This window comes from Phoenix dactylifera, unplaced genomic scaffold (genome assembly GCF_009389715.1).
Source record: "Phoenix dactylifera cultivar Barhee BC4 unplaced genomic scaffold, palm_55x_up_171113_PBpolish2nd_filt_p 000214F, whole genome shotgun sequence".
Taxonomy (NCBI): Eukaryota; Viridiplantae; Streptophyta; class Magnoliopsida; order Arecales; family Arecaceae; genus Phoenix; species Phoenix dactylifera.
In genome coordinates this window covers 647,465-771,884 of record NW_024067725.1, presented here as the reverse complement: position 1 = coordinate 771,884, position 124,420 = coordinate 647,465, and the positions used below count along the sequence as shown (strand labels likewise).

At 37.5% G+C, this 124,420-nt stretch overlaps 6 protein-coding genes across 8 annotated transcripts; 3 read left to right on the top strand and 3 right to left on the bottom strand.

Annotated features, from left to right (window-relative positions):
- Positions 1-9,595: 9,595 nt before the first annotated feature.
- Positions 9,596-14,340, bottom strand: LOC103715362 (beta-glucosidase 31-like). Its single transcript, XM_008802962.3, has 13 exons — positions 13,971-14,340; positions 13,057-13,120; positions 12,917-12,975; positions 12,741-12,816; positions 12,578-12,649; positions 12,325-12,412; positions 11,963-12,218; positions 11,763-11,878; positions 11,427-11,647; positions 10,986-11,008; positions 10,782-10,896; positions 10,558-10,666; positions 9,596-10,116 (listed from the first exon to the last, which is right to left on the bottom strand). The coding sequence occupies exons 1-13, from the start codon at positions 14,109-14,111 to the stop codon at positions 9,906-9,908; spliced, it is 1,551 nt and encodes a 516-aa protein (XP_008801184.2). The 5' UTR covers positions 14,112-14,340; the 3' UTR covers positions 9,596-9,905.
- Positions 14,341-28,469: 14,129 nt separating this feature from the next.
- LOC103715361 (U2 small nuclear ribonucleoprotein A'-like) lies at positions 28,470-43,324 on the bottom strand. The gene is made up of 8 exons (XM_008802961.4): positions 42,954-43,324; positions 42,783-42,823; positions 36,281-36,410; positions 35,965-36,170; positions 29,991-30,164; positions 29,610-29,660; positions 29,353-29,517; positions 28,470-28,958 (listed from the first exon to the last, which is right to left on the bottom strand). The coding sequence occupies exons 1-8, from the start codon at positions 43,033-43,035 to the stop codon at positions 28,953-28,955; spliced, it is 855 nt and encodes a 284-aa protein (XP_008801183.1). The 5' UTR covers positions 43,036-43,324; the 3' UTR covers positions 28,470-28,952.
- Positions 43,325-45,096: 1,772 nt separating this feature from the next.
- LOC103715360 (hsp70 nucleotide exchange factor FES1) lies at positions 45,097-59,881 on the top strand. Of its 2 annotated transcripts, none has more exons than XM_008802960.3 (8): positions 45,097-45,500; positions 47,313-47,404; positions 54,271-54,421; positions 55,739-55,866; positions 57,431-57,589; positions 57,664-57,849; positions 58,916-59,122; positions 59,183-59,881. In XM_008802960.3, the coding sequence occupies exons 1-8, from the start codon at positions 45,251-45,253 to the stop codon at positions 59,186-59,188; spliced, it is 1,179 nt and encodes a 392-aa protein (XP_008801182.2). In that variant the 5' UTR covers positions 45,097-45,250; the 3' UTR covers positions 59,189-59,881. The 2 variants fall into 2 exon arrangements, with proteins under 2 accessions (XP_008801182.2, XP_008801181.2); XM_008802959.3 differs by having other exon boundaries at positions 45,098-45,500; positions 59,196-59,805.
- A 4,643-nt stretch (positions 59,882-64,524) lies between these two features.
- On the top strand, positions 64,525-78,982 carry LOC103721778 (DNA repair RAD52-like protein 2, chloroplastic). Of its 2 annotated transcripts, XM_039117409.1 has the most exons (5): positions 64,525-64,625; positions 64,725-65,062; positions 68,950-68,987; positions 70,446-70,537; positions 78,536-78,982. In XM_039117409.1, the coding sequence occupies exons 2-5, from the start codon at positions 64,734-64,736 to the stop codon at positions 78,680-78,682; spliced, it is 606 nt and encodes a 201-aa protein (XP_038973337.1). In that variant the 5' UTR covers positions 64,525-64,625; positions 64,725-64,733; the 3' UTR covers positions 78,683-78,982. The 2 variants fall into 2 exon arrangements, with proteins under 2 accessions (XP_038973337.1, XP_017701828.2); XM_017846339.3 differs by having other exon boundaries at positions 64,620-65,062.
- A 7,267-nt stretch (positions 78,983-86,249) lies between these two features.
- On the top strand, positions 86,250-91,295 carry LOC103721779 (UPF0664 stress-induced protein C29B12.11c). Its single transcript, XM_008812117.3, has 5 exons — positions 86,250-86,574; positions 89,356-89,467; positions 90,527-90,598; positions 90,684-90,901; positions 90,983-91,295. Exons 1-5 carry the CDS (start codon positions 86,465-86,467, stop codon positions 91,089-91,091), a joined length of 621 nt encoding a protein of 206 aa, XP_008810339.1. The 5' UTR covers positions 86,250-86,464; the 3' UTR covers positions 91,092-91,295.
- Positions 91,296-91,821: 526 nt separating this feature from the next.
- On the bottom strand, positions 91,822-102,986 carry LOC103721780 (aminoacyl tRNA synthase complex-interacting multifunctional protein 1). The gene is made up of 3 exons (XM_008812118.4): positions 102,482-102,986; positions 98,384-98,590; positions 91,822-92,148 (listed from the first exon to the last, which is right to left on the bottom strand). Exons 1-3 carry the CDS (start codon positions 102,920-102,922, stop codon positions 92,005-92,007), a joined length of 792 nt encoding a protein of 263 aa, XP_008810340.1. The 5' UTR covers positions 102,923-102,986; the 3' UTR covers positions 91,822-92,004.
- Between the last annotated feature and the right edge of the window lie 21,434 nt (positions 102,987-124,420).

Below are 124,420 nucleotides of genomic sequence, written 5' to 3'. Positions count from 1 at the left end.
ACCTATCTATCCTTGACCTAAATTTCCTTTATTTTGGGTTAGATTGCTCTCCCATGGCTCCAAAGAAGCATACTTCCCCAATGATAAAGCAGATGGAAATCTTAGTTCCATCGAAAAGGCGTTAGCTAGGTTGGATCGTGTTCCTCCGTAAGTTGAAGAGGTGGTTCCTTCTCCTCCCCAAGCTATCTGATGCCAGAAAGATAAAAAGGGGAGAAGATAAACAACGAGCAAACCAAAACCACCCAAGAATTTAAGAATAAATCCAAATATCCAAGGACAAGAACAATAGATAGATAAAAACTCACCACTCAAAGGAATCCACCCAAGAGATACAGAGTTTGATGTAAAAGAAAACTCATCACCCAAAGAAATCTACCCAAGGAATATGAAGTTCTAGTAATCACCACTCACAGACAATCTTTTTGAGATACAAAGCAAGAACACGCTCACCACGCAAAAAATATCTAGAGATATAGAACACCCAGAAGAAGAAACTCGTCAAGCCAAAAGCTTAATCTTTAATTCACTCAAACTTGAAATTAAATTCTGAAAACATAACATAGGGCATGCCTTTATATAGGCACGTTTGGAATGCTTTTCAAGCAATTACAATCAATAATCCTAAATGTAAGGGAAAAAAAAATTATAATTGCATTCCATAAGAAAGAAAAAACACCATAAATTGGCATTTTAAAATTTACCTTTGCTTAGGTATAAACCAAAAATAAATTGCCATAGAAAAAAATCTTTTTTGGTTCCTTAAGAACCCATGTCCATGCTTCCCCGATTGAAAAAGACTCATCCTCGAGTCTGGAGCAGCTTCATCTTCATCTCCATGATAAGGGGAGAAGTCAGATACAGTGAATGTGGTTGAAACACCTCGTCTTATGAAAGTTCAACCTTGTAAGCATTCTCCCCGACACGTCGCAACACCTTGAATGGATCATTAGCTTGAGGCATCTCCGTTGAATTATTGTGTTGATGGAATATAAGCCAAATCCAAGGGGCTAATTGGATTAAGGCTATACATTTCTTCAAATGGACTGCAACCATTAGCTTGACTTGTGGAACGGTTGTAAGCAAACTCTGCCTGAGCTAACATAAGATCTCACTAGCGAATGTTTTTACCTACAAGACTTCTCAATAAATTTTCTAAGCTTTGGTTAACAACTTCAGTTTGACCATCGGTTTGAGGATGATGTGACGTGCTGGAAAGTAACTTCAATCCAAGTTTTCTGCACAAAATGTGCCAAAAGTGACTCATAAACTTGGTATCTCTATCCGAGACAACCATTTTTGGCATGCTATGAAGTCGCACAATCTTTCGAAAGTACAAGTCAGCTATACATGAAGCATCTACGGTCTTACTACATGGAACAAAATGTGCCATCTTCGAAAAACAATCAATAACAATCATGATAGAATTCTTGTTCCTTTGTGTCCGCAGCAACCCATTACAAAGTCAATGCTAATTTCCTCCCATGGTGAATTTGGAACCAGTTATAAGGTATACAAGCCTATGTTTTGCCTATGACTCTTGGCTATATGACAAGTCTTGTATCACTCCAACTGCCTCATAATGTCTCGCTCCATTCTAGGTAAACAAAAATGAGATGCCACCAATGAAAGAGTTTTGTCTTGCCCAAAATGTCTAGCTAGGCCACCTCCATAAGCTTCGAGAATAATTGCCTCTTGCAATGAGCATTGAGGAATGCATAACCAATTGTGCTTGAAAAAAAATCCATCCTACAAGACAAAATGATTAAATGACCCTTTCATACATTCAATTAGAATAGCACCAAAATACGGATCATCTTGATACAGCTCTTTAAGAACTTCAAAGCCTAAAACCTTCACTTGCATAGTAGACAGTCAGGAATATCTTCGACTTAGGGTGTCGACCACCTTATTCTGAAGTCCGAACTTATGCGTAATGGTGAATGAAAAGGTCTGCAAAAATTCCACCCACTGAGCATGTCGTCGATTCAACTTGTGCCGCCCATAGATGTATTTCAGTGCTTCATGATCAGAAAAGAGAACAAATTTCTTGGGCAAATGATAATAGCTCTAGTGATTCAAGGCTCGCACGATGGCATAGAATTTCTTGTCATAAGTAGAGTATTGCCTCCAAGACTCACACAACTTTTCGCTGAAATAGGTAATAGACTTACCTTCTTAACTAAGGATAGGACCAATCCCCACATTAGAAGCATCACAATCTACTTCAAATAAGCCTTCAAAATTTGGCAATGCTAAGACAGGAGCTTCAGTTATCTTCCTTTTCAAAATCTTAAAACTCTTCTAAGATTCTTCAGTTCACTTAAGAACTCTCTCTTTCAAGCAATCCGTGATAGGAGAAATAATAGTACTGAATTTTTTCATAAATCGACAATAAAATGAAGCTAACCCATGAAAACTTTGGATATCATGAATAGACTTCGAAATAAGCCAGCTTGTGGTCGCCTCCACCTTGCTTGGATCCATCTTGTTCCATCACTTAAGACCACAAAGCCTAAGAAGATGAGGCTAGTAGTGCAAAAGTGACACTTTTTCAGGTTTACATACATCTTTTGCTTCCGAAGCTTGTCAAAAACTTGATGAAGATGCATCAAGTACTGATCAATGTGCTTGTTGTACACTAAAATATCGTCAAAGTGAACCACAACAAACAAACCAATAAAAGGTTTAAGCACATGATTCATAAGGCGCATAAAAGTGCTCGGGGCATTTGACAATCCGAATGGCATAACCATCACTCATACAATCCATCCCTTGTCTTGAATGCAGTCTTCCACTCGTCTTCCAGTCTCATTTGGATCTGATGATAACCGCTCCTATGATCAATCTTCAAAAATATAGAAGCACCATGTAATTGATGAAGTAGGTCATCAAGATGTGGAATTGAAAACCGGTACTTAATTGTGATCTTGTTCACTGCTCTACTATCAATGCACATATGCCAAAAACCATCATTTTTAGGCACAAGAAGAGCTAGAACCATACATGGACTCATGCTTTCCTTCACCAACCCTTTAGCAATCAACTCATCTACTTGCCTTTATAGCTCTTCTTGCTTCTTAGAATTCATCCTATATGCCACCTTGTTTGGGAGACTAGCACCGGGTATGAAGTCAATGCAATGTTGTATGTCTCTTATAGGTGGTAGTCCAAGTGGAATTTTATCAGAAACAATATCAGAAAATTTATAGAGCAAAGTATTCATGATAAGGGGCAACTCATGCTTCTCCTCATTCTCCTCTAGAACAACAAGGGCATAGATTCTACGAGATTCCACTATGGCCTTTTCAACTTTAGTCTTGGACAAAATATTATTTCTCTCCTCTTTAGAAGGCTTGGGAATGCTCTCTATCTTAATAGGCCCTAACACAATCTTCACCCCATCTCCATAAAAGAATATGTATTTTTGAACCCATCATGTATCACTTTTCTATCATATTGCCATGGACAACCAAGTAATAAGTGACAAGCATCCATAGGTACAACATCACAAAGTAACTCATCGAAATATTTCTTGCCCATAGAAAATTGAATAAGGCAACACTTGTAAACATTTACCTCAGTACACTTGTGAAGCCAAGAAAGCTTATATGGTTGAGGATGATTTTCTATTTTGAGCTTCAATTTCTCCACTATTGATGCTACCACAGCATTCTCACAGCTCCCCCCATCAATGATCACATCACAGACTTTGCCATGAGAAGTACATCGTGTATGAAAGACGTTGCGAAGCCACTCGTCATCTTCTACATGTGCTGCACTTAAACTCCTACAAACCACCACAGATTCTCTTTGATCGTCATAAATCACTTCCTCTTCTTCTACCTCCTCATCATATGTTGGTTTACCTAAATCTTTGTCTTCACCTTCGTCTTCCTCCATAAGAGAAATAATTTTACGATTAGAATAATCATATGCAATATGGCCTATACCTTGGCATTTGAAGCATCAAAGACCAGTAGAAGGTAGGGAATGACTAGAACCGGCTACTGGATTTTCTGCCTTTGAAAGATTTTTTGACAAGGATGCCTTGGTGGAATTAATCTTAGAAGGTCCGGCACTCCCCTAGTTAAAAGGAGTGTCACGACTTGTAGAGCAAAAAACTCTCCTACACAGCTCCTTCAATTGTTTCTCCACCTTTGCTGCAAGTTTGCACACATTATTAAAAGTCCAATAAGGTTGTAATAGTATCACGTCACAAATTTTAGAACATAACCTGCCAAGATAACGGACTATGGTTTGCTCTTCGGCTCCTCAACATCACACTACAATATTAGATACTCAAACTCAGTAGTATAATCTTCCACAGATAAATCTTTTTGCTTAAAATTATGAAACTTGAGAAAAGCATCTAGCATGTAATTATCTAAAAGAAATTTCTGTCTTAGCACATTTCTCATCTTTTTCCATGTTACAATTTGTCTTTTTCCTTCATGTGCCCTTTGCTTCTTAAGATGCTCCCACCAAATAGAGGCATCTTTCTTCAACTTGATGGCTACAATTTTTACCTTGCGATCTTCTGGTACATCTTTGTATTCAAAGATGCACTCCACCATATGCAGCCAATCAATAAACTCATCAAGATGTGCCCTTTCTTCCAAATTAGGAATATCAACTTTGACGTCGAACTCCCGTTGAAACTCGTGACTCCTTTGGGAACGATTCAATGTCAGGCTATGATCACAGTGAAAAGGATTAGTCTCTTCTTCCGCATCATGTGAATCTTCTTCCTTTGATTTATGATTTAGGATATTATGTCTCAACGTTTGAAGATGCGCCAAACTTTGTTGAAGTCGCTACACTTTCCCTCCACAATTCTTCATTCTCAGTATCACGAATATCCCGCTCATTGTTTGGTCCTTCAACTTTCTGCCCTCTCGACCACAGGCTCGACTTGCCATGATGATCTGATACCAAATCTGATGCCGAGAAGTTAAAAAGGGGGGAAGACAAACAATGAGCAAACCAAAACCATCCAGAATTTAAGAATAATGGTAACCCAAATCTCCAAGAACAAGAACAATGGATAGATAAAACTTACCATCTAAAGAAATCCACCCAAGGGATACAGAGTTTGATGGAAAAAAAAAACTCACTACCCAAATGAATTCATCCTAGATATACAGAGTTCTAGTGATCACCACTCATAGACAATCTTTCTAAGATACAGAGCAAGAACACTCTCACCAAGCAAAAAATGCCTAGAGATACAGAACACCCAAAAGAAGGAACTCGTCAAGTCAAAGGCTTAATTCTTAATTCACTCAAACTTGAAATTAAATTCTGAAAATATAACATAGGGCATACCTTTATATAGGCACGTTTGGAATGCTTTTCAGGCAATTACAATCAATAATCCTAAATATGAGGAGAAAAAAAGAATAACCATAATTAGGCATTCCATAAGAAAGAAAAAATACCACAAATAAGTACCAAAATTTGTCTTTGCTTAAGCATAAACCAAAAGTAAATTGCCATAGAAAAAAAATTTTGGCTCCTTAAGCACCCGCATCTTCCTTTTTGGCTCCTTAAGCACCAATGTCAATATCCCAAGTCAGGTACCCCTCTCCACTAGGATAGTGCCTATCGGATGGAAGGGTGATTTTGAGTTTTCGAAACAAAAGGGTTTTTCCATTGGAAGAAAATTGAAGCAAATGAGTTGGGAGTCCATGTGCTCCCTTGATGTTCCTATGTACCCCATCTTAGTAAGAGAGTTCTATGATCATGTGAAGTTTGGGGTAGAGAACTTGAAGTCCACAATCAAAGGGACTTATATTTTTCTGGATATACCAAGTCTGGAAAAGATTCTTCATATGCCGACCGCTGGACCTTCAGATGACTACCTTGAAGAGCGTCGGATTGGATTACATCTCATTTTGGATAGAGAGGAAGTTGATGAACTAGAAGAGGTTAGTATAAGCCAACTTTATATGGAAATGAGACTGCTGCATTATGTGGTTAGTATAATCTTCTTTTCAAAATTTGAAAGATTCAGTATATTAACAAGTAGGAGTTATGCATAATGTATAATATCGTTAAGGAAATTTCTATGAATCTTCTAGCTCTAATGATCCAAAGGATGCATGATGTGATCTCTCGGACTAAGGCTCCATTGCTCTATAGTATGATGCTCACAAAGGTATTTAAACAATTTAATGTGAATTTGGCTGCTGAAACAGTTCAAACCCAACCCAACCCCACGGGTCCTCCAAAATGGGTCAGGTCGGGTCGAGTGGGGTCACGGGTCAACCCAACCCATTTGCAGCTTTAGTCGTGTGTTTCTACAAGGTTGGATTCTTCTTAAAGAAATACTTACACTATGTGGATGCGACTATACATGAGTTTGGGATTCCAAGTTGAAAGTAGGGTTGCAAATTAATGAATCGAGTAGCTTACAAGCTGGCCCAGCTCAACTCGGGTTCAAGCTCGATTTGATTCAACTTTATGGAGCTTGAGTCGAGCTGGAGTAGAAAATAATCGACTCACAAACCTTGTCGAGTATATATATTTTAATACTCCATGCCTTTTATGTTTTGTTTTAACTATATTTTTTAATTATGACCAAGGCTTGAACACAAGCTCGACTATGGCTTTATTGATATTCGAGTCGAGTCAAGTTGAGTTGATCTCAAGCATTTTTATTTTTGATCGAGCCATGTTTGAGCTTGCACATTAAGGTTCCATCAATCTCAAGTCAAATTTTGAGCCCGCATATTTTGAATCAACTTGAAATTGAGCCTCTAGCTACTCAACTTGGCTCGATTGCACCCCTCGTTAAAGGATTGTGGGATTATATGCATTTTAGGATCTTGGGCACCCAAAATCATCTCATTTTTTCTTTTATATAAAATTAAGGTTGCGTCTTGATTGGGTAATCTCATGTCTAGACTGGTCCTGACCTATGGATCCAATTTGAAGAGTAAATTAGTTTTCAATTTAAATTTTTTTATTTGAACTAATTTGAAGACCGAATTGGTTCATCTACTTAATTTCTACATCAAAATAAGAATAAAATTAATAAGAAAGCAATTCAAATGCTAGGAGGATCACCAAACTTGATGTCGACCACTTTGACCATTTTAGGTGGGGTTGGATAGGATCCAAGAGCGAGATTTGTCACATCAGGAAGCCGAATCGCATGTTAAATTTTTGAAGGCCATAACTTGGTCATATGATGTTCGATTGAGATAATTTTTTCTTTTTACAAAATTGGATAACTTTTCGAGATTTATGATGTGCCCAAAATTCTATTGTTTGGGCCCGAAATAGATTGATCAAACTAAAAGTCTCCTTTTCATAAAAGACTTTGACCGAATATATCTCTCAATCCTAGAAGAATCAAGCAAAGCGATAAAAGATAAAGTTGATGTAGAAGTTGGATCTATCTCCTATAAAATTTTAGCTTTTTCAAGTTTATTTTTACTGGTCATATCTATTTTAGGAAAGTTGAGTCCTATTTGAATTGGAAAATAAATACAACGGCCAACGACTAGTTTCAGCCCTCCAACGGTAAAAAGAGCTCTTCTAGCCATTAGTGGATATGTAAATGCTTCCACATTTGATTGGAGAACACACTAATGGAAGGATAAAATGTGTTTCAAGGAAGAAAAAAAAACTTCAAGTCTACATTCATACTATTCACCATCCACATCGAGTATTAGTTAGTGATGTTCATCTGAAGTGTGTTGCACGACAGCTTCCCTCTAGCAAATCAAAAGCGCTTCATTGGTTCTTTTCAGTTCATTCATGAGAATTCATTATATTTGTTGCTTCTTGATTATATTTCATTGTTGTGGGTGACAAGTTTCTAGCATGTTGAAACTTGGGGATAGATTGATTCGTGTACATTGAAATGGAGAAATTTTCATGCGGACCCAATCACTAAAGGTTGATATAAAGAGTAGTCCATTCGAACCGATTTAGGAATCTGAAGACGGGAAGCTGGCAAAGGATTTGATATGAAAACTTGTATTAGCCGATGGGAGAGCCAAAGTCCCTGCGGTAAGAGATCCTTGAGCATCAAATTTAGTAGCTAGCTAAGAGCAAGCCAATCAAGATGATATGATCCTTTTAATGATAGCCCAGTCTATCTCATCGTGGCCTCTAGGTGTGGTTTAATGTGGAACAAGGGCAAGGAGGGAGTTTGAAGGAAGGTCCGAAGGATGATAGCATAGGTTCACCTTACAAAGGCATATAGAAAAGACCCTAATCATTGTCCAAATCTCTAGAGCAACACGCTTTGTCACTCGATTAACACTTGAATGGGGCACGTGGCACTAGCCCGCTGCATTTTTAGAAATTAAAAAGGCAAAGTAAGCTAATAAAACCTTGGTAAACGAGGAAAGGTCAATGATCACTGTGTTAGTCATAAATATGATGTATTGATAATTCCGATGAACGACCAATTGACTACTAAGGATGTGATGTTTATATCTTATCAGCCTCATAATCTTAAGCTAATACAACGTGGGGTATTGTTTATACTACATCCTCCAACATCCAGAATCTAAAGGCCAGTTAGATGACAGCCATATGGCATTGCTAGATATTAGAAAATAAAAGAAATTGGTTTTGAGAGTGAACTCTAAATTAGCTAAGCATGTGTGAAAGCCACTAGCTAAGGTATTGGTTGTGATCGACTGAAAGCCACTAGCTAAGCCTTACGCTAATTGGGCCGCCACTAGGTACTGTGAAGGATAGGTCGGACTATGACCTAGAGAAATCGGTCAAACTAGACCAAGTGATCGCCTAAGGCTCAGAAAGAATTCCAGATGTACCATGTGCAAACTGATTATAGGTATTAGCTTACTATAGCTGATTGTCACTTATAACATCCTCCTGATTGGATGAAGTCTCAGAAGCCAGGTGTGGTTAGCGGAAATGGTTGCCAAGGAGCAAGAATGTGGAAAAGTTGAGATGTTGGTAGAACTAATTACGGCAACTGCCGAAAGAAGAGGGGTGAAGTGATGACAGCTCATAAAGATAGGTGTCCGCACTAGAGTAAGATAGCTATATATATATATATATATATATATATATATATATATATATATAGAGAGAGAGAGAGAGAGAGAGAGAGAGAGAGATAAGTATTTAACTATAAAAAGAGCGTTCAGCCAATCAGTGAATCAAGTACCAGTTTATTTTTATCAGTTTATCTTTCAATTTGTCTTTGTTTGTTTTATCTTTAGACTAAAGTTCATAGCTCATAGATCTTAGTCATCGCTTTCTTTCTCGAGAAGGCAGCGTCTCAATAATGAAAGTCCTCAAAGATTAAGACAGTAGGATCCACAGCCATCTATTCCTCTTTCTAGTTGAGCCAACGAGATCTTAAAATATCTTTCAGACCTTTCTTGGCTAAAAATGCCAATTCCAGAAAATCAAATTACTAAAGGCCTATCGCTGCTTTTTTATAATGATTTTAGTACTCTGCAATTTACTGAACTACCACAAAACTTCTGCTACTCTTTGCATTTTATTGTCGCTTAGTTAAAGACTTTACAAAAAATGGATTCATCATACATGTTAGATAGTCTACTTTATTTTTCATCTAGGCTAGTGAATACGAAACAAAAGGAATACTAAGGAATCTATGTTTCTTCTTGATCATAATGACGTAACAAGGAATACAGTTTCTATTGGACCTTTTTTTAGTTTCATAATGAAATTACAAATCTATCCGGGGCTATGAGCACTCTATCTCTCACAAAAGGCTAGCCAGAGCCCAACCCGCTCGTCATTAAGACAAAGTATGCCACTAACATGGACAAGCTACATGGATGTATTGCAATTTTTCTGCCTATAGCCTCAATACGAAATAGCATATCATCCCTTATGATTCAAATTGTCTCCACATTCTCAACTAAAGATAGATTGTTGGCATATGTTTACTCAACATAGGCATTGTGAGATATTCTCCTTCTCAGTCCATTCTTGAGAAACATGGCATACCACTCTGCAGAAGCTCTGCCATACCTTGTTCTATTTTTGTCATTGAAGTCAACTCCATAGAGACCATAGCGAGCAGTATAACCAAAAGCAAGCTCAAAACAGTCTATGAAAGACCAGACAAAATATCCTTGTGTATTTGATCCATTCCTGCACACAGAGATTGCTTCAGGTGAAACAGAGAAGTGAATTAAGTTGAACAATGCTAAATGTATCATGAAGCTATTCATGATAACCAAATCAGTTTCGCATATGCACTAGGTATAATCATCTATTTAGCAGTCGCTTAGGTGCATCTTCTAGGGTGGTGTTTCCACCAAGAAACAAGATCTTGAGATATGGATGCATAGACTCAAAGCTTAGGAACTGTTTCAACCGCATATGTGGAGGTGCAAAAGCAGTGGAGGCTGCCCACTTCCCATCAAGCATTAGATGGCTAATGTAGCTTGGTTCCAGAGTGGAATAAGAAGAAGAAAAAGGGGAGGAGGAAGAAGAATAAGCAGAAGAATAAGGAGAACAAGAAACTGTAGATGTGGAGATCTGGACTGCTATGAGTGATACAATTTCTTACTAATGCGAAAATGGAATTACCTGATAGATTCAAAGAGGCTTTCTACATATTGGTGTAAGAAGTTTGCTCTACAATCATCATTAAAAAAGTGTACATCCATCGTATGGTTAATGTTGAACTCCGCATATCCTGAAGTCAAGCATAGCACACTGTTTAAGTATTTTAGGATAGTTCCCATAAGGATAATCAAAACAAGTGCTGGGCTGTAGGTCAAAAAAAAAAAACGGGAGAAATTTTTCCTTACCATTTTCATGGATTATAATTGGAGGATTCCCATATTTCACTTTAATGTGCTCAAGCATTTTTCTCAGAGCCCATGGAGTTGCAGTTACTGGAGGCATGCTTTGGGAACTGAAATACTGCATAAAATTTTAATTGTGCCAGGAGAGTCAGAACATACTGTCCGGATTAGCCCTCATGCTTACACAAGAACCAGTTTATTGCATACCTTCCAATAGTTCCTGGTTGTAACTGCATCAGGACACAATTGCTATCAGCAGTATAATTATTTTTAGGAAATCATTCTCAAATAAGAAATACTGCAATGCTGAAATTGAGGACTATCTTCATCAAGAAAGGAAAAAAAAATCTAATAAATCTAGTTCCTTGTAAGTTGGCCATTGAAGAAACAGAGCAAAAGCTGAAGAGGGCATGTTTTATCACTAAAAGATGTAATTTCTTACACATATTCATATATACATTACTGAAATTTTAATTTGATCAAATACAAAATCAGTAAGGTAATATTCCGTTATTACTTATTATAAAGAATAATATATATAGAATTGAGATTGTTCTTAAGGTTACAATGACATATTGTACTCGTAATAAATATAACAACTGGTTCTCATACTAAAAGCAAATGTTTAAATTGTCTTCAGTTGCTTACTTGGTAATTTGACAGATACATCTCTGAGGTAGTCACTCTCATTCCGATCCCAATTGTTAGGACCTGCTTGCAAATAAAAAACTGTGTAATGGTTGAAGCCGAGAAAATCAAATGATGCTTTCAACTTCTTTGATTCTTCTGCACTAAAAGATGGTAATCGAGATCCAACAATCTTCTTCATGACAGCAGGGTAAGTTCCATACACAAGAGGATCCATGAACCTAGTTCAAGGCAGACGATGTCGATGATCAGCTCTCATTTCTTGAGTTCTTGTTTTCTGGGAGAAGATAAAGGAAAAGAGAGGAAAATGAACAACTGCAAGCTTATAATTCGTACCATCCTATATGGAAATCAATCATTCTCTGTGCTGCAGCAATATCCTCTGCTGAGTTCGTGAAAGGCTCAAACCAAAAGCCTAGGATGGTCATTCCTATACGACCTCCTTGCTCCGCCTGCAGACAAAAGGGCCAGAAGCTCAGGATACTTAATGAATGACTATTCTTTTGAGGAACAAAACAAGGTTAGGGTTTGGGAACCTGATACTTGTCCTTGTACAAGGAGGCAGCTGATGCATGGGCTAATAATATATTGTGAGCAACGATGTATGGTTCTGTCGTTGAGTCCCCCTCGGTGCAATTAAGTCCAAATGGATAGGAGCAGCGCGCAGGTGGAAACAACCCAACATCATAACCAGCAACTGTTTCTATGTTAGGTTCATTGAAAGTACTCCAGAACTTCACTCTATCACCAAATTCTTTAAAGCACACATTAGCATAAGCCGTGAAATCTTCTCTGCATCAATACGCAAATCACAAAACTAATTTGCTGCACTGTTATTATGGATAAACGAGAATTACAGGATAAATTTTTATGCGTTATAGTTACCGCAGAAGCTTACACTATCTTTGGGCTTAGAAGTCCTGCATACTCGTCTTGCAATGCTTGCGGAAGGTCGAAGTGGTAAAGAGTTATGTGAGGCTCTATACCTGCAGGATTTACCAACGTTGGAAAGCATAAGTTTTTAGCAATTAAGTCATCAGGAAATCAAATGCTTCAAGAAGCTGTCATTCCAATCCCCACACAAAAAAAAAAAAAAAAAAAAAAACATAGTAAGTCTTCAGATTCTTTGCTTAGATGATCATTTCCAATACCATGGCTTAAGAGCTCATTGATTAGATTGTTGTAGTACTGTAAGCCTTTTGGATTGACAGGTCCTCGCCCTTCTGCAAGAGTAGGACCATGAAGCATCATGCTCAAGTTTCCGATGCATATTTCCGTTATGCCACAAAATAAAAAAGCCATCCGCATGGTTACCAGGAATAAGCCGGGACCATGAGATGGAAAATCTATAAGCATCCAAGCCCATCTCATGCATCAGCTTCACATCTTCCTGCCATCAAATAAAAAAGGATATTTGCCTGCAATTCTTCAAACTATATATGCTTATGTTATAACAGCAGCGCATCTCTTTGAGTAATAGATAGGCTTGCCTTGTATTTGTGATATTGGTCTGCTGCTATGTCTCCTGTGCTCTTGTCAGCATTTCTCCCTGCAAGGAAACACATTGCACTTGATATATCAAGACTGAAATACTAATTCACAACCCTTGACATAACAGTTTTCAACTGACCAGCATGGGTGAAAGTATCCCATATACTGGGCTTTCTTCCATCCTCCGCAACTGCTCCTTCTACCTGCAATCCACCCAGATCAGCCCTCTTAAAAGCTGAGTGACATATAGATGCCAGGTAGCTCGATTCCTTGTTTCCATAGCAGATCTTAATCTACCAACTGGTTACTTAATCTTGTGCTTTTTTATTTTAATTTTTTAAATTGTTTTCACTGCATTGCTTGTAAATGCTTGCACCCTTTCTTAGAGCATCATGTATTATATGAGGCAATTCTGATTTTTAATGGTTTTAGGCTAGTAATCAGCTTTAAATTTGCACTATAAATTAGTGCTTAATTTCCCCAAACAATAACCAGTAGAAGAGTAGAGAACCGTTGTAATTCCCATATCCATTCTTAACATCAAAGGAATTAATGTTATTAAACAGACTGATCTCAATTGTTTATCTATTTTCATTTTATTTGCAATTATTTTTAGCATTAGTCGGGGGTTAACACATGTGATTATTTATCTTTTTTGTTGAAATTCTAGAGATCAACTCATCAACGATCATGTTTCTTCGATTTTCAAGGAAAGTCCATATTATTTTGTATTAATATGCAAGAAATAACATGGGAAAAGAATTATTTGCGATAAGAAAATCTTAATTTTCACTCCAACCAGTAGTTCCTGGAGATGTGGCGAGCTACTATATTTTGATTTTTAATACACAAGAAACTTTGGGCTCGTTCTCAATTCAGAAAAAGAAAATTTTAAAGATTACATTATGTCATTATTTTTGAAAAAGTTTTAGCAGGATATACTTACTGAACATAAATCAAAACGTTTTGGCCAAACCAATCTTTAGTTTATCAATCAAGTTTCACATACACCGCAGACACATACTTTGATGGATGCACAGTGAGTGGTCTTACCTGATAGGCAGACGAACCAGCACCAAAAATAAAGCCAGCCGGGAAGTCATCTCTGCTGATGGCTCTCACCGTAGCGACTACTGACAACACGAGGAGAAGGTTCAGCAACCACCACCCCCTCTGCATCCCCACCGCCCCCATGGTTTCCTTGGCAAGCTGCTCTTAGCTTCTCCCAGTCTCGGTCTTGATTTATATACAGGATAGACGTACTGGATGACGAACTTAATGGGAGCGAGAGCTGTAGTTTTTGAAAGCAGTTGTCATGACCCTCTAAAAGCCCCTGAATCCGGCAAAGGAAGGGTGACGTTGATGGCCAATTGTTGACAAAGGGAGAGAAAGACGAATGGAATTTGATGGATGCCGGTCCGCCCTTTTACAAAGTTTTCGAGATTGAATGGTTAAATCGTGCCCGTGTACTTGCACACCTTTTTCTAAAATAGAAGAATAAATTTAATTTAAATAAAGAATTTTATTTTGTTGAGACAGCTTCCGTACGGTGTTTTTCACTTGGAAGCTTCTACCTCCGAGTTTCCTCAATGTCAACTTTGATGGTTCCGTTTTGGACGGAGGCAAGAAAAAAGGTCCTGGGTTTATCACCAAAGGCCCGAACTCTAGGGTAGTGGCTGCCAGGTCTTTGACACATTAGTTCTTTAAGCAGAGCTGCGGGTAGCTTGGGTCGACCTGTATCATGCACGAGGAGTGCTATAAGCTAGCTCGATTATACTGGAGAGTGACTTGACTATCGTGATTGGCTGGATCTAAGAGAGCCCATGTGGTGTATAGGTGAGTCCTAATAATGAATCTAGCAAAGAATCTCCTGCCTCTTGGACCTTGGACTCATTAAGAGTTATACAAACAAATAAGTATTTATTTTATATTGTTAGTAATATTATAATTCAGTAAATCATTCTAAAAAGATAATAATTTGTTTAACCTCCAAGAGGTTTATCAAACCTCCATTTGGACTCCTCAATGAGTAATTTCCAGATCCTATGCAAACGAAAAATTCGGAAATTGGTTGATACATAATAATTAATTTATTGAATTGACTTATTAGATCTCAATCAATTATTCTAATAAGGTAATAAATCATATAATTGATTGAATTGACATTTTAGATCTCAATTACAATAATTGATTTGCTACCACAAAATTAGTAATCAATTATTCTAATAAGGTAATAAATCATATAATTCATTGAATTGATATTTTAGATCTTAATTACAATAATTAATTTGCTACCACAAAATTAGTAATCAATGATTCTAATAAAGTAATAAATCATATAATTCATTGAATTGACATTTTAGATCTCAATTACAATAATTGATTTGCTACCACAAAATTAGTAATCAATTATTCTAATAAGGTAATAAATCTTATAATTGATTGAATTGATATTTTAGATCTCAATTATAATAATTAATTTGATGGTACAAAATTAGTAATCAATTATTCTAATAAGGCAATAAATCAATTCTAATATATAATTCATTGAATTGACATATTAGATTTCAATTACAATAATTATCTAGCTAGCACTAAATTAATAATTAATTTGAAAAATTCAAATAGAAAATTTGAAAATTGATTAATCCATAATAATAAATTTAAGTTTGCACTTATGCTTTTGTAAAAATTGAATTTGTGTGATTTCTAGTGATTATATTCACTAACTAATAGCATCAAAAAAAAACTTATCAAAAAGGCATACGTATCTAAGAAAGGCTGGCACTTAAGTGAGCCTAGTGCTCCACCACTGATCTAGAGCTGATCTGGCTATTATTTTTTGGATATATCAACTAAACATTCAAAATTCAATACAAATTTTAGTGCAATCTTTTGACATAAACTTTTTGCCTTCATTCAAGTTTCTATCTTTTTTCTATAACCTTGAACCTATGGCCTCTAATACTAATAACCACCTTAATGCCAAACCTAAAAAATCTGATGGCCATAACTTTAGGAGGTGACAGAACCAAATCCGGTTCTGGCTCACCACATTAGGGTTGATCTCAGCCATAAGTGAGAGCATCATTGAAGTTAATAACGGGTCCAACCCAACTACTTCACGATATGGTACTCACCAAAACCCAAACCGGAGTTCATCCTCCTCCCACACTGAATCTTCTACCTCCATTAGCACACCTTCTAGGACACCTGATGAGATAGACTATCATTGCATCCATAGAATCCTAGATGCCCTCTCTGAAAGGCTGTATGACATTTATTACACAGCCAAGAGTGCCAAAGAACTCTGGGACACCCTAGATAGCAAATATGGTCTTGATGATGCTGGGGTAAGAGGTTCAAGGCCTCCGACTTCAATAACTTTAAGATGGTGGACTCGAAGCCTATGAATGACCAAATTCATGATTTTGAAATCCTGATCCATCAGCTTAGGGCTAATAGAACCAATTTGGATAAATCATTCTAGCTAGCATGTCTGATAGACAAACTACCCAATTTCTGGTCTGATTTTGCTAAGACTCTGAGCCATACCCAAGGAGGTCTCACCCTAACCCAAGTTTTGAACTTGATTAAAATTGAAGAGCAACATAGGCTCATAAGTAAAACCTCTACTGGACACAAAAATAATGCTTATAATATAAAGGCCCCACCTAGGAAAAATCAGAACCGACCCTTCAAAAATAAGCATTACAAAAAGAAGCCCTACAACCCTAGAAACCCTAACCACCACAATGGAAGACCTATCTAATCCCAGGAGCAGAAGAAGAAAGAGGAAGGTGGTGTTCGTTCCTGTTATGTATGTGGTCGGACCAACCATTTATCTCTCCAGTGCTTCTATAAAAAGATTGAACCTTTTCAATCCAAGAAGAAGGGTTCACACACAACTAGTGCTCAAGTCAATATGGTGACTTCCGGCGCTGGCTTCTTTGAGATAGTTTTCAGGTCTGTTTCCTTCAGTCCTGAAGTTAACATGACTTTACAAGCACTTGATTGGTGGATTGATACCGGAGCTGGTATTCATATTTGTTCGGATCACTCCTGATTTTCTTCTTACCAGGTCTCAAGTAGAGGAGCTATGATTATGGCAAATAGCTCAGAGGCGCGTATGATAGGAGTGGGACATGTAGACTTAAAGCTTACTTCTGCAAAAGTCCTGTCTCTGCACGGCGTCTAACATGTTCCGGTCATTAGGAGAAACCTAATTAGTGGTTTCTTGCTTGTCCAGCAAGGCTATCGTCTTGTTTTTGAGTCCAATAAAGTTGTAATTTCTTATGGTGTAATGTTTATTGGAAAAGGATTCCTAAGTGAAGGATTGTTTAAGTTGAATATAATAGTTTCTTCAATAAATGAAAATTCTTTGATCATGAATATAGAACCTCCTTCTATTTGGCATGGTAGATTAGGTTATGTAAATTATAATATAATTAAGCAACTAATGAACCTAAATTTAATACCAAAAAGTGATCTTAAGAACCATGAGAAATGTAAAATCTGTGCAGAAGCCAAACTCCCTAGAAAGCCTTTTAAATCTGTTAATAGGGATTCGAATCTATTAGAGTTGATCCATAGTGATGTTTGTGACTCTGGTGGAACTTCTAGAGGAGGTAACAGATACTTTGTGACCTTCATAGATGATCTATCCAAGTTCTATTATATCTACCTAATTAAAACCAAGGATGAGGTGCTTAGCAAATTTAAGATTTTTAAGATCAAAGCTGAGAATCAACAGGAAAAGAAAATTAAAATTCTTAGATCAGATCGGGGAGGTGAATATACATCTAATGAGATAACTCAATTTTTGTGAAGATCATGGAATCATTTGACTGCTCTCTATTCTCTCCAATCAAATGGAGTCACAAAAAGAAAGAATAGGACTTTAATGGATATGGTTAACTCCATGCTTATAAGCTTAGGAGTACCAGAGAATTTGTGGGGGAAAGCTTTAGTTTCAGCCTGTTATATCCTCAATAGGATTTTCTTTAAAAATAATGATTTAACCCCATATGAAGTTTAGAAACATAACAAACCTAATCTTAGCTATTTGAAAGTGTGGGGATGCTTGGCAAAAGTAAAAATACCTGATTTTAAGAGAAAAAAATAGGGCCTAAAACAGTGGATGCCATATTCATAGGATATGCAGCCAATAGTAATGCCAATAGATTTCTGGTGATTAATTCAAAAGAAAGTGATATTAGTAATAACACTATCATAGAAGCCAGAGATACAACATATTTTGAAGACACCTTTCTACTTAGGACTAGAGTAGATAGTAGTATAGCTAGTAGCTCTAGTAGAATAAGGACAAGAGAAATAGAAGTAGAAGCAGAACCTAGGAAGAGTAAGAGACACAGAGTAGAGAAAATATTTGGAGATGACTTCTTTACTTTTCTTATAGAAGACTCTCCAGCTAATTTTGAGGACGCAATGAAATCCTTGGATTCATCTGTTTAGAGAGAAGCTGTGAACAATGAGATGCAGTCAATTATCCAAAATCATACTTAGGAACTGACTGATCTTCCTTCTGGCTGTAAATCTATAGGATGCAAATAGATCTTTAAGAAGAAACTTAGGCCTGATAGGTATGTAGATAAATTTAAGGCTGGATTAGTTGCCAAGGATTTTACTCAAAGATCTGGGGTAGATTTCTTTGATGTTTATGCACCTGTAGCTAGGATTACTACTATTAGGGTTCTAATAGCATTAGCCTCTATCCATAGATTAGTGATTCATCATATGGATATAAAAACAGCTTTTCTAAATAGAGACTTAAATGAAGAAATTTATATGGACAGGCAAAGGGATTTATAATCGCAGGCCAAAAAAATAAAGTTTGTAGATTAATCAGATCTTTCTATAGTCTTAAACAAGCACCCAAGCAATGGCACTTGAAATTTGATGAAACTATACTGATATTTGGATTTGAAATCAATAGTACAAACGAATGTGTATACCATAAGAGAGTTGGAAATAAATGTGTGATCTTGTGCCTCTATGTAGATGACATAATGATCTTTGGGACAGATATTCAGATAGTTGATGAAGTAAAGCAATTCTTAAGTCATAAGTTTGATATTAAAGACTTGGGACAAGCTGACTTAATTTTAAATACTAAAATAATTAGAAGTGTAAATAGTATTAAGTTATTCCAAAATCATTATGTTGACAAGATTCTCAATAAATTTAATTATATCGATTGTCAGCCTGTTTCTACTTCCTTTGATCTCTCTACACACCTTAAGAAGAACTTAGAACTCCTATCCTTCAAAGCTTATATGCTCAAATTATTGGCTCACTAGGATTTCTAGCAAACTACACCAGGCCAAGTATAGCATATGTTGTAAATAGACTTAGTAGATATACTACTAATCCAAATAGAGATCATTGGACAGCATTAGAGAGGATCCTTAGGTATCTTAAGGGCACTAAGTCCTATAGTTTGCACTTTTGTGGGTTTTCTGCTATTCTGAAAGGCTATAGTGATGCCAACTAGATCAGCGATATCTTAGATGTTAAATTCATCACAGGATATATCTTTCTCCTAAGAGGTGTTGTTGTGTCTTAGAAATCCACCAAACAAACCTTGATATCTAGAAGTACCATGGAGTCTGAACTGATAGCTTTAAACACTACTAGCACAGAGGCTGAGTGGCTTTGAGATCTATTAATAGACCTTCCCGTAGATGAGTCACCTTTACCACCTGTTTTCTTATATTGTGACTGTAAATCTGCAATAGATAAGTGGTACCAAGAAAATGCCAATATAAAAATAAACAGACACTTAAAAGTGCATCATAAATCATTAAGATATAAATTGAAAAATAACGTTATAGCTTTGAATTTTGTAAAATCAGAAAATAATTTGGCTGATCAACTTACAAAAGGTTTGTCTAAAACAGTAGTTCTAGAGTCATCGAGGGGGATCACCACAGTGGAAACCTAACTTTAAAAGATTCAATGGGTAGAAACTAACCAGAGTGTGACTAAGAGGAGTACTATTTTATGTTTTCCTCATCCCTATGGTGCTAGTGCTCATAAAAGTAAGCAGTACGATGAGTTTGCTTGTATAATTCTTAATGAGTCCGAGATCCAAGAGGCAGGAGCTTCCTTGCTAGCTTCCTTATTAGGACTCACCTATATGTGCAGTCGTGAGGTCGCGATTATAGAAAATGGATGATTCTCTAAAAAGCACATGAAAGATACTTGCGCATGGCCATATTAGCGCAACCCGCTTAGAACCCAGATCGGGCTATCTTATGTGTGTTGTTAATTTAATCTGAGCCATGGACTGAGGTTCAAGGTTAAGACCATCTTGGCTCCACAGATGTAATCAATTATTACTAAGTGAAGGTTCAAACCGAAAGGTACCTACACCTATTACATAATATAAAATCTCCAGTATTTTGTTTTGATTTTAAAATTATTTAAAAATTAATTTTTGTGGAGGATTGCTGGAAATATTAATGCATACGCGGCCATTCTCGGGCCGCGTGTGCAAGTGCCAGCGGGCACCTACTGGCACCTGTTGTAGTTTTTTTTTTTGAATTAAAGGCGGGCTGGCCGCGTCCGCATTCTACGGACGCGTGCCAGCTCCCTTTGGCCTCCGCGAGAAGAGCACGGACGCGTCCGTAAAAATTACCAAAAAGCTCCCTATTTTATTCTATTCAGGACACAAAAAATTAGAGAAAAATACCAAAAAAATTCTGAAGAAAAGTTCTTCCTATTAGCCATTCTGATTTTAATTTTTGCAATTCTATTCAGTTTGTTTTATTCTTTTTATTTCGTTCTTCGCTGGATCTGCAAGTCCAATCGGATTCGATTTGGCTTCTTCCGAGACGTACCAAAGAAAAAGTTTAGGGTCGTCGTATTTCTGAGAAGGATTGCCAGAAGACCCATACGTGGGGGCAAACACTTCTTTGGGACAGCGTCTATGCGCTTCCATCTGCCTTCAATCAGACTATTTTCTCTTACTTTTGTTTTAAATTTAATATTGGTAGATCTGTTGGATTTACAATTTTATGATTTGAATTTATTAAATGAATATATTTATTTTGTGCTAGAATAGATTTCTTTTGTGGTAAAATAGATTTAAATTGATACCGAATAATATATATATATATTATTTCTTTTAAGAATTTTTATTAATTGTAATTATAGATTTATTTTCTTAGTTAGGTGATGTATTGCTAACACGGTGGTGAAGGGGGACCTTCTTTACTTCGAGATATTTGGGTGATGGTGAGAAATAGAGTAACCTTTCAGGCCAAGCATGTGTTTAAAGAGACCAATGGAGCCATGAACTGGATGGCTGCTTAAGTGGCCTGCCACTCCAGAGGCACCTTATGGGCTAGAGAGGGAGAGTTGCCTAAGGCACTCTGTAATTTATTATTTTTTAATTTTATTGGATGTGCCCGTACTTATAATATATAAAATACCTATTTTAGCAAAGAAAATAAAAATAAAATAAAGGTTTTTATTTCCTTCTAGTAGTGTTGGTGATAATCACAGTTGGAACCAGACAAAATAGTCATCACGAAGTTTCTCATAGATAAGATTCCTTCTATGCCGTATAGTGGCCATGTTATCAAAGTTCGGATACGGATTTCCCAAGAGATATAAATGTTTTTTTTAAAATGGCGACAATAATGTGAGCTACTCTAGCTCGGTTGGTTGGCATCCTTCCATAGAGATAAGGCCTATGAAGTTAGGATCCTGGCGGTAATATCGTTACTGTACTTTCCATAAACAACATGAAAACTGCAATAGTTATTACCATTATGACAATATTGTCAACAATTTAAAATTATTGATAATTTAAAGTTAGGAATGTTAGGCAAAACATTTTGGCTGGATTTTAAATTCTTTACCAATATAAAACTAATACATCTGTCAACATGTATATATATATTTCATAGAGTAGAGATCATCCGGCCATGGAGACGTGCCAAAAAAAGAGAGAGAACAAGATTGTCTTCCTGATATGAGAATCAAACAAGTTAAAACAACATCCATCCAAAAGAGTAACGTTGAAAGTTGGCCGTCTGGATGAGCCACGTGGCATTCAATTGTCCTTTATGCATGGATCTTTAAAATGCTTGTTTTCTTATATAAAATATGATAGTTACTAATTATCACTCAGGTTTGATCTGAAATCTTTCGCTACAGGAGCAGGTTTTTTTTTTGATAGCATAGGAATAAGGCATTTTAAAGGACCCATCAGTGGACTTCCACTTTGCAATCAAAACGTTAACTTCTTCAACCGAGTTGGCCAAGCTCAATTGATTTTGCTCTGCTACAAGAAAACCTTTATGAGGGTCATATCGGCTACTGTTGTCTAAGGTGGGCTTCCAGATTGGCCAGCCTGTTAGTTTGACGATACCAACTTGCTCACTACAGCGGTGATTGACATGAGGAATGGTGGATTGGTAGGAAATTTAATTAGTTTCAATTAAAGTTTCCAGTATGTTGTTATACTCCATATGGTGGAGATTGTTGGAACCTGGCAGAATTTGGGCCTCATACAATTTGTTAAAGACAGATCCTTTTAGAAGTGCAGTGGCCAAAACAAACACGTATTTGAATTGTGAGAATTAGCAAACACGTATTTGAATTGGATTTGGATTAGACAAAAACAGAATGAAGATCCATGTTGTTGCATTGCAATAATTTGCATCTCTATGATATCCTTAAGTATTAGGTTTAGAAATTGTTACTCACCTGATATTATATATAAAAGAAGTAGATTATCATAATAAACTAGCATATTATATCTTCCTGGAATTATACTTCATATAGAAAATGATATGATGTATCTTTGGAAAGGTGGAGAGAAATTTTATAACAACTAGATCTTCACGCATGCTGTCACATAGTGACTAAATCTAGATAAAAACCATATGTTGCCATTCATGATCTTGAATTAAAAGCAGGAAAAAGAAAATCAAGACTTGTGGACCACCATGTGTTGCATACAAAAAATGCACTCTATTGAAGTAGGAAAAAATTAGTGATCCTCTTTAAATCCCAAATATATAAAAAAATCCTCTAGGAAAGCAAGCACATATGTAAAGAAAATAGCATCCCAGCTCAAAAATATCTCCCAAAGAAATAAAAAGAATCTTGACTATGCTGCAGGGATAATAGTCCTATATTTTTTGTCTCATTTGATTTATCCTGTTTCTGGGTAAAACCATCTTAGGTTTTCTTTTCTTTTTCTTAAAAAAGAAAATTACAAGTTTGGAGTCTTGGTATACATCATGTTTTCTGACCTTTTTGTTATTTGTCTATGATTTTTTTTTTCCGTGCACCTCGTCTGGTCTGGTGTATGGGCGTTATTTTTTCCCTCTTATTTATTATTCAGAGTGGAGTTTGGATGTTAGATTTTTGTTTTGTTTTGTTATTGTTGTAGTTTTTCTTCTTCACTTCATTTGGTTTGAAATCCTCGTATGGTTAGAGTCCTGACCATATCCATTTCCACTCATCCAATTGGAGACTAATCTTCTAAGCAAGTAGACCACATCCCTTAAGCAACTTTGAGAACATCCTAGCCGCAGTGACCTGAGTGTTCTTAGCAAGTAGAGCACATCCCTTAAGCAAGCTCCAAATGTGTGGAACAATCTCTAGTCCCGACTGCATTTCATCGCTGTAAATCCGACCATTCCTTTCCATCCACATACTCTAGCAGATATCAATGGAGATCATATTCCACCAGAGCCAATCCGCCGTCTTAATCTTATCCTTCATCTCCACTATGCCTCTTCCAAAGAACAGGTACTCCACAAACTCTTAGTTTATGAAGGAAGTTTTTCCAGAAGGAACAAGCAAAACACAACTAAGAGGTGATCAGCACAGGTACAAGCAACTCGCAGTTGGAATTTGATTTCCCATTGTAACAACCCAGGATCTCACCCAAAATGGCTAGCCGGAATATATTATTTGGGTTCCTTCATTGATTACTTGCCCAGTTATGCAGCCCAAGAGGGGGGATGAATTGGATTTTCAAAATTTTAAAATACAAGTGCAGTAGAATGATAACTTACTAATATGTAGTGATATACAATGAGAGATATGAGCAATAAGTAAGGTGATAAGCAAAGTAAACAAGGCACACAATCAAAGCACCACAAACACATAATATTTATAGTAGTTTGATGTCAAAATCAGCACCTATATCCACTCCCCAAACTCCCTACTTGAAAATTTCAATCCACTAATCGTTCACAAATGATTACACCGTCAGATATCACCAACCAAATAATTCTAGATCTCCAAGCTAGTCATTCATTTCTCGGCATGAGCAAGCCTTACACATATTTCATTTCAAGGTACGGATCAACCTTTCCAAGTTTCAGCTCAACTGAAACTTGTCCCACAAATATAATAAAAGTATAACAATAATCAATATACAATGAATACAATCAAAGATCCCTAGTGAGCATAAATAAACTAATGAAATGCCCTTTTGAAATGATAGAAAAGCCTTTTGATATCCACTTCAGTTGGGAATGCTCAATGAATGCTCTTAAAGTGGTTGGTGAAGTTGGATTGAATGCTTCCCACTCAATGAATGTCTTTCTTACTTCTAATGCTTTTTTCTCTAATTATTTGATTTTTTCTTGAGTTCACTGCTTGTTTTTCACCTTTTGGAGGCCTATTTATAAAGAAAAGCTGCTAGAGAGTGATTACTAGCTATTGAAGATTGTTGGAGAAAGGTTAGAGCTTGTTTAATGTACTTCATGCTGTTAAAAAACTAGTCGTTACAGCCTGCCAACATAGAGGGATTAACCTTGGGGTTGACCTTCAGTCTAGAGGATGATCCCAGAGGGAACCTAAAATACCATCCCTCTGTATTTTGCCTGTGGCATGTCAGGGGTTGACCTTGAGATCGACACTTGGTCCGGGGATCGACCCCAGGGTCGACACTTGGGTTGTGCCAAGCATGTCACTCATCCTCAGCATGCCAAAGTCAACTTGGAGGTCGACACCTAATGTCTAACATGTTGATTCTTTGTTGTCTCATCCGGTGGACACTTCGAAGTCAACTCTTTGCCTTGTAGGGTCTGCTTTCATGCTTCAGAAGTTTCCAAATACCTTCAAACTTATTTCCAACTTGAAAATTTTATCTCTTAAGTTTCTTCATGCTTCTATAGGCGTTCAAGCTTCTAGAAGCTTTTCTGAAGAATAACTTGAGCTACTCCAAACTATATAATCATTAGTAACTTACACAATTATTTTGTAACTATCAAAATCAATCCTTAGTTCAACAATCTCTTCCTTTTGGATGATGTCAAAATATTTGAGTGTAAGTAGAATAAACCATTCTATGTACCAGAGAAGAATAATATCTATGCAATATGTTATCTTGAGCATTCCAAATTAGAACATAATCATATTAGAGCAACTATATTAAGCATCCAGTATTCACTTTATATAGATTATAGATTGTATTATTAGAGTATCAGAACATATCTTGTCATCATAATACCAAAGCATAATATGAATTGTTAGTGGAATCACAAATGATCAAAGCAATTAGAGGAAACCTCTAACTATTTTTCATTTATGTCAGGGCAATGACACAAGAAATAGCCAAAGTATCAAAGCCAATAATATTAGAGCATGTAGAGTTAGGAATGTACTTAAGTATTAGAACATTATTGTTCTCGTGCAATGGTGTCAAAGTAGTTAGAGCAAAAATGTGCAAATCAAAAATATCAAGATGACAAACACATGCATACCAATAATATGCATCTATCAGATCATAGATTAGTAGTATCGAGACCTTGATTAGAGCAACAAGGAGTGTCAAAGGATATCAGAGCAACAACAAGGAGTGTCAAACTGTATCAAAGCAACAAATATTAGAACAATAAAGAGACATCAAAGTGAATACTTCTACTTCTGTTACTACTAATTCTCCTTATACTTCATGCATCTTTTGCTTATACTTCATATATTTACTCCCCCTTTTTGGCATCATCAAGTAAAATACTTAGCACAAGGAGGTGCATAAGAGATAGATACCATAAAGTTTGGCATCATCAAGCAAAATACTTAGCATAAGGAGTTGCGTAAGAGATAGATACCATAAAGCTGAACATAGTATAAGAGCAAAAGCCTCACAACATAGCACTAGAACGAAGTTATAAAGATACACATATAAGTCCAAGAAACATAAACCCAAAAATACATGAAACCTCACATAAGTCCAAAATACATAAAGACAAACATAAGAACAAAATATATAAAGACATACATAAGAACTAGACCTAGAAACAAGGGAAGCTCTAATCTTTAGATCAAATGGAGGAGGAGAATATCATTTTCCTGCATACTATGAATCAGTTGGCATAATTCATGCAACATCTATTGCATATACTTATCTAAACTATTTACACACCAAAAATCATATAATTCAAAGATTTCTAGCCTATGCATCAAATGATCAAGAAAATATATGTAATTTAATGTCATTTAGACCATCTTTATGCATAGATTAGGAATTTCCAAATCACATGATTTTTTGTATATAAGTAGTTTACATCCAACAGTTCGGATCATCAATTTGGGACCTCTATTGTCCAATCTAGACCTAACCTAACCTCTATTGTCCAATCAAGTGTAGTCATATGTCTCTCTCTATGTACGTACGTACGTACGTATGTACATATGTATATATACTTATGTATGTATGCATCTATGTAGGTATGTATATACATATGTAGCTATACATACTTACGTAGGTACGTACTTACATAATTTATGTATGTAGTACTCATGTATGTATGTATGTTCGGGTTGCCCCTCCGTCCGAACCCAACCCAAATTTGAGTCGGGTTGAGATTTCAACCCAAACCCAACTTAGGTCATGCCTAATCAAATTTCAGGTTGGGCCCAGTTGAGTTCAAGTTGACCCAGCCAATTCCACCCCAACTGAATAGTGCTTAAAAGAAAATTCCTTGCTTCATGAACATGGTGTTTTGAGTCACGCACGGGATATTCTTTCATGGCTGATAGAACTACAGAGATGATGGTTTAGTATTCAACTTCCGCCAGCTTTATATGTTGTTGAGACTTTACAATCCAAGTATAACTTAGGCAGAATACTTTCTGCATTTCGGCAATCACGAGCTCAACTGACATCTGGAGAACCATCTTCACAGATTTTGCACGATGAAGCAGGACCGGGAAAAACACAGGGAAAAGGTGCAGGCACAAAAGTACATCATAACATTAAAAACCCTTAAGATGACCCAGGGCTGCCAATAAGCTGAGTTGTTTATGGCTAGCTCAGGCTTGACTCTATAACGGTCCAGCTTGATAAATCAGGAAATGATTCAAACTCAAACACAGACAAAAAGAACAGCCTTCCCTCTGGTGCACAATGTCGGAAATTTTCAAAGTTATATATATATAGTATGTATGTATGTATGTTTTGGGTGTTTTTTTTTTTTCTGAAGGAAAGAAGGTGAAAAGATGTGACCCTAGAAAAGTAGTTAAGGGTGAAAAGACACAAATGATGGTTGTCTAAAAAGTGGTGACTATTCAAACAAATATTGTGACTGTTTGAAGAGACACCAAGAATACTATAAAATGGGCCTCTCTACTGCAGAAAAATTATGACAACACATTCATTCTTTCCTTCGAGAATTATTATGACAACACATTCATTCTTTCCTTCCCTAATTTTCGCTTTTTAGTCTTGCCATTATAGCCAAACTCTTAGAGTTTTTGGGTTTGATATCGATAGTGCAAACACTATCGAACAAACAGATTTTTCTAAGCTCCATTATATTCTGGAGACAAATTAGCTAATCCCTTTTGCATACAAGTGGTGGGGACAAATATTGTCTTACGAAAAACGACATTGTAACGTGCCTTGAAGCATTTCTCTTTCTTACTTTTTTCATTCTCCAGCTCCTACACACAACCCTCACGCCACATTGGTATCCACATGTGAATAGATTGTCTACATATTTAAACCTATTACATCTAGATCGTAATGGAGCAATTCTCTCTCATTTTCATTTGGCAAAAAGCAAATAGAAACTATGGCTCAGCTCGTTAACAACCTCATCCAGTTAATACATCAAGTCTGCATGACTGTTATCAACCCCAACTCATGTCGTATTAACTCTTTCAAAGAAGAAGACCGACGCCTATGAAGCTGTTTTGGCTCAACTCAGCTCATTTGCGCTCCTAACTATAAGCCAAGAATTGATGAACAGCTGGATCATGAATTCATATCAATGACAAAGCAATCATGTATGATATATGTCATCTTTTACTATATAGACCCTAATTTGCTGGTGGTGTTTAATTTAAGCAGTATGCGCACCGATTGCATGAACAGCTGCTGGAGAAGTTGCAAGCAGTGCCAACTAGAAACAAAACAAATCTGAATCAAATAGAAGGGATAGGAGCTCCAGAAGTTTCTGTAATATATTTTTCCCCCAAACTAGTTAATATTTTGCAGCCTACAGGGAGATCCAATAGGATCACAACATGCCCCAACCCAAAAGAAGCCAGACATGCTGAGGGGCAAAGGAAAATAACAACTTTCCCATTCGCTTTCAGATAATTATACAACATTGTGCTGTTAAGTGTAGTGAAAAAGTAGGCATACTCACAAGCAGCACAAGCTTTCCCATTCACTTTAACTACGCCACACAAGGCATAGCTCAAAATTCATTCACAGTTAACAGAAATTTTTATATAGCGAGACATGAATTGTTCCCAAAGTTAGATCCCCGTCTTGGCTGAAATGCATTTAGACAACATTTGAGAGCAAACCAAAACCTTCTGCCAGTATCATGTTGAATGGTGTCATATAATCAGACCAAGCACAGATCAAGCAACTACAGCATATTTCTAGGTTATAGATTGAAGCGGGGAAAAGGAACTTTGATACACAGCTTGACGCTATGCTTCCATTTTCTGAGACCCGTTGACCCCTTTGGAACAGTCAACTTGCCAGGAAAGGATAACCATCTAGAGAATTGATGTAGAAACGCCTCAGTCCTGAAAAGAGATAAGAGGGCAAACCAGATGGTTAGAACCAATCTCCTGGCAGTAAGCGCCTCCTAGCATGTGATAACAAAAAAATGGTGAAGGTTTTCAAAACAAACAGTTGGCAAGGCAAGGTAAGAGGCTCCAGTAAAGTTTGAGTATCACCTAAAAACACTGGAAATTATCACCTGTACAGTAGATGCATGCTTTATCTTACACGATATAGTTTCTTATCTACTTGTATTCAAATAATTACGTTTCTAGAACAAATAACTGGAGAAAGTCAGAAAGGAAAATTGAACTCAAGACAATAAATGAATCAACAGCAACAGCGATGCCTTAATAGCAATTTATCACAAAATCCGAGGCCAGAATAAGGATTCAGACAGTATATGTAGGATGTCACCTGTTCTACTGGTGTTGGATCTTCAGTTTGCTTCTGATCTTGAGCATCACTTACTTCATTCTGATCATCCATGTCCATTTTGTCGTCTTTCGCATGGTCTGCAACCATGGCTACATCATTGTTCAGAATCTGAAATTCTGCAGGAATTTGACCAGACTTCAGAGCCTGCTCATGGCAAATGAACATCAGTCAGCTTATATAGCTAGAAAACAAATGACATGCAAGAACATCTGTTTTATAGTGCAGATGGAAAATACCTTTTCAAGCCTTGCTACTTCTTCAAGTGTTTGAGAGTTCACAATTGCAGCCTGCACATATCAAGATTAGCGGTTAATCTTCTTGCACACAAACTCTAGATAATATTCAAGCATAGATTTGCATCACATGACATGGGAAAGGATAAATCAGCAAATTTCTATATCATCAAAGATAGCAACAAACAAGAGAGAGGACTATATGCCATGGTAGATGCACAAGATGTTTCCAGATATTTCTATTTTGACATCAATGTTAAAGACTAAAGAGGGGCCATCATAGGCATTTCCCTGCATTACTGAGAATGCAATGTGTTACCTCGAAAATCTAGAGCGCACGCCAGTTTGAAAAGCCATGCATTAGTTTGAAAAGCCATATATTACCTTGATGGCTGTAATTTGCTCGGGTGTAGGGGCAACAACTTTAGGAGCCTCCTCTGCTTTTGAAGCATTGGGTACATCCGGAACTTCACCTGGAGTAAATGTCTTTGCAGGTATATTTTTGGCTTCCTCTTCTGCTTCTTTTGATGCAAACAAGCGTTCTGCTTCAAGCCTCTCCTAGTGACAGATGAATAGAACAATCTAAGTCAAATCATACAAATATTTCATCAAGAAAACTTAAGGATCTACAAGAAACAGTTGCAAAAAATATCACATTTTGTCCCAACAGTTTGACATGTCCCAACAGCATATATGAGAAATTAGAGTTTTGGAAACAGTATATGTTTATAAGCAAGCAACTATAAAAAGGTAAGGACCCATGCGAACAAAGCACAATGTCACATGTTGGTCTGTCAAATGAAATCTTGCATGTACATAAATTTAGGAGGAAGGGATTTGGAGATGCAAACGTAAGGAAACTGACACCATTGCCAAACCAACATCAAGCAAGCAATGGTTTGAAATTGTTGATATGCTTGAAAAGAGAAGGATAAAGGTGTACTCTTCCTGTACTAAATAAAGCAATCAAACAAGAAATCATTAGCTAGGAAAAAGAAATAGTGCTCCATCTTGTACCAAATTCATTCCTCCAAATATCATGGTTGCCAAAATGCCAAATATAATTCAAAGATAAATGATTTTTAAATTTTCAATTGGACTAGCAAATAGTTTATAATGATAAGTATATAGCACATAAGCTCGACAAATAACAGATAAAAAAAGAAAAGAATAAAAACATATAACAATTACAATAATGAGGAAAAGAAAAAAAATATTCCAATATACTAACTCATCACAGTCAAGAACGTCAAACGACTGACTCAATTCTCTGACAGCCACAAAGGAAATATCAGTACAAAACTCCAAAGAAAATTGGCATCCCCAACAGTGTAGTTTTTGTTAGAAGGCAAAAGAAAAAGGATGATTGACAGGATCATACTTGTCATGTAAGATTCCAAACCAACTTACTCATCTTGGTGATTTATGATTGTTTAAGCTGAGAAAATGATATAGGCATGTCATATTTTAATTTTTGACCAGTAGCTTAGAAAATTCATGCACCAATACATGTTTCAAAAAAGCTTTATGGTTGACCAGAATATGTTCACAGAACTTCTACTTAAATACAGAAAATGCATTGAAGCTCTGATATGCATGCAGGTTTTCTTCTTATTTCTCTAAATTGCATTATTGCATGCTTTACGTACCCATGTCAGAAGCTAGGGGTATGGATACATCTGATCATACTGATATGCATCCAATTCCCTATCTGATTCTATCCATATAAGGACACAAGTTTTAGCATCCGACTATTTGTACACCAAAGAAAAGCAGATACAGAAGTGGATTTAAACCAATATCTGATTTGTACCAAATCAAATTTCAGACCTATTTAGTCTCATATAGCTCTTAAAAACTTCAAAGATGGGTTTAAGTGATAGCATCACTGTTTTCAGTTTTCTTTCCATACAGTGATATCTTGGTCAATTGCATCCTCTAACCACTATATTAATCCAAAATGTGTAGCTTAGATTTATTAAGCTCACTAGACAACAAGGAAAACCTCCTAAGAATTCTGAAGTAAGATCTCACATTAGAGGATTGACTTTGGGAAAATTAAGTGATGTTGGGAATCATAACACTCGGTTGAATGGTGATTGTGACAGAAGCATTTACAAAAGGCACACATTTTGTATGACCAAGAAGGTCAAATCCACATTTTAAGCTGGCTCATATGTTCATCAGAGGAAAAGACCAAGGGTCGTCACTCAGAATGTTTTTTCTTCTTTCTAGATTTTAATATAATTTAAAGTGAACTTTTATTCAGTTTTAGATATAATATATCACAAAATTTTATTTTTTTGATGCCAATCATAAACCTCTGGAATGTCTAATGTGGATCGCAAAGGGAAAATCTTTTCTTGAAATAATCAACTTTGTCATATGTTTCAAATTGATTCTTTGGCTTGTGATTTCTAAGATGAACAAAGTGCCTTAAATCATGTGTTCCCATCCTCGCCCTTTTCAAGTCTAAGGAAATTAGGATGCTTGCTCTTTGATCCAATGAATTAGAATTATAGCCAAAAGAGTTGTAAACTTGGCATTTTACCCATCAACCAGAACAATCAGATTCTAGAATTCATTGTAGGCACCAAGGTCGGCAGAACCATTCCAAACCAGGCAGTTCCGATTGTACTGAGCCGTCCCGGCGGCAGACCGGGACGGTTCTGGCGATGGAAAAGAAATCCGTTGCCAAAGGAGAAGGAGAAAGAAAGAGAGGAAAAGAGAGAGCGAGCGAGGCAGGAGGAAAGGGAGAGAAAGGAAGAGAGAGGAAGGTGGAAGCAGGCGGAGAGCCAGCAAGCGCGCGGAGGACGCTCCTCCGGGCTTCACGACCGGAGAACAGCACGGGTCCCCTATTTTGTTCAAAACAGGGGTCCAGCCCCTTTTTTTATTTCGCGATTTTTAAGTAAAATCAGCCTTCCTCCGCTTCCTGCCCGGACTGCCAGCCTCCGACAGCCCTCCGTCGGCCTCCGCCACCCTTCTCTCTCTCTCTCTCGTTTTCTCTCTCTCGTTCACCCTCTCCCCACCTCTTCTACTGTGACGGTACAAGCCTAGCACGACACAACGCAAGCCCGTACCGACCCGTGCAGCCAGGTAACCGATTCGAGGCCCAGTACCGGCACAGCAAACCATGGTAGGCACCACTCTTAGAAGGTTGATGTTAACACCAATTCTTAGAGGGTTGATGTTAACAAATGATCGCAACTTAGATTTGTGGACTCCAACAAACCCTGCTATGATCGAAAATTGCTCAGATGATGATGATGATGAGTAGGCAAAGGATAAGTGTAAGTCTTTTAAAGTTTCAATCATGGCGGCAGAGCCCATATCATTTATACATGAAGTCATATTCTTCTTCATAATTTATACCACGCTTTTTATTTGTTGGTGGACGAAGGGAGGGAGAATCATACAAATATTGCTCCTACTTTTCAAGACTAGCCTTTTAAGGGACATTTTCCACAAAGATTTTCATATGGTAAAACTATGCTTCAAATGCATTTTTCTCACTTGTGGCAAGAGGAATGTATCCCAATGTAAGTGAGTGAGAGAGAAAGAGAGAGAGAGAGATTTGACCTGAACTACAGGCACAATTATCACTTTTTTCTTTTCTTTTTTTTAGGGGGGAAGGGGGGTGAGGATAATATAGCAGTCCATGCAACCATAAAATTGGATCCTGATTGCACTTTTACTTTGCTAAAAAAAAATGTAAACAAAGCCTCACCGGATGCAAGAAAGAATTTCCTGAAGCTGCACATTAACATAAAAAAAGGATTTTTTTAACATGTAATATAACCTAAGGGTCAATGCCAGGCAAAGAGGTAAACTGTTTAGGCAAGAATATTAATGAGATGAAAACATTCTACGGATTACAAGTTCATGTACATTTTGTCAGCTGAGAAATGTTTGTATAAGAGAACAATGATTTTCAAACTAGTACAATGGGCCACCTAGCAACTAGGCACTAGGTGGAGGCCAAGTTCAAGGTGGCCCATAAATAATAAATTCAAAAACTAATAAAATATAAGGAGAAATCTGAAAAGATAATTACATTTTGAAAAAAATAACATATCAAGTAATATTTAGCAAGTCAATGAAATACAGACTTTGGTAACCATTCAACACAATTTCATAAATCGTCCTCATCTTCCGGACTCAAACAAGACATAACATCAAGGCATACTCCTACGCAACCAAGAAACTCATCTTTTAGAACATTGTAAAAAAGACTTCCTTGGAATGCAATTTGTCCATATCAAGTGGGGCCACCACATTAACCACCTTGGTAAATTCATGCCATTTTGTGATTCATGTGGGACCCACCTATTGTAAACACTTTTTTTTTGTATGGAGACTCCGTAACCATGCGGTTTCAAGATGAAATGAAAGCAATATTAAAATAGAGAAGGATAGCATGAGCAAATCGTTCATATATTTTGATATTAAAATAGAGAAGGATGAAATGCCCAGATTTTAAAAGTGTAAGTTAAGACAACGTGAATTTAGGACTCCAACAGTAAGAATATAAGGGTGGCCTTGGTGCAACGGCAAGGTTGCTCTATAATAACCTGAAGGTTACAAGTTCGAATCACGAAAACATCTTTTTCATATATGGGGGTAAGGTTGCATATATCTAACCCTCACCAAAACTTGCAATGGCAAAAGCCTCGTGTACTAGGCCACCCTTTTTTAAAGAGCATAGCACCAAATTTAGAAAAACATATATAGTATGATATATCAATAATTCTAAGATATGAAAAAAAATAATCCTAGTTAACTCCTTACCTCCTTATTTTCAATTTCTCACCACAATTTGACCCATTAAACAAACTTTAGTCTTTCATTCATGGTTAAGTATTCCTATTCTTTTACTCATATCTGCTTTCTTAAGCCTTCCAATCTCCTCACTTAGGTTTCTCTAGTCCAAACAATTTTTTTTCATCTTGTCCTCCCTTGTATATTTCCTACCAAATGTAGTCATCACCATTAATGCATATTTTACCAGGACCAAGCCTCAACATCCCCATCTATCTTCATTTGTGCACAAAGGCACTCTTCACTACTAAACCTTTTGATAAAAAAGCTTTCAAATTCATGTTAATTTTATGCAAATGGATGAGAGCTTGGAACCCAGAATGGAAATGAAGCATGTTCTGTAATGGGCCGAATGAATGGTAATTTTCATTTCCTTCACAGTTTAACTGGTACAAAGAATGGTGGCAAAAAGAAATCGTCATATTCATCACTGCGGTTTCTTTGTTATCAAAGCAGATGAAAATATGTGATAGTTATATGAACCACTAACGGAAAATATGTGACTATAAAAGAGAAGAACAAGATCTAATGCACTAAACAAGTCGCTGTATTAGTTTCAAGGAAATATATTAGGAATGAGGGCATAAATGAGCCAAGCTCAAGCAAGAAAGACCTAGCTCAAGCTCAGCTCATTGTGTACCAAGCCAGGCTTGAGCCAACTCATCTAAGAAACAAGCACCTAAGGCCCCTACGAAACTTTCAGTCATATACGTTGAGCTAATTTTCATTGTTATATCTCATTATAGCTAATCTACATTCTTTTTTTTACATAAATTATATTTCCCTTTGACAATTTTTATTCAAATTAAATTTTATATCAATTATTTATTAATACTTATATCAAGCTTAATTGAACAGAGCTAGCAGAAGTCAAGCCTAACTCTAGCTAAAAATAGCAGCAGCAGCATCCTAAAACCCATGATGTAGTATCCATTTGGACAAGGCTACACCATCTAACCGGAGGCCTCTTGTTTGCTCACCACTAGGGTGGAACCATATCCAACCAATGGGGATACTTTGTATAATCTCTTGAAGTCAGAGAAAGGATTAACTCATTTACCAATGAATCAAGCTGAATTCAAGCCAAATTTTGAGCCTAACATGAGGTGCTCATGAATAATTTGCTTATTTGAAAGCCCTATTAGGAATTGAAACATGTATGCTTTCCAGGAAGATGTATTCCACCAGAGTAATACGAATATGAAAGAATCAACCAGAAATTCCATGAATAATTTGCTTGTTTACAAACTCCATTAGTAACTGGTGCATGTACCATTTCCAGGAAGATGTATTTCACCAAAATAAAAAATATATAAAAGAATCAACTGAATTTCCAAGAAAAATAATAGTGTGTTGCCAACAAAATGCATACATCAGACTACAAAAAGATACATAATCATATGCATGTTAAGAACAAGACCACCTTCTTCAAGGTGATACATATTAATTAGCCAGAAATCAGAAGATTGCTCTCAGCAACACATATTTAGATGACCAAAAAACACATGAAAACTGTAAACAATGCCAAGCAGGAGCTAACCTTCTGTTTCACTTTCTTGAAATCAAGCAGCCGCAGTTGTTTCAATTTGTAGATCACATATAACCGATAATTTGGTTTTTTTGTAATATTATTGTCCAATAAACTAAGGAATTGCAGCTTCGGAAGCGATGCAAGGGGATCAATCTCCACCAAGTTTAGTAGACGGTTATTTGTAAGGACTAGAGTATGTAACTTCGGGAAGAATTCTGTGAATTGCAAGAAAAAAAAAGAGGGAAGATTGATGTATTAAAACATGCTTAGTTAGAAACAAATGATGTTAACATTTCCAACCTAGAAGTTTTCAAAGTATTCTCACCTCCAATTTTAGGATTGATGCGAGTGATCCTGTTATTATTAATTAGCAAAGTACCCAGACGATTCAAGTAAGGAAAGTTCTCAAGCTTGACAATCTCATTGTCAGACAAATCAATTGTGTCAAACTGGTCCTGTCAAAGAGGCAAGACAAAGAGCATGACTATAGACAGCACACGCATGAAGTTCTCAAAGCTTAATTTCCAAAAGTGTGGAAGTCTCGGTATTTAAGTAGAAAAAAAAATCACATGGAAAATATATTATATCAACGATTGATGAAAGGAAATAAGCAAGAAAAAAGGAATAAAACCTATAATCCAGCCTTATGAGTTCAACTTTTATACAAGAAAGAATGTTTTAAATTAAAAAAAATAATAAGGCACATGCATAATACCATAAATAAATTTTCAGTATCTCATGCAGTAAATCTAGCAAGCCTCAGCATTGGGATTTTGGCCAAGCATTTGATATTGCATAGGAAACTAAATCAACGGCTTGCATTCATGTTTTTCAGCTATAAGCCCATATCATGTCATGTTGTACCACATAGACTATGAACTAAAACACAGCATAACCACCATATATAGAGGATAATGTTCATCTCCATCAACTTAATATATTTTAATCCTCCTCCATTTGCAAAGATAAGGATAAATCATACTCAAGAGACCCAAATTTTGCAGATGCCTATTTCCGACAAGATCTGATATCCAAACTCGTGGTATATTGAAATTAGCATAAAGTTTGGAGTTTAGCTGTTGCATAGCACAGTAATATGCATTCCAGTGACTTTATCAACAAAAGGATGCATATTTGTGCCATATGATGCTCCAACAAGAGATAAAGAGGTTATGATGTCTAAAATGTGGTATTAAAAAAGGAAAACAAAAGAAAATCTAGTTAGGAACTATTAGATTTCCTCATGGTTATTTTATGTCGTTCGCTGCCTTTAGTAATTTCTAATAGTGTGTGTGCTATTACTCAATAAGGATAATTTTTGCGAACAATAAGAGTTACAAAACAAACTAAACCTTGTTTGCCATCTTTTAGACAAAGCCAGTGATGACATTCATGCAATCTTCATGAACTTCCAAAATTAAAACTAGAAAACCAAGGATCACTATGCCGGTACCAGGGCCTGGACTAGTTGCTTGGCAGCACTATTCGGTATGCCCTCGTGCTGGGCTCGTACCAACACAGCAAAAAGGCTGAGGGAGAGGGAGAACAGGAGAGAGGAAAAGAGAGAGGGGGGAAAGGGAAGGAGAGGGAGAGGGAGGAAGGGAGGGAGGGAGAGGGAGAAGACTGTGGAGGCTGGTAGAGCGCGCCTCGATACGGCAAAGACAGCAGAGGAAAGGGAGAATGGAGCTAGTGATGACAATCATGCAATCTTCATTAACTTCCAAAAATGAAACTTGAAACCCAGGATCATTGTGCCGGTACCAGGGCCCGCTTGGCAGCACGATTTGGTATGCCCGCGTGTCGTTCCGGGCTGGGCTCATACCGACACGGCAAGGGAGGAAGGGAGGGAGAGAGAGGGAGAAGACCGCGAAGGCCAGTAGAGCGTGTCTCGATATGGCAGAGACGGTGGAGGAGAGGGAGAACAGATAGAGGAAAAGAGAGAACAGGTCCAACATATGGGGGATCTATGGTGTAAGTTGAGCATTAAATCAAAGGGTCCATGAGAGGAGAAATCTAATTCATGTTACATGATAAGCATGTGATTCCAGATATGTATAGCAATTGAAGTGACATCCAAATATTATATACGTACTTTCATATCTCTATACTAATTGAAGTAACAACCAAATTCAAATTATCATTCTATGGGCTTACCTTCATAGCTATAGAACTCTACATTCCACTGCTCAAAATTTGGATTAGGAAGTTCATGTTAGATTAGGGAGTTCATGATGCACCTATCATTAAACTTATTGTTGATAAATCATAAATATGTAGACTGTAAATAAAACAGAGGACAATCACTTGTGCACAAAGTTCACATTTCTAATTTCACCCTGCAATTGATAGCTCTTTTAACTTTAAAAAAAAACACAATTAATGGCACACGATAATTAAATGAGCTCCTCTTCAATACCATTGGAAAAACAACCCATCACCCCCACCGCAACAATATGCTCATGTATTACAATGTTCCTCAACCCCCCATAAGTGGCTTATAATACCCAGAAAGTACAAAGAATAATATAAATCTGACCTACCAATCAGATCTACACCACTTTAGGTTAGAATTGGCTTAAGAATTCCCAAAATCTGAAAACATACATAGATCTAGTAACTTCTGGCTAAGACCATTTCGACTAATAACAGGTCAAATTATCAAGTCTTTTTGCTGAAGGAAGGAGGCACGAACAAGAAAACAAGAGGAACTTAAGAGAAATTTTTATTGCAATAAACAAATATTTCTACAGCATATTTTCTCCCTTTCAAATGCCTAAAACGGTGCTCAATACTTGTCTTAACAAGGTGGAAGTTTCCTAAAAAAATTTCAAGAAAGAGAGATCAAGCAGACCGCAAAAAAAAACTTGCTACTTTGACTAAGCATTAACAAATATAGCAAATAAGTAACTAGATACTAAAACTATAAAGATCTTTGAGGTGTAACTTAGTCTAGGCACAATGGTGTTCCTGGATCAATGTAACTTGTTATAATGCCACATGAAGCCATAACACCAAAATGTCAAACCTGCAACCTGTTCTCAAGGGAGAGGACCAGTGGCCAACCAATACATGACATGAAAGTCTGATATGAAAATTATGTTAAAGCCATAATATAACCACTCATTACCAACCTGTTGTGTATATCTAGTATAGTTTCAACCAAACTAATATCAGATAAAATGCTTCCTCTTCCAGCACTAGAAATAACCAAAACACAATGCCATTATCCTCACCCACCTCTAATCTTTGGCCAATTAGATCCAATGATCTCCCTATAGCCATCCAAAGTCCAAAACCCAACAACCATAAAAGACTACAAACCTGCAATAACCCACTATACAAATTCAAATGTTATTCACCCTATCATAAGGAATAATTCCAATGTTACAAACATCTGCAGTTTTTAAGGGTTGATTTTGTAGCCATAACGTGGGCAGTCATAACTAAAAGCTTCCACATTACCTGTTATCAAAGATCCCATACTCAAAATTAATAATCCAGGCAAAAGAGTTACAGATCTATAATAAGATCTAGAGTAAATTACAAAAACTTCCTTGAGATTTATGTTTATTGCACTTACACCCGATAGTTTTGTAAAACATACACTTACATCCAGTTAAATTAACAGCATTAGTGAATCCGCTTACCTCATGTGAAAAGTCAAAATTGCCTCTAAGTGATGAGTAAATTACAAAAATTCTTTAAAGTTAGCGGTAAATTATACTTACATCCAATAGTTTGAAAAACCTACTCTTATCCCCTTGAGGTTTATTTTTATCCAATATTTTAACTCGTAACTTAACAGAATGTTAGCAAAATCGTTAACTTAAATGAGACCTAAATGCCACATCAAAAAAAATAAAAAAAATGATCAAAGTAACCTTAAGTGATATGATATCCATCCTAGGAGGAGAACAGCCGTGAGGCACTATGAGTATGGAGCTTGATCTTGATGAATTATCAAAAAAGAGCCATATGCCAAAAAAAAAAAAAGCAATCTACATCTCTCAGGCAAGTTGATACTTCTAAAATTTTCTGCTGCAGAAAACTAGCATCAAGAGTTTTGTCGCTTGAGCTAGCAGTCCAAACTATGCCATGGAATCACAACTAATACACCCTCCAAAAGGAATAGTGCTCACGCACATACTGATTTGGATCCTTTCGATGACAGGCTGCCAGAGCTATCATAATTCTATATGTAGACATAATAATCCTCATCCACAGCGACAATGTTAAAAAATCGGTATTGGACAAGTAGAACTCAGAATCAACAAATAATATACATGCATCCTCAATCTCTATGACATGGTAGGCGGAAAAGTGAGAAAAAATTCTGATCAGAAAGGAAACTCGTTGCTGAATGCTGGTCAGGAAGGATGCTTGTCGCCGGATGCCGGTTGAAAAGGAAGCTTGTCGTCGGTCGCTCGTCGAGAAGAGACACTCGTAGTGGGGTGGTGAAGCGAGAAAAACCCTCGCCACTCAATCTCAAAAAGAAGAAGACTCTTGAAGATAGAAGACTTCAAAGAGTGAAAGAGGAACCTTATTTTCTTATGGAGGTAAATTTTAACTTTTTACAATAGACAAATAGTTTCACTAATACTGTCAATTTAAATGGGTGTAAGTGTAGGTTTTATAAAATATTAGGTGTAAGTGTCATAAACGTAAACTTCAAAAAAAAAAATTACAAGGTTATTTTGGTCATTTTTAATTTTTTTTCTGACATAGCATTTGAGTCCCATTAAAAGTTAATGGTTTGAGTATAAATGTAATTTACAATAAACCTCGGAGGGGTAAGCATAGGTTTTTCATATTATTGAGTATAAATGTAATTTACCCCTAATCTAAAAAAAAAATTGTAATTTACTCTAATATCTAAATAAGATATCAAAGAATTCTAAGTCAAATTACTTATTATCGCAACAATATGAAAGAGGAAACTTTGAAAGAAAGAAAACTAAAATAAGCATAGGTTCTAACTATAAGAACTCACTAAAAATTGCAATTTTTCCCTACTAATAGTTAATGTCATCATTGTAAACAATAATGGGAAAGCGAAACCAATCCCCCTCAGATAGCAAGGTTAGCTAAGTATGAATAAAACAATAAACAATACTAACTAGACAAGAATGACAACTAATAGGGAAATGACCAGTACATGCTTTGCCAATTCAGACCATGAGCTACATACTCAAGATGCAATGCTTTGAGTTGGAAAGATGCTTCAAATTCTTCAAGATAGCATTTCGAAAGGGTCAGCCATGTTGTTTTGGCCTTCAAATTAATGAATCTTTGGATGGGATTGTCAATTTCTAGAAAAAGGTGTACTAGCTTGTATGATTGAAATGATGGATACAGGAGTTAGCTAACACATCAAGTACACTCGAGTGTTGATGGAGGGTTATCAAAGAAGCACTCCAAAAGAGATTGTAAAGCTAACATTAGCTAGATGTGGCGACTATAGCATTGGCAAGCAAACTTTGCTAGGGTAGTTGATGAGATTGATGGAGTAAGCTAGCTAATTATCTTTATAATGTAGTATATATGGGATGTATAGGTGAGCTGAAAACGTTCATTAAACTTCAGCAGAGGCTACAAAGTTTGCTATAGGAACTAAGGAGGGGACTATCAAAACTAATAACAAGAATATTCAATTCTGACTGTGTCAACCATGTGCTAAAAATATTGAGGCCTTGTCGGACCAACCACAACTAATGAACAAGAACATTGGTAAAAAAAATTTGGTTTATGACTTCAAATTGCCTCGACCATGTGCTAAACATATTGAGGCCCTCTATCTTCTATAATATTTGGACTTATTATGTACGCTTTGTATTTCTGCATAAAAAGTTGACAGATCCTTCATTCCCTTCTAAAAGTTGGTCTTCCTTAAGTGTTCAACTAGAAGTGCAGCAGTCCATCTTTTTCCTCTACTATTCCCCTTTTAACAATGGATCCATATAACTAGTATAAATTTCTTCATGAGGCGATGGATGAAGCTAGATAGACAGCAATTTTTAGTGGAGATCATAAAAGGATATTAAGGGTCCAAGAAATCTCATTAAGGGATGTGAATAATTGTTTAGGAGTAGTCTAGGATGCCGATCTAAAAGAAGATGGGTGTCTTTGTAGGATTGATGTATTAGAGACGGAATGCTGTTATTGAATTCAAACACTGGGACAAGGGGAAAATTGTACATAGAAGGTGTTAAAAGAAGCCCTTGGTTAAAAAGACCTCAAACTAGTGATTGTGATTCTCTTGACGGAATAAACCCTAAGAGAAGCCATTCATATAATCATAACTTGTACGTTCTCACCTAATATGAAGATGAATAAGTTTCCTTCACCTAATATGTTCCAACATGAGTTAGAAGTCAACACTACTAAAGACTCATTTCGACCCCTTAACCTCCATATTACCGTTCCATTAACTCAGTATTAGGATGAAACGTTTCCAGAACCATGCAGCAAACAACTGATCCTATGCTAGTATTGATATTAATCACATAATATCTCTCCATCCCTAGTCCCATGCCCCTGGCAGAACCCCTTTACACTATGAGCTAAATATGGCAAGAAATGCTTTTGACCATCTCCTCCAAGCCCTCAGCAAATCTTCCAATACTTAGAACTCACAAGAAAGCTCTACAGTTTAGTATCATGTACCAAACTTCAAACTAACAATAGAAAACAGAGCCGTCTATGAAATCAATTAACATACAGCCTGGAAGGCTTCCATCACAAAGAAGAGACAGAAAAGGGTTCATGAAACATCAATATAAGAACACGAAAGAAGGACAAGAAATAAATAAGGAGGAGATTCAGCTGACCTCAGTGGCACCCAAGTTCTCAATGACTGCAATCTTGTTCCCTGAACCAATCAACACCAGATATTAGCAAGCCAGCCCCAAGTCTTCTTGACAAAAAGAGATAGAACCCTAACAGCACTTTTTTTTAATAGGAAGCGTAGCAAAAGGCGATGGAGAGAAGGGTACACAAACCTCGGAGGTCCAACTCTCGCTCCTTGATGCAATTAAAGAAGTGTTGGCTCTTCCATATCAAATCCGCCGTCAGTCTCACCATTGTTGGCTTGTTGCCGATACTGCTACTGCTACTGTTGCTGCTTTTTAGGGCACGGAAGAACGCTTTGGGGCGCTCGGCGGAAGAAGGGTGTTTAATTTTAGCGGCAGCGGCGCCCTAGCCTAAAACAAAAAAGCGGAGAAGCGAGCGGCCGCGAGAGGATGATAGCCAACCCACGCGGCGGCTAGTGGAGCTCCGTGAGTCGGTTTTGGGGCCGGCTCTCTCCGCCCTTCCTCGGGGCGTAACACTGGGACTGGTCGGCTGATGTTGGGCTCCTAATGTGGCCGGGCTTAGACCAGATGTGAGATGACCCAGACTTGATAACGAGGCCACCGCCCCAGTAGAGGTGGCCACGCCACTGTGTTGACATTACCTTTATTTTCCTATGTACATCCATAGCGGTCTTAATGATGTAGTTTCGGTTTAGTTAACTGATTTATATTTAGTTGCCTTTGATTATTTTTTTTTTTTTTTTGATATTTGAGGAGTAGTTGGTTCGATATCTTTTGTTTTCATGAAGCTTTCGTGCTTAAATTTTTAGTATCTTAGAGCTCAATCTTGAGAAAGCTCAGTGTCTATGATTCCTAGTTTGATTTAGAAAAAAAACTCATTATAATTATGATTTCAAGAAAATTTGTATGCTTGTATATAAATACACATGTTTGAGGGGACCATTTCTTTTCAAAAATATACCATCCTCTCTTAAATTTGGAGATCAATATATATCTTTCATCTTATGAAAAATACAGAAATCTCCATTGATTAATTTACAAGAAACCTAAGAAAAGCTCTTCGAATTATAAGTATTGTGTCAAAATTATCATAAATGCAAACTCAGGCATGTAATGAGTTTTCAGACAATGTTTCTTTACACATTCCAGCTCCATGGGATCCGGAGCTGTAGATATAACTTACTTGGGCTGAAGAATTTGCAAGCCCCATTTCAATTATTCTCGAGATGATTGCTTGGAGCAACAGGCATGCCAAACTCCAAAAGGAAAACCGCAAAGGACGCATTGTTAATTAAGAATGGAAGCATCCGAATGCTGTAGGCGGCATTTCATCACCGGCGGTAGGCCTGAAGGCAAAAATGCTTGATCAGAGGAGGGGGAGGGGGGCGCTGATAAGCCGTGCTTGGCGAACAATCCCGCTTTAGAGAGTGGTCAAGACACAGCTATTAGAGGAGAGGGAATTAACAGTCAACAACCAAAAAAGAATGGAACAAGGAACGCACCATCTCATGTTGCAGAAGACGGTAATGCTTCACGCTGTTCTTAGGCATCGGTGATAAGAGGAACAAGAGATTTTACAGCATCTAGCAAGGTCACAGAAGTAGAAATAGAAAAATCTGGGGGCACAGTTCGAGAAGGTGGTCAAAATCTATATTAATGAATTGAAAGAGGTCCTATCTGAGTGGCAACTTTCTTTTATTGGGAGAACTCTAGGGAAGAGACTTATGTTACTGTTGAAAGATTAAAAAACCTAAAACGTGCTGCGGCTATAAGCTGAAGTAGCACAGGCGGTCTTAGCAAAAAATAAAATAAAAATATTGAGATAGTAGTACGGTGAAAACGAAGCTTTGGTTCCACCAAAGTAGCTCAGATTCGAAACACGCGGCGTCGATTAAATGTAGGGACCGGATGCTCTCCGCCTGGTTTGTACAATGAAATCTTTATCTGATCTGCCGGTTGCTTAGATAGTACTGGTGTGACGTACTCATACATAGAGCTTTTCACATATTGAAATGAGCAAAACTTATTTGCCCATATCAAACATTCTCCAATGGAGAGGGAGCTTAGTGGAGGTTGCTACACGGATGAGATTCTCGTTACCCCATCTTTCTTTTTTTTTATAGCAAAAGTAAAATAAAATAAAATAATAAATTATTCTATATATAAAGTAGTAGTGCACAGGTGTGCCATGTCGAAGGAAAGCATTACCTTGACATGTCACCGCAGGTGATGTCATTCCGTGCTCCAGCAGCCAATAGCAGGCGACGGAACAGCAAATCCAACCTGAATCGGACTGAACCGCCACGCTTCTTTATAAATAGCCCTGAATCCAAAATCTGAACAAATTAGGTCGGTTCTGGTCTTAAAAATTAACCCCGCTCGATCTCGACAACTTCCTTCACCCTTTCTTCTTCCGTAACTCTCGAGTCCATCTCCTCCTCTCCTCTCTCTCCCCCGTTCCTACGTTCCAATCTCTCTCTGTCGCGATGGCCAGCGCCCACTCCCCCGCTCTATCGCTGGTGCTGCTTCTCCTCCTTTCGCCGTCGCTGGCGGCGTCTTCGGAGGAGCGAGAGAACAAGTCGTCATCCCTGGGAGCCCTCTTCTGGGCCACCGGCAAGGACGAGAGCGATCTGCTCACCGTGGTGGACTCCCACGACCCCTCCGCGGTGGAGAGCGAGAACGATGAGTTCGCCGGGGGATTCTCCTCTCTCGACGGCATGTTGCAGTGGGCCATCGGTAAAACGCATCTCCTCCCTCAATTTTATTGCTATGAACGGAATTAATTTGCATATTTGCTCTTCTCAAGAGCGAAACTGTCTTTCCCTAATTGTTAGTGACCTCTAGTTCGTCAAATTTGAAATTATTTTCATCTCAATATTCTACTCGGGTGCTAGTAGGGATTTCTTGCATAGTAGTTCTCCGTAGTCTGTCCATTATGTGTTCTGTTTGCTTGAAGTTGTTTATGCAGACAATTGGTTAAGTGCTATTGGGAGTATGGCACAGTGAGCCTGAGTTGGTTTGTTCGCAAGTGGGCAATCTTTTGCCTCGTTCATATATATATATATATACATACATACATATATATATATGTATGTGTGTATATATATATATATATATATATATATATATGTATGTATGTATATGTATATATATATATATATGTATATATGTATGTGTGTGTGTGTATACATATACATATACATATATATATATATATATATATATAGAGAGAGAGAGAGAGAGAGAGAGAGAGAGAGAGAGAGAGAGATGACAATAAAATGGAGCTGCATATCTGAAATGATCTAGGTTATAGCTTGACTTCATACTTGCACCAACATTGCCCTGTCGTCCCGCTGAACTGACATGATTTCATCAGCTCTATTTAATCATATTACAAAGTGGGAGGTTCTTCAAAAACCTTGTCTGAGACTCATGCCATTCCATGACTGGTTTTGCGTGAAAGTTGCCTTCCCTTTTGTTTTCTCTGGACTCCAATGATGTCAGATCTTCTTCTGGTCCTTTGTCACCCAAATTGCATAGTTTTTGTAGAGTACAAAAAATTATTCACTAAGTTAAGACTAGAAATATTTGATGGATTCATTTTCTGATTTGCATATTTCACTAAGTTTCCTGATTCATTTCCTGATTTCACTAAGTTATTCACTAATTTTCAATTCTTGAATAAATTACTTTTTAACATTCCTGATTCTATTAAGTTATTCTTGTATATTGTTATTTGCATCCTTACTTGATGGTGAGCTTTATCTGATTGATTGAGGATAATGGCATGAAACTATGCTCAATTAAATTTTAAAAACTTTATATGCCTGGCTTGCAACCAGAAGTCTATTTCGCAAATTATCACTTGATTCCCGTCCTTGGTAACGATGGACAAAATAGTTGGTTGCCTTAATACCTTAGGAAAGAATTGGTGAACAGTAAAACATATATTTTTATTTATCTTCCCTAACAAATTGATGACAAATCGACATCTGGTGTGTCTTTATCTCATATCTTGTAACCACCATTTTTATTTTTGTTGAAAATTCTATTAATTTCCTCATAGAAACTAGCAATGATGTTGATTTGTGAGACTCCCCAAATTTCATTTGAAACCACGTGGTGTTAGTTTGCTTCCATATAATATGATATAGTGTGTCTATTTAGAGTTTCAACATACAAAGGTTGTTGCTTTGGTGTTCAGTGAGGCCCATATGAAGCTTTGGCAATCAATTAATATGATCTTGCATGCCTAGGTATGTTTTTCTTCTTGGTCATGATATCCATACTGGATACTTGTTGGGATAACAGGAACTCAATGTGTGTTAACCAGATTATTGAGCAATCCCTGTGAAAAGATCATAAATAAAAATTTGAAGACCCTTTTGGGCAATTTATCCGTCATGTAGAACATGAACACCTGAAAGTGCTGTTAGATACATTTACACACACACCAGTTTTCAAGCACTCTTGAATTTTAATACCTCAACTAGAACACATGTTATATTCTTGTTTTTCCTTCCTTCTGACCATTCTTTGATGAGCCAGGTCATTCTGATCCAGTAAAATTGAAGGAAAAAGCAAATGATATTCAAAAATTATCTGCAGAGGAGCTGAGAAAGAGACAATTAGAAATCAAGGTGAGAATCTGGTCATACATTATTCTTTACAATAATGTGGCATTTCATTTTCATTCTGGCCTTTTCCTTCCCACTCTTTGCTGATGATAAATTTATACTCTCTCAGCAAAAGTAAATAATGCCCCTTTAAAAAAGGAGAAAAAAGGTTGGCAGATAGAAAAGTAAAATAACATTTGACTCTCTCTTCTATGTACACAAATTTTCTGTGATAGGTTAGAAATGTTCTCTCAAGGACTTTATTAGGTGATCTCACGGTGACTATCTTTAGTCATTAACTACCTATTAAAAACTCTATCTAATGATGAGTATCTTTAGCCAAAGTTTAATTACTCAAGACTATTATACGAAGTAATGATATTGGTAAAATAAGGTTTTCTGTGACTGAATGTCTTATTCACAGTCACCTGATTATCTTAGAGATGGTTTATATTATCAAGCATCTTATATGATTATAAAGCTAATTAGTTATGACTATTATACTTCACTTCGCAAGTGATATGTGCAATCAATCTAATCAACTTGATTCTTGAAATAGATACACTTTCATTAGATGGTTAGAGAACATGGTAACTCAACTATTTCTGAGGTCAACTTTGAAACAGCTAAAAAGAGGGGACAATGGAAAAAAAAAAGAGAAAAAAGCAAATGAACATGCATCCAAACTGCAGTCACATGGTTGCATGGTTTTTCCTTATCCCATTTCGGTTATAAAAGTAGTCAATATCCCATTTATTGGTGTTCTTTTCAATCTGCATGGTTATGCACACTGCAGTCTCCATCTTCATTAGAAAGTGGTGTTGATCCCCCATGTAGATTGTTAAATGAAGAAAACATCCTGAAGGGAAAAGAAACTTTTTGTAAAGCATGCTTTGATCAGGATACTATACCAAAACATTTGATTTTGGGCGAAGTTCATGGAAAATTAGGAGCAAGGAAATTGAGAAATGAACTAAAATAAAATTAGAAAAAGGTGAGAAGAGAAAAATTGGCAACTTCTCTGTTAAATTAGAATAGGAAGGTTGCTCATACTGTATAAGATATTGCAAATATAAATTATAATAAAGTTTTTATGTGGACTTTATAAGAGGTTAATTACATTGGCTTTCGACATCTTCCCAAATCATTGGTAAGTTTTAAACATTTTTTATAAGGCATGAAGAAAAGCCATATGTGTTTCTAGTTAGATGACAAAGTGTTTTTACAAAGGGTGTAAAACTGTATTATTTTTTATTAAAACCTAATCCATCTCACCCAGGTGTTATCATATACTGAATAGTGAATACCAAACTGCTCATAAAAGAATCTAAAATTTGTGAAACAATCTGCTTTTGCAAAGTGTGGAACTGTGTTCATTTTTGTCAGAGCTTAAGTACGTACTTTCCCACATGTTTTCATGTACGTTTGACTGATATCAGAAGTTTAAAAGCTGAGTGTCACAACCTATCTTTTGCCAGAACATAAACATCAGGCAAGGAACAGAAATTCTAGGGGATATATGCATCTGCAGCCTTCTAAAGTATGCTATCTTCTTAACTTGATAAAGTGGTTTCTACTTGTTTATCGTTTTGGTAAGCGACATGGAAACCCATGTTTGGGCTTTCTGTGAATGACCACTAGCATGGACCCTTTTAGGTGGTTCTTGGGCTGTGCATGTTTGATGGTTTTATAGGGTCTTGTTTTTTGGCCAATTATTGTTATCAATAATTCTCTCTAATTATCTACCAAAAAGATAATCATCTTTTGTTCTTAGATTCTAAAGTCACGAATGATTTGGAGACATTATGTATGAGCAAATATGCATTTAGGTGATCTCAAGGCTGACAGTAGGGGCTGAATTGATTTAACCTAGAGGAAAATCATTCAAGCTTTGATTAGGTTCAGCCTACTAGATACTCAAACTAGGCAATGCTTGGACCATGAAGGTAATGTGTGTTGGGCCCAAAAGGAACCACAAGATTTGCTTTGCATGGCTTAACCTTGTCAGTTTATTAGTTACATGTTTGAAAAAATGAATTAACATGCATATCAGGTGAAAGGAGTGAAACTGTAAGGAGGATATGTCTTTAGTTTAAATGGATGAAGGAAACATTGTGTCTCACGTTTTTTGTATTCTTCCTTTTGGCACAAAGCTAAGGTTGCTCCACTGTGACTTAGGTGTTATGGGTTTGATACACGGAAACAATCCCTGTAGGGGGATAAGGATGCGTAAATCTAACCCTCCCTAGACCTCTTAGTGGTGAGAGCCTTGTGCACTAGGCCCCCTTTTAGATCTTGTATTCTTTTTTCTTTAATTTATAGAACTTTAGTGAAGAAATTTCTTGTTGTCCCTAGGTTAAGGTGACTTGCGTTGACCTGCAGGTATGATATTTTAAAATGAAGCTTTATAACTACTTGATTGAAATATCTCTTGGCAGTGTTTTAAAACATTATGCAAATGTGGTCTGATTTTCTGTTTATTAATTGTATGACTTTTGCTTTCAGTGATATAACTGATTTTTTGTTTACTAACCAGTTATTTCTCCAAGGGTGCTTCAAGCTATGTTGCTTGGATACTCCATTTTTTGTAATTCCAAAGTGCGAACACTTGGCATGATATAGCACAACATTTTTTGATACTACAAAAAAGAAACCATCTTGCTTATATCATCCAGAAATGTCAGCACTTGACACTTATTTTGGAGTGACAGTTCGAAACCACCTTGTTGCAATATCATCCACTTGAAGTATGTTATTACTGAACAATACTAGTGGAAATTGTCCAGATTCTACTAGTGAATTGTCACATATACATGAATGTAGTTTTCTTCATTAAAAGTTCCATTGACTAGTAAAGTCACATAGTGGTCAGTATATCTTATCATATTAATTAATATTTTTATTTTAATAATTTGTGTTGTGCAATGCTTCCCTCTTGCAGGGTTTCTAGAGATTATAGTGTCACCTGGATACTTGGCACCCACGCCAAGTGCTTAGGTTGTATTGTTGAAATATCTAACTGTTTCTTATGAGTTTGTTTGAAGCATGCATTAGGCAATTCATGTTTGAAATGCACCGGTTGGATCTGCTTTCAGTAGTAAGGAATCTTTCACTAGTGTTAGTGTACCAATATTATGGTACGTTGTATTCACCTAATCATTACAAGAGCGATCTTTTCATTTTTTTCACTAGTGTTAGTGCACCACTCTTATGGTATGTTGTAGCCAATTGCATTACACTACCAGGTAGCATTTTAATAATTGTCTCTATGGTATCACCTGAAGCCGCAGGAAACATGATTAGGTGCATTTCTGTGAACTTTGTGAATTAAGCTGCAAGTGTGATATGATTAACATGATTGCTGATAATAATGCTTAAGTGCCCAAATTCGGGCATCCATATATGCATCTTGGACATGGCATTATTCTACGGGCACTTAAAAAAACATGGAAAATAAAATTCATAGGGATGTATGCCCTTCTCATGTTTGGCACACAACACATCCCTGTAAAAATTTAGGTGCATTATTCCTACCATAGTGTATAGAAAATTTTATGACTAGATTTGTTCTTGTACTACTTCCATTGGTGCATACGGTCAACATACGACAACACGTGCACATAGGTGCATGAATACTTTTTACTAAGGTCTACCAAATCGAGCCGACCTGGTGGAGGACTGGGTCGGTTTGCCTCTTATATTCGAGATCTGTCTCGAACCAGTCAAAACCAGCTAGAACGGGCCGAAACCAGTTGCGAACCGGCTGAAACTGGTCCGAACTAGCCGATTTTGTGCAGAACTGGTGCGAACCATTCAGTTCGTACTGAGTCAGGCCAATTCCGAACCGACCCCCCCTCTCCCTCTTCTTCTTTTGTTACAAAGAACCATTGTAAAGGCTCGAGAAGTTTCTCAGGCTTTCCTAACGTTCGGATGGTTCATCCTTCCTCATGGCAAAAATTACACTGATTCAGTATGATTGAAAGAGAATTCAATCCTAAATAAGGTGTGCTTCCTTTCTCCTATCTCATTCCTTTTTTTTTCTCTAAAAAATAGCTTGAAATTTGCAAAATAAGAAAAGAACATGCCAAAATTTTGATTTTGGCTCGATTTTATGATATGTTGTAAATCTATGGACAATCTACACAGTGACATAAAAATTTTTAATTTTCAGATTATATATAATTTTTAAAACTTTAAAATATATTTTTGGATTCATAGTGCTTTCGTTGACAATGAGGATGATCCTATGATCAGATGGCTTGCGGGCTCGGAGCAGGAGTCGGAGCTTGATGAGCAAGGATCGCCTCCACGATCAGCCAGTTTTATTGCCAGCAAGACTAGGATCAATGTAGGGCAATAGATAGATTGCAATATTTCATGTATTCTTTCAGCTGATTAGTTACATCCACAGGGGTTATTGAGAGCCGGTCATCACATAACTTCTTGTTCGAGACATCCTTTCAGAGATATGATCGAAAGATGCTTAGGCGAAGCTACTATGCTACTTGATCGATTCAGTCAAGAGAGCGACATCTATCCTTCCAATATAGCTAAAGAGAGAGATATATGAAGAGTAAGCAAGTAGAAAGGGGCACAAAAGGTAAATAGGTAGGAGGTGCACGAAGGGTAAGTATGCAATTGCTCAGCACTCAAAAAAAAAGGGACCTATAGGCCCCCATGGAAAGTGTGAAGGAGGAGTCAGTTTACTCAGATTCAAAGACTAGGGCAGCAGCAATGATAGTTCTAGTGGTCATGGTCCTGCTGACCAGGAAGGGAGTGGAGGACCTGAGACCACCCTTTTGTGAGACACAACCATAAAGTGGTCTTTGATTCACTAGTGAGTCCTAGTTTACTCATTCTACACAGGATAGGGACTATGGTGGATGATTTGGTTGAGCTTGCGAGGATACAATTGCATATAGGAGGAGGACACGATGCAACTGCAGATGACCTCGCATGTGGAGTCGAATTTATAGCCATATTAGATTTCAAGTCATATATTGGATTTTATTATTCGCAGCTATAGGCAGCCTGTGATCCATACGGATATGCAACCTGGAGGCTACTACCCTATATAGCTCGGAGCATCCTATGGGTCAGATTTTGCTATCGGCATATTCAGATGGGCCCCTCCACAATCGATCTGCCCCACCTGACTGAAGAAGCCTTCCTGGGTCGATTATACCAAACCGTTCTTCCAGCGAAGTAGTGTAATTTGAGCGGTCTGCCCTTCCCCTTACTAGAAAAAATAGGGCAATTTGAATAGTACAGCGAATGGTTGTTTTCAAAAAGTCGTGCAGAGACACCTCTTAGAGCCAGAGCTTCAGTGAGAAATCCGAGAGTGCTTATCAATCCAGAGCGCATTCCTTATGGGATGAACATACAAGACTATACTGCCGCTTGTTTAGAGTGGTGGGCTAATGTACCTCCTAACTATATTCATTATCCTAATATCTACGAGAGATATGGCCACTCGACAAAATTTTAGATATTGATATGTATATTTTACTTTAAATATATCTAATTGATTATATTATTCTATATTTTCTACTTCACTAGTTGATTTTAGGATATTTCGTGTTGCTTCTTGTAGCATGCAACATCTCACTAATCAATTTATATTTTGTATAATTTTAAAACAACGGGATTCATCATTTAAGTTAAACCGGGATTATAGAGACATTAAAAAATATTAAAAAAATTATCAAATTATACTTAAAATTATTGAAAAAGTTGGAAAACTTGATCACCAATTAATCAAACTTGAAAAACTTAAAAAAAAGAAAAAATTGGGTGTGTCGGTTCGAAACTGCATGCCCGACACTCCCAAGCATACCCGACTGCATGCCCGGCACTCCCAAGCATATCGTGTTAGTATTGTACTGAACCGGTACCATACTGATTTGCCCGCCGACCGGTATGGATCTCGGTACCATTTTGGTGTATCTTGTTTTTTTACTTTTGTACATACACCTTCATCTGTTCATACCCTTCTCGGATTAGGGTGTCATTCATAATGCTCTTACGGTTGATACCCAACAATTGTGCTATATGAGGTCACCCTTATCCTTATGGATCAGGATGTGAAGCTTAAAATTCTGAGAATGATCTATAATGAGTTCAGAACCTAATATTAAGCCTTTGAATTGGTGTCAAATTCTTTGTAAGTAGCTTTTGGCAAGAGAAGGGCCTAGCTTCAGGCTGGCTAGTTGTGGGTAGAGAGATTGAAACAATTTAAAATGGTGCGAATAGCGAACAGTCTTTTAGGGTTCTCCAGAATTTAGAGAGTATCTAGATGAAGAAGGAAGAGAACTGGTTTCACTGTTGAGACAAATTCCAAGTGACAGAGTCCAATTGAATACATACATGCATAGATAAATCAATTATGGCCCATTTATAATGCAAATCCACGGTACGCAGCATGATCTACAATGTCCAAATTGCCTAAAAACCAAAAATCATATTCTTTGGGTGTCACATCAACCGAGCACTAAATAGATGAAAATCCAACTAGTCTTGAGAGTAGTGCTCTCTCCCTTCCCTCGCTCTATATATGTGTATGTTCTTATCTTTTTATCTATGTATCTATCGATATATGTATGGATACCTGGAGAACTAGTTTCAACTTTGAGACAAATTACAAACTATAGATGCAAATTGAAGCACAATCCTCCATCATTTGAGGATTATCTTGGTAGAAAGTTTCCATCACCAGTAGCAATGTACTTATACTCACATATGCACAAATATAGAGCTTTGATGAAAGAGTTGTGCAGTTTCTTGGTTATGTACCGGGTTTCTGTTTACTTTTATGTATTGGTTCTACAATTTTCGATTATAGCATAGTGCTACTTGATATGTTCATCCCTTATCATCCTATGGTAATGCAGGAATTGATGGAGAGATTACAGATGCCGTCAGATGCAGAGTTGATGCAAACAGCAATTAGTGATTTGAATAATTCTTCTATTTCTTTAGAAGATCGGCAGTGTGCATTGAATGAGCTGTTGATTCTTGTTGAGCCGATCGATAATGCAAATGGTAAACTTACATTTGAACTTTGACAAAATGTATGTATCTTAAAATTTGTTTCTTCTGCCATGAAATTTGTTTCTTCTGCTGATGCCACTTATGGAAGTCTTGGAGAGTGTATTGCTTCAGGAAAAAATATCGTGTAGCACTGCGTTTAGGTCTAAGATGCATTAGAAACTTGACAGCTACTGGATTCGGTTGGATCAGGAAATGGCACACTAAATCCAATCCATAGCTGAATTAGGTCAAAAAAAAGCATAATCCATTCTTATTTGGGCTGGATCAGATTAGGTTTACTTTGTTTATCAATTAATTTAGTTTTTCTGGTCACATCAGGCAAATGTAATACAACCACAAACCTTGATAATCATGAATAACTTGATTACCTATTAATATCGTGAACATATTATGCCAAAAATAGACCTTCTCAATCTTTTCTACATAAACTTTGATTGATAACCACATATAAATTATAATAATTACATAGATTTTTAACTCACTACATTAATTTTACTATTTAAAGAAAATTAATTTTTTATATTCAAGGAGGGTTGTGAAACTTATACCTACTAGTTTTGGATCAGTTTTGATTGTTTCTGGTTTGGATAGGAACTTAGTGATCCAAATACGATCTATAGTTTGATCATATTTGCCAATACAAGCCCAACCCAAGCAACTTTAACTCGAATTTGACTGATTATTTCTGGATCATTTCCAGATCTAACGTTGGTCAATCCAATCCAGTTGCAGCCCTAGTTCCTCTGCACGAGTTTTTCAATTAAGTGTTTAAGGTCACACTTAGAATTCCTAGTAAACTGGTATAGTATTTATAGGACTGATGCAGTTGGGAGGGCATTTGTGAGGTCAAGATCAAGTCAACTAGATTCAAAGGCTGTGATGGCTCCTGGACAGATTTATTTGCGCTTGTGTGCATGTACACAGAAGCATGCAAATGTAAGGGTTCGTGTTTCCTGGACATTTGAAAGCAGTTGGAGTTGCTAATAAGTCGCTTCAGTTTAGTTATAGCCCTCACCACAAGTTTTCTTGGACTCCAGTATCAGTACAGACCCATTTTCTCAATTGTGTTTGCCACCATAAAATAAAATTATGTCCCACTTGTCTATCTCTGTATAAACACTATGTCATATAAAGAAAGTAAGTGATCTGTTGGATATTGCTGATTTTGAAGAATGGCAATGGCCTCCTAGTGGGTAGAGAACTCCTGAACTGTGTGTTTTTTGGAACTTGTTTATGTGCAATTCTGCATAATCTGCTGTTCTATTCTCAATTGTGGCTAACTGAGGTACTTTACTATATGCTTACCAGATCTCGACAAACTCGGTGGCCTTGTTGCAGTGATTCGAGAACTCCATCACTCTGATCCAGAAATACGGACCACTTCTGCCTGGATTCTAGGGAAAGCTAGTCAGAATAATGCACTTGTTCAAAATCAGGCAATTAACTGCACTTTCTCTATGTTTATGCATTTTCTATTTGTTGTTGACTTTAATTTTGGTCAATTTCTTGTTTACGATTTGGCATTGATTTACTGTTGGTTTTCTGTTAAAGTCTAACGAACTGATGACTTGTATCCCCATTCCCATGTATTCCCTTGTGGGCATTTATATGCCTGTACAAACATATTTCTTGTTTCTTTCACTACTTGTATGAAGTTATAATTTTACAATCCCAATTTTTGTTCTTTATTATCAACTATATACCATGTTCTTTTCTTTAATGAAATAACTTAAAACATTTACTTTCATAAATACCCAACAAAAATTTCTTGTCTGAATACTGTCCCATCTTCCATATTTCTTATGTTGTTGTCAAACCTGGATTAACATAATAAATTCTATGGGCGTGAGAACAAACATGATAATTCTAGGCCGGTTTCACATTGAGATGCTAGATATGCTGCACTGAATCAGGCATTGGCGAGGCCAGCTTCTGATCACTCTCCCATTGCTTGACACATCTTTGATTAATAATGTGCTCTGTATCTTCCAATTTAAAAGTGGGGCTTCTTTAGTTACACATTTTGCGGTTTCAAAAAACATGTATATGTCGAAGGGTGGCCTTCTTGTCCCAAAGTTACTCATAGAAGTTTCATGACAAGATGTGGTACAAAGAATACTAGTGGAAATAATCGACTTCTGACATGTTTTGCTGGGATATATTCAGTACCTGAATGAAGAAAGCTATGATTTCAAACTCAGAGGAATAAGTCTTCAGAATTGGTGCTAAGAAGTTTTATCTCCAAGTGGTTCTTATGAAGATAGGGGTGCTACATATCTAAGTTTGCATTGTTAAAAGGGAATCTATAATTTGGGCATGCTAGTGCTAGTAGAGGTAATACTATGAATTTGTTTGTAGTTCATGGGGTACAAAAGAAGCAAAAGGAAGGGATTCATGAAAAAGTGAAGTATAATAGGGGGTCAAAGTTGTCTGATTTGGGCATTCTTAGCTTAAATGCTATCTTGAGGGATAGATGTAGTGGTTCGATACAGTTTCGTGGAAAGGATTTCTTTTGAGTTGGGGCAAAAAAGTTTTGAGCTCATTTGGATTTACAATACTTTTTCTGGAGGACAGATTCCTCAGTGTGACAGCTTGCGCCAAAGAAGTTTAATTTTCTAGTGCACTATGTATTTATGATTTTGATATACCTCAATACATGAATCCAAGGAGATTCCAACTCATTGCTTGTAGTGACAGTGATTTGAGCTATCATTCTTTTCAATAATTTGGAGAATATTGTTACCATACAAGTTGGTAGCATTGAATGGTTCAGAGTTTGTTCTTTAGATCTGTGCTATGAATGATTCTCCTGCCAATTTATATAGTTACATATATAATGTGTGGTGTTTCAATGCTGGAGTAATTTCTTCCACTAACTTGTATATTTGATATTATCGATTTCTTTCTCTGGCCATTTTTTTTGTTACTTAAACCATTGCTGTCTCTGTGCTTGTTGGCTCGTTACCGCTTCTCTTGAATCATTATTTTATGTTGTATTAGATCCTCGCATATGGAGTGCTGACAAAATTGATGAAGATGGTGAACTCCAGTTTTACAGAAGAAGCCGTAAAGGCATTATATGCCATTTCAGCTTTGATCAGAAATAATGAAGTTGGTCAAAAATTGTTTTATGCAGAGGATGGAAATATAATGCTTCAGGTAAATAATTGCATGACTAATTTTGGTTATAAATTTCAGGTGTGGGGATCTTGAGTAATAAGTCTATTTTGCAGGATATAATGACCAACTCTAGCATGGATATTCGCCTTCAGAAGAAGGCTGTTTTCTTAGCCACAGATTTAGCAGACTATCAGTTAGGGAATGCAGACAATGCTGAACTTTCTTTCCTTAGTGATCGCCTCTTCTTAAAGGCTGTTGTTGATTTGACATCTGCACCTGACCTTGATCTTCAGGAGAAGGTATGTCTCTGGCCTTTTCGTGATGACTATTAAATTGGAACATAATATGCATATAATGGAAACTGAGATTGATGCACGCGAATATGGGCTATTAGTTTCATGAGAGAGAATAATACGAGATGGTGAAGGGGAGGCGTAAAAAGGAATTTAAACAACTTACAAAAATGTAACTGTTAGTTATGGGAAGAAATAGTAATCTGGGGTGTCTAATTTCTTTTTCTGAACAGTGGGGTTGTAAAGTTAAAACTAATATTCCTTCTGGAACTGCAGGGGAAGGATTTTAAAAATGATTTTAACTATATAGATTATGGTCTTCTCTGGTAATTGTGTACACATTGTTGACTATTGTTCTGGCCACTCAGTAGATTTATCTGTAAAATGAGCTGTCTTTTTAACACTAACTTGTAGATTATTTTAGTATAAAGATAAGTCTATCTGAGAAGTCAAAGCCCGTTTTTGTCAACAACTGGGAAATTCCTGGTTAAAGAGAGAAGTTCCTTCTCAAAAGACAGTAGCTGATGAGACCAGATCAAGAAATGCCCAACAAACCAGATGCCAACATTTTAATTATCTTTACAAGTTTATATTAGATTGAGATTTCATTGCATATACTCAATAGTTTAATATCTGCTTGACCGTTAGTCCAGTTTTGAATAATTATTTACTCTTGAGGTTTCTCATTAAGTGATAAAGCAAGAGGTTGAAATACTTGGTAATAATTCTCAGTTTCCTTTTAAGAAGATTTGGGTGGTATTTATGGAATGACTTTGTGCAGTTTGTAGACTAGTAAACCTTAAGGGATTAGTGTAATAATTGTTTTTTGTATAATCAAGTTACCTATGGTGGTTTTTGGATTGTGATTGTCTTCATGAAATCGCTATAAGCTTCCCTCATGTTATTTGTTATTTTCTTCTGTGAAGCATGTGTTTTTTTCCCTAATTACCTGCATTTTCAGGATCTGAGGATTTAATCTTAACTATAATAGCCATCAAAATATAAAGTTCATGGATTATGACTTAAAGTCTCTAAAGACTGTCTCATGTACTCTGATATGTGTTTCATGCAGGCTTTGATGGCTATTAGGAGTCTACTCCAGCTTAGCTCCACCAAGGCTTTAGATTTCAAAGATTTCTGCAGTCTAGATGAAGTCTTGGAGAGAATGAGGGAGCATCTGGGTAAGTTGATATCGCTGGAGGAACACACAGAATATGCGAGGGACTTGGAGAGCCTCCGTAGAGAGGTTTACATCATATTCCACAAAAAGGTTGAGCAGGTATGTGTTGTGTATGTTTTATTATGTAGCTGAGACTTGGCTTGTAATGATGTTTTATAGGTATGATGTGCAGGTGACATGGGTTCTAGCATGAGATGAATCCTGCTTCTGGGTCTTAATTTTGTATTTAAGCCATCGGAGTGGAAAGTAATCATTGTGATGCTGCTATAGTCCCTTCAGAATTTTCTTCTCAGGTGCAGCTGCAGAATTTTATTGTTCTTGTCCTGTTAAAATGACGTATCTGTAGCCCATTCCTTTTCTGAGCCGGAAAGAGATGAGGAGCTTGAAAAATTGGAAGCGTGAACGGCAACCAGTGGATAATTGGGGCAGTGACCAGTGTTGTGTGAAATATCTTGTGGAGGGCTCACCGCGCATGAAAACCTGCTCGTTGTTGAAGCTGCTAGTTATAGGAACTTAACAAATACAAATCACAAATTCTGATATTTTCTCTTTATCTTATTGTTGGAAATATTCTTGTCAGCTGCACCTGTGCTCAGTTCAGCTTCTTGACCCCTAAACTATTTGACAGGTGTTCTTCCCCAGGAGTAGGAGAAAAGAGCGAAATAGCATCCAGAATGTGTGCAAATACATTATAATTTTTCCTGCACCTGCTTGTTATTTATGTACTTACCTGATGATGTTGAATTAGGGCTGAAAACAGATTGATGTTAATATTCTATATCCTTGCTTGTCTTTAATAATTGGTGGATATAAATATGGATACAAATATTAATTATATGCTAAAATTTATGTTTGTAGGTTGGTCATTTTTTCAAAGTTACCCTTGTCAATTTTATTTACAAAAACTTGTCCTAATAATCTTAAAAACTTGCAACGGGAATTGCCAGCTTGTTGCACAATATTTTCAGCTTTTGCTTTAAAGCTGATTTTAGTGGAGTGCGCTCCAGTTTCACAAAGTGGTATGTCTTGTATCTTTTATTCATGTCATATTGCAGCCTGTTTGGATCCATTTGAGCTACAAAACCATCCAATAGCATTACATTAAAGTCTAATTTCAAAAATAGGGCTTTAAAGCACACTTTGATAGTCCAGTCCTGGGTGCTTTGTTTTTTTTTTCTCTCTCTCTCTCTCTTAGATTCTAATTTTGAGAAATTGGACTCTGGTGAGGCCATTATTATCCTCGAATCCTCTTTGAAGTTTATACAAACGGCAATGCATTAAAAATCTGATATTAGAAACATGATTTTAAAAATTATTTAATTTTCCTAAAAATTGTAGAAAATATTATGCATGATGTAGGTAAATATGTGGAAATTATTGATATTTTAATATTATAAATAGTAAAGTAATATCAAAACTTAAAATTATTACACATTTATGTTTCTATGGAAATGATTCATTATGGAACGGCTATTTAAAATAGCTTTAGTTATTAGTTTGAATAAGTATAATAAAGCATCTTAGCAGATCAATGAGAAGAATTGTTGCTTTGGTTGGGAGACTATATATTCAGACTTCAGTAGTTTGAATTAATTAAAGCACTTTTATTAGGCTTTAAAAAACCTCGGTTCACCTAGTTAATTGGGTTGGCTTTTGACCGGTCCAAAAAACTGGACTGCCTAGGGGTCCAGTTTTTGGATCCAACTGCCAATCTGGTCCGGGTTTAACGGCTATGCTTTAAAGTCCACCATGTCAGGCCCTAGTGTCATAACATTTTATCAGTCAACCAATCAACGTTGTTCAGCCAATATACACCTCATCAAGTTATAATATTAAGCAGTAATCAAATAGCATCATTTTTATTGAAAATAAGAGAAGCATAAAAAAAATGAAAGATGGCCTTTCATTCAGTAAACATCAACGGATGCAGAATAGATTTATGTGTGTAATTGAGGAATTATGCTGATTGGATTTGGGTTGGTCCAAGTAAAATCTGAATCCAACACCATAAGGAAATTCAGTTCAGATTTGGCTTTGTTTTTTTCTTGTTCAGTTCAAGTTGAGTTCCGATCTGTAGTCGGAGTTCAATCAGCTACAGAATAATTTTCTGCAATTATTACTTTTATTAATTTTTGTTGAAACATGGTTTTAAACATACGCTACAACAAAATTGGGAATTCCCTGCACGTGAAAAATAATGAGGAGCATAAAAAAATTCCGCACATTAAATGACTGATATTTTACAAGAATGCTGGAAATATGTTGGCTAATCAATTGTAAGGGATTATGCCAACGGCCTCCCTAGCATTTCTAAAATGCAGGGGATTTAGCACATTGGGGACATTTAATGTTTACTTGTGCCGGCATTTCTAAGTATTGGCAAAATCATGGTTGTGTTTTCTTAAATATTACCTATGTTTTGTGGCATTTATAAATGCGAGAGATTAGAATATTTTGCGCAGCAGCTAGAAAATGTGGAGGATTTATACTTTTGAGGGTATTTTTCATGCATCTTTTTCGGCATTTTTTGAAAGTCGTGAATTATGTTTGCATTTGTAAATGTCCATAAAGTCATTTATGTTAGACATTTTATTTATATTTGGCAATATTTAAGAATGCTAGCACTCTAGCACTTTTGGGGCACTATATTGATTGTTGTCCAGCTATGCAGCCCAAGAAGAGAGGGGGGGGGGGAGATTTTTAAAATTTAAATTACTTTTAAAATTTAAATTACAAATATAGTGGAATGATAATTTAGTAATGTATATGTGATGTGTACCAAGAGAAATAAACCATAAGTAATATAAATAAGCAAAATAAACAAGGTACACAATCAAAACACTACAAACATTACAAAAGATTTATAGTGGTTCCTTGCTAAACTCAGCATCTACATCCATTGCATAAGCTCTTTATTTGAAAATATTAATCCACTAATCATTCCCAAACGATTACAATGTCAAATACTACCGACCAAACAACCTTAATTCTCGTAAGCTAGTTACTTGTTTTTTGGGCATGAACAAGCTTTACACACACTCCATTTCAAGGTACAAATCAACCTCTCCAAGTTTCAGCTCTATCGAAACTTGTCCCTATAAAAATATAATGAAATACAATACAACAATAATAAATATGGCACTAACCAGGTTAAAAGAATCTAAAATTGATATACTCGTTCATAATTATGAACTATATAGAATGGAGTCTAGTGAGGCAAATGTTTACTTGTTTCACCAGTATTATCATTGGTCTTAAATGTTTTGGAAAATCATACACTAACAGTTATTTAGTAAAAAAGATTCTCAAATCATTACTAAGAACGTGGGAAGCTAAAGTGATGATGATAGTGGTATTTTGATGATTAATACAATAATCAAGAGTATGTTACAAGTTAATTCGATACATCATTTATAAGTCTGTTACTCTCAGTACAATTCGTATAATAAGATAAAGATGCATTTCATTGTTTATATGGATAAATCTAACCTTGAGTTGCAGCAAAGTGTGGATTGAGTCAACCCCAAGGTTGATTGGGTCGACCCCGGCACATCAAGAAAGCATCTGGCACACTTCTGCAAAAATGGCACGGATGAACAGTAGTTGGGTCGACCCAAGGAAAGGATGAGTCGACCCAAACCTCAAGCCTCTCAAGCCTCAAGAAAACAGTTCTCTGAAAACACTGAGAGGGTCGACCCAAGAGGAAGTTGAGTCGACCCAAACTTGAGTCGACCCAAACACTGAGAGGGTCGACCCAAAGGCAATGACATTCAAAATTAGGTTCTCTGGAAACCCTGAGAGGGTCGACCCAAGTGGAAGTTGAGTCGACCCAACTGAACCTTGAGTCGACCCAAAAAGATGTTGAGTCGACCCAAGTGAAGGAAGGCTGAAATACAAGGTTCTGTGGTTCTGAGAGGATCGACCCAAGGAAAGGTTGAGTCGACCCAAGTGAAAGTTGGGTCGACCCCAGTAAAAGTTGAGTCGACCCAAGCACGGGCAGAAGCATAACGGCTAGTTCTGCAGAAGTACTTTTTGACCTTCCAACAGTGAGTAACGGCTAGTTTTTGAATTCTAACCATTGGGGCTTGTCCAATGGATGAAGGAAACTATTTAAAGTGGCACTATTCATCAGAGAAAACATTCTTTTGCAAAAATATCAAAGAGTACACAAGAAAGACAAGTGCCCTAATCTTCTTCATCCAAGTGCTTCATTTAAGAGTCAAAAGAAAGTAGTTGAGCAGATTACAAGAGTCATTAAGAGCTCCATCCACCCTTGAAGAGCGAAGCATCCTTGACAAAGAAGAGATAAGTCTCATTAAGCGATAATTATTCTCTAAACTCTTCTTTGTAGATTATAATTGTTATATTTGCTCATCTAGGAGCTTAAATCTTCTTACTTCTTTTATTAATCACCTTGTAAAGGTTTGTTGGTAAGCCCGCAAAACCAACGGTGTAGGTTTATTGGTGAACCCATAAAACCAATTGTAAAGGTTCGTTGGTGAGCCCGTAAAACCAACATAGGTTTTTGGTGATCCCGGAAAACCAAAGTGTAAAGGTTTTTGGATTGTGAGCCCGGAAAACAATCCAACTGTAATCCGCGGGATTATAGTGAATTCCCAAGGGGTCGCTTGGGGAGTGGACGTAGGTGCTTAGGAGAGCACCGAAGCACTATACTTCTTGTGTGTTTGTATTGTGCATTGTTAAATTCCACTAACTCATCAATTGACATAAGTAAGATAGTAAAAATTAAGAGAAACCAATTCACCCCCCCCCCCCCCCCCTCCCTCCTTGGCTTGTCACCTTGGGCAACATAAAGTTACTGCCATTCAAGTAGCAAAGGATCTTAATGCCCTTTTTCTAGAAGAACTACTGAGTATTGATGACACACGAATTATCCATGAAGCAAAACTTGGAAGATGATGAATCAAAGAGAAAAAGAACTATCTCTTTCAAGTCAAATGCTCAAGAAGAAGATAAGAGCGCAGAGTCTGATAATACAGAAGGGAATAAGAAAATGGCATTAATAACAAAAAGGTTCAAAAGGTTTATAAGAAGAAAATGATAAGAAATAAGATCTTTAGCTAAGGGAGAGACGAGCAAAGGGAAAGATAAAAAGCAGCTGCTAATATGCTATGAATGCAAAAAAAAATTAGGACATTTTAGAACGGACCGCCCACTTTAAAAAAAAGGCCCGAAAATGGGTAGGTCAATCTGGATCCAAGTCACACCCAACCCTCAACCACCCGCCTCCTCTTCTCAGCAAGTGGCGTGGCGGCATGTGCTTCATGATGCCGCCATGGCTAAGGTCAAGCCCACCGCCTCTTCTCGGCAAGTGGCGTGGAGGCATGTGCCTCATGATATGCAGTAAATAGAATAAAAAAAAGATTAGAATGCTTTGAGAGTTGTACAAAATACGATCCAAAAGGCGATTCATTCGTTCGTGTACACTATGAGATTTGTGCAGACAATTGAAACGCTTTACAAGATGTGCAAAATATGATCAGCCATTCTTCACGGTTGATGCAATGGAAATTAGCCGTTCTTCGCGGAAAGGATACAACCCGAACCCGCAGAAGAAAGAGGGGCATGAAAGTTGACTGAGGTCAGTGGTCGCGCCTCCCAAGTCCCCCCTCTCGCCCTCCTTCCCCCCCCCCTTCCCATTTCTTCCTCTTCTTTCTTACCCAACTCTTTCCGTTCTCAGCTGGCGTCCATGGAAGCTACCCCCGGCGCCTCCTTGTTCCTGGACAGCAGGTCGGGCTTCCGGCCGGCCACCGCTGCCGAGGAGGTGCGGACGCTGTTCGTGGCCCGGAGGCCGCGAGCGGGGAGCATCAGCTGGCCTCGCAGGGTGGCGGCGGCGGCGCTGGATAAGCGCACCGGAAACGGGGGGAAGAAGGCCGCCGATGCGCTGCCCAACTCCAACTATGTCGTGCCCCTAGACAAGGCGTCCTGCCTCACCCGCCCTCTTGCGGAGATCCTCCGGGACCTCAACAAGCGAGTCCCCGACAAGATCATTAATACCGCCGACAATTCCATCCCTTGGTATCTCTCTCTCTCCCTCTCCCTCTCCCTCCCTGTCTCTCCCTCTCCCGTAGCTGCTTCTCTCCTTCTTTCCAGTTGCTTCTGATGTGCTCAGATCTATTTCTCGATAGTTTTTACCTTAATTAGTATCTAAAGGGTCGAGGAAATGTCGGGGGGACGTTACCAGTAAATCAATCATTGTTGACGTGCAAGTTTTTGGTAAGATTGTGGAAATGGGAAGAGAAAATATGGATGATCTGCTGCTAACATTATATGTGGAGCTGATAATATCTGTCTTCTTTTCCTGGTAAACTATATCCATGTCCTTTTCAGAGGGCAACTTATGTTTATGTATAGAAGTCAATGTCCTGGGTTGATTACGGTATGATCTCTCGGATAAGAATCTGGATGTACGATCGCAGGGTTCAGGTGGCTGTTAATATTAAGAATCAGGGAAATCAAAAGGTTACTATAATTGGGATCTGGAAGCTGAAAGGTTAGTTAAACCCTTTGCTTGCTAGTATAGTTGATTGTTTCTGGTGGACTGACCATTGCTAATATTGTATTAGCGCTCTTGACATTTGATTGTATGCATCTTCATTTATCTTGGCCAAACAGGAAGTTTTGAACTTGAAGTCATATTTTTGTGGTTTCCATCTTTCCTGCAAGTGAAGCGCTTGTATGGATGCTTTGCAAGAAGAGAGCAATCAAGCTGAAAAGTTTGTTTGTTTGGAAAGAAAGATATGATAAGGAAAACTGGTCTATAGGTTAGAGAATGAGGGTGAGTCTTAGTGGAGAACCATTCTCAAATGAAGAGAGTATATGAGCAGCCCTAATTGTGATGCGACAGTGATAGCTATAAATCTATGCCATTTACCAGTTTATGGTTGTTAAGGGAGGGAGAGTGATGTTTTAGTAATATATCTGTTTTTGTGGTTTAGAGTTGGTTGACAATACCTGATGGACAATTGCTTTATATGTAACAATAGCACTAGAGTTTGTGTGTGCATACTTGAGTGTCTTTTATGGACTCTGGGAAACAAATCAGTTCGTAGGCTTGTTTCTTTCTCTCTCTCTCTCTCTGTGTGTGTGCGTGTGTGTGTGCGTGCTAGTTATTTATGGACTCTAGCAAACAGATGAGATCGTAGGCTTGTGTGTCTATGTATGGTAGGCTCTCATGTTGTGGAATTGATCAACTGCTTTTTTGATTTGTAGATGGTGCAGTAATACTTTTTGGTCATTTGTTTTGGACATGACCATTATCAAGGAGACTTTATATACTTTGCATTGATTTGTTCTTTTATTAGAATAATGACACTGTCAATCGTATTCTGCTTAATTGCTAGTTTATATGGGGACATGGCGTACTTTATGTCCCACTAGGCGAGGAGGATTTGAAGGGTAGGAATCATTTGTAGTCTGCTTTTTCCAATCTTGAAGAAACTTATGATATTTCCACCTAGACTGGCAGCTTGGGATGTATTAACTCCGGTCCTGCTCTTGCATGACAATAATTTGCCTTACCTGATGTTTTTTTATCATTCATCTTATTAACCATTTTGGCTGCTTTCTTCCTTTTCATTTCTTCCCCTACTTTTTTTTCTTTTTCCTTTTTTTGGTGAGCTTCCCCTCTTTTTCGATACAAATTGACTTCTATTGTCAAAGTGTAGTATGTTTTGTTCTCCTTGTTGTATTTCTTATTTTAATTTTTATTACCTCCCTTACGTTCCTTTTTCTGTGTCTCGAGGTGTTTCACATATGGGCAGCGCTTTATGGCGTAGTGTTAAGTCTCATTATCTAGTTTTGATATATTTAGTGCTTGAAAATTAGAATGGCAAGCTTCTATGACTTGCATCTCAAATTTCTTCTAAGAAAAATCCCAAATGAATAACTCACAGTGTATTCATTGCATATCTAACACAGATTTTGCTCTGTGGCATAGTATTGACAACTGCTAACTGTCTAAGCATAGTTAGACACTAATTTAACAAAATGATAAATTAAGTATGGAGAATTGTTTCTCATTAAATATAAAAGGCATATTTTTGTCGATATCTTTGATTTTCAATGTTTTAATGTCTATTAAAAGGAAAAAGATGCTGATTTAAGGCAACCACAATTATCCTTTCATGTTGGAACAATTTGAGTTATGAAAGTATGTTTATTTCTGTCAGAATGATTTTGACATGCGCCATTGCATGCACTTTATGATATTTCTAATGATGCAATGCTTGTTTGATCCTCTATCCTGTATGGGCTAATTCTTGAGTTTGTTTAATGCAGTATATTTTCTTCTTCTCATTGTGTTTCTTATTTTAATTTTTATTGGCTCACTTATATTCCTTCTTTCTGTTTCCAGAGGTGTTTCATTTATGGGCAGAGCTTTATGGCATAGTGTTAAGAGTCAGTATCTAGTTTTGATATTCGTACCACTAAAAAACTAGAATACCAAGATTTTATGACTTACATTCTATATTTCTTCTAAGAAAATTCTCAAATGAATAACTCACATTAGATTCATTACATGCGCTATATAGATTGAGCTCCATGGCAATTTACAATTATTATTTGTCCAAGTAGTATACTTCTAGACTTACTTAACAATATGAGGAAAAAGGAATAATAGAATAATGTTAACTATAGAGAATTGCTTGTCTTTAAATATAAAAGGCATATTTTTCGCGATATTTTTCTCAATGTTTTAATGTCTAAAGGAAGCCACAATTATCCTTTCATGCTAGAATCAAATTGAGTGATAAAAGTATGTTTTGTTGCCCTATATATATTGAGCTTTGTGGCAATTTATAATTATCGTATGTCCAAGTAGTATACTTCTAGACTTACTTAGAAATATGAGGAAAAAGGAATAATAGAATAACATTAAGTGTAGAGAATTGTTTGTCTTTAAATATAAAAGGCATATTTTTCTTGATATCTTTGATTTTCAATGTTGTAATGTCTAAAGGAAGCCACAATTATCCTTTCATGCTGGAATCAAATTGAGTGATAAAAGAATATTTTGTTTCTATTAGAAGATTCTGGCATGCACAATTTCCTTCATTTTATGATATTTATTATGATCTAATGCTATTTTGATCCTCTATACTGCTCGGGCTAATACTTGTTTTTTTTTTTTTTAGCATGTTTTTCTTTTTCTCATTGTATTTCTTATTTTAGTTTTCATCAGCTCTTGTTTATTCCCTTTTTTCTCTTATAACCCGAGGTATTTTGTACATAGTTCGCCATGCTATTATGTACCACCCCGTATCAAGCATACCGTACTGTAGCGGTACCAAACTGAGTTGGTCTTGTTACGCCAAACTAACTCCTATACTAGGCACATGGATAGTATACCAATATGGTACCAATATGGGATCCAGGACTGAGATAGTGAACCTTAGCTTTATATATAGACATAGCTTCATGGCATGGTGTTAATAGTCATCATCTATCATTAATATATTTGCTACTTAAAAATCGGATTTCCAAGCTTTTATGGCTTGCATTCCATATTTCTTCTAAGAAAATTTCCCAAAATAACTCACATTAGATTCATTACATGTCCTAGATAAATTGAGGTTTGTGGCATAATATGCCTAAACAATTAGCAACACAAGGGAAAAGGAATAATTATATAACTTAAGTATAGAGAATTGTTTTCATTAAATATAAAATCCATATTTTCTCGATATGTTTGATTTTTGATGAAGTTTTTTAATGTCTATCAAAAGGAAAAAGATACTAATTTAAGGCAGCCACAATTATCCGTTCATGCTGGAATCAATTGAGTGATGGAAGTATATGATTCTGAAATGCATTACCGCCTTCACATTATGATATTTATTTTGATATAATGCTATGTTGATCCTCTATCTTGTCTGGGCTGATTCTTGTGCTTGTTTATGTAGGTATCATACTAACAGAATGTTGAGCTTTTATGCCCCAGGTCAGCCTCTCTTCCTGTATTACTATAATTCTGATGCTGATAGTCCTATCATGATATTCCAAGTAAGAGCATTTCAGAGGTTTTTTTAATTTCAGGGAAGGAATTGGGCAAAGCCAAAGCCCAATCCAAAATTTTTAATAGAAAACTTCAAGTACAATGGTTAGCCTGTGAAAGCAAAACAATGCATAGAAGAGTAAGATCCAGTGCTGGCTTTAGCATTATCCTTTTCTTATCAGAGCACACTGTAGTCGAATCTTCATGAAGAAATAAAATACCATCCAGTGTAATGGCCTGAGATGCCTCTTTATTGCTGAAGACTCATTGCATTTCTTTCTAACCAGAACTGCTAACATGCCGTAGATACAGTTGTACCCCAACTAAAGTTCCACTTTTTAGAAATGTTGCTCCTTCTCCAACATGACCATAGATCCGAGACTGATGTAAGTAGGACCCTCATTCTCAGCTTCAAAGCAAAGAACAAGAACATTTTGGAGATACTGCTAATTGCTAGTTTTGCTGGGTTTTGTGCCTATCTCATTGAAGCTGCTTTGCTTAATCTTTTTTCTTTGTCAAGCTTTAATATCATAAACGACGATTTATGAATCTAGTATGTACAATACCAGATGACATCAAGCACACAATAGGAGTAAAATAACTCCCTGAACAAAATCTGCAGACCTCATAGGTTATATCTGCCAGCTGCAAGTCATTTATTTTTTAGAATCTTGAGGTCAACATTTTCTTAATTTTATGGCAGACCTGTTTCTGAATTTGATAAATGGTGATTGCAAAGTCCTGTTCATATTGGTCTGCAGTACAGCTACTTTATTTGGGTGATTTATTTGTCATTGCGTAAAAATCTTAAGCAAATCAATTTTTCTGTAGTAGGAGTGAAGTCCTATCACATTTGGTGTTTCGAGGGCCTGTTTTAAGGCCGAAATAACTTATCAGTTGGATAAGATCTTCCGAACACTTCTTCTGAAAATGATCAGGACGGTTGGAGCAGCAACCAATCCCTAGTTTGAGAGATAAGATACATTGGAAAAGTATTCATTATCCATATAAACCAGGGATTAGTTTCTCCCGACGCTGCCTAATCTCTTTTTATCGCCCAGATTTCCAGCACATTTTCTGAAGAGAAGTTCGTGCTGGAAGATCTTATCAATCTGATAAGATCTGCATCCAAACAAGCCCTAAAATGTAAGCTAGTGCAAAAGATATCTCATTCTGTAGGTACCTATCATTGGCATCATCTTGATGCCTGTTCTTGATATCGATGGACTACCCTTTTCTCATTTCAATATCTGTATATATTTGTGCTTTGGCCATCAATCTTCTAATAGGGGTCAAACTAACATTGGCTAGGACAATTTGATATACATTAGAAATACTTATTGCAAGCAGTGCACATAATTTAAAATCTACTATTTATATGTTCATTGATATTTTTTTCTCAAGGCTGGTGTGGAGAAGTATGCGATGTTACCTTCTCCAACCATGGAAGTGTAACAGTGGTTTATCGTGTTACAATCCGAGGATCAGATGGAGAGGTATTTATTTACACTGCAGTTTTGTTCTTGATTCATGATTCTTGCCTCTCATCTTTATTTCTTGTGACACGAGTGAAATAATTGATGTTGAAGCATCTGCTCTTTACTTTTACTGCTAGATAACAGCATCATCGGTCTCCAATTAAACTATTAATAAGGATGCAATGTTGTATTTTCTACCATCATTTTTTTTAAATAGAAAGAGGAGTAAAAATTAACCTTTTTTTTAATTTACAATTGCAAGGTCATGTTAGAGCTATTTTAAGATTCTTGATCTGATTGAGGAGAAGGAAGATTTTCCTCAACCCACTCATCTCGAACCTCTCAAAAATTTTTAGAAAAGGTGAAAAATTTACAAAAGTAGGTTTACGTCCCATTTTCTTTCATTGATGATCAATTGATGTTTCAATTGATAAATCAAAATTGAGGTATTTAACCTTTATTTATAATAGTAGTGAGGTTCGCTCTTGCACAATTTAGGTCAGATTACTCTCTTAGTTCGAATAGGATTAGTTTTCCAAAAATAGATATAACTAGTAGAAATAAATATGAAAAAGCTAAAATCCAACAAAAAGGTAGATTTCGACCCCGACATTAACTTTACCTTTTATTGCTCTACGAATTCTTTCTAGATTGGGAGATATGCTTGATTAAAATCTTTTTCGAAAAGAAAATATTTGTTTTGACTGGCCCTTTTTATGGTTCAAATGATGAAACTTTGGTGATGCTACGCTGTAGATCTTGAAAAGTTATCCAAAGAGGAAAAAAAGATTTTCTTAATCTGACGTCATTGTATAACCAAACTACAACTTTTTGAAGTTTGACATGCGATTCAACTTTCTAATGTGGCGAATCTTGCTCCTGGATCTATCTGTAGTGGCTAGAGTAGTTCATATTGAGTCTGATGATCCCTCTGGATGAAAAGCTCATTCTATTTAGGAGATTTAGCTCTTACTAAATCAAAATTGAAGGTGAAAAAATGCTTGCTTTCCTACCTCGCGGCTGAACCACTTAACTTTGCTTGGAGACGGTTTCTGGCCTTGGTTTTTTTTGCCGGATGGTAGTTCCTCGTCTTCATACGTGGGAGACAACTTCGCTATAGGAGGTATTAGTGCTTGTGCTAAAGGCATCGCCAATTGAGACATATGTTTGGACCATACACTAAGGCTCCCCATAGACAGAAGACCAAGGCTCTGATATTAACTTGATCCGATTGGGGAGATGGAAAATTTTTCTCAACTTGCTTATCTCAAACTTCTCAAAAGAAAATTAGAAAAGGTACAAATTTTGCGTAAGTAAGATTTACATTCTCCTTTCTTTCATTGATGATTCAATTGATCATCAAAACTGAGGTACATAGCTTCTATTGGTAATGGTATTGAAATCTGCTTTTACATAATTCAAGTTGGATTCTTTTTCATAGGATAAGCTTTCCAAAAATAGACATAACTAGTAGAAACAAACATGAAATGGCTAAAATCCTGCAAAAGGTAGATCTCGACTCCTGCATCATTTTTTTCTTTTGTCGTTCTTCTAATTTTTCCTAAATTGGAAGATATGCTCGATCAAAATCTTCTCTGATTTTTTTTTTTGTTTTGATCGACCTATTTTGGGATCCAAAAAATGGAATTTTAGCCCGTTTCTCAAACTCTTAGGGGCTTGGTGCTACATTGTAGATCGTGAAAAGTTACCTAAATAGAAAAGAAGATCGTCTCAATCAGCATCGAATGACCAAGTTATGGCATCTAGAAATTTGATATGTGATTCAACTTAATGATGTGGCGGATCTTGCTCTTGGACCCTTTTGAGCCCTATTCGTAGTAGCTAAAATGGTCCACATCAAGTTTGATGATCCTCTTGGATCATTTCTAATGATTTTAAGTGATGGCTCATTAGTGATAGCACTACAAGAGAGAGGGAAAAGAACTAACCAAGTTCATTAACATAAACTACTTTATCCACATGCCAAATTGAAAGATCATTAACTATATTTCTTAGACAAGAAAAGGGAGATGTGAAGCCTCTACACAGAAAAGCATTTGAGACTCTAAGTGAGCCTTAGTTAGCCTAAGAGAAAAGAAATGCAATGTAGGAGAGTTATTTTAGTGGATGGCGAGATGCCAGTAAAAGGTGTTCAAGTAGACATGATGATGACACCAAAGATGGTCAGAAGAAAGTAGTAAGTGCTACCGATTGGTGAGGTCCTGAAATTTGTTAAACATGGTGAGAGAGTAGCAGCAGATTCAAGCACTTACCATAAACAATATGAACTTATAAAGGATATAAGACAGATGGAACAGTTAACCTATATCGTAAATGAAGTTCTTCTATAGCTTAAATGGCCTGTGATATGGAATGACCATCAATTTATTCTTGCAAAGAAATTATTGGCAATATATAGACATAAAGGAAGAATCTTTGTGTACTTGAGAAATAAAATGCAGCGTAGTACATGAGGATGTTGGAAAGATCAAAGACAAGCGTGAGAATGATAGCAGGTTTAATTACTACTTGGGAACAGCTTATAGACATTTTCAGGGTTTAACTTTAATGCACAAATTCTTTTTGAGTGATTACAGATGTATTAACTACTGAAATTTCGGATAATACTGCTGTATGCTAATGAGATCAGAGGGAGCATGAAATGGAATGATATGCTTACAATTGTATATCAGCTGTAAATTCATATTTTGAGAGAGGATTATTCAAGATAAGTTACTAGACATACAGCGCATGATGAGTATCTCTTGATTGGATAGCCTGTTGAGCATAGGTAGTGACAGATTTGCTTGGGCAAAGATTTGGAAAAGGAAAAAAGTGAGAACTTGCCAAAAGATTGGAAAGAATTTAGTAATTAGGTTTAAAAAATTAAAAAAAATCAAACTAAAGGGTGTATGCTTATTTTATGAATTTTTTCATGTAAAATTTGTATCCATTTCATAGTTTGATATATTTTTTACAAGTACGTGTTAGCCTGACCTCAACCCCCTACTTTTGTAATTTGGCTTCAAATTGGCCATGGCAGTGTTACGAGATGCTGCATACTTAAAAAGGGTGTTTCGTGACACTCAGGTCATAATAGAGCACCCTTACCAGGCTTCATTAGACAGTGCCAAATCGGCTCCTCATCCGGCCTTTGTCCTCCGATGACATCGTCCGATGGTGTCTCATCCATGTCCGACGACAAAAATGACGTCCAAGTCAGGAGAATCCTCTCACTTAGTCCCTATCATTGGATCTGGAGCTGTGGGACGGCTAAAGTTCTTGAAGCCCTCACAAAGCCCTTGCTTCCCCTCTCTTCCTCTCCTGCCTCCTCTGGCCTCAACAACCTCACAAAGCCGTCCTCTGACACCTCTCTCCATGTCCGATCTCTCTCTCAAGTAAGTCTAGAGGCCTTGGCCACTTTCTCTCTCTTTCCCTCTCTCTCCACTCACCATTTTTCTCTCCCTCCTCTCCCTCTCCCCCCTAGTTCTGGTATGCTGGGTTCGGTATGATATGTACCTATACCATACCGTACCGGTTGCTAGCTGGTACGACTCTCGGTTCATTGAACATTATGGTTGCACCAAGGCCTGTCCTCTCCAAGAAGTATATTTCTAAGCACAATAAGCTTCACCAAGATCAAAATCAAGCCCATATCTTTTTACACTAATTATATATGAACTTACTGCTAATATGCAGAAAATATATTTTCTGTATGTTATTTATGGACAATATAGTATTGATTGATGAAAAAGAAATAGAGTAAACACTAAATTGGATTTATGGAAGCAAGCTTTAGTAGATAACTGATGTAGGACAGTTGAGGGAAGGGGATCTAGAAGGGTTTAGGATAAGATTGAAGCCTAGAAAGTGCTGGAATTTCAATTGCAGATCTGAGTTGTCAATAAAACTGAACTAGGAGGATAATATTTTTGAAGAGAATAGGTAACAGATAGTTACTGCCTAACCTAGAGTTTAGGATTCTAGAGCTTAAATTGAGATTTTAAAGGTTTATGCAATTAAATATCTGAAATTTAGTGCTTTGTGGATTATTGTGAAAGAAAATTTGATGTGACGAATAAAAATCCCATGAGAAGTGGAAATCAAAAGAAAGATCAATAAGAGACCAAATAAGTCCCTGCAGGATCAGACATATAAAAAAAAACAAAAATAATGGGAAGCGAAGCAAAAAGATAATATCGGACTCACTTTAAAACCTAGTAATCACACTTAGGGTTTGAAGGTCTCACATCTCCTTTTGCGGAATCAGTCCACAAGAGTAAAGAAAATCAAAGACTCTCTTATTTCACTCATAATCTACATAAAGTTTTTCATTACATCAAATCCTTAGAGTTCCTTTTTAGAAAAAAATAGAAACCCTAATTCAACTATATTTTTAAAACCCAAAATTATCACTAATAAGGCACGGTTACTATATCATGAACAGTGTCTCAAACAGTAATGCGCTACAGCAATTAGGTTCTGAGATAAGTATTGAGATCATATAATCTCTCAGCTTTAGAACGCAAAATAACCCACTAACATTGAAAATAGCCAGAAAATAAAAGAAAAATACAGAAATGGTAGTTGAATCTAATAAAGTCTCTAAACCGTAGTCCTATGATGCAACATGGCATGAACTTGGATCTCCATCGATAAGAGCTTATAATTCAATGAACAAAGACAATATAGTGAAAATGGAAATGAAGATAAGGTCCTGATTAGGATTAATGGACAAGAAAGACTGCAGAAAGATTACTTTCATTATTTAGCATCCTTTATGCAAAATTGTGGCAACAAAGATGAGGATATATGTAATAGGCTTAGAGTTGGTTGGATGAAGTGGAGAGGTGCCTCTGGTGTATTATGTGATCAATGCATACTTTGGAGGCTTAAGAGAAAATTCTATTGAATAACAATAAGGCTTGTAATTTTTTGTGGCTTGGGATGTTGGACAATAAGGAGGGTTCAAGAAAACAAGTTGTCTGTGGTAGAAATGAAAATATTAAGATAGATGTACAAGAAAACTAAAAAGAAAATACTGATAATTGAATATTAGAAGAGCTGTAGAAATCTTACAAATTAAGGACCAAGTGATGAAAAATCCATCTAGATTGTGTGGGTATGTACAACAAAGATGTAAGAGGGCTACAATAAGGAGAGATACTTCAATTTATATTGCTAGTTGCAAGAAAAGAAGAGAAAGACTTATTTCATAGAGATGGAGGTTGTGAGGAAAGACATGAGTAGCTTGCAATAACATTAGTGGTGACCTTAATAAGAATATTAGCAAATAAGGATTCCTAAAGCTGATCCCAGATAGTTGAGAAAAGGCTGAATGATGATGCTATGTTAATGAATTTTCATGTAAAACCTAGTGTGGGAGATGCAAGATCAGTAGAGTCACAAAACACCACCACCAACACATAGCACCATTGCTTAGCAAGCTATACATATTTCTTGAATTAGTCATGAATGAATCATGAATATTAAGTAAATGTTTATTAAATTAATTTTCTAGGAATAAAAACCAAGGAAACAAGCATGTATAATTCAAATTTTTTCAACAATTAGAAGAATATTGCAAATGTGTTACTTATGTAATGGTTGTAAATGATAAAAGCATGTTAAATTCCATCTTCATGCATTAACATCTTTTGGTTGATGATACATTAAACTCGATCCATCTAGCAATAGCCTAAAATATTCCTCAGAATGTCCATCCAACTAATAGAAATTGGATACATTTTATCTAAGCTAAAATTCTTATGTTAAAGATAATGTCATTCCAATTTAGCAATGGTAAATGCATACTCTGTTAGAGAAGATCCATGTTGCTGAAATCCTGTTGTCAGCTCTGCAATTTGCATATAGTGCAAGATATCGTAGATCAATTTGTGGGTTGTTCTGGCAAGGCAGCCAGTTTAGTTGTTTCTAAGAACTAGAAATGGGCTTGTACCTCGCCCCGCCCAGAACAAAGCCCCCTTCTTTATATTGTTTTGAGTTTTTGAAAGTAAAAACATGCTATTGCTCAAAAAGAGAGCAAAATACATGTCGGGAAGCTGCAACATTTTCATTATTTTAGTAACAAGAAATATTTGCTGGCAATCACGGCAGTAGCGTTGTGGCTTGCATTTGCAATAGCAGTGGTAGTGGTGGCCATGATGGCAGTTATAGTTGTTACACGAATCATCTATCAATGCTGTGAAATTATAGCATTTTATTTTATTTTTGAGTAGATAGTCCTGTTTGGAAGTTGTGAAATTGTCTCATAAATTAGAAATCAATAGTAGGTTTACTATCAATGTTTTAGGCTGCTATATAAGTCTTCTAATTTCAAAAAATGTAAAATATATGATCAGGAAAGCAAAATCATATCTCAATTCACTACTCTCCATACAAGCCCAATTGAATCCCTGGTAGCTGCATCATGGGATTACCAAGAGTTCGCCATTGTCAGTTGGAGAAGCTACAAGTCTTCTCCCACAACTCAACTTTAAAACCCTGGATGGGAATCGAAGAGAGAAAGGAGGATGAGAGAGGGGAGAGGAAGAGGAGTGAGTTGCTCAGTAATTGATCAGTGGTTTTTGGGGCTGCTCCAGGAACACCTTAGGGTGGAGCCCAGAGATCTATAGGACTCTGCCCTATAAGTCAGGGCCTATGCATAACTGTGAAGTTACCCCAACTTCTCTCATAATCCCTCTCAATCTAGGTTTAGATGTGGACATCTATCTATCCTGGTTAAGTCCAATCTGAACAAGAAAGCCAATTGAACCATTAGGATTTGTTTGGGAAAGCTTGTTTTTCTATTTGTAGATAAAAATCAAAATTTTCAAATATTTCTTCCACTTAGAGATATTTGTTTTGGGGTTTTTTTTGTTTGGAAAGTAAGGTTCGCCGTCTCGGCACCAGACTCCGTACCGATGTCACACTAACACAGTGTTGGTACGAAAATTTTTTTGGCGTACCAAGTATTGGTACACCACCCATACCGAGTACCGGTACCGCTACGGTTCAGTACGCCCCGTATCTTCCGATTCGGATCAGTACGACGTACCATGTTGGAAAGCTAGAACACCACCACCACGTTTATAGTCACCATAGTCTATTGCCGACTACCATCTCTGTAGCCATCCACCAGTACGGACATGCCATTACCATCATAATCACACTGCCATTGTCACTTACCACCACTGACTTTGCCATTTACCACTACCACTGCTGCCACAGATACGTGGCTGCCATTGCCACCCAACACCACCGATTTATCACCACTGCTATCACTGATGCCACTACCACCACTCAACCTAGCTTACTAGCGACACCAACACTACTGCTGCTACCATCTCTGGGTCCACTACCACGAGCAAACATGTTCTGATACTTGTTTCAGAAACAAAACCCAATTTTGTCAATTTCCTTTTTCCCTTTAATAAGCTGAAAACAAAACAAAATTGACTGGCTTTCTTACTATTTTGTAAAATTAAGAAACCAGTAATGATGCCAAATGCAACTATTCTTCAAAGTACCATGGGGCTTTGCACTAACAAGATCTAGAAATTAGAATTTATTATGAAGGTAGCATAACATTTGGTCCTGGCAGGTTTTATAGGGGTTGAAGGTGGCAGAATTTTGCCAGCAAAATGAGCTCTTCTGCAACCTTTGGCTAATCAGAACTTCCAAAGTGCATATTAATACAACCTGGGGCATTAATATTGAGAATAGATTGCACATATTTATACAATCTGTGGCATTAATATTGATGAATACCTAACATGATATGGCTAAATGTAGTATGTTGTGGTTTGACCTGACAATGGCAATCTAATTATGCATATGGTTTTTTTTTTGTCCATTGAGTGTATAAAATCTCTCTTCAGATCCCTTTGGATGAAGATATACAGCTACATAAATAATATAAAAGCTTATAAAGGCTAGCATGAAACGGCATTTTTTTTAATAAATAAGCAACGAGGTTTCGTGATACCGAATTTTGCCTGTCCTATATGAATGCAGGCACACCGCGAGTCCACTGGAACAGTGTCTCTAAATGATGACAGGTTTGAAGAACCAGTTGCAGCAGCAGAAGAAATAGCCTTCTGCAAGGCCTGTGCTCGCTTCGGTTTTGGCTTGTACCTGTACCATGAAGACCAGAGCCTGTAGAGAGGATTCTCTCCTTTTTCTCATCTTCAACATCCTTGTCGTTGCATGTATGGGTTGTACCACCTTGAAAATGTCATCTATGAAAATTTCGCAGGTCAATAGGACATGCATCTTCCTTTTGATGTAAATATCAGAGATACCTGTACTACTATGCATCTCTTGCAGGCCCTCCTTTCCAATTCCATCAGATGTGTAACTGCCCGAGGCAATGTTGATGAGTAGATGTTACAAGTATTTCCCCACCGCAACAAAACATTTTAAGTTTCTACAATGTTATTTCAGATTTCAGTTGCTTTGTCATACAGATTGTTAAATGTTCAGGAGGGGTATCTCTCTCTCCACACCACCACCACCCCCCCCCCCCCCCCCCAACACACACGACTGAATGTATCATGTAAATTATTAATAATTTCCAAAACTATTGAAACACATCTATGACTTACATTCTTTAAAATTCACATTATCCATTTTTTGTAAGAAAATATGAATGATGTACCTTGTCCAGAAAAAATACATGCATGCATATATGTGGATGTAACCTAACTTATGTATTATAATTTCATATAATAATGCTTCTGTATGGTCCATATTTGTTTTTGTATAATGTATTATTAAAAAATTCATGTCGTACGTACATTTGTTTACGTTTGTATGTACAAACAACCGTATGATACATGTTTATTGACCGAGTTTCTTACTTCATCCGCTTCCATTTTTGTCGACATAATTGGGTGCTTTGTTGAGGAGCTTAGAGTCTCTCGACCCATCTATCCTCCACCTACTCTCATTTGGTCCCTCATGATTCTGTGTCCCCAGATTTAGGCATTCTACCATTTATTGCCCCCAACAGAGCTCGTCATCATCTTCTAAGTAGTCTTATAGGATGTTACCTTACAGTGTCTAGGTACCTCACCCAAGAGACCTCATAGGTATGTTTTGTCCCATTGATATCTTACCTTTTGTACTTTGAATGACGTATCTCTTCTAGATGCTTAATATGAGATTTAATAAAGTTAGTTACGTTCTTTATATTGTCGTTATTTGTTTGTTACATAATTCATTCTTCAATTCAAGACTTACCTCTTTTGATAATGACAAAAAAGGGGGAGAAAGTAATAAAGTAAATGATCATACTAAAAAGATATGCACACAATCAAAAGATGTGAGACGTTAAAGAGACGTGAATTGATAACAATAAAGCCACTATTTGTGTAATGATCATAATCAAGAACAATTAATACACTATCAATGTAATGAACACAATCAAGGATAAGTAAAGAATGCCATGAACTTTTTGGACATGATAAACATGATGGTATCAAAAAGGTTAGCAGTGGGCACATTAATTATCTTTTATTTTCTTGCACACTGTTTTCTCTTGATAGTTAAAGATTTTGTCATCATCAAGAAAAGGAAAAAATTGTTGATCTAAAAGGTTTGATTTTGATGGTACAAGATATTTGAGTAAAAATATTACTATTTATATTTTTGAAGTATATAAGAATACTTACCGGAAGCAAAGATAATCTCAAAGTGACCCAAATATATGAAGTATTCAATTCAAAACGCTCAAGATGGGAAGGATGTAAATCAGTTTTATGAAGTTTAGTATAAGAGGAATCAACTCCTAGAATTAAAGGAGCTGACCCCTGAATGTCCATAGGCTTAGATGGAAGACTTCATTTTTGAAGGGATTCAGGAGTCGACCTCAGAAGCATATGAGTCGATCCCGTACAATGAAAATGATTGGCATGCTTCCACAAACTGACCTCTGCACCAATCAAGTTGATCCTAAAACAATCCCAGGCAAAAAATAGAGGAGAAAAAATAGCTCTTCTACAACTCGATCCCAACAAAATACGAGTCGACCCAAGCAAAACATGAGTCGACCTTTGGCATGCATGAGTCGACCCCAGAATGGTCGTAAGTGAAAGACACAATGTAGTAAAAGTGAGCGCTTTCTTGAGTCAACCTTTGAAGAAGAAGAGCTAACCCATGAAGATCACAATCGACTCCTGAAGAAGTCGAGTCGACCCCTCTACATCTGACAATAATAATAGCTAGTTTTTTTTACAAAATCAGAACGACTACATTCACTCTTGTTGACCCAAAAGGTTTGATTTTGATGATGCAAAATATTTAAATAAAAAGTTTGCTAATTAGTTGTTTGGAGTATATTTGAATATTTGCATAAAGTCAAGAAAAAATCTTTCCGTAACTCTCAACATAGAGAAAAAAGTCTAATTATCTCAAGCTTTGCACCTTCAAAAATACCTTGAAGTGACCTTTGAATGCTCGAATGCAATAATAGTGAATTTCAACTTAGGCTATCTCAAAGTCGACCTCTGGATTACAACGAGTCAATCCTGACACATTAATGCAGACTGATACACATTTACAAGTTGACCCCAGAACAGTCTCAGACAAAAGACAGAAAGCTATAAGATTCATCATATTGGTGAGTCGATCTATGAAAATCATGAGCCAACTCTAGTTAGACAAGAAATGACCCTAGAAACAAATGAGTCGACACCTGAATGGCCGCAGACAAAAGATAGAGAACTGTAGAAATCTGCATATTGGTGAGTCGACTTATGAAGAACACGAGCTGATTCCAGTCAAACAAGAGTCCACCCGATAAAAAAATGAGTCGACCACTAAATGGCCACAGACAAAAAACAGAGAGCAGCAAAATTTAGTTAGTTGGAGAGTCGATCCATGAAGATAACAAATCGACCCCCGTCAATGGACTAAGGGAGATCATTCAAGTGCATTCATTAAGAGTTGAAAGATCACATCCTTTACTACTGAGAGAGAGAGAGAGAGAGAGAGAGAGAGAATTAGTGAAGAGCATTCAAGTCTAATCAGGAGTAACCAACTGATTTAGGGCTCCATTTATTTTTGTGTACTTAAATTTTAGGAGTTGTGATTTGTTTACTTTGTATTTCTCTTATACTCTGCTAAGATAAGTTTCAGAGTTTGAAACTTAGAAAAAGATTCATCCAAATCTTGAATTGAATTGTATTGAGCCTTCTAGGCTCAAGTGTGGTTTTAGTTGATTGCTAGTGAAAATCAACTGGGTTGATTATAAGCCCGGTCAAAATAATTGGACTATAATCTTTGAGGGATTATAGTAGAAATTCTCGAGTAGGATGTCTTGGGAAGTGGATATAAGTGCAGGGTTAACACCGAACCATTATAAGTTTGTTGTATTTATAGTGCTATTAGTATGATTTTATAGTCGAACTTTATCCCATTTTAGCAAGAGTCATATGATTCTCATCTACTCTAATTCTATCAAACTTAATCCACGTCGTGCTTGCTTCTAGCTTCTAGCTTCTAGCTAGATTGTTAAAATATGGTATAAATAATATCACAATATCTCATTGGCTGAGGATACCTATATAATAAAAATTCCACAATTATGGTTTTGATCCACTGACCAAAAGCTGCCATTTTACCCAAGTATCTACCTTTGGTCATCCACTCATATCTCATCTGATTTCGTTGAGCCTTCCTCTCCCGTCACATCTCCTTATGTGAAATACTTTTGGGTACAGAAATGGCCCGCACGTTGCTCAATGAATCCTCCTCATCCATAAGGATTCAACATTATCTTCTACGTTAATAGGAATCTCCTAGCAAGGCACACCTTCCTTCTATAAATAGGTCGTGCATTTTCTCTTTAGTGCCCATCCCTCCTCTTCTTCTAGATTATCCTCATGTCTTCTATTGATTTTTGTTTATTTATCATGGTAGGGGAGACATGAGTATTAGCCAGCCCAACCTATTTATTTTGGTCAACTAATTTTGAACGAGTTTACCAAATTAGAGCACCATCATGAATCAGGCATCGTTACAAGCAAATTGCATTGCCAAATTAGAATACTATCACCACAAACTTGCTATTTGGTTGAAGGCTTCCAAATTGACAAGATAACATCTTTTCAACCAGCTCTCGAGTAATTCCGTATCTTCACCATCTTTGAACGGATTAGGGTAGACCTCTCTTGTTTCCACTCTTAATTATTGTATCTACCCTTTTAGCCCGAAACCCACTCCACTCATTCTACCTCCGTTGCCATCATCGAGAACATCGAATCATCCAGAAGCTCTGGCGGGCGTACAATAGCGAAAGCCTTAATAGCCTATATCAGGAATAAAGTGAGTACCTTGAGAGTATTATAATCGGCCTTGTATGTACACTTGTGTAAATATATTAGCTGAAGGTAATAAAATAACATTGTCCATTTTTTTATTTTCTTGCATGTTGTAATTGCTTTACATACTTTCATTAATGATTTGACCACAATTATCATCGTCGTTTGGCCACCCTCCTAGGTCGATGATCTTCAATGTTGGCTAGCTGAATTTTCTCTTGAAAGAATCTAATCCCAATATTTGAAGTAAGACTACTTGATGTCCCAACCTCTTTAGCAAGAACGAGATTAGAAAAGCTATGAGAGATCTTGAGTGGAGTCTATCTTCGTAATAAGTTATTTGTATTAACCTGCTGGCTGAAGCTTAGTGCGACGCCTCCTTATGAAATGATAACAGTATATACTATTATTTATTATTTCCTCTTTCAAATCGAATTCATTACTTCTTCAATCCTTTAGCAGACTATTTTCTAGCTTAGAAATCCATCCTATCCACGGTCCATATGAGGATCTCCAAGTACACGTATTGTTAAGTACCAGGCCGAATTGGCCTTCATATAGTCATGTCCCCCCTGGCAAATAGCTCTAATATATGAACCATTCAAGGAAAGTATAGTGGCTTCTATTGATATGGTTACCCCCCAACCCTTTTGATGGCAACGGGCTATGTTGTAGGATGATAATGCTACTGCCTTCCATCCATTACGACCAAGGGATCATGCGCTTTAGCAGTAAAGACCTACATCGACATAGGTTCACCAATGCCATCAACAATAATCTGTAAAGTACTTCAACTGATGATTCCAAGTGCGAGTCCAGACCAAAATACCAATTTCTTGTTCAATCTAATATAATCCTACATTCATTGATAGGATTTCCACTTTGTCTCAGCTTCTACAACCCAAAGACTTTGCATAGTAGTCTTCGACATCTTCCTCTTGATTGGCCAAAATCTAAAGGATGGATGACTTAAAGTCCTCGGCATTCTCGTACTGCAGTGATAAGAAAACCAGTTCAACTACCATGAAGGTAGGATCGACTAATTTCACCACAATATATACTAAAATGTGTTGTAGTGCACCATACTAGCTTTCAATGATAGAAATAAGTCTATCAACCGATTCCAGAATCAGAGCCAAAGAAGCTGGATACCACTCCAAGAGTAGCCCAAGTATTATAGCCATTTTTATTGTAGTTGTTTCCTTAATCTCCTTCCACATTATCTAATGGTAGCTACATAGTGGTCCCACCTAGCGTGCCAGAAAGCTTGTTGCTGCCCTTTTCAAACCACTATGGGCAAGCCAAGAAACTTAAGATCCTTGAAAACTCGGTTGGGGTAGGGGGCATGCCTCCAAGCTTGGGGCAAGGGGTAGATGCATGCGAGGGCATGCCATTAGTGTTAGATTAGCTAGAAAGGTGTTGATCGAAAGAAAGACAGAGTATACAATAGGTCTAGATACCTTGACCTTCAAAGACTTTTACCGTTGTTATACCACCATTCAAAAGAGATGGAACTAGATAGAGGTATAGTGCCAGGCTACAATAGGATGTAGTGTTGGGTTATGGTAGGAGTGCAACACTGGGCTATGCTAAGAATATAGCACTGGGCTGGGCTATGATAGAAAATCTAAGTTAAGCTTACTCCTAGAATAAAAATTAAGATAAAGATAAAGATAATTTTATTAGATAGATTATCGAAAGATACCTTTTAGAAAGTACAATTCTATTATTTATATTAATACATACTAACTACCTTCAAACGCAATAATTGTCTATTCTAACTATTGGTTTCCACATCTAATTTTCACTCTTGGTGGTTCTGGTATCGTCAACCATCTCTCATTAAGCACATACACAAGCATGATCACTCTGTAATTGTCGGACCAATAATCATGTTCTATTGGTCATTGATTTATCCTGGCAACTTATGTTAGCCGCCTCTTACAATATAGTCCTTTATTCTTAGAAATCTGAGACCGGTATGATCACCTTGATCTTCTATATCTTGTATCTTTCAAACTCCACTATTTGTTCATGAAGCTCCGTGCTAGGAATCTACTCATCAAGTCCTCACCACTTTCTTTCCTCTATATTTTTTTGATCTTTTCTCCCTTTCCAATTGTCGCTTAACTTCTTATCATAATGCCTTTCTTTGATACGGTGAAGAGAGGTTGTGGAGTCAGATGTCAACAAGATATTGGTGAGAATCCAAAATCTTTCTTTGGTCTACCCCCACTACAAGTTCTATTTTCTCTCACTCTCATTTTCCTCTAGGATTTGTACACTTCTTAGGTGGATTTTTTGAATAAAATCTCTAAGAAAACTATCATGAACTAACAATCCAGATATCTTCTCAGTATGATACAATAAATTTAAAATTGGATCTCCTCGGCTTGATAAATCGAACAAAAATCGAACTGAATTTCTCTGTTCCGTTTCATTCAATTTTATAAACTATCAAATTGGTTTCGGTTTCAGCTTTAGAAACCGATACAAATGGGTTTAGTTTCAATTCTTCTCCTAAACCGACCTCACGTAATAGTGCAGACCCGTATTTGCAAGGGTAAATTAATTTTTGCACACCTATCACTTAGAAATGGGAAATGATTTACTATAATAGTTACCACCCATCCAATTGTGATATCACTTTACACAATTGTCCTCATGATAATCAAACTATATGCAAGATGATAATCTTGGCTGGAAATTATGATAACATATATACATGATTAAAATATTTGAAAATAAATGTCTTATGTGGATTTTAAGCAAATATATGGATTGATTCTTCTCTACATGTAAGTCATTATAATTGGCAATGTATGCTTATTTGCAAGGGGTGATTTGTTTCCTTCTCTGGGCGCACGAAGAATTCACGAGTGCATCAAGTGCTGATCGCTTGGGTGAGAGAATGATACCCTCATGAAGAACCCTAGAAGAAGCAAATTCTGCCTCTACATCAAGGGATACGAGGTCAACACTGCACTGCTGGGGTCTATAATGCCATTCATTTACCACGGTCATATTCCTATGATAAATGGACCCGTATATTTCAAGTCATCAAAAGGAGACGGCGTAGTATGCCTTATATGTATACCCTAGTGATGGCTAGTTTTTTTTTTTGTTGCTAACACGGATAATTTATACAATATATATATGGATGCGTCTAATAAAATTGGAAAATAGAATATTATAGAGCTCCCGAGATAGCTCCCCATTCTCTGCCCATACGGTGCTACTGGTGTGGTTGGCCATGTACATAGCCACTTAGTCCGTAGCTTTGTTGGCTTCTGCTTGGTCTCATTAGTTCTTAATCAAACGGTTTATGATGTAACGTAGAGGGGAGAATAACATATTTTATCATTATCATGTTCCGAGAGGACATCGTACCCCGAGTTCCAGCGACACGCTGTGACGCAGCGTGGGGCAAGAAACCTCCATCCATATCTATCCGGAACCCTCGAGCGAGCAACCGACACGGTTTCAACCTCGGGCTCCCTCTTTCCTCATTCCATTTTGTTGTGGTGGGGATCGCCCCTGGCCCCGTGTGTGCTGCGAGAATCTAACCTAAAAATCTTGGTGAGAGAAGCAGGAATCGAAACAGAGAAAAAACGAGCGAGAGATGGCTTTGAATCCTCAGCTGTTCGCCAACGGGATGCCCGTCCCCTTTGTGGGCGAGATGTTCGTGCTGGCCCGGGATGGCGTCGAGTTTGAGATCGACAAGATCCCTGGGTCTCCTCTCTTTCACCTGTTTCTTTTCGGTTTCTTCTCTTTTCTTTTGAAAAACGAAATCAAAATTAATAGTAGACTCTATTTCATTATCTCGTTATTTTTCGTCTTGATAACATAAACATTTGATATCAACATTTCACAATTTATGTTTTCGTGTAATAATAAGATACGGGAGGCGTTGGTATTTTCCTTGGCTATGAATTTGGCACCAATTGTTGTGTGGTTGATGTTAGAATTATGATTAGTCATAAAATATTTATCGATCCTTTCATGCATCTTGCTGAATCCTATTTTGATGGGAAAAAAGGCTTGATCGACGGTGATGATATAAGCATTACCATGTATTTGTACTAGCACCTCCAAAAGGAAGCAGAAGAAAAAGTTGAAAAAACACAAACTGGCGTCAGTGTAAGAATGATTAAAATTGTTCTATTGACAAATCCTTCAGAAAGTGTTTCCTGTTATTAATGAGAAAGGGGAAAAAAGTTTCAGCAAACAATATGTTTAACAATGTCATCACATATGAAACATTTGTTATGCTGATTTTATGCGTTTATATCTTTGAGTTTGTGATATTAAGATTCATTTTTGCTAAGAAAACAAAATAAATCTTAATTGATCTGAAGCAACATTTTGAATGTGATCCGAAATACTTGTGGTTATAAGGTTTTGGTCAGTTCTAGACGTTTGGTTGAAACTGATCCTGCTGAAGGGTCTTGGTTATGGCTTATGGCTGGAACTGGTGCCTTGTCATGCAAAGAAGAGCATGCAATGATATCTAGCCTATTGACCACTTTCCTAGCTGGACTACTATCATTAGTTTTTCCGGTAATTAGTATCATTGATATTCTGCTGCTTTATCAACATCATAAAGCTTATCAAATATTGTGTCGAATCTTGAGAGGCCTTTTTCACCATCCATTTGAGCAATGTCAATATAGAATTTCCTTTGACAGTTAAATCATTGTAAAAGAGGGTTGCACACTTGTTCACAGTTTTTTTTTCTGATCTATTCAGTGTCTGCTTCTTATATGTCTTCATTCAAATATAGCCAAACATCACAAAAGTTGAATTGATCGTTTCCCCATACCACTCCACCAATTGCTGATGGATCTGAGTTTTCAGTTTTGCTGTCATAAAAGTTGACTTTGAGGTATCATAGAGGGTGTTCCCAATTTTAGGCAGTACCAAACAATTTCATCTAAGAATGCAAATATGACTTCATGCTCTCAGTGCCAAACAAAATTGTGAAACTTTACTTTTTTGGAAGAAGTAAGAAACCCCAAAATAATCTTTGGAGATTTTCTTGATGATAGAAGCAGAACACATCTTCTTATTATCTACGTGTCTTGCTGCAACACCCATAAGTGAATATGTTACAAGGAAAAGATGAAATTGTATTAATTGATTCCAAGAGTTTGATTGACACTTGCTTTGCTATATCAGAATGAATAGAAGTTGGCCAATTAATTCTTCAATATGTAGTATGAAGTTTGGGCTGCGAAGAAGATTGTATGTTTAACTATAGTCAGCATGGTACATCGTACTGGTGCTTACTGGGTGTACTATACAGGTACCAAATCAGTCAATCGTATGAGGGCTGTACTAAGTGTCAGTACATCGAAACAATCGCATACCTAGCGTATCACCAAGATGATATCGATGAATGCTTGGTTTCTGAGATTGCGAATCTTGATAGTCATAATATCTGCTTGGTTTTTTCTGACCATTGATGAAACTCTCTAGGTAGAGTTTAGCATCTCAAAAGCAAGAAACCATTTAGAAAATTATAAGTGATTGAGATAGTATTATTTAGGCATGAAGTGGTCACACAATAAGAAAGATAGACCTCTTTTGGGGTCTTAAAGTGATTAGCATATCCATACTCTTCCATGGATAGGGATTTTCTACGTTGTAAGATGTATAATCAAGCTCTCATTCGCTTTCTCATGTAGAATCTCTTGTAGAATTTTCAAGGATTATATCCTTCAAGTTGAAGTTGTCTTCAATGTTTAGGAAGAAGATTAATTTAGAGTATCTCATCAACTACAGAAGACTTATTCTATTGCCCTAGTGAACATATAGTTTGTAGCATTAATACATATCTATAAAGTCCCTTAAGTATTGTGTACTGAATATCTTGCTGTTATTGTTGTTTGTTATCATCTCAATTTGGCTTGAAGAACAAATTTATGCGATTTGTTTTCCAACATCAAGCAAAGTATTCTGAACTTTTCTATAATGAATTTTTAATTTCAGTTAGTGACATAGCACCAATTGCTCCACAGGAAGTGCATTCTGTTTAAATAAGCATGGTTGTTTCTAATTTAATCAGTTAGTGTTAGCATACTTGCTTTTCTCTTCTGTTTCAATAGTTGCTTGTGGTATTATAAGTGAAGGATAACACAAGAATTATGGAGATGATCTTCTACGTGCATTTGTCTATATTTGCACATGAATATTTCTCATATAAACAATATAGAAGCAGAAGTACTGTTTCTGCAAAGTAGTTTTAATTGGCTAATCGCCAGTTACTATAATTTAGTAATTTTACCTACAAGATTCAATCTAATATGCATGCTAAAGCATTTGTTGTTATTTATATATGTATGTGTAGCAAAGTTTCTGACTAAATTTTGCCTTGTGGTATGCATTTAATTTGTATAAGTACATGCAGGATATAGATTTTCTCTAAACTTAGTATGAATATAATTTTCCACTATTGGTTTACGGTGGCTGACTATTTTTTTTTTTTGTGTGGCACAAACATACTATTATCAGAGCTCATGGTGATCATGTTAAAGTGAAGGGAACTATTTACTTGTCAAATATACGTATGGTTTTCGTTGCTAGGAAACCTGTTGGAAACTTTGTGGCTTTTGATATGCCCCTGGTATGAACTTCTGCACATTTCATGTTATTTTACTTTAGTATTGTTCATTGGTCTAATGAATAGGTGCTCTGTTGCTCAATTTTTGCACTATCTGTAGAACTGTGTGACAAATTGTTGAAATCTGTGATTGGTTAATTTGTATGCTTGCTAAATTCTGAACTTTGAGCTCTTTGGAAGTTTTCATGCTTCTTGACAATGTGATCTATGTTACATTTAGACAGATGAGTATTTTCATTCTGATATGAGTATTGAGGATTCATGGCTATGAGAGTCAGCTTAGTAGAATACAGAGATTAGGCACTATATACATTTTGTTATTTCTACTATCATTCTGTTTTTAAGTTTTTGAAATGTAAAGTTAAAGCCTGAAAAAGATGTTTAACATCAAAAAAAAATAAAACTAACTTGTATTTCAAGAATTTGATTTTGTCCAGTTGAAATGTTAAAAAGGAAATTTCATAGTAGGATCCATAGCCCTATTGATATAGAACTTGTCTGGAGTTGGGATGGGTTACCCATATTCTAAGTGGGGTCCTGATCCAATAAGACCTGAGACAGCCTGATTGACTATTTTGCTTTGGTTGGGTCCAAAATTACACCCACTTGTTTTTTTGGGGTTGGATCTTGATCACCCTTGATGTGACCCTAAGTCAAAATCAGAGCTAATTTTATTAGTGGCTGTCCAGACATGATCCACCCCAATGAAACCTGAATAACCAAATCCAACCGACCTTTAAAAATTTATACAAGTGCTATATACATTACTCAATCTTCTTTAAATTGCCAATAGGGTAGACATTAGCTTTGCATGCCTAATAGGATTTCATCAGCAATATCTTGTAAGTTATGAGGACTTATGTAAAAATAGGAAATGGTTTATGAGGATATATCATTTGAAATTGTTTTTCTTGATTTGAAGTCAATACTTATGTCGGTTTTCTTCAGTTTATGATCTCAATCTAGCTGGTATCTGAATTTAGCTGCTTGCATATTCTTCAATTTTCCTCTAAGCTTGCGATTTTGCATTCATAATTAACAATACCCTGCTATTGTTGTCAGTTATATGTGCATGGTGAAAAGTTTAACCAGCCAATCTTTTTCTGCAACAACATATCTGGATTTGTCGAACCTGTAAGTATAAAGAAGCCTCTTGAGTGGGGTGTTTTAAGTTATATTCCTGTGGCTCCAATAGCTGACCTTGCTATGGCAATAACAGGTAGTTCCAGATGATCAGCACAGGGCTCTCTACTCCACTCATTCCTTCAAGATTTTGTTCAAGGAAGGTGGATGTGGAACTTTTGTCCCTCTGTTCTTGAATCTCATTGCATCTGTGAGGCAGTATAATCAACAAATGGCAAATTCTGCTCCTTCTGCTCCTCGTGTTGACCCACTACAAGCTGCTCAGACTCCAGTGGAGGACATGATGAGACATGCGTGAGTAGACTAGCGGAGTTGTCTTCATCTTTCTTCTAGGGCTATAGTTTATTTTGTTTCTAATTAATTTTTGGCCTGCAGGTATGTCGATCCAAGTGACCCAACCAAAATCTTTTTGCAGCAGCCCGCTCCGGAATCCCAATTGAGGAGGAGAACATACCATTCGCAGCCTGCTGAGAACTCATACTAAATTTAGTGCTGCAGTTGTCTAATGTGATGATACTACCACTTTTAAATATGAATAAGATTGTGAGATCCTACCACTTTTAAATATGAATAAGATTGTGAGATACTACCACTTTTAAATATGAATAAGATTGTGAGATACTACCACTTTTAAATATGAATAAGATTGTGACTTTAATGCTACTATAGATACTGTATTTTCCTTTGCTAGTCATGACATCGTGTCTCAGCAAGTTTACCTGGATGGTACGGTAACTTGGAGGAAAGTTTGATTGCAATGTGGTCTTTACAGTAATGTTTGATGTTGGATGTATATTAGCATCGGTTTCAATAGACTGTTTTTGTCTAGTTTCCGGCTCTCTTCTATATTAATTTTAAATCCGGATACCAGGATTCCTTCAAAGGGAACCAAGACTACAAGAGACAGTTGGGAATTCTGACCCTAGTAACTTTTCTAGTGGTCATAGATCTGGGTTACTGCAATGCCAGGCCTGAGTTTGATATTTTTAACGAGGCCAGCTGCTAGAATTTCACGTCTGTGTCTACTGGGACATTTCTCGTGTAAAAATGCTACTACATGGGTAAGGTCGTTGCAGACACTGATCCAACTATAATGATACACCACCATCATTGCCCAGGAGTTATTCAGTAAACTAGGTGTGTTTTGGGAACTCCCTCCAACAATCTCCATTTTGATCTTCAACAGAAAACGGGGAGCGAGCGAGAGAGAGAGATGATATGATTCAAATACTTATTGCGCATCATTTTTTTTTTCTGTTCATGGCCTTGCAGTTCAGTGTGTCTTACAAAATGAATTTGATTGTACATGGCTGTAACTGAATTTCAACAGCTGATGAGATCTAGAAATCGGTATTAGAAAAATTTCTCAGGTCATGGGAGCACGAAGACTTTTCATATCAAGATATTCTTGCATGCTTTAGAGATCTGCATGTCACAATGCCTGCTGAAGTCTGCATAGGATGCACTCCGAGAACAGCCACACAAGCATCTGTAGTCTTCAGATGAGGTTGGACGGATTCCCATATCTTCTTCTTTTGGACCTGGGCTATGCCAATTCATTAGCTGTTAAAGACCATAGAGTGCAAATATATAGGATTTTTTAAGCGATTTACAGAGTACAACAGAATAGAGGATGCATTATCCTATGAAAATGTCTTGCATGCACCAAGAAAAGCTCACGGATTTACATATGCAGATGTGTTAGTAAGTACAGATAAAGTTCTTAACCTGTCAAATATTGGATTTTGTAGTAGTTTATCACAACGAAATAAAGATCATGATTTCATTTAATTGGAAGGTATAAACTGTTCTAGCCATACTAAGAAGTATGTTGATGCAGAGAGAGAAGAAGAGAAGGGAAGAAAAGAGAGGAAGGAGGAGGAGAAGAAAGATAGGGATAGAAGACAAATTCAATATTCTTAAATCTCAATAATGCAAACTAGTGTCCTCAAGTACATAACAATGGGTTTGCATAAACTCAAAATTCTAGTAAGAATCCATATTAGAAATAATATACTAGAGTCCTTATAAAATTCTAGTCCTACAGTCCAAATAAAAATAAAATTCCCAATAAAATAAATTTAAATAAAATTTCTTAATTTCCTAATAAAATAAAATAATCTAATTTCTATATTTGTAAGTGCATAAAGATCTCTTATAGCATGGAGCTCCATCACATATGAAGTAAGAAACCACAACTAAATATATGCTTCAAGCTTGAAATATGATTGCTAGATCATCAACTTATTGATCAAACCACTCTGAAGTAGGATATAAAATGGAATATACAAAGGACTTGGCTTATGTGTTCAAGAAATGTCATCCATGCATGTGATATAATCTGGAAATGAAGTGACTTATGCTCTAGCTAGAAAAGGTCGGTCTTATGATCTTGAAATGGTGTGGTTGGAAGAAACTCTAGAGTTTCTAGCTGATTTACTTTGTGTTGAGATTGTAATTGAATCCATTTAACATCAATACCAACTTTCCATCAAAAGAAAAAAAAACACATGAAGACATCTGTCATATCATGGTTGAAACTCTGGACTCTGGAGTCGCTCTAAGTTTACAGCCCAAGTACCATACCCTATGTTGGAAGCTTATCTACACAGCATGTCCCTGTAACAACATGTAGTGTACTCTAAGAGTTGGCACAGCAGCTGTACCATGTATTGGCATAGTCCCGTACCATATTGGTATCACATTGGGTCAGTACAATATGACCCATACCAGTGTGTTAAGGAAAAAAACTTGGTGGTAATTAAAAAACAAAAAGAAATGTAATGGGTTAGTCCCCTTCTTCATCTGCTTCTTTTGGCAATAGGCAAGCACCATAATTTTATAAAACGGACTAAACTATGCTCAAAGACTCACCTTTTATTCAGGCTGTCTCTTATTGCTCTTATAATCTTATTATTGACTTTTTACAACGGATGCATATAATATTTTACAGTGACACTAGTTTAAATGAGCAGCAGAATAAAACAATGCAGCGGAACAGATCCTTGTCCGTGACAACTTGACAAGGCGTACATAGGGAAAATACAGAATAGAGACAATAGAACACGTGTCAGGAAATAAAAGCACAATGCTGGCAGTGGGCCTGACAAGTGAGAAAAAATCATTCGGACCAGCAAAAAGAGCCAGTTTTGGAGGTCTACTTTGTGCTAAATTGGCAGCAAAAAGGTTGCACTTTGATGATATCCTCATTTATAGCCAATTAAGGGAGCAGCACTTGGCTCATTTGCGACAAATATGCACAACCCTGAGGAATGAGAATTTGTATGCCAACCTCAAGAAGTGTTCATTCTTCACTTCTCATGTCAACTTCTTAGGTCACATTGTTTCCTCAGAGGGCTTGTCTGCTGACCCTGCTAAAGTTACAGCAATAGTAGAGTGGCCCAAGCCCGAAACTCTCAGTAAGGTTCGTAGTTTTTATGGGCTTGCTACTTTCTACCATTGTTTCATTAAAGGGTTTAGCACGATTATATCCCCAATCACTGATTGCCTCAAGAAATGCAACTTCCATTGGACTAGCATTGCTGCTAAAGCATTCGGCGACATCAAGAAGAGAATGATTGAGGCGCCAGTTATGCGACTCCCTAACTTCAGCAAGGCATTTGAGGCAGAGTGTGACGCATCTGGCCTCGACATATGATGACGGACAACTGCAGGGGAAGAGGAGGAAGAAGAAGAGAAGGAGAAGGAAGAAGAGGTTATAGAGACGCAGGAAGAAGAGAAGAGGAAGAGGAGGAAGAAGAACAAGAAGGAGGCTAGGATTTTTTTATTCAATAATCAATTTCCTCATACATGAGAGGGGTGGTCTTTATATAGACCTTACATCTTGACCAAGTCAAGTAATTAATTGACCAAATCAATCAATTGACACTAACCAAATTTGGACCCTTACATCAATTAATCCCTTAACAAAATTGGTCCACTAAATTGACCTAATTACATAAACCCAATTGACTAGTTTGATAACAAAACAACTGACCAAATTGACTTGACTAAGACAAAAGCAAATAATGCAATAAAAGAAAATGATTCGGACTCAAATGGACCCAACCTAGGTCTGACTCAATCCGGAGGCTCAGAATCATCTAAATGAAGGGCTCTAATGTCCTCATCAGTATAGGTGGAGTAGTCAACCACGAACGCCATCCCATAGCGTATTTTAGTAAGAAACTAAATGAGGCTAAACAAAAGTATTCCATCTATGACAAGAAATTCTATGCCATAGTCCAGGCTCCATGGTATTGGCGCTATTATCTGCTGCCCAAAATAAATTTGTCCTTTATTTTGATCATGAAGCTCTTCGTTACCTCAATTCTAAGAAGAAGTTAAATTCTAGGCATGCCAAATGGGTTGAGTTCCTCCAGGAATACACTTTTATCCCGAAGAACACAACAGGTGCCACAAACAAAGCTGTCGATGCGCTGAGTCATCGGGTAGCCCTGCTCTTGTCCATGTTTGTCAATATCATGGGCTTTGACAAACTCAAAGAGTGCTACTTATATTGCCCTGATTTTGGAAACTCTACAAGACCCTCATTGATGGACAGGGACCCTTGATTGACAGTTTTCATTTCAAGATGGATATTGGTTTAAGGAAACTAAGCTCCGTATTCCATGAACCTCAGTACGAGATTCTTAGTGTGGGAAGCGCATGGGGGTGGTCTTTCAGGGCATTTTGGACGAGACAAGTCCATTGAAGAGGTGGAACGTCAATTCTTCTGGCTTAGCCTAAAAAGGGACGTTGCTAAAATCATTGGCCAATGTCGAATTTGCCAATTAGCCAAACACAGAAAACAGAACACTAGCCTGTATACCCCTTTGCCTGTATCAGATCGTTCTTAGCACGACATCAGTTTGGACTTTGTGCTTGGTCTTTTCCGTACCTTTAGAAAACATGATTCCATGCTTGTGGTTGTGGACCGTTTTTCTAAAATGGCCCACTTTCTCCCTTGTTCAAAACTTCTGATATCTCCAAAGTGGCCAAACTCTTCTTCGATGAGATTGCCAAACTATATGGCCTTCCAAAAACCATCGTATTTGACAGAGATGTCTGATTCATGAGTTATTTCTGGAAAATCTTGTGGCATATGGTTGGTACAAAGCTCAAATTTTTCACTGCTTATCATCCACAAACAGATGGTCCAACCGAAGTGGTGAACCGAAATCTTGGTAACCTCTTGAGGTGCCTTATGGGCGAACACACCTGCAATTGGGATTCAATTCTTCCTGTAGCACAATTTGCATAAATAATTCAGTCAACAGGTCCATAGATATGAGTTCATTTGAGGTAATGCATGGTTACAAAGCTAGGAAACCTCTAGATCTTTTAACCATGTCACCCATGTTAGGATTTCTGATTCTGCAAATCAATTTGCACAACACATTCATGAGTTGTATCAGAAAATCCACAAGTGCATTCATGCAAGTAATTCTCACTATAAGAAAGAATGCTAAGGAGTTTCAAATTGGGGATTACGTAATGATCCATATTCGGCCTGAGCGATTTTCTTTTGGAACTATTAAAAAATTGTAGGCTCGTAGTGCTGGGCCATTTAGAGTGTTGCAGAGGATTGGCACGAATGCCTATGTCATTGATCTCCTATCTACTTTTAGCATTAGTCCAACTTTTAATGTTGAAGATTTGGTTGCTTACAAGGGCCCACCAACAACCCTGATGACCCTTTTGTCGAGCCCTCTCCCGAGCCCGATAATCTTCCTATTTCTGATCCCATACTAGCTTCGATTCCTTTGCCCCTCCAACCAGCACAAAAAGAGCAAATTGATGCTATTTTAGACGATCATACAGTTTTTACCAATGATGGAGGCATCCAGTGCTTCTTGGTTCGTTGGCGAGGGCGACTAGAGTCCGACTCCACTTGGATCACGCGAGATGAGCTTCAGCAGATTGACTCGGACCTGTTGGAATACTACCAGAGATATAACGAGCCGCATTCGTCGAGATCGACTTTTTTTCACCTGGAAGAAGTTGGTGCGGACACCAGTACCAGATCACCCATCACTCGGGTCTACGGTCGCCGCAGGAGGATGGTCCAGCCAGTTTCGTTGTGGTTAAAGTGATTTTATTTTATTTTGATAACTTTTGGGTTTATTTAGGTAATTTGTTATTTGATAGCCTTTGGGCTTATTTAGGTATTTTGTTATCTTTGAGGGTCTTTATGAGATTAGTTTCTTTATAAGGGTCTTTTTGCATTTTGGGTCTTATATATATGTTAGACCATATGTTTGTATGGGGTATGCTATGAAGAAAAAATTTGGTTCCCTTTCTTTTAGCCCTGGCGTAAAACCCTAAGCAACGGCTAGGCGTGAAGCCTAGTTCTCTTCTTCTCTCCTTCCTCCTCTCCTCTTCTCTATTTCTCCTTCCTCTTCCCTGCTGTCCGGCATCAATTTATTGTCCATTATAAGTAATAATAATCAGATTATTTTCATTATATTGGTAAGTGTGGTGTTATATCATCACTTAACTGGAAAAATATATTATTTTATAAAGTTTGTCGATTAAAAGAGAATGAGAAGAGAATACCAAGTTTAAATTCTAAACAAGCTACACCAATATAAAGTCTTTTGGTTGGGTAAGAAGTCAACGGGGGAACCACGAAACTCACCAACTAAGAATTTTTTACTAGAAACAAGACTCCCTTCTAAGGAATGCTAAACCGGCCCACACTAGCTGGTTCAGCCAGCGCCAAACCGGTCCGATCTCTGACCGGTTGGTACGGCCACAGAAAATAGTTTCGGCTTTTACGAAGCCGAAATCGGCCAGTACAAGGCCAAACCAAATGGAATCGGACTCGGTTCCATCCGGTTCGACCAGGACTCGGTGCGAACTAGCACCGAGTCCGATTCGATTTGCCATAGCACAGCAAGGCGACAGCACGTTATGGCCTATTTGGCCGGTTCGGTACCGGTCCGAACCGGTTCGGTGGCCGACCGGTTCGCCGACCCTTGCTCCCTTCTCAGCTAAGTCATCCAGAAATCTTCTCTAGTATTAATTCACTGCATTGAATGAATGCTAGGTGTCATCACATCAGTGTGTGTAAGCAAAAAATAGCTACACACACGAGTACACCAAGCACTAATCATTTTTTATAGATTGGTTTAACTCTTGGAGTAGGTTTCTCTAATGGTTATCATCATGCTGGGTGGTTGTTGTAAAGGCTTCTAGTTTTCTTTAAGTTTGGTAACGATATGCAGTTTATCTTGCCAATGGAGTAAAAAATCTATTTTATGCTTTTTGCTGAACATTTTTCCTATATGCCTCCAAGAACTTGCTTAGATAGACATCTCATAATGTAATTGCTCCAAATTCCTTTTATTACTAAGGAAGCAGATTTATCCATATACAACCAACCAAGGTTCATCGTTTTGGTACTGGACCTATGCCGGTGCGAAACTAGCACAATGTCGGTATAGTACGATATAGGATGTTTTTGGCGTACCTTGTATCAATACGCCTCTTGTACTGTATACTAGTACCGAACCGGTATGGTACGCTCCATACTGCCAGGTTCGGGCTGATACGGCGAACCATGCAGCCAACATATTCAAGTACATTCTTTGACCACATAAAAATGTGTGACAAGAAAATTAAAACATTATGGATCAAGAATTTCATGTTGAAGGAATTCCACATTTGCAAAGATACAAATAGCTAGAGAACAAAATGCAAAAAAAAGTTGCAAAAGCTAAAATTGGGAAACTAAAAGCAATACAAGAATATAGTTAATTTCCATAGCAATACCTTATTAGGTGTTGCAGCTTCAGGTTGTCTATCTTTTTCATCTTCTGAGCCAAACCAAATTCTCTCACCAGGGACTGAACCTTCTGGAGGTATAAGAAGCTCAACAGTTTCATGAGATTTGTCCGAAGCAGCCATTAGCATTCCATTCGACTTAATGCCACACATGTTCCGAGGCTTGAGATTAGCTAGAACAACTACTTTAGCATCCTACAAAAATTGCATGTTATCATCAAAGTTAATTCTTAATGTTTGACAGTTTGTTTTACAAGCTGTTGCTGGTACCAATTACTAACAAAATGGAAATGTTCTGTAACTCATGCTTATTAAATTTACAGCCATCCTAAAATTAACATATTAAACAAACTAGCTGAGCAGGAAGCTCCAAATTTACAGTCTAAAAATACAAGCACTTGTAACTCAAGAGGCAAAATTGCAATTTGAAGCTTGTTTGCAACAAGATGGTAACCTCCCATTCACAGTAAATTGGATGCATGGAAAAAGCCATGCAACAAGTGATTTTTCTCTTTATGTTTGTAAATGGCAAAAGAAATTATAAACCAAGTGGTACGTCCCTCAGGATGGTCTTGCAGGCAAACCAACCCATGGAACTATCCAGTAGAAACGCTGTACCGCTAGGTAGACTTTCTTTTTTTTTTCCCTTTTGCTCATTTTACTAGGTAGTTGCCTGTCCGTTCTGACCCCTTACTGCCCTCACACTGCAGTACATAACATACCAGCCAGTGATCAGTATGGGTCCACACCTTGATTTTTAAGTTCTTGTTTAATAAGGTAAACTCTCCCAACCATAGTACTGAGGAGCCCAAGAAAAAAGAAAACTGCAGTAAGAGATAATAGCTTTTATGCATGTTTTCACATAGTCTACAGGAAGAGGCGTGAACAAATATATTGAGGTTTTTATGAAATCACCTCTCACATCAAGTTAACTTTGGTATGAGGGTGAATTGCAAACAACTATAAACGTATGTAATTTAGATTTATTCAAACGTAATTAATGTTCAAATTGGAAACAAAGGAAAACCAGAGATTTTGGAATGGTTTGAAAATATTAAGCCTGGAATTATTTTTTCAAAAATCTAAGAGATATGCTGTCCTTGAGGCTAAAAGATAGCTTGGTTGTTGAGCTGTAATAGCCAGAGATTCCAACAAATCACCAAAAGAGGAAACAAGGATTAAAATTTGAAGGATGAAAAGGAAAAGTGGGTAAAAAAAGGAGCTTGATTTAAAATATGGATCAAGTTAATAGCACTAGTCTCTCCCTTGCAGCTCATCAATAGATCCTATTCTCCAAGCATCTCCCACATTAAGGTTTGTAGGGAAAAGAATTGCCATTGGTTGAAAGGAGTTAATTTCATCTTTATTCAGAGGAAAAATTATAGAAAGATTGCTTGAAACATGACAATGTGAATGCTCCAAAATCGTCATGCTCCACACCATAAAGTAGGAAATATGACTCATCCCATCAATCACATATAATTATTTGATAGCCATAATGCATATAAGAATGAGGCAAGCTGTATTCCAAGTACACAATTGGAGCATGTGAACACTCTGTTGCTATCAAATTCCATGCCAAAAACAGGGCAATATCTCACTCCACCAATCACATGAATTGATTCGTGATCAAGAGATAAGAACAGCAACCCTTATTCCACCATATATCCATGCATCTATTTGTATGCATATATTTAAATGGAAAAGGTTATATTTAGGTATATAAATAGATTGTTGAGTAAAAGCATAAGGCAAAGTAATTGAACTCTCAATAAGACTAGGAGTACGGAGCAAGGTGAAGATAAAAAGTCTACATGAAAAAGAAACGAAAAAAGGACATGAATTTTGCTTTTAGATAATTTACCAAACTTTAGTAAGAACTAATATTACTGATTGCAAGCATTGACAAAACCCATATATTTAATGGCAAAGTATTATGAGATCAGGTGTCTAGTGGTTGCTGCCTTCCTAGATGCACAATTCCAATTGATACCTCGGGTTAGCATTTTTCCACAACCACTAGCTTGATAACAAACTTCAAATCCTTACATTTTCCAATAACAAGCTTCCCATCAACCACTGATTATAGATGATGAAGATTGACTTTGACTTTGGACATCAAAGTAACCTAAAAGTTTGACTAGTATTAGGATTCCATATTGGGATATATCTATTGGTATTTTTACCCCTATGTTATCTTTAAGCAGAAAACTTTGTAGCAGACGCAGCGAACTCGCACTTGAAGGGGAAGAAGATCTCCCAAACAATCAAGTAGCAAGATAGGAGGAAAAAAGTGACAAGAATAATAAATCTCGTACTCACAAAATATGGAGAAGAGAACTAGTTATTCGATTCAACCTAAGATGGCTTTTACAATGGCTGGAAACCTCTACTTGTAGTTGTATAACCCCTTGAACCTATCCATGAATATGTCCATATTCATTTCTTTAGGAGATTTTTACAACAGGAAAAATAAACAACAAAAAGAATCTCCCCTATAATCTACTATAATTTGATTTGATAGAAGAATGTGGCTTTCTAAAAAATCTTCTTGTAATTGGATAAGATCCATGCTTGATGTTGATGCCGGATCCTTCAAATCTGCCTTGATTTGATGTATCAGCCTTATTTGATCATATCTCCAAAATATATTTTCCAAACTGCACCAACCTTCTAAACTAGCTTAGATCTGAACTCAATGTCAAACCCTTTTGCTCTATGGTCAACCTTTTGACAGCACCAATTCAAATATGTGTTAGCTAGGTCCATGACGCATGCATTACTCTATGTTCAAGTAATAGTAAATGGAGTTTTACCCATATTGGATAAGATCTTGGAAAATTTCCAGTTATCGTGTGAACATAATGAGATTACCCTTGTTTTACATGTAACTATGCTTCCCTAATACTTGTTTTAAAAGCTAAAGCCATGATATTATATTATTAGTAATAATTTAATAAAATGGAGCCAATATTGTGGAATTTGAACTTCTCCATTACACCCTTGTCCCTTTTCTTCTTAGTAAGGCATACTATTTTAATGGCCTTAGACTTACAACCTGTTCAAAAAGTCAATGCTCTTGGATTTGGTAGATATTGTGACTTGAGCCATAAAGATGTATATGATTATGCAAACTAGTTGTTAGGAACAATTTTCACAAGCCACAATTAAAGAAAAACAAAATTTAATTGGTTAGTTTTAAAGGCTACTCCAAATAACAAACAGAGGGAGATCCTCTGATATAATGTAGGATGATCATTTGGTATTGTTAGTTTGTGATTGCATATAGTTCATTGATCGATCATTCAAATCCTTGTTTAAAAGGAAAAAGAACAGGGAATGACTCCAAACCATCTTAATGAAAGAAGATGCTTGGGAGTTTTAGCAGTGGATTAAAGAAGAAGAAAGCACAATCCAAATCCATGTCACTGCAAAATAGACGTGATGGGCACTTGTTGAAACTTTAGAGAAGAGATGTTCTGTTTATGTTAGCTAAAAATTTCATCACATAGCGCAGCTTTCTATAATTGTGGTGAGTTATGCCCTTTAACTATAAAAATGCTATAAATAACTATAAAAATGCTACAAACTATCAGCTCAAAGTTTCAACACATTAGTGTTGTGTTAAACCTTAATCTCATTTTTCTTTAATGTGGTAACTCATGAATGCTGCATCATTATGTTCAGCACAACTTAATGCCTCAAAATGATCTTCCGGTACTGCCCTTTAATACATCTGTATTCACCAAAAAGAGATTTTGGAATGACAATGTACTTTTACATCAAGAAAATCCGCCTATCACAGAAATCAATCCCTCCTTACCAATTCTAATCTACAAAGAAGATCACCCCAAGAAAAGCATCAAACATACTCATATAGTTGACGTACCCTGAATAATAGATAGACCCTTCAGCATGAGCTTTAACCTTCTCCGAGTTGAAAAATCCGTACTAAAATTTGGATAGAAAGACACCTTTTTTTTAAAATAATATCAACCCCAGATGTACACTTAAAAATCCTTAAACAGATAATATATTTCTTTCTTGGCATCTTGCAATGAAGATAAATAGAGAGAGAGAGAGAACCTGGAGGTGGTCTAAGGGGATGTAGTTGACGAGGCCGCTACAGATGGTCCTGGGCTCGGCCTCTCCCACGTCCACCTCCTCCACGTAGAGCGTATCCGCCTCGGGATGCCTCCACGCCCTCAGGACGCGCCCGACCCTGATATCCAAAGCATCCGCCGCTTTCTTCACCGGGTCGGAAGGCGGCGGAGTAGAAGCATCCTCCGCGGCGGCACCGCTGGTTTCCACCGCCGCGTGGGGCGCGAAGGTGGAGCAGACCCCCTTGGCACGTGAGGAGGGGAGGAAGGAGAGGAGTCCGCCGCCACAGTATCCCCCCGCATTCCGATCGGACCGGATGGAGAATCTTCTGCCGGAGAAGGCGAGGGAAGAGAATCTCCTCCCGTGGCGGCCTGCCACGAAGGCAGAGGAGATGAGAGCGCCGGTTCGCGATACGGCCGCCATCATCCTGCCCAGACGACGGAAGACGACCACGTTATCCGTAGGGATTAAGCTTGCCTCGCCGACCGGCAAGCCTTTTAACCATGTTTGCGTGCAACTTTCCAATAATTGCGTTATAGCATTTTTTAACACCGTAATTAATTTTATAAGTGTCTCTTATTTTTCTCAAAATAATATTTTAATTATGGAATTAAAAGAAAATACTGTTATAACGCTAAAATAAAGAACAAGCAACTAATCTGCGCTATGCTGCGGAATTTAACAAAAAAACACAGATTTTATAATTCTATCAGTAGATCAGCTTTGGGGCAGGTCGAATGAAGGAACTTCAGATGCTAGGTCTCTTAAGAATATTTTATCCCCATGTACTAAGTGCCGATAACAGAAAGAAAATTATAATTCATATGCCTCCCCATGTTTTCATATAAGTATCTTTGGGTATTTGTATACTTTGCATTCATTGCATTAACCTACAAACTGAAAATTATTTGTAGTTGTTCAAGATTTAAATATCATATGAATAATGAAATACCTTAAACTCCTAAATATATATATATATATATATATATATATATATATATATATGTGTGTGTGTGTGTGTGTGTTGTGTCGTCGTCGTCCAACGATGCAGCCAAAGAATGAGGTGAATTGAGCTTTTCAAAATTTTAAGACTTTAAATGCATCAGAAAGAAACTTTTTATGTGTAGTGATGTGTCGTGGGAGGTATGAACACTAAATAAATAAGCAAAGAGAATAAAGTATACAAATCAAAGACTATGAATATAACAGATTTATAATGGTTCAGTGCCAATCCTACACCTACGTCCATTTTCTAAAATATTTTTTTTGAAAATTTTCACTATAATCTCTTCAAAATTACAGGACGATTGTTTTGACCGAGCTTACAACCAACCCAGTCAATTTTTACTAAAAAATTAATCAAAACTACCAACAAGTCTTTCCTAGACTTAATACAATTTAATTTAAGGAATAGATGGACCTTTCTCCAAATTTCAATTTCTAAAACTTATTATAATAGAGTATAGAAAATTGTACAAGAGCAAATTCAAAGCTCCCCAAAAAGAAATTAACAAAGAATTATTGGAGCTCTTGGAAGCACTTGCTTATCCTTGAGTCGACGTGAATATTTTTCGCCAGCCCTCTTTAATAGTGAAAGATGTGATATTTTAGCTCACACTGAATGTACTTAAATATTTCTTATTTTCCTCTTTCTTTTCTTTTTTCTTTTTGTACTTTTTGTTGTTATTGTCTTCCTTAGATGTTTTTGTCACACCCCCGACCTGATATCACAAATCAAGGGTTGTGTCAACTGCAGCACACTCATAGAGAACTCTCTTAATGAGCATGCAAGACATCTCATCATGATGTCATAATTAGACAACGGAAAATAATTTAAATTATAACATTCAAATTCTAATTAAATAACAAAATTAAAAGTCTTACAAAACTAATAATATTTCAAAATTTTGCATAAACTCTAAAATAAAATCTAATCTAAGTAAAGATGTTAAAATTTTGTCTCTAATAGCTCTCCCATCATAAATGCTCGAGTCAAGCTAATTCTTTGGATCTGTAAAAATAGTAAAAAATCATATAATGAGCTAGACAGCCCAGTAAATAATAATATCTTAACTAGACAATTCATGTAACAATATAAAATATAAATATAAATTATGATGAATCAATATAAGACATAATCAATTTCGTTTCAAAATACAAATCTATTAAAATTCACATTTTCCAAATATTCGTATACGTAATCATAAATCTAATTTAAAATAAATCATATTCAACTCAACAGCCTTAGACTATGGCCACATTTATAATCTATGGCTAGGCTAGAAATGGAACCATACTTATACCCTGCGAAGTGGGTCAGAATGCCGCACTTATACCCTACGAAGTGGCCGAGAATACCATATTTATACTCCTATAGTGGGGCTAGAAGCAAAATCAATGAGCTCAATAATTGTCAACATGCCAATGCATAACCCCCAATTGGAAGAATTCAGAATATAGTTAGGTTGAAAATTTAAATATGAGACATAACAAAGTTTTTTATATATCATAATACAATCAAAATATGAATATACGATGTAAGATCAATAAATAATATAACAATAGTCCAAAAAATATTACTCTGAATTATATATCTATTTTTATTCAAAAACCATCTCAGATAGTTCATAAATCATGTATAAATCGATAAACAATTTATTCAATATAAAAATAATATTATTTAAATGAAAAATCTAGAAAAGACGGATCATTACTTATTCTACAAACACAATCCAACTAACAGATTTAATTAATCCTTAAAACCCTTCTCAAAGCCTAATATCCAAAAATTATATTTTTTAGAAAAAAATTAACATAATTATTTTAAAAATTAAAATCCTAAATTTCAACACCTTCACAGGGATCAAGTAGGGGTGCCTGGCATCCAGATCGGTCCGATCAAGATGATTTTATCGAATCATGTTCATACTAGAGCACAAATGGTTCAACAGAGATCGGAGGTGATCAAACTAATAATTTTTGGCCAGGGCTAGGGTGGCGTCTGACATGTTGCTCAACGATCTTGAATCGGCATCCTTCACCTAGATCGATCCAAAAATCTCTAAGAGTCGTATTTACAGGGCCCAATCAACTCTAGAGAAAGAAAGTTCAGATAGAGAGAGAAACTTTATAGAGAGAAATAAGAGAGAGAAAGGGTGGGAAAAAGAGAGAAAAAAAGCTTCTCTCTCTCCAACCAACTAAGAGAAAGAAAGAGAGTAGCTGCAGGTGGTGCCTGGGGTTAGGGACCCACAACCGCCCACTATGGACGACAACCGACGGCAACTGGCGGCTGACGACAATTAGCGGCCGATGGGGAGAAAAAATCCTCCAAAAATAGGAGTTTTACCCTTTTAACCCATGAAACCGAAACATTCCGGCGGCTGGGACTCGGGCCATGGCCATAATTTGTCACGGGGATCAGGAGAACATTCCAACAATGAGTACCGATGGCGGAACTCATCGGAATCAAGAAAAAAAATGTTCGGTCCACCAAAATAGGAGAAACAGGGCTAATTTTTCTCTGCCAAAATCTGGCGATCACTAGTTGACACCGAGCTTCCAAAGGTCATGGAGGATGGAGAGAAGAGTTTCCCAAAGATTCTCAGATTCTGACCTAGCTTCTGGCGGCATTCGGCCGTGTCAACGACATCGATAGCGGTCGACAATTTAGGATAAAAATCAAAGAATTCTAGCAGCAAATTTCTGATTGGGGCTGGTTCTCTAGTGGGGGTGGAAGGAAGGGTAGAGAAGAGCTCTAAATAGATCTTGAGCGCGACCAAAATTCGACTCGGAGTCAGATTCTGTCCGGCAAACTCGAAAGAAAGAAGACTCCCATCGGAAGTCCTCTTCCCTCCTCGCACGTGCTGCGCACGTGCATCATCATTTTTTTTAGGCCAAGTCTTCTCCAATTAGGTTCGTCAAATGGACCAAGCCCAATTCACTAAAGGGTCGGGGTTCACAGTTCCCATGCATTTGTCTCCAAAAATTGGTTGGAAAACATATCTAGCCGTTAAACAGCTGAAAGAACTGTTGTGAGACAAAAACAATTATTTTGATTTACAAAAAAAATATCCATTACTATTGTCAGATGCAGATAAGTCTACTTGACTTTTTCAGGGGTCGACTCTAGATAGCTCTTGTTTTTGTTGTGTTCTGTCTTTTGCATATGGTCATTATGGGGTCAACTCTTCTATTTTTTGGGGTCGACTCATCCATGACTGGGAGTGGACTTGTGGTCCTTCGAGGTCGACTCGCTAACATGCTATTTTTTGCTATTTTCTGTCTTCAGTTTGTGGCCATTTTGGGATCATAAGATTCAGCTCATGATCTTTATGGGTCGACTCGCTAATATGTTGTCACAACCCTCACCCCACTTCCGGCGGGTGGCGCGACGGTCCTAGGGTGCGGGTAGGTATAAGGCCACCAGCCACCGCATAAAACCCTACTAACCTATCATAAATATCAACAAATCCCTGAAACATTTTGGCATGAGGCATGCACAAAATAACCACTCTTCCTATAATAACCTGTCAGGATATATCAATACATATAACAACTCTACCTGTCAGAGCAGTAATCACATAACAACCTTAACAGGATATCGACTATAATCATAATTTGTCACATAATGAACCTGGACAATATATATCAATACATCATCACAGGTATATAACTCATCTGTATAAAAATCTGGTTCCCATTCCATCCATGGTCAAACCCATATCCACAACAGGATCTCCGTCTATAATTGCACACTATAAATCTCAATTCTACATTATACTATGGAGCGACGCAGCTAGCAGGCAACCTCTAATCCTACTCTTCTTATACGTCACATGGCCTGCAACAAAAACATCAAACTGGAGAGTGAGTATATAAATACTCAGTGAGTGGAGTGGAGAGTACTATGCACATGAGACAGAACATAAATCATGGCTCGAGATGAAATCTCAAGAGCATATGAATGGTGATCAATAACAAGATGAACATGAACTCAACATAAGGAATATGGAGTAAATCATCAATATCACCATAATCAATATCAACTCATCTGAAGCACATATGGAATAATCAAGTAAACATATATGCTACTCATGAATATGATCAACTGATCATAATGCTGGAACATACAAATCGGGTGTCAATATGCTAAGACATCGATAAACAGCTATCAGGTGGGTCTTACGCCCCAGGCGAACCACAACAACTTCCTACTATCATATGCATGCATAGATATGACACCACACCAATAATGTAAATGCTGGTCAGTATCCAGAATAGAAATCCATAGAAATCTGTGAGAATCACCTCACATCTGAATACTATTGGCACCTCACGGGAATGCTACATCCGCAGGAAGCCATACTGCACCTCGCGGGGTCTTTGTTGCCCAGAGATGGTCACCCAAGAGGGGGGTGAATTGGGTGTTTTAAAAATTTTTGTCTAATTAAACAATACACACAAGTGTAGGTGCAAAAGTAAAATTAAAGTGGTAAGCACAATCAATCGCAAACACAGAGGTTTATAGTGGTTCGGAGCTTCCACTGCTCCTACATCCACTCCCCAAACACCTTTGGAAATTTTCCACTATAATCGGCGATTACAGTCCGGTAGTTTTTCGAGTGAACTACCCAACTCGTTGTTTTAACCCGGGCTAACAACGAACCCTACAATCCTCCAATTTAAACTAGGCTTGGGACGCCTAACCCTTGTTCCAAGTCCCTTGACTGGAACAAGCACAATGTTCAAATGTTTTACAAGAATTTAAAAGCTTCTATGAAAGCAAATAAAACGATGAAGAACAACAAAACCGGAAGAACCCTCTTTGCCGTTGAAAGCGTGGATGATGGTGGTTCTTCCGATGTGGATTACGTCGGCTTGAATGCGAGCTTTGATTGCCGAGTGGGAGTGAGTAGTTGAGCACGAAATCAGATGAAGAAGACTTGAATGCACTTGATTTCTCCTCTTGAAAGCACCAACTCCCTTGAGACTATTTCTCTTTCTTCTCTCTTGAATGCTCTTGTGTTTGGTTGGTTAGAAAATCTTCTTGTTATGCACTTAAAAGCTCCTTTTTATACTTCTACAAGCAATAGATCCGTTAGACACAAAAATATAGCCGTTAGAATTTCAAACAAACCTATAAAAATGTGTCAGTCGCGTCCCAGGCATTCCGGAGACGTCTCCGCTTGAACGAGAGACGTCTCGGTTGTATAAAAAAAATCTTTTGACAATGTTGGAGTCGACTCGGCGCTTTCTGGGGACGACTCCGATGAAGAACAGCTCGATTTCTTGTTTTTCTATTTTTCTGAGAGAGTCGGCTCGCATGCCTCGGGGGACGTCTCGGGATTTTTGTGCTTTATGCATGGGGACGACTCCGCGACGTCGGAGACGGCTCCGACATTTTTTCAACGAAAAAGCAGGTCCTCTGGAATTCCTGAGAGAGTCGGCTCCGCGTCCTTCGGAGACGACTCGCGCGCATCCCTTGAAATCGGCCTTTCTGCCGTCTCTGAGAGAGTCGACTCTGGAAAGCCGGGAGTCGACTCCGACCCTGCGAGACGCCTCGGCAGGTGCTGGAATTATACTCTAGTATTTTGTATTCATCAAAATCCATTAGGGGGTCAACAATCTCCCCCTTTTTGATGATGACAAAACACTGAGTATATGCAAAATTTAAAATTAAACATATACACAGTATTTGATCAGATGTACAAGTATTGTATTTTGGTTAGAGCTAGATATAGTATGCATAAATTAATATAGTTAATTGTCAGTTCTATCCTTATGCATAAGCATTGATCTTAGTAGCTCTTTGAGCAATTTTGGCATATCATCTATCACTTTTAGATTCGAATCAAGTTAAAGTGTAAATCGATGAAATATTGATGCTAAAGACAATCAAAAGCCAAATACTTTTTACTCACCCTTTCTTTTCCAGAAGGACAATTGTCTTTAAGTCAATATTCTTCAATTTTATCTTTTCATTTTGCATTTTGCATTCCATACTACTCCCCCTTTTTGTCATCAACAATGAAGGGGACAAATTTTGCCTATTCCCCCAAAACGCGATGCCTATTTGAATGGTTCTACTTCCTTTTTCAGATTTGCATATTAGAATTCAGCATTCATATTAACATGAAACATTCAATGATTTGGGAAGGTGAATTTTACTCCCCCTTTGTTTTGGAATTCATTTCAGACCATTTAAACTTAATTATTACAAGTTGTGCTCCTCCTGTTTCATATGCATTGTCAAGTTGGCAAAATAGTGAAATGGTTGCACATTGTCAAGTTTGAACATTCAAGGTATATTATGACATTTCCATGGCACATCACAATATTAGAAACATACTTCAAGATTCAAAAAGAAGGGATATGGCATTCATATAGTATTACAACATTTGATGCCATTACAAGGATTGATTGCAAACACAAAAGAAAGAGTTTCATATAAGCCTAGGGCTATACAAAAAGATGAACCCTAGATGTCCACAAAATATGCCTCACCGGCGAGCACGCTCAATAGCCGCAGCAGCAGCCTCCACAAACCTATTTATTGCTTCCATTAAACTTCTAAAGTTATCGCCCTGAGACTGATTGAGTGCTGTCACTAATGCTTCAATTTCATGGGTTGCCCTATCAATCCTCCCTCTAAGCTGGGCAGCCACACTGCCCAAATTGCCTTCAGGGCTCGTCAGCTCTTGAAGACTATCCGATATGATCTTCAATTCAGCTTGTATCTCACATAATCTTCTAGTTTGGTTTGATGCCACACAAACCAATTCTGACCCTATAGCTTCCATTTGAGTTCTGATTTCTTTCAACTCTTCTAAGAGTGCTTCATGTGAAGTGCGGATGGGAGCTATCTCAGCAGATATCACTGATCTCATTTCTTCCCTTATTTGCTGGCACACCATGGATGCTAGGGTGTGCATCTGCTCATCCGACAAGAGAGTCGATCCACAAGCTGGAGGAGGAGGCATGGAAGTGGATGGTCCAGCCGAGCTGGAAGGTACATCAGGAAAAGGAAAGCTCTCCATATGATCAGTAAAGGGTATAGGGCTATGTGGAGGAGAGAGGTGGACAGGCTCCTGATGATGGATCTCAGGCTCTACAGTTTGGGATTTTCTTTTACAGATCTTAACCCAAGACCCGTTTTTCTTGTGAAATTCCATCCTATGTAGTGTGCTCTCGTTATAGAAGTCAGTGTTTCTCAAGGGTTTCTCTGGCTCATTTTCAGGGATAGGAACCTTAAAGTGCTTGAAAAGTAGGGTGAAGACCATCCCATACGGTATGCTGAATCTGGAGTATCTATGACAGATTGAGATGTAGTTCAACATGAGCCTAGGAAGATTTAGGGGAATCCCTAGCAGGATGTGGTGCATAATGGCTATGTCTTGCTCCGAAACGAAGTCGAAATGACCGGTTTTTGGGAACAAGACCCTGTTGATTATGCTCAAAAGCAATCTCATTTCAGCATTGAGGTCTTGGGACTTAACTATGTCAAGAGGACCGCAGTTCTCTCTACCTAGAATTAGGTTTAAAGCAATCTCCCTTTGGGGATGTGAGGTCGGAGCCTCACCGTACTTAGGTATTTGCAATAAACTAGATAAAATATCCTCATTGACTTCTACCAATGTGCCTCGGACATACCCGGTGTACCCCGAGCTCCCTAAAGCCAAATTGCCAAAAACTTCTCTCATTAGGCCAGGATAGGTAGACACGTTTAGGGAACATAGGTGGTCCCAACCTTGGGCACGGAGTCTCTCTCCAATAGAGAACCCCTCACTCGCTAAGAACTGAAAATCTATGTGCCTACCTGTTGTTACTGTGCGATTCGCATAGGAGGGAGTCACGGTTGGCGGAACAACCAGAGGAGATGGCGCGGAGGGCTCTTCCCTCCGTTCCTCGTCGTTCGCCACCCTAGGACGCCTCCCACCACTACGCCTAGCTTTCTTAGGTGCCATCGACCGGAAATCTAGGAAAATGGGCAGTGATTTTGGTTCGATTTGTGGTGGAGAGAGGATGGATGCTAGGGTTTAGAGTTTTGTTGGGGACGATGGAAAACAGCTCGGGACGGCTCGAGCTGTTTCAGCCTATTTAAAAAAAAAACATTCATTCTGTCCCCGAGACGTCTCCGTGACTGATGCGAGACGTCTCGCCGGGGGGACGTCTCTGCGATTTGCCAGAGACGTCTCCAGCACTAAAAAAAATTTCAGAACGTTTCCAATCTTTTTCCAATTCGTTTTATTCAACCTCAATGATCAGTTTAATTTCTTTTGGCGAATATAAAGTGAGCTTGCTTGTGATCCTTCCCCTTAATAATACATCCTATAAAAGTTTGACAATGATTTTTGAATTATCAATATTGAAATGAGGAATGTTTGATCAAATTTCGAATGCCTATGGAACAGGCTCTAAAAATATCTCTATGAAGAGTCCAAGGGGGATAACTATCCTCCGGAAAGTCAAACAATTCGTCATCTAATTTGATAGATTCATATTTTCACTTATTAAGCACTAGGTTTGCTATATGTGACTTTGAAGTGTATTATTGGTTTGAGTAGCATTCATATGTATCTTTAGAGCATACAAAGCATTGCATATGTTTGAGGAGTTAAATCATTTAAGCTATAGTATTGAAGTCAAATCATGCTTGCATTACAAATTCAATCTACTTGCTAGGATCATACAAGCACAAGGCATTCCTTAAAAAATTGAACCTATCTTTACAAAGGGGCTTTGTAAAGATATCGGCCAATTGATTTTCAGTGCATACATACTCAATCAATACATCATTTTTTAACACATGATCTCTTATAAAGTGATGCCTAATCTCTATGTGTTTTGATTTAGAGTGTTGGACAGGATTTTTTGTTAAATTGATTGCACTTGTATTATCACATCTAATTGGAATATTGTCCATTTTGATACCAAAATCTTCAAGTTGTTGCTTAATCCAAAGAACTTGGGCACAACAGCTTCCGACTGCAATGTACTCAGCCTCAGCTGTGGACAAGGCAACTGAATTCTGTTTCTTGCTAAACCAAGAAACCAAATTAGCACTCAAGAATTGACCGGTGCCACTTGTGCTTTTTCTGTCGAGTTTGCACCTGGCAAAATCAGCATCGGAATAAGCAATTAAATTTAAATCAGATTGTTTAGAATACCATAAACCTGCATTAGATGTCCCTACTAGGTATTTGAATATTCTTTTAACAGCTTGTAAGTGTGATTCCTTAGGACATGCTTGGTATCTAGCACACATGTAAACACTGAATAATATGTCTGGTCTACTAGCAGTAAGGTAAAGTAAAGACCCTATCATACCTCTGTATAATTTGCAGTCTACACATTTACCTTTTTCATCTTTGTCAAGTTTGCAACTTGAGCCCATGGGTGTGCTGATTTCTTTTGCATCCTTCATCTTGAACTTCTCCAACATTTCCTTGATGTATTTGGACTGACTGATAAAGATGCCTTCCTCTGATTATTTTATTTGTAGCCCAAGGAAGAAGTTGAGCTCACCCATCATGCTCATTTCGAATTCTCCCTGCATAAGCTTAGCAAACTCTTGACAAAGACTATCATTACTAGCACCAAAAATTATATCATCCACATAAATTTGCACAAGCAATAAGTCATTCCCTTTTCTTTTAATGAAGAGTGTTTTGTCTATATTTCCTCTTTTAAACTCATTTTTAATTAGGAAATTACTTAATCTTTCATACCACGCCCTAGGGGCTTGCTTAAGTCCACACAATGCTTTATGCAATTTAAAAACATAATCTGAATGTAAGTGGTTTTCAAAATCTGGAGGTTGTTCTACATAAACTTCCTCCATTATATAACCATTTAAAAATGCACTTTTTATATCCATTTGATAGAGTTTGAAATCCATGAAGCATGCATATGCCAAAAGTAGTCTAATAGCCTCTAATCTGGCAACAAGAGCGAAAGTTTCATCAAAATCTATGCCTTCTTTCTGATTGTAACCTTTGGCTACCAACCTAGCTTTGTTTCTTATTACTGTTCCATCTTCATCTAGTTTATTTCTATATACCCACTTGGTGCCTATAATTGAAACATTAGGGGGTCTTTTCATTAGAGTCCAAACTTGATTTCTTTCAAATTGGTTTAATTCCTCTTGCATAGCATTTATCCAATTCTCATCTTTTTCGGCTTCTTCTAGTGATTTAGGCTCTATCTGTGAAACGAATGCAAGATAATTACTAGTGTTTCTTAAAGAGGATCTTGTCCTTACCCCTTGTGAAGGGTCACCAAGGATTAGATCCCTTGGATGACCATGTGCATACCTCCATTCCCTCGGAAGATCTTGATTTCTTGCGGGGGGTTGATCTTCTTCATCTTGCTGAATTGTATCTTCTTTGATTTCATCCTCATGTTGTTTGTCTTGTATGGAGAACTCCTTCATTCTGTCTTCAAGTATACCTGCATCACCATCTTCTTCTTTTCTAGAAGAATCTCTATTAGCTTCATCAAAAACAACATGAATGGATTCTTCAACAACGAGAGTTCTCTTGTTGAAGACCCTGTATGCTCTACTAGATGAGGAATAACCTAAAAAGATCCCCTCATCTGATTTAGCACTAAACTTACTTAGATTGTCCTTTCCATTGTTTAAAATAAAGCAGCGACAGCCGAAAACATGAAAATAACTTATATTGGGCTTCTTATTTTTCAGCAACTCATAAGGTGTTTTCTTTAAAATAGATCTAACTAAAGCACGGTTTAAAATATGGCAGGCAGTATTGATTGCTTTAGCCCAAAAATACTTTGGTAGATCCGATTTGCACAGCATGGTACGAGCCATATCTGCTAGTGTGCGATTCTTCCTTTCTACCACCCCATTTTGTTGGGGTGTCCTAGGGGCCGAAAAATTGTGATTGATATCGTTTTCTTCACAAAACTTTTCAAAATGCTGATTTTCAAACTCGGTACCATGATCACTCCTAATTGCTTTTAGTTTAAGGTTAAGTTCATTCGAAATTCTATTATGAAACTTGATAAAAGCGGGAAAGGACTCATCTTTGTGGGCAAGAAATGAAACCCATGTAAAACATGAAAAGTCATCAACAATTACAAGACCAAACTTCTTACCCCCTAGACTAGCAGTTCTAGTGGGTCCAAATAAATCCATGTGAATTAGTTCTAAGGGTTTTGATGTTGAGACTATGTTCTTAGGTTTAAAAGAGCTTCTTGTTTGTTTCCCTAGTTGACATGCAGCACAAATTTTGTTCTTTTCAAAGTCTATTTTTGGTAGTCCTTTAACTAGATCTTTTGTAATCAATTTAGAAATTAAATCCATGCTAGCATGTCCTAACCTACGATGCCATAACCAGCTAGTCTCATTGACCTTGGCATCCATGGCTACAAGACATTGGCTATCTTTCATGATGAGATCATCAAGATCTACTATGTAAACATTTCCAAGCCTATGTCCCATAAGTATGATCTCATTGTCAATTGGACTACTGATTATGCATAGAGAAGATTCAAATGACACTTTGAAGCCCTTGTCACAAAATTGACTTATACTTAATAAATTATGTTTTAATCCATTAACTAACAATACATTGTCAATAAATGAGGAGGGTGATATGGAGATTTTACCAACGCCAATGATTTGACCTTTAGCATTGTCTCCAAATGTGACTACTCCTCCTTCTTTTGATTTCAAGGTGACGAAGAGGCTCTTGTCACCGGTCATATGCCTTGAGCAACCGCTATCAAGATACCACATTCTCTTTTTGCTCCCGGCTGCAAGGCATACCTGCAAAATAATCATGTGAAGCTCTTAGGTACCCAAGTTTTCTTGGGTCCTTCTTGGTTAGTGTAGTTGGTTCCCTTAGAAACCCACATTTTGGTTGTGTTTTTACCCTTTACAAATGTGTTCTTATTAGTTTGAGTCTTTCTTTGAACGCAAGAATAAGCTTTATGTCCACTTTTCCCACAGCAAAAGCATGTAGGTTTTTCAGTTTTGACATCTTTTGCTTTTACAAAAAAGTTCTTTAGATATTTTTGTTGTTTGCTAGTTTTGTATCCTAATCCGGCTTTATTAAAAACAGCTCTTTGATTGGATAGAATAAGATTTAATTTTTCCGAGCTATGTGTAAATTTCTGCACAATTGGTTTATACTTGTGTAGCTCATCCTTAAGGTCCAAATTTTCTTTAGCTAATACTTCCTTATCATTTTTAAGGGATTCGACATTTTGTGCAAGTGAAGTATTACTAGTGAGTAGGAATTTGACTCTTAGATTTAATTCCCTAATGAGTGTATTTGCCGTTTCATACTCAATGCTAAGTTCTGAAATTTTATCCTTTAGGTCAATAATGCTATCATTTTCATAATTTTCCTTTTCAATCAATAGGTTTTTAATGTCATCCTTCAGTGTTTGATTGGAGGCCTTTAGTTCTTTATTTTTTACTCCTAACATACTACAATCATTCATGAGTTCTTGGAAAGCTTCATATAATTCTTCTAAAGTAAAATCTGTAGTTGAGCTTTGACATACCTCATCGTCGTTGAATGCCATGAAACACAAATTGGCGGTCTCTTCCTTCTCTTCCTCGGAGGAGGATGTGTCACTATCATCCCAAGTCGCTTTCAACGCCTTCTTCTTCTTCTTCTTTCCATAGTGCTTCTTCTGTTGAGGGCATTCGGAGCGGATATGTCCCGGTCTCTTGCAATCATAACATATGATTGGGTCTCTTTCTTTTTCTTTTTCTTTTTTCCAATCATTTCTCCCTCCAAACTTCTTTCTTGGGAAGGCATTCTTTCTTCTTATGAATTTTTTGAACTTCCTTACTATTAAGGCCAAGTCTTCATCTTCACTTCCCTCTTCACTTTCACTGCTTTCTTCTTCACAATTACTTGAAATGGCCTTGAGGGCGATTGTCTTCTTCTTTGGCACATCTTCTTCATGTTGCTTCATGGTGAGCTCATGCGTCATCAATGAGCCCAATAGTTCTTCAAGTGCCAAGGTGTTGAGGTCTTTGGCTTCTACAATCGCCGTGACCTTTGCTTCCCAAATTTTTGGCAAGGACCTGAGAATTTTCCTCACAAGTTCTGAATTAGTGTAAGATTTACCCAAATTTTTTAGACCATTAATTATATCAGTGAAGCGTGTGAACATGCATGAAATAGTTTCGTTGGGTTCCATCTTAAATAATTCATATTTGTGAACTAGAATGTTCATTTTAGACTCCTTGACTTGATTAGTACCCTCGTGGGTAACTTCAAGCCTATCCCATATTTCCTTGGCGAAACTACAGGTAGAGACTCTATTAAACTCATTTACATCTAGAGCACAAAACAATATATTCATGGCTCTTGCATTGAGTTGAACCATCTTGCTATCATTCTCATCTCAATCCTCCTCAGGTTTGGGAACCTGAACGCCATTAACTGTGTGAGATGGTTCGTGTGGTCCTTTGATTATAGCCCTCCACAAGGCATAATCTTGTGCTTGAACAAAAATTCTCATTCTAGTTTTTCAATAGGAATAATTTGTCCCATTGAAAAGTGGAGGTCTATTGGTAGCCTGCCCCTCAGCAGGAACATTGTTGAAGGGTGTTGCCATCTTGATCTTTGGCAAAGACGGTTAGGTCTTCAAGAATACACAGAGCACCTGCTCTGATACCACTTGTTGCCCAGAGATGGTCACCCAAGAGGGGGGTGAATTGGGTGTTTTAAAAATTTTTGTCTAATTAAACAATACACACAAGTGTAGGTGCAAAAGTAAAATTAAAGTGGTAAGCACAATCAATCGCAAACACAGATATTTATAGTGGTTCGGAGCTTCCACTGCTCCTACATCAACTCCCCAAACACCTTTGGGAATTTTTCACTATAATCGGCGATTACAGTCCGGTAGTTTTTCGAGTGAACTACCCAACTCGTTGTTTTAACCCGGGCTAACAACGAACCCTACAATCCTCCAATTTAAACTAGGCTTGGGACGCCTAACCCTTGTTCCAAGTCCCTTGACTGGAACAAGCACAATGTTCAAGTGTTTTACAAGAATTTAAAAGCTTCTATGAAAGCAAATAAAACGATGAAGAACAACAAAACCGGAAGAACCCTCTTTGCCGTTGAAAGCGTGGATGATGGTGGTTCTTCCGATGTGGATTACGTCGGCTTGAATGCGAGCTTTGATTGCCGAGTGGGAGTGAGTAGTTGAGCACGAAATCAGATGAAGAAGACTTGAATGCACTTGATTTCTCCTCTTGAAAGCACCAACTCCCTTGAGACTCTTTCTCTTTCTTCTCTCTTGAATGCTCTTGTGTTTGGTTGGTTAGAAAATCTTCTTGTTATGCACTTAAAAGCTCCTTTTTATACTTCTACAAGCAATAGATCCGTTAGACACAAAAATATAGCCGTTAGAATTTCAAACAAACCTGCAAAAATGTGTCAGTCGCGTCCCAGGCATTCCGAAGACATCTCCGCTTGAACGAGAGACGTCTCGGCTGTATAAAAAAATCTTTTGACAATGTTGGAGTCGACTCGGCGCTTTCTGGGGACGACTCCGATGAAGAACAGCTCGATTTCTTGTTTTTCTGAGAGAGTCGGCTCGCATGCCTCGGGGGACATCTCGGGATTTTTGTGCTTTATGCGTGGGGACGACTCCGCGACGTCGGAGACGGCTTCGACATTTTCTCAATGAAAAAGCAGGTCCTCTGGAATCCCTGAGAGAGTCGGCTCCGCGTCCTTCGGAGACAACTCGCGCGCATCCCTTGAAATCGGCCTTTCTGCCGTCTCTGAGAGAGTCGACTCTGGAAAGCCAGGAGTCGACTCCGACCCTGCGAGACGCCTCGGCAGGTGCTGGGGACGTCTCCAGACGTCCCAGCTTCTTCTCTGCATGCCAGAGACGTCTCTGGAACAAACCGGAGACGTCTCGGCTGCCCCTGATCCGTTTTCTTCATCTCAAAAATCTTCAATAAATCCACCGAAAAATATGGGAACATGCCTTGACAATCCTTAACAATATTCTTAGTTAAACACCTGAAATGCTCAAGTAAATTGTTAATATAACGGAAATTATACTCTAGTGTTTTGTATTCATCAAAATCCATTAGGGGGTCAACAGTCTTACTATGCCCGGCGGCTAGCAGATATATAAGTCGCAGGACCGGCCGATCCTACGCCTAGGACCGTGTCCCCTTATAGGAAGGGACTGGGCTCCGCCCACCCAGAAGGCTACTATGTGCACACAGACCGATGTCTAACCCCATCGACTATAGGTGTCCTGTAGATACTGCCAAGCCATGCATAAATGCCATAATGCACCCTTCCAATACTCTACTAAAAAGGAGTATAATCAAGACTACCACTCACTCAACCACGACCCAATCATAAACTAACATCAGGGTTGGGAGTGAGGAGTCAAGGGAGTGCAATGCAACTCAATATACCACTGAAAAGGCTCTACAAGTCTTTGAAATAGAGGAAATAAAATCAATTTACAAAAGAAGTCATTTCACAATTCGGAACCAATTTGACTACTCTTCTATCCTTTGTAATTCCTCTCAATGTTCCCTCAAATGCATGTACAAAATAATCAAGCATGGAGAAACAAGATTATAGAGGAATCTACTACAATATCAATCAATATGCACAAGTGGAATCAATTCATACTTGGCGACATTCACGCAAATGAATTAAGAATGCTCATGGTGCAAAGTACATGATTCCCACTCACCTACCAATCCGGCACGGTCTTGATACACTTCCAAGATCTACAGTAGGCGGTAGAAGACTTCTTTCTCTTGTTCTCCAACTTCTTGCCCAACTGTGATATGCATTAATTATATATTTAGTCTTGTATTAAAGACTCATAATCTATGTATCAATCTTTAACATAGAAAACTTTAATTGACTCAACTCCTCCCTCACTAAATCTTCCTTTTTCTATTAATTAACTTGCTATTTTTGTGTATTTTGATGGAGGAGCATCTCACTCACACCTTGGACCATTGCTGTTGGGGCAAGGTGCGATAAAAAATTGAATTCTTTCTCTTTCTAAAATTTTCCTGACTCCCGAGCCGTCTCTGACTTCCCGAGTCGACTCCACTGAGGCTCGAGTCGACTCCGGCAGCCTAGCTCGAGTCGACCCCAATCTGCCCCGAGTTAACTTCAGTTGACCTCGAGTCGACTCCGGCGCGTTTTGAGGCGACTCCCATCATTTTTCTCCCTCTTCATCCTAGATGAACAGTAACCCGGACTGACATCTGGTTACTTTAGCCTGGATTCGATCTACTTTCCAAACTCAAATTTTTATGAAATTTATCCCTAATACTCTACACTCATAGGAATTTCCAGAATGGTGACATGCATCCCCATCGGAGGCTGATTGACCCCCGAAACAATTCACTAAAGTTAGAATTTCGACATAGATTTTTCGCAGTCTCAGAAAAACCTTGTCGAAATCCGATTCTTCCTCTTTTAACCACCTCTAAAATCCCTATCTAACCTCTTTATAGTCTCAAATCCATTAGAAGACTAGGTAGGGATGGAGTACTCACCACTTTTCCTCTGAAAATGAGGTCTTTGCATCGAGGGAAAGGAGACCGATGCATTTTCACTTCCTTTCAGCCGGCAGCACCACCGGCTCCTCTTCCGCTTCTGCGTTTCCCCCTTCTCTTCTTCTTTCTCTTCTTCTTCTTCTTCTTCTTCTTCTTCTTCTTCTCTTTTCTTTCCTTCTTTCCGCCTGAAACCAAGCCCTCTGAATCAAATCCACCGCCTCAGCCACCAAACCCCCTATTTAAGTCACATCAAACACTAAAATTTCTATTTTGCCCTTGGCACTTCAATGCATCTACTGTTATGCCATTAACTTTTGATTCTTTTCAATTTTACTCCTTATATCAATTTTAAGGACTATTATATCCTTTTTATATAGAAAATTTTTTTTTTGGGTTATTACATATGTTGATTTTGGTTGTTTTATATTTTTAATATGTGGCTACTTTAGGGTCGACTCATCGAGTTCTGGGGTTCGACCTCGGAGGGTTTCCAGTTCTAGGTTTAGATCCATTCTATAGTCGCAGAACTCATTTCAGATCCAAATAAAGTGAATATACAATCTATAGCCACCACGGGATAGACATCTACGGGCAATCACCTCAAACAAAGGCCCTCGGAGGTAGAGAAACCTACAAATAAAAGGGAACACTTTGGGGTGAACACCCATCCGAACAAGTAGGGTCAATAGTTCAGCATTTAGGCCGTAACATTTAGCACTCTTGTCCATTAGGAGTCGGCTCATGATCTTTATGGGTTGGCTCATGTCTATGGCCTTCGTCTTAGCTTCTACAACCTTCTAATGGACAACCTTTAGCTCCTTTAAAAATTTGGGGACCCTAAGGTCCACCTCCTCCACCCAGATTTCAACCATCCTCAGCTCTGCCTCCATCTTCGTCGCCTTTCGATAGGTGGTCGTCACCTTCTCAGTGGCCGACCTGCCACATAGAAGCCCTAGCTAGCACTTGACCTCCGCCAAACTCCCCATGGTCCATTGGAGGGTCTCGAGGTGGTCCGTAGCTATTCCATAGCAGACGATTCATGGCGACAAGACAAGGAAGAGGAAACGTAGAAAGGAAGAAGAAGATGGAAACCATTCCATCCATAAGGGTGAACCCCCTCTACTTTTATAGAGTTCTCGGATGATTGAGATCAAGTCATCCCACCTGATCGCACGCCATGTGTCAAGCTCACCAAACCCCACACAATCTGCCTATATTTCAAGAAATATTTTCTGCGACTCATCTTTTGAAATACCGTTGTCTTAGAATTATTACCTTCATAAAAGTGGCGCAAACCTCGATGAAGGATCTACATCGGGCAACAAGCCTGAGGGAAATTTCTTGGAACTTTGGAAACAAAAAAGAATGACAACATCTGCACCTTCATGAGGTAAATGGGTGATCTAGGAGATCGACTTAGACATGCAACCTCGACCATATTGAGACTCGAGGGCATGCCATCTTTGAACCTGGCTCAGGTTATCTACCAATCTGCCTCCTTGGATGGATAGTCTCTAGCCCGAGCAAACCTACATCAGCTCATATGCCAAGCTATAGTGAGGCATGCATTAGTTGTGACACCGATCTGCTCCAGACAACCTAGAAGGCTTAATAAAAGATTGCGTTAAGTCTACAAATCGAGCTATCCTGAGCATAACACTTAATGGAAATCATATAGACAAAAGGGATATGAAAAAATAATTCATTTCATTCAAAAGAGAGATTACAAAAAGTAGCAGAAAGAAAAGGAAAATGCAAGAATGCAGCTCGTGGATATTCGAGCTGGGAGAACTATCCTATTCCTCTCTTTCCTTCCTCTTTTTCTTCATCATCTTCTTCTTCTTCTCCCTTATCTCCTCTCAAGGGAGCCCCTTCATCAGAAGATTCTTCTGAAAAGGTCATCGAGTTGATGTCAACTTTGGGGAGCAGCTTATCCGACCCTTCCCTAGTAGATGGTGAAGCCCTTCTTGAAGGAGTCCCTAGCATCCTCCAACATCTTAACGTGAAACTCCTACGAGATCTCGTACTGAGCACCCTCCTTAGTGCGAGCATCCCTCTCCGTAGATCTAGTATCTTTCTCTTCAACATGGGCAGCCTTCTCCTTAGATTGGGCGGCTTTGTTTTCCACACAGACAAACCTCTCTTTACCTTGAGAAGCTCTGCCTTCGGTCTCTACCACTAAGCCCCTAAGATGAGCTATATCTCTTCCTCATCGTCCTTCCTCACTCGAGATATCTCCTTATCTACTTTTTGCTGAATTTTCTGAATCTTGGCCTCCATCAAACTTAGTTCAGCCTCGGTGAAGTCGACCCTTATTTCAAAGAGACAATCTTGGGCCACAACCTCTTCTCTCGCCTTCTCGATCACTAACTTCTTCTCCTCGGCCTAAGCATTTCTTGCTCAGCCTCATGGATGCAGCAGTTGACACCCTCTGATTTCTATTGGTAGGAGCGAATGATTTCAAAGAACACATATACGGAGTAGACCCTTTGTGAGTAGAAAAAAGGATGGTAAGCTCCACCAATCAAAGAAAAGCTTCGAAGTATCGAAGCTTGTGCCTTTACCTCAATAGCAGTATGGTACGATGAGATGATGTTACTAGTGCTTCTGGAGCTCCTCCTCATCTTTAGAAAGCACAAACACCCAGATCACATCCCACATCACCTGGGGTCAGCTTGGCAGAGCACTGAATCAGTGATCTTGACCAACCAATCTGGTTGGAAGGTCGCTGACTCAGGCCTCTGCAATGAAGGCTGGGATGTGGAAGCTGAAGCATATGAGTCCCTGAAACAATAGTTCGGATAGGTGTTGGTCTAGATAGTAACGTCGAGATTAGGATTACCTCCAAAATGATAGAGCTTGGATGTCCTCTAGATTGGCCGTCGAAGCTTGGGCTACCTTAGGGGTAGCAATTGGAACTTGAACAACCTTCGGAGCAGCTATAGAAACTGAGGAACCATAGGAGCGACTATTGAAACAACCTCGGAGGCCCCAAATGGGGCTGCTTCCTAGTCTCTGAAGCATGTGGATGGATAGAAATGGAGAGAGCCGAGATCACCTCCACCTCTAGTGATCCCTCTTTGGTGGGTCTCTCTTCGATCCTAGCAGCTTCTACCTGGCCCGATGTGAGAGGAGGCTCAGCCTTGGCAGTAGATAAGCCTGCTATTGTCTTATTCTTCTTCCTTCCTATTGATGGGTTGGCTCTAATAGACCTATTCTTCGAGGTGCCAAATAACTCGTTACCCTCAAACTTCATCGCTCCAAAGATAGAGGTGGATAGGTTAACCAATCGAATAACCTCAAAAAAAAAGAAAAAGTGAAAAAAATTATCCCCCGAAAGAAGTGGGATTGAAACCGACATTCACTTAGGCCGCCTCACCGAGCAACTTGGTAAAAGCTGGGGCCTTCATCTAATAAAGAGAGTCGACTGATTACTTCTCCTCATCTGACAAAATTGGGAAGAGGCTTAATGCATTTTTCCTCAGTGTCTTCTACCGTGTTGGAAAGCCCCACAAATCTGTTGAGATCACGAAAAAGATTTGGCCCTTCCAACCATGGATGGAAGAGGGGCTAGGCGGAAGGATATAACCCTTCCTGCAAGAAAGGTACCACCACTCTTTGTTCCGAGGATACGCCTTCACTTGTAAGAAGGCTTAGAATAATCATATGGTCATGACAATCCCACATAGTCTTAGAAAATAGAAAAATCCAACTATCATCATCCAAGAGTTAGGGATAAGCTGGGTTGGAACGAGCTGGTACTAGGCCAACAGATCAATGATAGTCAAAGGAATCATGAGCCTCAATCCTGCCCTCAAAGTTTCCCCGTGGAGGGCGAGCTAGTTCTCCTAAGGCGTCGTCACCTGATCAAAAGGACCGAATAACTCTAAGGAGAAGTTTCGAGGAATAAAGAACTCGGCTTGAATCCGGTTGAGGTCGAACTCTTTCAGGATACTTTTTTCAATATCTAAACTTGAGGTAGCCTCAGATCGGGTTCCACCCAAAGCCACGGATGCTTGGTTAGGAGAACCTTGTCCTGCTTTCTCAATGTTTGTGGACCATTCCTCTAGAGAGGGATCCATCATAGAAGAATGCATGAAAGAAGGGGAAGAAGGCCAAAGAAAATTTTGGAAGAAAGGCTTAAAGGACCTACCAAAGATCCACTACAGTAAAGGAACTCCAGTGAAGCCACGAAACTTCAGTGGAAGCACAAGGAGGAAAATGTCACATACTTGAGCACGATCTCTCTCTCTCTAAGTTTTAGAGCATAAGAAATTAAAGTAGGGGAGATGCACCAATCTCGTCTTATATAAAGTACTAGGTGACCTAGATTGGCATGATGGTTCATTACCCTAGTTTATCCTTGCCATGTGTCACTCGGA

Excerpts from the sequence above, each read along its gene's own strand:
- LOC103715362 (XM_008802962.3), bottom strand. The coding sequence starts at position 14,111 with ATGGGGGCGGTGGGGATGCAGAGGGGGTGGTGGTTGCTGAACCTTCTC. Across the intron at positions 13,121-13,970 it reads CTGGTTCGTCTGCCTATCAG|GTAGAAGGAGCAGTTGCGGA; the intron begins GTAAGACCACTC and ends GGTGGATTGCAG. Across the intron at positions 12,976-13,056 it reads GGATACTTTCACCCATGCTG|GGAGAAATGCTGACAAGAGC; the intron begins GTCAGTTGAAAA and ends GTTTCCTTGCAG.
- LOC103715361 (XM_008802961.4), bottom strand. The coding sequence starts at position 43,035 with ATGGTGAGACTGACGGCGGATTTGATATGGAAGAGCCAACACTTCTTT. Across the intron at positions 36,411-42,782 it reads AGAACTTGGGTGCCACTGAG|GACCAGTTTGACACAATTGA; the intron begins GTCAGCTGAATC and ends CCTCTTTGACAG. Across the intron at positions 29,518-29,609 it reads AAGTAGCAAGGCTTGAAAAG|GCTCTGAAGTCTGGTCAAAT; the intron begins GTATTTTCCATC and ends TGCCATGAGCAG.
- LOC103715360 (XM_008802959.3), top strand. The coding sequence starts at position 45,251 with ATGGCCAGCGCCCACTCCCCCGCTCTATCGCTGGTGCTGCTTCTCCTC. Across the intron at positions 47,405-54,270 it reads AGAGACAATTAGAAATCAAG|GAATTGATGGAGAGATTACA; the intron begins GTGAGAATCTGG and ends ATGGTAATGCAG. Across the intron at positions 57,590-57,663 it reads ATGGAAATATAATGCTTCAG|GATATAATGACCAACTCTAG; the intron begins GTAAATAATTGC and ends TCTATTTTGCAG.
- LOC103721778 (XM_039117409.1), top strand. The coding sequence starts at position 64,734 with ATGGAAGCTACCCCCGGCGCCTCCTTGTTCCTGGACAGCAGGTCGGGC. Across the intron at positions 65,063-68,949 it reads GCCGACAATTCCATCCCTTG|GTATCATACTAACAGAATGT; the intron begins GTATCTCTCTCT and ends TTGTTTATGTAG. Across the intron at positions 70,538-78,535 it reads TCCGAGGATCAGATGGAGAG|GCACACCGCGAGTCCACTGG; the intron begins GTATTTATTTAC and ends ATATGAATGCAG.
- LOC103721779 (XM_008812117.3), top strand. The coding sequence starts at position 86,465 with ATGGCTTTGAATCCTCAGCTGTTCGCCAACGGGATGCCCGTCCCCTTT. Across the intron at positions 90,599-90,683 it reads TATCTGGATTTGTCGAACCT|GTAGTTCCAGATGATCAGCA; the intron begins GTAAGTATAAAG and ends TGGCAATAACAG. Across the intron at positions 90,902-90,982 it reads GAGGACATGATGAGACATGC|GTATGTCGATCCAAGTGACC; the intron begins GTGAGTAGACTA and ends TTTGGCCTGCAG.
- LOC103721780 (XM_008812118.4), bottom strand. The coding sequence starts at position 102,922 with ATGATGGCGGCCGTATCGCGAACCGGCGCTCTCATCTCCTCTGCCTTC. Across the intron at positions 98,591-102,481 it reads TCCCCTTAGACCACCTCCAG|GATGCTAAAGTAGTTGTTCT; the intron begins GTTCTCTCTCTC and ends CAATTTTTGTAG. Across the intron at positions 92,149-98,383 it reads AAGCTGCAACACCTAATAAG|GTCCAAAAGAAGAAGATATG; the intron begins GTATTGCTATGG and ends GGCATAGCCCAG.